The sequence below is a fragment of the Zychaea mexicana genome (assembly GCF_025766255.1).
Source record: "Zychaea mexicana strain RSA 1403 chromosome Unknown BDB00scaffold_40, whole genome shotgun sequence".
NCBI lineage: Eukaryota > Fungi > Mucoromycota > Mucoromycetes > Mucorales > Lichtheimiaceae > Zychaea > Zychaea mexicana.
Window position 1 is genome coordinate 80,160 of NW_026516703.1, and position 137,745 is coordinate 217,904.

Below are 137,745 nucleotides of genomic sequence, written 5' to 3' on the forward strand. Positions count from 1 at the left end.
CCCATTGTGATGAATTGATACTTCCCTTCGGTATGATGTTGTTGAACTTGATGAATTCATCTTGGCTATGGATCGGCGTTACAGCGTATTCAACACCTTGCTTGTCAGCAAGAAACACATATCGTTTGTTTTTTGGATTTGCTGTCGAGCCGGATGGTAGCAATATGTTTATGCTTATGTCAAGAGCGTGTGGGCGTACCATGGGTAAATGTTGGTCGTGTTGTTGCTGCGTTACCACCGTCGCTAAGTGTATACCAAGCTCCTCTGCAACATCAACTGCCATTCTCGATACACCAAAAGTTTCATCAGATGCCTTCAAATGTAAGCCTGGCGTGAGAATGCCTGCGCGGTGTTCCACAATAGTTCCACCAGTTGCCACAATGCCAAGTTTCATTCTTAGATACATAGTGCCTCGGTGAGCCAGGGGTCATAATGACCTTTATGCAGACGCTGATAGCGATTCATGGTGCCAACCTCTTTTTAGATTAAAAACTCTTTATAAGTAATGCAATATAATAAAAAGGCATGCTACATATGCTTCTTACTCTGATATTGTGTCGAAGGCGATTTTAAGCCAAAAAACAATGGGCCTTGTGGGGTCCAGCTCCACTAGAACCAATAGCGCGTATACTGTTTTCATGAACCCCTCCCTCGAGAGAGTTGGTACCGCGACAACAGCGATATAGTGGTAAGCCTGCTTTCTTGTCGTATCCAATTCTAAACTACATCGGCACATCAGGATGGTCTTAAATTTGGCCTTCATAATTCGTCTTGAGCATATTTTGAGCTTGATGGCGAGCATCATTGTCGAATAATCTTCGTCCTGTCCTTGTGCAGATGAGGTTGCCATACTCCGTGAACAGGTTTTGAACAGCCGGCCCGAGTTCGTTTGGTGGTGGCACAAACCGCTTTACCCTTCGCACAATCCAAGAAGGGTTGCTGTTGAGCATGTATGTTCAAGGCTATATACACAAAACGTGCCCAGTTTCTTACCGTTGGTAAAGCCATAGCTGACCCGTATGATACCACAAGGAGCTTTTGTTGCAATATCCTCGGCTAGCCTGTGGTCACGTCCGATTGCTTATGTGGAGATAACTCAAAACGGGCATCAAGTTAGTTTAATATGTAAGCTTTTTTAAGAAAAGCTCGCTATAAATGTATATAACTATTTATATGCTGCTAGCGTATGCGTGATAAATAATGTCGCCATCTCAGGTGCAATAATCAGTATATATGAGAAGACTTTAGCCGATCTCGGTCTACCACTGTTTACGATCACATTACCTACGTCCATGCTACGATTCAAAAGAAAAATCGCTGTGCCAGCAACAGCACTGTAATACATGTAGCTCAACAGATGCAGAAACGCCATGTATCACAATGAACTCGAACTCGCCTAAAGATGCTTTGTGCGAAGACGACGGAAACTTGGAAGAGCTGTCGTCATCTGATGAAGAAGCGGACGACGTTTGCAACAATCAAATTACATCGGCAACTCCAATAATTGCTGACTCTATACAGACCGACATAGCCAGCTTTGAAGCACAGCAGTATATCATAGTTCGCACCAAACCAACCAAAATCCATCAAGAGTTTAAAAAGATATATGATTTCATGGCATTCATTAAATACCCAAGCGCCACACGCTTGCAAAGGAGTTCAGCCGCCGACTACGGGATGCAATCTTCGTTGTGGATCCTCACGGTAGACGAAAAGTGGAGGAATACCTAGCAAACAAGGACTTACTTGGACATACATGCTCAACAGCAACCCTTCTTGGATTGTGCGAAGGGTAAAGCGGTTTGTGCCACCACCAAACGAACTCGGGCCGGCTGTTCAAAACCTGTTCACGGAGTATGGCAACCTCATCTGCACAAGGACAGGACGAAGATTATTCGACAATGATGCTCGCCATCAAGCTCAAAATATGCTCAAGACGAATTATGAAGGCCAAATTTAAGACCATCCTGATGTGCCGATGTAGTTTAGAATTGGATACGACAAGAAAGCAGGCTTACCACTATATCGCTGTTGTCGCGGTACCAACTCTCTCGAGGGAGGGGTTCATGAAAACAGTATACGCGCTATTGGTTCTAGTGGAGCTGGACCCCACAAGGCCCATTGTTTTTTGGCTTAAAATCGCCTTCGACACAATATCAGAGTAAGAAGCATATGTAGCATGCCTTTTTATTATATTGCATTACTTATAAAGAGTTTTTAATCTAAAAAGAGGTTGGCACCATGAATCGCTATCAGCGTCTGCATAAAGGTCATTATGACCCCTGGCTCACCGAGGCACTATGTATCTAAGAATGAAACTTGGCATTGTGGCAACTGGTGGAACTATTGTGGAACACCGCGCAGGCATTCTCACGCCAGGCTTACATTTGAAGGCATCTGATGAAACTTTTGGTGTATCGAGAATGGCAGTTGATGTTGCAGAGGAGCTTGGTATACACTTAGCGACGGTGGTAACGCAGCAACAACACGACCAACATTTACCCATGGTACGCCCACACGCTCTTGACATAAGCATAAACATATTGCTACCATCCGGCTCGACAGCAAATCCAAAAAACAAACGATATGTGTTTCTTGCTGACAAGCAAGGTGTTGAATACGCTGTAACGCCGATCCATAGCCAAGATGAATTCATCAAGTTCAACAACATCATACCGAAGGGAAGTATCAATTCATCACAATGGGTAGACCTGGCTAAAAAGTGGAATACATGCACCTTGAAGGAAATCGATGGATCAACGATATTCTATAAAACACCAGACCATCTACAGTTACATTTTGAGCGCTGGAACGAAAGGAGAATGACAAGTGCAAGTACTGCACTCAGTAATGGTGTTTGCGATACAATGAGAGAAGATCTTCAATCACCGAGTAGAGGGCAATCTATGCTACCTGCCAATACCCCTTACCCCTTCACGTCCACCATTTGCGATTACACCTCCCTTAACAGCACCGCAACACCAGCCGTCATTCCCAGCATCGGCAACTGCTCAAACAACAGCAACGGTATCAACATCTGCAACGACGATACAAACCCATTAACCCTCCGCAGAAAGAAGAATAGCGCCTGCGCTAGCGTCGTCAAGTATACCATCAGAACCCTTGTTCCGTGTCAATGTTAATATCCCAAAAATAAAAAAAAAAGAGCACGACGCAAAACCATTGCAAGGCATACTCCACAAAACCGTGTACATGATCCCTAGCTACATAAACAGTAACTATTACCGTGACTACTGTATACCTAGTAATACTACAGATAGCATTGTAACTTCACAATAAACCTTTGCTATCTTAATCATCACAAGAACGCGGCTTTATAAAAGCGCCATGCCTCGACCTCAGAAAACAAAATAAAAAATTAGTATTCTTCCACGGAATATTACTAGGGCCTGAAATTACAGCCACCACCATAATTTTTTTTAGCTTCAGCCAGCCTTTGCCCCTTAAAGCAAATAGTTCGATGTAGTATAAGCTTATCATACCACTTTTACTTTTTTATCTTTTTGACGTAAAAGCTAGACAGGCATGTATGAGGCATCAGCGATAACCGATATTATAACACACATTTCAGTGAATTAGCTCGTTAAACGACATCTGATGATGTATTATCTAGATCAATGCGATCAATGGAACTCCTTCGTTAAATTATCGCACAAGGAACGTCCACAATAATCAAATTTTAATGACATACTACTCTGGAGGTGTTAGTACAGCACTGTCACTCTTATAGAATACATAGAGGTTATTCACACGCACAAGTTAATATGTATGTAAATCAATAAATACATTTAATGGTGCCAACTCGATTCAATACCTTCTAAAACCCCATTTTCAGTCATTATCATGGTACAGGATACGTTCACAGAGGCTCTCGTACTGTGGATAATTCCGTCAGACGAATTAATCTATACAACAACGAGATGCTGTTTTCGAGCTTGTTCAGTATCAGTGCATAAAGCCCGCATCTGTTGTCCGACCTACTTACACCCGCAGCTCACTAAAAGATATAATCCTCTCTATATCTTCATTGAATTGTTTCTTGCCTCACTACAAACTCAAAAATAAAAAACAGGCAGTATGAGAGCAATATTGCTGATTCATTCATCCAAATCTCATACTTTTTGTCTTGGCTCGACACAGGTCCCACCTACTATTATTTAGAGCTCGTAACACTTGTAGTTACAAAAAAATGATATGAGAGGCGAAAACAAACTGATCATTTACCATTACCGTAATCACGAGTCTCACTCTTATTTCCATATGATAGTAATAATAATGATGCCAATCTCAGGACAGCAGCAGATATTTGATATAATAAAACTCGGTTGAGTGACGTCATAGCCACTAAAGGAGCTGTCATTCATATGCTGTTACAGACAATATCTAGTAGTTATTTCCATATGCTGAGAGTCGAAAATAAAGATACATATATAAAAGGGAGAAAATGACTTATCAAACTGATCAACGTATTACGCGGTGTAGGTATATTACTTTGTCATACTTGGCCAGTACTCTCAACTCTGTCTCTTTGGGTGGTGATTATTGTACGGCAGCGCTGTCTGTGAACGAGCGTTTGTCAATACTGTTGTGAGAACGTATTATACATCATAAACAGCACGACAAATATGTCGGCCAAGCTTTGACTGCGAGAACATCCCAGTGGGCGCGCGCATTATATTTTCTAATGGGTATTTGCATAGTATTGGTAGGTGAAAATAGTGTGAGATTAGCATATTAAACTTATAATACATAGTGAACTGATTTGGATGTCACTTACAGAAATATATCCATATGCATCTACTGCGCATAAGCATCACGTTGATCAAGAGTATATAAAGAGTAGACTATACTCTATCCTTAAAAGCTATTAAATGGATATATACATTTATATGAGCTTGTAAGACTTTGTTGTAAAGAGATAAAGAGAGAGGGAGGGAGATTAAGGAAAGGCTGTTGATCGATGTGATCAGTGAACCGATGATACGAATCAAAAGATAAAGAAAACCGGTAGCTAATATACATACATATATTGAGAGCCTAGAGAGGTATATAATCTACTTGCGGTTTCTTGTTCTTCCTTTGGGTAATCCACACAAAATAGTGCCTGCTCGCTAAGCCGATCACCTCAGTCATGTCCCAAACGTGATCGGCTTAGCGAATGATCACCCTACCGAATTCGATGCCCGATATAATGAGTGGGGTTTTCGTCTGTTACACTATATACACAGTAAATAGATGCTTGCTGTCTTAAAGCTTGATTACTTTACTACCTTCTCACTTCTCACTATGAAGCAAACTCATACTCTTTCCCTCCGTCAAAAGCTTGCTATTATCCAGCACAAGGAAAAGGATACAAAAATCAGTCAACGCCGCCTTGCACAGTGGAAACGGAGGAATTCAAGTTGGATTATACATCAGGCCAATCAACCATAGGCCAATCAACCATTTCTAACAATTTGAGGAACAAAGGAGCGAGTTTTGGGGATGGCCGAGGCTAGCGTAAAACTCGCCTGCTCCACCACAATTGAAAGAAGAACTAGAAGTTTGTGGCCAGTATGGCTTCTGTCATTCAGCCATTCAACCGTACTTCCATCGTTTTGCAAAGCCAAAATTCAGGCAAGACGCTTGGGGTATCGATGATTTCCAGTTCTCGGATGGATGGATGACTAGGTTCATGAAACGTCACAACCTAAAGACATATAGCATCCATGGCGAATCTGGTGCTATTGGCGTCGATGAGCGCGCCGTCCAACAAGCTGTCGATGTTGTAAAAGCTAAGGTTGCCAATTTTCCACCGGAACGCATCTACAACATTGATGAGACTGGATTGTTTTATAAGCAAGTACACGTCGCACAATTTCTGATGCTCCAGTTGGTGGTCTGAAGGTAGACAAAAGTCCAGTGACCGTTGTCCTTGCATGTAATGGTGATGGTACCCATAACCTCGGACCATACTTCATTGGCCGTCATCCTGGAGGAAGAGACTCTGGTGCAAAAAAAGTATGCTTAACGTTGAAACAAAAACCAATGTTTACATATCGAGTGCTTATATTCTGCATCTTTATTATCTTATGTAGTTGCTGACATTTACAAGTATTATTATATACAAAGGCATAGATGACAAAGGACATCTGGTGCTACGTAAATTAGATTCAGCTGTCTTCGCTGCTCATAAAAGCAAAAAGGCACTGCTTTTGCTCGATTATGCACCGTCGCATGTCAACCTTGATATTGAGTTGAGTAACATCGAGCTTTGTTTGTTACCACCAAACACAACTGCCCATTACCAGCCTTTGGATGCAGGCATTATCGCATCATTCAAAAAGAACTATAAGTAAGAACACAAATTTTCAGATACTGATATCAGTATTTGCAATTTTAAATAAATGGGAAAAGTACTGATCAAATCAATATCATTAGGAGTTGCTTGTATCGCCAAGCTATGATCCGATACAGTACTGGCGAATTGAACGATCTTTATAAAGTATCGTTTAAGCAAGCTTTGGACTGGTCAATTATTGCCTGGGAGCAGGTTTAAGAAGTAACCATTGCAAACTGCTTCCGACGCACTGGACTTCTGACTTTGGAGACCTGTGGGAGGAAACTACCCAGCCTGGTGTTGATTGGGAAGTTGATACTGAATTGAATCAGCTTCTCGGTACACTCACGAGCCAAAATGATGATACCTCCACAATCGCGATTATTCCCGATGATGAGGACGAGGATATCCACGAGGTTCAAAGTTTAGAGCAACGTGTTGATGGCCTTTTAAAGCATCACAGCGAAAGACCAGGTAAAACTTTATTACATGATATGTGTAAGAAAAAATGTATTTTGTATATCAATACAAGAATATGTTTAGTAGATGAGAATGATGAGCTTGAAGAAGCACCCTCTGCCGTGCCGGTCCTTTCTACAAAGAGCGAAAACGCCATTTTCAGCAATTTGCTGACAATCTTTGTATTACAGAAAAGCTAGATATGGATATTTTGTACCTCGTTAAAAAGAGAATTAGACAGTTGGAGTCTGAGGAAAAGCAAACACAGTTATTGACGCGGTCCCGTCTAACTGATTTCATAATTAGATTACTAACAGTCATTTCATTGGATAGTTGACATAGCTGGTGGTGGGTCACTAGCGTTTCGACTCGGTGATTGTAGAATTTCAGTCATCGTGTTGACTACTGTGCTGTTTTGCATTTTAGTATCGCTGGCTGACTGGGCTGCTTTTCATACGTTGTAGTGGGTTTTGAGGCTTTCCGGTGTTTGTAAAATATATTTTCACCATTTGTATTGTTGCTTTGATTCCATAACTGGCTATAACGCATCCAATCGGACGGTTTTGGCTCAGCACCATTCAACGATTGCATAAATCTCTGAAACAATGTGAACTCCTCGGGTGTGCATAGGAGTTACAGCATACTTGTGCCGAGCTGTGAAGCAATAAAAGTATACAAGTCGTCCTTTTCTTTACTTGTAGACCCATCAGGGTACATCAGCTGCGTGCTATGTTTTTGAGGCAACAATGGATCTTTTCGGGCAGCTATATTACTAATTGCAACTGCTTCGTGGTCAACTTTTTCAATGTTTAATTTACTGGCAACGTCGCTTGGTAACTCGGCAATACCGAAAATTCTGTCCGACATGCGCATGTACAAAGCATCTTTAACAACAATCGCATCTGCTGCCCCGGCCTTATCAGCAATGTTGAGCTCTGATTGTATAAGTATTATTATGTTAGCAGGAGAAAATATGTAATAATGATAATCTTGTTTTCGAAAAAGAAAAGGCTGAAATGTTTGCATGTTTGCTGTACATAGGTTTGATGGAAGAATAATGAGTTAGATGAAATGTGTGTTTGGAAGGTTTATCAGTAAATGAAAAAAGCTGCTGTTGTCTGTGTAGTAATTTGTGTAGTAATAAAGAAGGAGAATTTCCGATAATTTTTCACTGATCGACTTGATCATTGTTTCGTTTACGAGATTTTGGGGTTGCTACCATGACTGGAGGGATATTGGAGGTGTTGGTGCCGGCATCTGTGAAGTTAACGATACCACGAAGAGCATCTTTGTTTGGCTTTTGATCAACACTTGCGACCATGTTGAGCAGATGATTCTATGTGTCACAGATAAAAATTGACTATCACTGGTACTGGTGTTCACCTGATATAGTTCCCGAATATCATGCAATAATTTATTACCTTCCATATGAACATAAACTTTAATGTTTCCTTGAATGATTGCAGTTGGGTTATACGCTTTGGTATCATCAATTCTGTGTGCTTCTTTGTAAGAAAGACACCATTGGTAAATGATAAGGTATACGCGTAGCCGCTGGTCCCTCTTGAATTTAAGATAATATTTTAAGTATCTATTATAAAGTGTATTAAATATAGATGAAACGTTTTTACTAACCTTTCCAATCCATGGCAATAATCGATTCGGAGTAGCCCATCCGCAGGAGTCTTGACAAGATTGTAGCATTGGTTCGAATGTTTTTTGCCTGTTGTTTGAGAACAATCGAATTGCAAGCTTTATCTTTTTTCCACTCGTTGCTACTAAGGTCATGTAATTTCCCATCAAAACATCCTGTGGCTATAAGATCGACTTTACTACCATATGGTGCTTCATTCGACGAGGAGACAAATCCAGCGATGGTTTGTAACACAATGATTTCATCTTTTGTTATTTGAGCCACGCATTCACCACTATGAAATTCATTAGGGTAATATGGAAGATAGGTCCCATATTTTTAATTTATCCATCTCATGCAATTTTTTTTATTAATCCATACTTTTTAAATATGTTTTCTATTTCTAATAATATTGTCTTTACATATATACTTTTATTACAGTTATTAATATTATTTATTTTAATAAAAAGTTTTATATATTTATATGAATTATTACATAATTCATCATTTTTATAATTATTTGAGACATCATTTTTATAATTATTTTGGACATTATTTTTATTAAATTTTGGATCAACCTTTATATTTTCATCTGTATTAACAATATTATTAACATTAGTATTAATATTAGTAACAATGTTTTGTTCTTTTTCATTTTTATTTAAATTTATTTGTTCAAATATATTACAAGGAGAATTCATATTATCTTTAATATTAGATTCAGATGAATTATTATATATTTTCTCTTTTTTATTTTGATTATTATTAATTTCATTATAAATTACTTTTCTTTTTTTATATTATTTTTTTCTTTTTGTTTTTTTCTTCTTTTTATTTTATAGTTAATATAATAATCTTCTTTTCCTTTTATTATCTAAATTTTAAAAGATTTTGTTATTTCATCAAATTCTATATTAAACTTTTTTATATTATGAGTCTCTATTTGTTTCATTATAAACATTCGTTTTATATTCTTTAAAAATGAATCTTCATGAATTATATCTTCTAAATTATCTTTATTATTATTATCCATTATGATTATTTTTCATTTTAACAAAATTCAATTTTTATCCATTTCATATATCTTATAATTTCAAAATATGAGACTTATAATGGATGTACTCCATTCATCATAAGAAAAGGTCAACAACCTGTTTCCAAATCATATTTTGTTTCTCATATTATCTTTCCTATACTTACTCCCTCATTTTTATCTTGGTGTATCTGAACAAAATGTCAAGCAAAACAGCAAATCTTCTGAATACCGTGTTTTCTGATTCGTCAGTCTGTTCACTCCAGTCATCGAATTGTGAGATACTATATATAGATGTATGAATTTGAAAACGCTTTGTTTGTTATTTCATATCCTTTTACCACTCATGTTTAATACTTACACTTGCTGAAGGATACAAAGCATTCTATATAAATCCGAATTCTTGTGCCAGCAATACTTTGCTTGAAGCTTGTAGATGTTCTCAATGATGCTGTCTGGTTCGAAGATTGTTCTATATCCCAACAAATTATCCAGCGTTAGTAATTGCAGTGTGTTATGGTTTTTATCACTTTTTGTTTTTTACCTTTCTGATATTAATTGATCAAATACTCTTATGCATTCATCAGAGAAGCCGAATGTTTCAGACACAGAGAGTTCGATCAAGGATGTCATTTGCGAGGATGTCAAGATCGTTTTGGTAAATGCGATTGATTCTGGAGAGATAAGGCTTACAATACTTGACAAACACAACCTATTTTGAGTATAATGATAAGTTAGTTAGATTCATCCATATTTATTTACAGCAATGATTGAACAGTACTTTATGTTGATTTCCATTTGGTTCGTCCATCCATCTTCATTCAGCAAACTTTCTGCTGCTGACGCCAGCAACCGATCCTGAATTGAAACTCTTTGTTCCATCATTTTTCGAAGAAAAGTCCCTTGTGCATCGTTCATAAGCTCTCCATTTACCTGTCTAAAAAGAATACCACATATCGTGAGAACTTGTATACAAGTATAAATGTTATTCAAATAAGTGTTATTACTGTAAATATTAATTTTCTTACATAACAGATAAAAAATTTCATCAATTTCTGAACGTCGTCCAAATCATCATACACCGTATCTTCATCGACGTTGACTACTTGCTCTATGCCTACATCAATGTTGTCATTTTGTTCGTATTGGGTTCCGACGTCTGATCGTGTGCCATCAGCACTTCGTAGTCGTTCCGCAGCCGTTACAGCAGCTTGACCAAGAGTTCTCAAAGCATAAATGCGATACGTTTGGCAGTTTTCCCGCTGTACAAGAGCAAGAAAAAGAATGTTAGTAACTAGCAAGGAGACTATTATGTAACTGATAAACAAATAATACCAGTTCTTTCAATTCAATAAAGTTCTTATCCCAGGCTGCTGGATCGTATTTCGTTTTTCTAGTTTCATTAAAAAAAAGACATCAGTGTTTTTGAATGAAGTAATGTGTGTCGTTTAATTTAAATAATAAATACTTGAGTGCCAATTCGGGTTGCAGTTCTTGTAAAGCTTCATTAAATCGATTCATCCAGCAGGTAAAGTAACCTTGAGCACTTGAAATGCCTGTCTTCAGAGAGAAATCGGCAAGTTGAGCGCTGTATTTTGTTATAAACCCTTCCATTGTAGGTTTAGGTGAATTTAAAACGAATCGCGTAATTCTGTAGAAAAAATCAAAGATAAATAATCTTTTAAACCACATAATTAAACCCTCATCTTACCTTTGCACCCTAGAAACGTTGTCATGGTGAAAATAAAAGTTCGCAAAAGCAGAAACGAAGAAAGAGTAACCTAGCTACAGGTTTTGATTTTGTCTGCTTTATTGAAATAAAAATTTCATTCAATGGGCCGCTGTTTATCAGTTTTGCTACAACTTGCAAAATAAAAACTTTACTAGCCTTTTATTTCACTTAATAAATATAACTATATATTCAAGATTTGGGTTTAGCTATATGAGGGACTATCCAATTTCCATGAGTTACTTTTTTGACTGTCGTCGTGCTTTAGGGAGCAGGGGTGGGGGGGGTCAATAAGCACTTTCATGCAGGATTATAAGTTTCGTAGAAACAAAACAATACGTCATTTATGCTCGTCATAGCCTGGACCGTCGGGTCCCATCCACATAAACTGATTAATCTTCAAGCTGATAATTAGTTGTTTTGATCATGTTCCTCCCTCTGGAAATTATCGCTTTTGGCCTGTGTGGCAAAAGCAACCCCAAGCTGATTACTTTGACTCAAATTCCTTTGAACGCGTCAGTTATGTACTCGCATTTTTTAAACCACTAAGTTGGAGCAAAAATCGACGAGGTTACTGATATTGTACAGTCTTCTGATGACCTTGATGGTCAGCTATATCGATGTTCTTTTTTTAACAAAAAGGCACTAAGTGCAGCATTAAGACGTGATCGCAGATCATTCAATTCTGTACCGTTCAAGGGATTGGCGCGATAGCCAAATGATGCTATCATAACATCATTATAAAGAAGTTTTGACTTACCAAAAAAGCTAACATTCCAAAGTCTCGGAAGCAGGTGGGATGCCGTAGATACGAACATTAGTAAAAACATTATTCTATTGGCTTTCTACAATTCAAACTCTATCTTGTCCTGGAATGAAGCGACAAAGAGTCTACTACCCAATAGAAGGCTACTCTATCATAGCACATAATCAGCGATAGCTGATCATAGCTGTCGTCGGCGTCAAACCCCTTATATAAATAGCTCAAGGCTCTTCTTTTTTGCAGAACAAAAAATAGTATAACTTTGAGTGAGAATCGTTATCTCGATGTGAAAGCATCCTAATGCTAGTTTGTCAAGGCACTGAATAGACCAGACGTAGTCAAGTACATATACCGAGGTACTTTGCCTCTTAATATTTTGCTAAATACATATTAGTTACTATACGTGCCAATTATTACATTATTACGAGTCGGTTGGACAATATCAATGTAGATGATCTGCTGGATAACCTTATGGCGGGTATGATACAGTTATACATGCCACATGGATCAATGTTCGGATGCATCATAATATGATATAACTTGTTGATAAATCCTCGATAATGAGAATACATTACTGTACATAATAAGTATTTGTGCTGTTTATACGGCTATGTTTATACCTCTTTTCTAACCTAGATATAAGGATATGGTGTATTCCATGTATAACCACCAAAATTTTCCCCAAAATTGAAAGCTATCAGCACCCCCAAAAACAAGTTTACCACAAAAGCAACCAAGGGTACTCTCAAGCAACGTGAGTCAACGTCGACACACCCTAGAAATAGTAATAGCGCGTTGTTCGGGAGTCGAATAAAAGTGATACAATGAACACAGGATTTTTTTGTGTAATTTATATCATATCCTTGATAAGGAAATGAAGAGCAAAACTGCCGTGTCGACCCCTTGGTTGACACAGCACTCCCAAAAAGGATATCGTCTCGGATCTTTTGTTACACGTCCATGCAACTGAGAAAATATTACTTTGATATTTAATTATCTATCAAGCAATACCCGGGAGGGTCAAGTATACCATTTTACATAACATTAGATATACCAACTTGTTGTTTAGACGGAACCGATTCCATAGCTCTACATATCATGAAATGATAAGAACATTACCGATAAGAAAATATCTTCTATATATGCAGCGACTTTGAGTAATACTTCTTGTTTTGTTCCACTCAACTTTTATTCGCACTTTTTATATCCTTCATCCTACCTTGTCTATTATTATGGATTCCCAGCAAGAAATTGTCCACAGAAGAAAGATCATCAGCATCCTACTTCTTTTGATTGAAGGCTACGTCTTTTTTTTTCTTGCGAATAATGACGACGACGATATCAATCAACTCTCCATGATCAACACTGTTTTGCCAATGTACCGAACCATTTTTTCTCTTGATCATATCCTTTCAGCTGTATCATCGCCGCTACATTTCCGTGTTATGCAACGCGTCAATCGAGTTAAAAATACGACATACTGGGAAGTTACGCATCCAGCTCTTCCGGACACAGATGGACCAGGTGGATTCAAATCGCATTATCGTATGAAACCAGCCACTTTCAATGCCCTCGTAAATATGTTGTCGCAACATCGATTGTATCAATTTACGGCACAAAACGCCACACCTGTGTTCATCCAAGTCGGCCTGATAATCTGGAGATTTGCCAATGCTCATGTCAGTTACCGTATGGCCGAAACTTTGCTTGGTACATCGCATGGATCCTACAGAAATTTTACCAAGCGATTTTTGGAGGCAATGGCCGACTGTCAAGGTGGTATAATCCGATGGCCGACCGGAAATGAAGCTATCAAGGCAACTGTTGAAGGGTTCCAATATGGAGAGCTTGGACCAACATTTGAAGTCGGACCTACTCACCTCCCAAATGTACTCGGTGCTTTGGATGGGAAGCTCGTTCGAATCTTCAAACCAGGTGACAGTGGCGATCGCTTTGTCGACAGAAAAAACAACTACTCGTTGAACATGGTTGCCATTTGTGATTCAGAAAAGCGATTCACCTACATCCATGCAGGGCAGAGCGGTAAGGCATGACATGTTAATGTAATTATTTTAGTTGCTTTTTTGGCTAATATATACGACTTTTATACTATAGGCCGAAATCACGATTCAAGAGCCTTTCAAGCTACTGCTTTTTATGACGAACTTCTTGCTAACCCAGAATCCGTGTGCCCAAATGGAACATTTATACTTGGAGGTAAAGAACAAATTGTTTAGCATAGACCATCGTTGAAATCACGGTACATATTTCTGACATTCCATTTTTTGTTCATAGATTCGGCATACCCTTTGCTCCCGTGGTTGATAACACCATTTCCTGATGCTCAAGCACCCCGCCACAGTGACAACGCGCATTTCAATTATATTCATTCGAGAATGCGTAACGTTATTGAACGGGCATTTGGCCAATTGGTGTGCAGATGGCGTTTTCTACGTAACGAGCTGTATTTGCTGGATGTAGAATCAATGACGATGACGATTGTTGCTTGCTGTATTCTGCATAATTTATGCATTGATCACGACGATCTTCATGCCGAAAGCACATTTGTACCTAATCCGATAACCGATGATTTGCTTCTAGAGCCACTCGAAGTTTCTGACTCTATCAATGACAGAGGTCGTGGTGCGCGCCGTACCGCTACGCAACTGCGAAATGAAGGTGTGCGGAAACGTAATGAACTAGTACAGTACTTGTACGAGAATCGGCGTAGCGAACGTGAGAGCTTCCGTCAATATAATCGCCATTATAGACGCAGATAGAAAATAAATATGTCTTCATAACCAGTTATCTTTTGAGGCACTTGATTATATAAAAAAACCCGAAGGAAAAAAAACTTTATTGAATTTAAAATAAAAAATCAAACAAAAAAGATTCTACATCTTGTCAATAAGTTGCTTCATTAAATCTAAAAAGCTCTGTTGTGTGTGTTGCTGTTGCTGGTGGCGCCTTTCTTGAGCTTCAAGGATTTCTTTATGTTGCTGATCGAGTAGCTCGATCAGCTGTGACCTCGCTTCCTCGCTCTGCTGGTTGGCGGCATCGATCCGCTCAAGCACATCTTCATGCCGCAATTCTGCAGGAGTCAATCGTCTACGTCTTGCGGATGGCTGCAGCGTGCTGTCGGTTGCTGTTTGTGTATCGGCGCGACGACGAATGCCTCGGAAAGAATCGAACTGGATTTCAGGATTGAACCTCGGGTCATCCTTCAGCAACGCATGCATGTCATCGTATAAATACCAGTCGTCTATGTCACCGGACCCTCCAGTCTGCCGATGGCGTTCGGTAAAGCACGAATGGTAACGACTGCACATTCTTTCCCACTTGGTTTTGATGGCGCGCTTAGTTCGTACATTACCGAAAGTTTCGACAGTACTGTTATCATTCGTGAAGTCTGAAGCCGATGGATCTGTTGCTGCTGTTGCTGCTGTTGCTGCTGCTGCTGATGACGTTGCTTGATCGTCGCTCGAAATACTGCTCGGCTCGACGACAAGAGACGAAGGTGGTGGCTGGTGCTCGTCCAAAGACTGTTCGCTTTCTTGAGTGCCATCAGTAACAATTGGTGATGCTAGAGGTGTACACTCTTTCTTGAAATCTTCAATGATTGCATCCCATGTACGGCCGCGATGATTGTTGTCTCTTGGATGCGTAAGCTCATCATAATGCTTAGAGACTGCGGTTAGCAACGCCCTTTCTTCAGCCTCAATCCAATGTTCAGGGGAGCTTTGTGTCGGGACAGAAGATTGGGATGCGGTGGTGTCGTTGTTGCTTTCGTTGCTTTGCATGTTGCTGTTGGACTGGTTATTGGCTTGAACAACAGGAGTGCTGCTTCGATTGTCGCTACTATTACCATGACCACCACGACCGCCACGACTGCCACGACCGCTACGACTGCCACGACCACGACCGCCACGACTTCCAGAGCCACTGCCACGACCTGCACCACCAGGATTAACGATAACAATTGAGAGTTCACGAGGTGTTTGTTCTTGGGATGACATTTTGAAAAAAAAAAAGTTAATTACTCATCTTCCTGCTGAACGTACCTTACTTTTATATATACCCGAATCGCTTGCGGGCGAATTACACATACAGTTTTCACAAGCTGTTAGGATTGCAAACGCAAATTATAGTATCTTCACCTTCAAGATAGGATCTTCACCTATCTCCATCATGCAATAATAGACTATCTGCCGCTTTTTTTGCAACTGGTGTTTTAGTTTTCTATCAATATTCACAGTTACATCTATCATGCTGCCGGATACAACCGTAGCTGTCAGTTATACATCGGCAAAGAAATCAGAACCCTTTTTGAAGTATAATTGATGGTCATATCTAGGGGAAACTCGCATCGGTTATCACTTATCGTTGATATCCGCTATCATTACCCGTTTTAGCAACTGTGATCTCTCAAGCAAATGGGTCGACACACGCACATTTGGAATTAGCCATGGTTTCACAGCGGCATACAAATTTTTTTTTATTTCTTCCGAATTTCCATTCTAAGAATTGTGTGTCGACGTTGACTCACGTTGCTTGAGAGTACCCCAAATCAATTGTTTCTTAAGCATCTTTAGTCTATTTCTATTTGGCTAACTTCTTAAAAAAATGTTTTGGGAAGGAGAGGATAGTCGTCAAAGTCTGCTGGTTTAGGAAAATTTTGCAGGCGAAGGGGAAAATTGAAACGCACTCATGCATATTCGAGTAAATAATACTCACGTGAAATTTCCTAATTTGGTTAGTATCTAATGCCTTACACTGTTATTCGTAAGAGCTGAGATGTGGCCACACCCTATTCCTTCTACCAGATGCCACCACTTAGGAAGCGCCAGAAGAGCGCTAGAGAGAACGCAAAGAGAAAACAACACGATGAATATGGAAGATTCATAGCTTCGGAAAGTCCAGCGACTATTACATATGTCGATGCAGGATCTGAACTAAGTGACAATAACGACGACGATAATATCAACGATTGGGAACTCCTTGACCTGACGCACAATATATTACAACAGGCTGCAAAACTATCGCTGGCCTGGAAAGACGATGCAGATAAATCCATGCGTGTAGTATATAACAAAGACTCCCGTACGACCAACTGGCGAAGACGAACAGAAGCAAGAGCTGCTGCAGAAGGTTGCAAAAAGGTCGATGATTATTTCACGAAGGTGACGCAAACGCCGTGTATACATTCAGAGAACTCTTCTAAAGCTCTCCACAAAAACCACAGCGTCGCCAATATTGATGGTGAGGAGCAACTCTCACAGCTTTTAGCATCTTTAAAAGCACTTATAAAGCCGGTAGCAAACAAAGGAAGCACGCTCAATACTATGGGTGCTTTTCAAATGGCAAAAATACAAGCTGTATACCGGTACTATCACTATCGGTCACAGGGATTGAAAAGTATTGATAGTTCTCAAAGAGCTGCTGTCGATATCTGGACCACCCCATCAAAAGAGTACAGGGCAAAGGCCATCCGCTACTGGGCGCGCGAATTCCGTGATTCTGGGTCCATCTCAACACATCAACAAGGGAAGCATGTAAAAAGAGAATCACTCCTCAGTGACGAGTCCGTGGAAGAACGAATCCGTCTATTGATAGGCGGTCAAAAACTCGAACTGCGTAACCTCCCTGCTTTTGTTAAAGTTATCAATGAAAGTATCATCCCTGAGATACTTGGTGTTCCAGGCTCAGTATCACAGACGACATTATGGCGATATATGTCTGAGTGGGGTTATCGATACCGCAAAAACAGCAAGGATATATATTACGACGGGCACGAACGAGATGACGTGGTAGCATACCGATTAAAATGGGCTAAACGAATGGTGGAGTACAAGAAGCGGATGGACTCGTACGAAGGACAACGTGCAGAAATCATCATTGAGCCATCTTTAGCGCCTGATCAAAAGAAAATTGTTATGGTTACCCATGATGAGTCAACCTTCTATGCAAACGACGGTAAACAAAAGCTATGGCTGGCAGACGGCGAGAGTATCCTACGCAACAAAAGCCCTGGACAATCCATTATGATATCCGAGTTCCAATGCGCGTGTCATGGCACAATGCGATCTGGAATATGGACCTCGCGTACATACTTCTATGCAGGGGCTAACCGAGAACAGTATTGGACCAGCAAAGACATGGTTAAGCAGTTAGAAGAAGATGCGATCCCACTATTTGACCTTTTGCACCCTGGTTGTCAAGCATTATTTATATTCGATCAAAGTAGTAATCATAACGCTTACCCAAGTGATGCATTACTGGCGAGAACTATGTGCAAGGATCCAAAGCGGTGTGGAGTGGATAACGCAGAGCATGACTGCAGCATGCACGTGTATCGGGACAGCTACTTTATCGATGAAGCAACCAAAGAAAAGAAAACACAAAGGATGTACATGAATATCGAAGAAAACATTAAGAAACGCAAGCGAGGTGTCACGATAGTCACGGCCGACAAACAGCAAGTATGCCAATTCAAGGGGATAAAAATCATTTTGAATGAGCGTGGACTTTGGTTTGAGGAAGACCCGTATAGACCTGGAAAAGTTTGGCGAATGGATTGCAAAAAAGAAGAAGCGGACGATAGCAAGTGTTGTGCTAGACATTTTCTTGGTGCTCAGCCCGACTTTCGAGATCAAAAGACAGCCCTTTGTGAAGCTGTGGAGAACGCGGGTCACATTTTTGAGCTATATCCAAAATTCCATTGCGAGTGCATTTGGATCGAACGATATTGGGGCCAAGCAAAGTACCATGCACGAATCAATTGTGATTACAGTTTTAAAGCTTTGAAAGAAAACTTACCAAAGTTCCTGGATACTGTTTCGCCCCCAGACGAAGTACCTACACTAATTAGACGATTTTATGGAAGGGTGTGGCGTTTTATAGATGCTTATTCCCAAGAACTACCAACTCCCGAAGCTATCACTCTTGTGGAAAGATATACTTCCCGAACTTACAGCTCACACCGTCGTGACGATTTCCCTACTATTATTTGAATATTACCAAATAAAGAAGCGGCATTTGAAATCTCAAAATTGAAACATTGGCGGTTATAGATGAAATACACCATACGGCAAAAGGAAACTCATCATATGTATGTATATGTGCGTGTGTGCGTAGGAAGTAGTGTTATTATCCTCGCTATCACGTCGTGGCTTAATATATATGTGTGTATTAAGATCTACAATATTTGCTAGATAAATGGAGTTTTGTTTTACTCTTTGGTAGATAACCGTTCCAACTCCTTTGCAATAGATGCATTGTAGCGTCCCTTTAAAATCTCTTCGTCTCCCCATCCGCTAAACCCCTTGTCCGTACTGTTTTCATCGTCACTGTCGGTCTCGTCGCTAAAGTTATCCAGCGAGCAAGAGGACATGCTGGATGAATCGACCTCTGCAGCATTATTATTATTACTACTGCTAGTGCCACCAGCATTTCCTCTAGCATCACTGTCGTAGTCATCGTCGCAAAACATGCCAAATACTTCATCATGTAAAGCATCTGAGGAAGGAGAATGTTTGTATTTTCGTGAGCTTCCTGAGCTTGCGGTCGGCGACGTTGGACTTCCACCACCCGTCGTGTTATTGGTGCTTGTGCTGCTGGGAGAAGCGATACTCGTCATCATCATGGATCGTGACATGCCTGTACCTGAAGGTCGACGTGACACTGAAGAGTTTGAACGTCCCGGTGTTGAAGATGCACTTCGCCTGCCATTGCGATTGTTGGATTCCACTACAGCAAATGATTTTTGTCGTTGACGCCGATTCCAGTGAAGACAGTTGGATAACGAGTTAAACCAATCAGTTGCTTGATCTTCCTTACAAACCTTTTATATATTAAAGCCATTTAATTAGATATGTTTTGCCTGCTTCATCAAGCAACCCCACCCCATTATTGCTATAGCACACCAGCAAAAAGATATGTATTATTTGAACTTACAGTAGGGAATGGGTATTTGGATGCTGTCACCTTGATATGATCACCCTCTATAAAGAACACAACACATGATGAGCTGGAATCACAGTACAATAGAGAGCAGAGAAAAAGTACATGTTGTATTTGTACGCTTACGTTTGAGCTCGACACGACCACGACCATCAAAACTTGCCCATGCGGTATTACGAGAATTATAGGGAACACAGATCCGGAGTTCCATAGAATCAGGAACCAGCGTTGGTCGGAAGGAGAGTGTGTGTGGACAGATTGGTGTGATAAGTAATGCGTGAATAGCAGGATGCGTAAGTGAGCCTCCAGCTGAAAGCTAATAATGATCATTGTTATTTTACATTAGGAACGGGCATTATTTGAGGTCACAGAAAGCGCGATGCTTGATCGACTATAAGTACTTACTGAATAAGCTGTGCTGCCGGTAGGTGTTGAGATGGCCAATCCATCTGCTTGAACGGTTGTAAGGTGTTTGTCATCACCAAAAAGCTCAAGCAAGCTGACATATGGACTTGGGCCGCGATCCACTACTAGATCGTTGATCACTTGATACTTCTCCACTGGTACCGTTGTAAAACAAGGGATTTGCCGTTGCTCCATCATATCATCGTCATCCCCCCAATCCATTTCGTTGCCACCGCCTCCGCCGCCACCATTAACTGCCCCTGATTCGTCCTCGTCATCCAGATCTTCGCCGTCTACTTCGCCAAACTTTTTGCGTCGACTCTTTTTGGTTTCTCTGCACCAACCACCGACTGTGATCTTGCCTGTGACGGGATTGCGCTTGACGTTACGAAGTTGTATTGTTCTAGCTTGCTCAGGTGTTTTACAATCCGGATGCGGCACGCGACGATATACAGTGCAAGTCAATCGGCCGCGCAAGTTGATTCGTACGCCATGTTGCATTGCATGAGTCAAGTATTTGTCGTAGTTTTCGAATTCGAATGGAGTTAAGAAACCAAGTGATCCCAGGTGAAAAGGGATGACAGGCGGTACATAAGCTTGGAACAGCCAGGATGTAAACAGAACCTACATAAATATGGGTGTGTAAGTAAAAGCCGTCTTCGGGGATCATCTCCTGGTTCCTTTTTCATGCAATCCATATATCAGCATTTACCGTGCCATCCCCTCCGAGCTAAAACCACAAGGAAGAAAGAATGATCGATTAGCTTTATCTTTCTCTCTCTCGGAAGCAAACGGGATCAAAGCAAGATTTCTTACCGTGACAATGAAATCAAAGAGTTTGGGTTGCAGTGCGCATAGTTCAGGATTCCAAAACCGTAATTTATCTTGATACTCGGGATAACGCTGCATTATCTTATTGTATCGGAACCCTCGAGCATTCTTGATCTTCTCATCCACATATCTATCATCGATTGATCATCATCGTATATGTATGAGCACCAAATATCTGATCCTTCGGCATTTGCATCTTATATATACGGGGAAGGGTTAGAAAGAAGTTTATCTCCTTACACGGTCAGCCCACTCGGTTGTCCATAACGAGGCGTTTTAATTAACCATAGAGCTAGTTCGCGCGTCATACCAATAAGCGACAGATCGCCTGGCTTTGTGAGAATCATTACTGACTTTGGATTATCCCACTTGATCCGCGTACGTCCTGTTTAAGCAATTTCAGCAAAGTTGAAAAGGGACAGGGGCATAACAGCGTGTCAGTTGTCATTACGTTTGAGGCCATTGCTGCTGTCAATTGTGCTTCCCACTTTTTATTCGGTGTTTGTGCATTACCAATCTTTTTGGAGACTTCTCGTACGGCGCCGGCAGTATCTGATAAACGTTCGGACGTCTGTGCTCCTGAAGGTGCAGTGGTAGTAGCAGCAGACGTTTTGCATGGGTCTTGTTGCTGTGAATGCTGTGACGAAGTATGATGCTGCTGTTGCTGCGACAACGGGTTCGGTGACACATTCGGTACTGAACCTGGCCCGCGTTGGTGTACCACTGGTGGCAATTCTGCAGGGATTTGCGTTTCGTTGTTCGACATATTTATTTCTTTCGTATAGTTGATTAGAAATAGAAATAGAGAGTGTGTGAAGGTTATGGAAGAAGAAAGGACGCTTTAAATAAAGGCTTGAATTGAGGATATAGAAGACGTAATCGATGAACAAGTTAGGAAGGTAAACGTGTACAGAATGGGGAAAAAAATAAAAAAAAGAAGATACAGTGTCTAATATGTGTGGGTCATTAACACATCTGATGTCGCTCGCAGTAGTGGCGACGACGCCGAGTACGTTTTTTTTTTTGAGCGTAACAAAAAAAGGGCTGTGTAACCTTATTTCCATTTGACGAAGCAAGAGCGGTTCGGTAAGCCGATCGTTCAAGCTTAAAAAATATATCATTCCCTCCTTTTCTCCGAGCTGCTCGTACTGATACGAAATGCTTTTTCTGCGCTCACTCACACTCATTTTCTTTACAGAAAACATGTAGATGGCAATCGTACACCAGTCCATCATAGAGGAAAAGAATATGCACTGCTACACGTGGTCGAAATGATGTGAACACACGATATAGTAGGTATTAGCCATGTAATGGGTCAAGATACCGATTTCTCCCATAAGAAAGTTACATTGTTCCATAAAAAGCATAAAACCTTTATGCACATACGCCCCCATGAGGTAAAGCTCTTTTTATATCTTGGGATGTCGCTATGAGTGCACCAGAAGATGTGGCTGCGGTAAAGGCGTTGTCAGCAATAATGCAGATATCATTGAAGTTAATGCAATCTCAGTACCCAAAGTATAGCTTGCTTGCAGATTACTGCCTGTACCAATAATCGCTGTAAGTACAGTACGTTACTGATGCAATAACCGTCATCCATGCTCGTGCGGCTGCTAAGATATTATATAAGTACATATCAGGTGGACACCGTCGACAGATATGGCAGAGTTCATATTGGGCATTATGAACCTTGGCTTGATCAATGCATAAACGAACTTCGAGCATCATTTTGTCTTCCTTTTACGCACGCACCAGAAATTCATCAACATGCGACACATCTGTGTAGTTCAGAGGATTGGTCATCCTAACGATTACCGGGTTCCACTTTGCAAAGATTATCTTTTACAAGAAAGAAGAAAATGCGACATACCTGATGTCCAACAGCGAGCCTCCCTAAAAATCCGTCGCTTTAATGATATTCTCACAGTCCTTCTTGGCTTCAACTGCATCTCTATCTTCCGTCAATTCGTAGTCTGCAAACCAACAGCAACCCCCAGTGACCAAGAGTTATTGCTCCAGCACTGCTACCTCTTTCTTATCCACATCCTTAATATAACAAAACTGGGCATTGTCAAACAGCATGTCAACCTCCCCCCCTACCCATCTTCATCATCACAACAAAAGGTCTACATAGCTTATCGTCCACCAGTACAAATCACTCGCAGCCGCTTATTTACCACCGGATCCTCACAGCAATCAAACACCTCGTCAATTTAAAAATGGTCTGCCACCTAAACGAAAAATACATGCATGCAAAAAAATGCAAGGAAACGACCTGTAGAGGAGGATAGAGACGGAGCCATGAATTTGTACGCTTATATGGATAGCCTAGTGCATCAACAACACATTTTTGTAAACTCGCTTCAGAACTCTCTAAAACATCAAGTCGTTGTATGTCATGTTGCACCTGAGCCCTTTACAATAGTTACACTTCAATACAAAGTTCAGAGTTCAAAAAAAATGTCTCCCGCGTCATGCGACCGCGTCATATCAGCAGTATAAATAAGTGCTGCACAAAGCAGCAGATGTCCCATTCATATGGGAGCTTGATATTAACCGGCAGCGAGCAGACTCATCCCTTTTACCAAAACATCTGCGCTGAGGCTAAAGCCATTGGTTAGGTCATGATAATAAGCAGCTTGGAATACTCTGATGGCTGGATTACCAAGTTTGAGAAGCGCCAGTTACAAGTCAAGACATATGCACAGTGAAGCAGGATCAGCAACATAGACACTGGAGACGTGCAGCAACGGATCGCCGATATCGAGGAAAAGATCAAGCAGAATGGAACCTCGAACGTATTTAACTTCACCGAGACGGGTATTCTTTATGCCCAGGTTCCACGCAGAACGATATCAAAAGCTCCGCTCTTTGGTATGAAGGAAGACAAAATGCGGACCATCAATTGCCTTAACGTGTAACGCTGATGGCTCTTTCAAGCACAAGCTTTCTTTCCTTGGTTATGCAGCCAAACCTCATTGTTGCGAAACAGGTATGTATGTAGTTATACATCAGTAAAACAAAGCATTTATCAATAATAGCATAGCATAATTCTAGGGACCGATTGCTTAGATACACGCTTTCCGTGACGCTGGGGACTTATAAAAAGCTAGATTATCCAGATAAGCGTATCCGCGCTCAAAAGAGCTATAAGGACCTTTTGTCCTGATCGACACCATCGCTCACTTTGCACTTTTACAATGTTTTAAAGAAACAGAATACTCTGATAGTATGTCTGTTTGTTAATGTGTGTCTTTTATTCGACCACTTTAATATACATATCATAAACAAGATGAATGTATCGTGTAACAGCTAGGACAATCGGGACCTAGTCCCAGTAAAACATCAAGCACGAGTATGAAAATCCAAGATGGTAGTTTATTGTTTATAAAAGCCTTCAGAAGACTTTGAAGGCTTTTCCACAGCTTTTGAAGATTTTAAAGGGCATCTATATTTATTTTTTGACGACGTGGAAGCATTAAGTATCAAGCGCCTACATTATCAAGGAATAATCAATCACTTCTGATTTCACAATGAGGAACATGTTAGCCCACACTACCCCACACCCCATCCACTACTCGGCACACACACTTACTTGCGACACGGATTTAGTTAGCCCCGCGTTCGCCAGCATGGCGGCCCAGTACACATCAACTTTTCGCTGTCCAGCCAAACGTAACACTTGTCGAAAGGTGCGGTTCCTGCTACTACAAGAAAAAGAGAAAACCACGCAAGCGCAATTTTTGTCTAACTAGCATATCATCCCACTCCATCCACCCTCCTCGTTTTCCTTGATACCTGCTCTATTCGTTGATAAGTCCACCAGACAACAGCCCTCGCAGATGACGACGCGCCGCTACTCGGGACCGCGTCATCGTTCAACAAGAAGAGGGTGTAAAAAAAGTGAATGTAATTAATAAAGATCGCAGAGAGAGTTCCTAACTGAGAGGCAAGCCCTTCCCCAGCGTCCACAAACCCACTTGGGAGTACACAACTACGCGAGTGACTCAAACAGCAGAAGGTTCCCTTGATGGTGTAAGAATGCCCCAGGAGCAGCCAGCCACGGTCAGAGATGCAGGACTAGCCACGCTTGGAGCTCTTGGAAAATAGATAAAAAGAAAGGTTTCGCGGCCACTGGTCGCCGGACAAGTAGGGATTCGTCCTCTCTTACTCTGAATACTCGTAGAGGGCATATACTTGGAGCCGGGTACGGTTTAGGACCACTAGGCATGCTCATATCAGCCCGCCATGCACAGCGGATCCAAAGGCGGCCAACCCTCAAACCCGCACACTCGCTGCACACTTTGGGCAGTCTGCTGACATGAGATGCCTAAAAGAAAAAGTAAAAGGGAGAGAAGAAGTGATCCCAAGCAACATCGCGTGCCTGCATTTATGAAGAGAGAACGAAAAATAATAATTATTAAGAACACATTATCAGAATTTACCAGTCATTAAGATTGAAGAGAAAACAACCATTCAAAAGTGTTCAGCATCTCTTACCTAACGTTTTTTAACGTTGATCAGGGGCAGTTTGAGTCGTACCCCAGACTTTCGGAAGGCTCTTGTGTGAAGCAAAGCTCAGTGGCAATGTTTCGAGCAAACCGGGCTTCTTTTGCAAAGAAAGCCAATTGTAAATGCTTGAAAATGAAAGTAAATGCCACAATAATTAACTTTTGTTTCTATTTCAAAAGTGCAAACAAGTAATAAAGTTACAAAATCTCTTTATATATACTTGTTGTCGTTTCACGGGCTACAATGTTGATTGCTGTCCTGTACACTTTGTGAGATGTAAATTTGGTGCAGAGCAAACACAGGAAAATACGCGCTAAAAAAAAGTCGCCACAGATATGCAGCCCCGCTGTGACGTCATCTAATCTCTTATGATATTGCTACTGTGCACCTTTAATCAAAAGAGCTATAGAAAAAGAAGTTTTCGAACTTAAAGAAGTTGCCTGTCATTGTCTTGGGTGCTGTTTTCAAGCAGTGTATGAATGTTTCACAACTGCAAGGCAGCTCCGCTTACTTTTGTGGCAGATATAGTACCTGAACTGCCGCCACAGAAATCAGCGACTACAATAGAAGCAAGGAAAAAAGGATCTACAGGTGTTTTGTGCCTGAAAGTTGATATACTAACCCAAATCGACGCTACGCTTTTGAATACGCTTTTGAATACGCTTTTTAGAAATGGATACGCTTTGGGATACGCTTTTTTTGACGCGGATACGCTTTTGAATACGCCTTGAAATGGATATAAAATACAGGAGTTGCATAAGCGCTAGTTCTAACATCAAGTAGAAGCAAACACCTGACGCAAAAGGAACAGTATAAAGAACCTTTTCCCCTGTCTCAATTCATTTTAACATGTTCCTTCAATCTGTTTTGAGCATATATATCCGCCAAGACCGTTGTCTTTGTCAGTAAAGTCTTACAAGAACACAACTTATGAAAGTATAGTATATCTCATCCATTTCTTGCTTGGTAGAATAATTTTATTGTTGAGCCACACTGAGTCATTGCTATCCAGTATAGATGAATGCTCAGGGCTATATATATTGATACAGTATGTGAGCTCATAAATTGTACCGTTATTTCGACGAGAAAATGAGCTGCGAATCACATATTGTTCGGCTGTACATCTCAGCGCAAGCTCCTTTATCGCCTTCTTCCACTACTTTTCCAGTGCTCAATTTCCGCATTATACTCTTATTTTGGCTATCGTATAGGTTGCGAATAGCTGCTAGATCCACAGGCAGCGATGTTTTCGTTGTTGGGCTGCTTGTTCTATGGCATCCAATCCGGCAGCAATGGTATTTGTGTTCGCAACTGAGCTAATGGGTGGCTTTAAAAGCTGTTTTTTTATGAGGAACAATCATTTCAAACTACATACTGACAACAAGGGGTCCATCAAAAACCTGATCGTCCATATGAAAACATATGGTATTGATATTGATTTACGTGTGATTGATTTTATAGACCAAAAGGCTTTTATTGCTCTTGTTAATTAATTGTTGGGAGATATGTGATAATACAATATAGCAATGATATTTTACTTAATCTGGAGGTTGTGATAATTGTGTTAGAAAGAGTTAAAAGGATATTCACACATAAATATAAGAACTATGATTTCGTGATACTATGGATTTAATTTGGCTACCTCGGAATAACAGAATGATTCACTGGTACATCATTGTCATTGCTGATTTTACTAAATCGTCGATCTATCTATATATCCAGTTGCACAAAAATTCAATCAAGCTTCACTTTCAGTGGTGCATCTGCGTCATCGACCAGAACCAAAAGACTACGGCCGGTCAAAACTAACTAAAGGGGTCACAATAACAATTGCGACAAGACTACGAAACGTTGTTCCTAAAAGATGTTGTATATAGAGGACTGACTCTGTTACGCAGCAGACAAGAAAACGATACATGATTAAGTGTCTTATCAAATACAGAATACACCATGTCATTTGGTTGGCAAAAATGGAATATATTAGTTTCGTAATGTACTGTATGGCACTGCTGCAACGAAAGATTATATCGTAGAAAGAGATTTGCGGTTTGCACTTCTTCGTATGTACCCCGCCTATATTAGCGCCCTTCAAATGTCCCAAGTCAACTGAAAAAGAGATGCGTGTAAGTGTATTCGTGTCGAGTACAGCATATTTGTGAAAATCACGAGAAGAAAATAATCGATTCATTTCATACGCTGATTGAGTGTAAATAGTTCATCTTTCTTTGATTTTCGCATGAAATATCAACAGCCCTCACATCCACCTCCAATTCCAAAGCGTCCGAACCTGGCAGCAACCGACGACGCCGGCATTGAAATAACTAATGTCAAAGATGGGGAAATAGTACATCAGGTAACTGCTGCTAGTGTAACGGCTATCCATGCCGTTTGGTATTTGTTATTAAGCTGTTATACTCTTCCTGAAGAGGTCGCTTTTATAAAGAAAGATAACGAAAACTCACGCGTATTTCTAACCCTCTAAAATATGTAGCGATTTCTTCTTGTCAATGGTCGTGCAGGTTTACGCAATGCCCAATTCCAAGCACCCATCACAGTTGCGTGCAATGACTTTCCGACCACTTCATGGCCTTGTGTGAATTCACATTTCAAGGCTTTAGTCCATTTGTTACCTGGACCCAATACGATTACGCTCATATTTCAACAGACAGCTGTAATTCACTTACGCATCCAATATATGCCACTATTGCAAAACCCGCCTTTGTTTCTCTGTATTTTCATGGCTCAAGACTCACCAGGCACATTTGATGTACCTCCCGAAAAGCGCCATGAGAATACTTTGGCGGTGGCAGTGGAAAAACTGAGAATGGCAGGCTACATGTGGCAAGCCTTTTGTGCTGAGCAAATGTATCGCAACGGTATGGGTCGACGCACATTTCGTCTAGACGAATCGTGGTTACCTGATACTGTTTCCACCCATGAACAAGCTACGCGACAAACAGCTCAGGTTCACATTATTCGATCCAAACATACATTGAAGGAGATTCGCGACATACGCCGAGCGCAACAGAGTCCGAATCGAGACGATAGCGTACCGAGCTTGTTTTCGTATTTCCTCGATGACCTTTCCAACCATCCTCGGTTCGGAAAACAGCCATGCGTTGTTGCCGGCTTGATCCTCGATGCACATTGGGATACAAGCAAACAAACTGTATTGGCACACGCTGCTTTGGGTGGTGGCGGAGGCAATCGGTCGTTGGGTATTTTTGGATCTCATCTGACGCACGCATGGCCCCGGAACATTGAAGAGATTGTACCGTGCATGATGGATACGACGCCGACGGATACTCGCTATGTGGCAAACGATGCCAACGAATCCGGCCAGTGGTGGCGTGCATTGAATATCGGTATGGGTGCTATGGTAAGTTTCAAAATCAAGCACGACTTTTCTGAATGTTCGAGAAAGGATCTACAGTGTGTAGCTATAGAGCTAAAGGTTTTACATAGTTGCATGAAGTGGGCCACGCATACACATTATCACATACTGCCTCAGGCATAATGAGTCGTGGGTATAATAATTGGAATCGGACATTTGCTGCTAAAGAGCCGGGACGAGCACCCATCCCACCCGAAGACGAGGCAGGGTCACATTGGTAAGTTATCAATCTTTTGAAGAAGGAACAAAGAAAGGAAAAAAGAGAAGCGCTAACGCAACAGGGACCATCATTACACACAATCGAATTAAATGGCAGGCACCGGGTCGATATTGTACGACTACGATTCCTCCCCGCCTTCCGCCTGCCTTCCGATGGTCCCGTCGGCAAACCTCACCCCATGGGTCCATCCTTCATTCCGCTCGACCAAGAGCAAATCGAACTGTCAGCGCCTGCTGGACTCTCTATGGTTGAGCTCATTGTGAACGGGCGCTATCGCACACATTTCGAGTACGTTGATGCTGATGGCCCGGTGCAGCAGCTACTGCTATCACTGCAGCAACTCAAGCAACAATGCAATTGCAAACCTAACGAGTGCCTCCGTCTGGAAGCAACCACAAAGAATCAGCAAACGGAAGTGATTGACGACGTAGACCGCTTTCTGCGTGAGCACACTGTGCAGCTGCCAGGGATCCAAGGAGTGGTTGTCAAAAGCGACGGGTTGGGCCACCGGGGGCTTGGCGGGACAGAATCAATGGCGGTGTTTCATCACGGCTATTCACATCCGCAGAAACAGCTCATTTGTGTGCGAGTGCATCATGGAACGTTTCTGGATGGGCTTGTGTTTCGTTGGTCGGACGGCTCTGAAACCCTAATAGGCAAGCGCGGTGGGGGCAGCACCGAGTTTTACATGCAGTCTGGAGAATTTGTGTCAGGCTTTGTCGTGCGCAGTGGGGCCTGGGTTGATGGGTTGCAAATCAAGACCACCACTGGACGGTCAAGTCCATGGTTTGGAGGGCAAGGAGGAGGCATGCATGTGCTGGAGGCGCCGCAAGGGTATGTCATTGTGGGCATGTATGCTTCTGCCGCAGCGTGGATGGACCAGTTGGGTATCTTCTATCAGAAATGCTCAGCATGATGCAAAATGGAATCCATGGAAAATCGGAAGTGTGTGGTCCGATGGTCGCCGTAATCTTCTATTTAAACGCTCTTGTACTAGTTTTTTTCAGTTCTTTTACCTTTCTTCTGGCTACTTAATTTTTTATTTTTACAATGACATTCACTTATGGTTATGAAATGGGTAATTACCTTTTACTTATGAAAGTAAAATTTCAGTGTTTCTCTTTGGTAACTAGAGGCTAAACCTATTCTTTGTACATTGTAAAAAAAGAAACGATGCCCGGCCGAGTGGTAGCGCCACCTCTGCTGCACGATAAGCTTTCCCTCACCAGCTCGGGCAACACTTCGCGCTTTGTCTTTTACGGCACCCGTAAGGAAATTCTTGATTGGATGCGTCAACGTCCAAACCTCGTCATTGAATACCATCTGTTTGCCGATGGCCGTCCTGTGGCATTACAACACCAAACGGAAATTGTTATCGATTTGCAGTATCTTCACGACTCGGAGCAAACCTATGTAAATTATGTCAAGTCATTCTTTGTAAGTGACTATGCCTCTGAGCGTGTCAAGGTGGAGATTCGGCCCAAGTTGGATAGCAAGGATCAAGATGTCATGACCATGTACAGACTTGTCTCAAGAAGCGGGGTAAAACTTGGCGAAGTGGTGGATGATTTGGACCACTACTGGCATTTGCCTGCGCGCACGTATTATCAGCAAGCAGTGGACATGTACAATGACATCCCGGGACCACACCATGTATTGAGTGCACAAGGCCCTTCATCCATCCGTGTGGGAACGGAATCCTCTGTACAGACAGAGCCACCAAAGCCAACGTACACAGGCGATAGTAGTCAGGACGACGGTGAAAAGGTGACCATAGCTTCGGCTCCATCTGCTGCAGCTGCCCATTAAGCACACACAAGTTATGCAGCCCAAATCAACAACATATTCCCATCTGTATTCTCTTCTGTACATAATTCTCTGGTCTTATTAAAACTTCTTTATTATGCTTGTAATTGATTAAAAAGGATATTTTTTTACTACTATTGAGAGAGGGAGAAAATACTTGGGGAAAAGATGTGAGAGAGAGAGGATAAAGAGAGATACTACTATTATAGCCAAGCATAAATTGAAGTGGCCAGAATGAGATAAGCGGATGATTCTCCAAGAGTTGAAGCGGCGCCACTGGCCGAGCTTCCTTCACCATCTTTACCGTTTTGACCAGAGTCACTGACTGGCACTGCAGTATCTTTGTACTGGCAATCCGACGACGTACACAGACACGAGTTTCCAATAGGATCCCACCATTGGGTACTATAAAAACGACCAATTATCAGATTTCCTTTCGCCTTATCTCGTCTTTATTAGCAGCAGCAAACTTACTCGCAGTTATCCGGCAATGGATAACGATACCCGGCCGTTCCGTTCTGAACTGATGGATCTGGCGTCGGATTATCTAGCGTGGGTGCAGTGCTTGGACAATTAAAACATGTCTTGAACGTGGTTGTTCCAAAGTTACAAACAGTGGTCAACTCTTCATCGATTTGACCATTGCCATTATCGTCAAGCCCGTTACATATTTCCTTGGCGATAACAGGCTGTTGGCATTTTAAAAAGGACTGATTCTTCAACTCTGAAGCTTTGACCGGATTCTTCATCCATTGCAGTAGTTGTTGATTAGTGACAAACCACACATCTGGCCTGTCGGCTATTGACTTGATAAATGCAATCAGACCATCCAGTTTCGGTTTTGGATCCGGCAGACCGGGATATCCGGTCAAATGGGCTTTACAGAAAAGTTAAAAGTGTGTTAGAGTACACAACAGCAATAATATGTACATTTGTCCATGTGCAAGGACATACTTGGGTGGATGTAGATGCCAAATGGCTGACGGCCACCGTTATAATGCTTGTCAAATGCATCTGTGCTCCATTTTGTGACGTCCTGAGGTGACCCGGCCATATAGACATCCATGAGTTGGGGGATGCCTGTGGCGTCAGGCACTGCATACATCGGAATTTCCCATAATCCAGGGATTTGCGTATCGCATACGCCCGTCCAACAGTTGTTGGCCATACCATGATCCAGTGTATACGGCCAGTACGCATCATCAGGTATCGCACTTGCACTCGAATCGTATGTAAACCCTTGTTTTTTCAATACAGTCAGTGTTGTGCCTGTAAAGTTCAGGAACGGTGCTCGGAATCCTTGGATTTTGCCATTGGGCACTCCGCCATATGTATTTAGCATTGTGCGACAACTCGTTATTTCATCTATTAACATAACCAGACACACCATTTTTTATGGTTTAGCTCGGTGCTGTTCTTTCTTGTGGCGGTACATATAGTAGCAGCATAGATGATGATCTAGTGCACTAGGTGGAAGTGGTGGTAAACTATATGTCGACAAAGTGACAAAGCACCGGCAGGGAGGAACAAAAAGGGGGCGATTGTGTGGGGAGTAGTGAAGTGGGGCTGATAAAGGAAAAAGAATCTTACTTTCTGATGGATCCCCAACATGGTTGAACGTATGGCTGTTGTACGTAATATGTAAAAGAAGTTGAAGGGAGAAAGAAATAATTGTATACTGTCAGTTAGGGAGACGTTTTTTTTCTTTTCTTAGAGAAAGAAGTATGTTGGCAAGCACACCCGAAAAAAAAGCTACGATGATCTCCTTACTCTGCTATCTCATGACCGGCAGAATACCATTGCTGGACAAGTGAAAAGTCGGTATATTGCATCGACGTAAACCTAGATCGTGAAAAAGTTGTTATGCATGAGATATATAGGAAATTTTCTCAAGCTGCTTGCATTGTTTGGCCTACTAAAAAACATACCATGTTCCTCTGGCAGGACATCCGTTAGGATTCCTAGATTGCAGCAATTGAAAACGCCACTCGTTATTACACGTAGCTGCTTATAATGAGCAGTTTTATATACATCATAAACAGCTACATACGTTACGTTTAGCAAATCATACGCTGTTTGAATGAGCGTAGGCTGGATCGAGTCATCAAACGTAACAGTGACAAATTGACTATGATGAATACGAACACTTATTAGCATGTAGAACAAATCCTTTGACTTGATCTAGTGCGGTTAGTTGCAAAGTAGTAACATTACGGAGTATCTTGTGGTGAGAAATTGTTCGGTGGGTTTTTGGATGCACAAAGACAGTTGTGGGCAATCTGACAAGTTGCCGGGTCGCAATTATACGGCTTGCTATTGGTATTTCCAGTGGGAGTGACAGAGGCACCTTCTTGCGCAACTACTACGGATGAGTCCTTGAGCAAGAAGAGGATTAACGCGAGCGTGATCTCGCTCGTAAATAAATGATGTGGCGAAAAACGCATTCTTCTTTTTTTTTGTTGCTAGCTTCTTAGTAAGTATGTAGTGCTGAGAGGAAAAGATGAGAAAGAAAGTAACATGTTGCCACGATTAAAGTAAAGCTTTTATTTTATTCAGGGGAAGGAAGCACGGGGTTGCTGTTGGGAGAAAGCTCTTTCTTTTCGCGCGGCAATAACTGTTTCCTCAGAGCCAGATGATGTTGGTTCCTTTCCCTTTTCTCTCCTCCCCTCTTGTCGGGATATCCTTCTTTCTTAAGCCTCCTATCACAGAAAGTGTGTTTATCGTTCCTGCATGATACTGAGCCTTTTATTGAGTGGCCTCTAGACTCCCATATTAGCGTTGCCACCAACACTCTTTTTTTCTCGTTCTTTAATGAAATGATATAACGAGTTACCAAGGGCCGATAGTCACTCCATACAAGCTATTTAATGATATCAAGAAACATGTAGACAACGCGTACAACGGTAGTAAAACCTAGATGGGGCAATACCAGTCAGCAACAGCCAAGTTGCTTGTATATCTTCTTGCTTCTTTCCACCAAGCTATGGGTCATCCGGTATTTAGAAAATGATAACTTTGTTGGTAGGCTCTGAATAGCCATACAAGCTACAAAAAAAATTCAAAAGCCTCTTATAAGATGCATGTCTGATATTTCGGCGAGATGCGTAAGTAGTAGTAGTAGTAGTAGTGCGTGAGTACCTTACAAAGCCAGTAGGCAGGTTACTGCTGTTATTATGTTGACCATTGCACTACGTGTATATCTCAATAAGCTGCCATCAATATCATTTCTATATAATGAGTATGCTTTGTTGTTCAGTAACAACCTATCGTAGAATGCGAGACTGAAAGCCATCAGTAGGAAATGGTCCAACCAAGTGGTAGACGATATCAAAGGCTTAGTCCATAGTGTGCATGTAAAGAGAAATCAGTGCTTTTTTATTCGTATAACGCTCATTTTGATCTTATGTATACGGAGTACATACATGTGAAGGTTTATACATGATTGCAAAGAAAAGTTAAAAGGCTGGAAGGCGGAAGAATGGGGGTGGAGATATATTAAGAGAAAGCATGAATGAACGGGAATGATGATGATACAGGATATGATGTGCTGATGAAAAGGGGGGCAAGAAGCTTTTATACAAATGTGTATACGGTAAGAAAAGAAAGAAAAGTATTCTGAATAGTGGCTTAAATCTACTCTATTTAAATGCTGAGATCCTGAAGCGGCTCGGTGAGTTCGACAAAGCTGATCGGCAGGGACGTGGTGTTGGATCCTCCAATGCCTGATTCTGTACCAATACGTGTAACAGCTGCAGTAGCATGGCCATTGCGCGTGAACTTCTTGGCTGCTGCCTCGGATGACTTGCGCCGTCGAAGATGCGTCTCACTGAGCATGTTTTGTCTCTTGAGTGCCCGTTCAAAAAACAAATCCGGACTGGTACATGTGCCTAGAGCGCGCCGCATTTGGGTGTTGATAATCGCCAGACCGATTTGATAAGATGCGTTCATCCAACCAAATCCTTCGCGTGGCACAAACTGGAAATCTGTACCCACATTTCCATACTCGACTTCAACCTTGTGCGTCAATCCAACCACATCTAATAATATTAACAACAATGAAGAATAAAGCAGCATATATTTTTATGCATAAGCAAAACATTTACAAAATAATGACGCACGTGACCCCACAGTGTCTAACGTTTCATATGTAAACATTCGTTGGATGATCCCCGCAGGTTGATACTTACCAAATTTTTCAGGTACCACTCCGTTAAAATCATTAAATGATTTAGTAATTCTATTAAAAGGAACACAGTATTATTGTGTAAGTGGTTTTTCAGCTTGAATTAACATAGCTCTGCACTCGTCCAAAAGACTTACGTGTACAGCCATCGATAGGCAAGACGAGAAGCAACCTCCTGCATCCCGTAGTTGTTGAACGCACGCCAAGCCATGATTTGATGCGGTGCCCAACCATAAGGGAAATCCCATTGTCGGTTGGGTCGATCGAGAGTGATGGCGCCTCGCGAATCTTCTGTACCCGATACCAAGCCTCCCAACACCTCAAATTTCTGCAACGAGTTCGTAGTCATCTTCTCGGCCTGCTCCTTACTGGCACAGCCCGCCCACATGGTCCAAAATGCTGTGACTGATTCATACTTTGTCTGCTTCTCCTTGACCGTATCATAGTCATAATACAAGCTCTTCTCCTCGTTCCACATGTACTTGTCGATCCGCTGCTGCCGTAACCGCGCGCGCTCTTCCCACTCCTCAGCACATTGCTTGTTTCCATCAAAATCCTTTAGGTCACCATCCAAAATATTGCGAATGGCATGGGCGATGTCAACTTCGTACTTGTACAAGAGCGTGTTAAGGTCCACTGTCGCCAAGTTGGCGCACACTTTCTCAAAACGATAGGTAGTGTCATGGCCCGACTCTCGCACAGCACGGTCGTGCAAAAAGTATTCATCAAGCTCCGGCTCCTTGATATCACCAGTGTTGTATTTCTGCATATAATCAACGATGGACATGTTCAATTTTTGTGCGTACGGCTCAATGACGTGGTCGAAATGGGACGCTTCTGTCTCTGGCGGGATACCCACGCCGTCTGGTCTGAATCGCGACAGTTGGGTCTTGGGGTCAAGTCGAGGTGCAGCCATCCACACGGTATGATATTCCTTGATGGCCGCTTTCAAGACGTGCCGCAACCATGCCTTGTTGTCGAGGTTCGACTCGCGCTCATACACACGAAGCGCCATGTCGGTCAAAAAGGGTGGCTGCGAGCGCGACAAGTAATAGGAGCGGTTGGCGTTGAGGATCTTGCCGTAATGCTGGATTTGGTAGACAAAGTTGTCAACCATGTCGTGGGCCAAATCAACACGGTCGTCAATAAGCAAACCGAGCGTTTCGAAATACGAGTCCCAGCCGTACATTTCGTTGAAGCGACCACCGGGAACCACAAAGGGCACGCCGACGAGGGTGTTGTTCTTTTGTCGCATGGCCAGGGCGAGAATGCCAGGTCGGTCATTGATGCTCTTGACGTATTCAGGCGTGATGTCCTGCGGCAGCCGCTGCACGTCGAGTTTCAAATGCTTGCGCGTCTCAGCCACATGCTTGTAGTATTCATAAACCGCATCCTCGCCGTGCGGAATGTAGATGCGCGGGTTGTGGTTGGCAGAACGGTTCTTGGTATCCGCACAAATCAGCTCCAGGCCGTCGGCATCAATGCGCCGCGTAAGGCCTTGCCAGAAGTTGTGTCGGATCATTCTTGAGAGACGGTCCACCGGGTTTTCGTTCAGTCGTGCTTCATCCAACACAATGTGCTTCCGACCGTAGTCTTTGGCCAATGCAAGTTCCTGCAGGAGGTTGGAGAGCATGTATGTGCCGCGAATATCAATCTTGCGATACCCGCCAGAATCAGCGGTGCCAACAGAGAACGATTTCGGCCCGAGATCATTAACTGTAATCTGGTAATCGCCATCGGTATCTTCCTGCTCCATCAAGATGCGCAATGTTTCTTGTACATCAATGAGGAACTTTTGTGCTTTGCTTTTATCGTCTACGGATGAAAAGATGGTTTATATGATAGTTTGAAAATTCAGATGCTGTTGCTGATATAGCAAAAAAAAGTATGTACCATGGGAAGCTCGTCGCTTGCGTGGTGGAACAGGAGAATCGCTGTATCGCTGGCCCTATTACGACACATATAAGTTTAGCAAAACATAAAGCATGGCACGACAAAGAGTAGTAAAGACGTACGGTATAAGTCTTGAGTCGTCCGATCACCCCGCCGGCATTTAGTCCGGTTGTGTAATAAGTGCTGGACGGAGCATGGGCATCAACAGTCTCGTAGTCGGATGCTACGTGTATGGTGGACTGCATGGTGGAAGAAAGATAAGATTTTGCAGGATGAGGAGTTATTGGAAGAAGGCTATGATGAAGGCTACAAAGAAGGAGAAGAGACTAGGCAAGAGAGGGCGATTAGACAAAGCAGCGTCCTTTTTTTATAACGAAAGAAAAAGTGAGCAATTTAGTAAACTTTTTAGACCAGATTCCATTGGTTCCACCTCTCCTCTATGCTCTCTTCCCTCCACCCCCAACATCGTTTGCGAGCAAGCCCTGTGCTACCCCCATGGCATTGATTTTCCACTCATCCATCGGCCGCAATGCATCGGACACATTAGCTTCTTGATACTATGTCTTCCTCTGAGACAACACATCGTCGCGTTACCAGCAAGTAACCATAGAACTCACCATGTTGTCTGGAGCATGTAAGATACAGATCGGTCACATCCTAAAAATGGACTAGTCAAGATTATGCCCCCTACACCTCGCTACAAATGTTCTTTACAGCGTCATTCTGCGCATTCTGTAGGTCCAGAATACGGTCTTCCCCTCCCCCAAAGAGAGATCATGGTGTAATATGCGCAAACAAGAGAGGAGTTTCTTTGTTGTCTTTGCTTATAACAAAATAGCTTTGGGCGGTTGGGGAGGCTGGTGCAGATGTGTGATATGTAGCAATGTCGGTCTGCTACTGTTTGCGGAACGACGACGAGAACGAAACAGGATATTTTATTTTTGTTGTTTTGCAGTTCCGAGGAACCAAAAGAATGAACCCTGTAGCGTTTGCCAATGCCATCCACCCCCTAAGCTAATCTTTCCGCGGGACGGGCCATGTGCGTACGTACAACGTTGCTATTGTTATTGTTGCTTGGTTGCTGTTGTTGCTATTCTATCTTTTGTATTTATATCTAGTATCATTGCTTGATGTATCTGTTATCATTGCTGATGCTGATTGGAATGGACAATCTCAAAGGGGCGTCGAGATGATCTCGGCCAATGCCATACTTGGCAACTTTCTAAAACTTGTATCAATCAACAACAATCAAACCTTATCCCTCCTTTCCCCACCCCAACCCACCCCCAAGAAGAATCGCTACTCTTCTACTATCCATCTGCCACTAATACTCCAACATATGCGTACATCATGTATCATACAGTAGCAACCAACCCCGCGGAAAAAAACAAATGCGCACAATTATCTGCAGATCATGGGTAACCTGTTTGGTTTATCGATAGACACACATATCCTTTTTACTATGATCATGTTGTTGATGATGATGCTGCTGCTGCTCTTCTGTTAGTTAATGAGATTTCTGGGGGAGATCATCATCAATCATGCTGATTAAAATATTTCTGCAAGACACCTCAACGTCATCAATAACACATTTATTCATATTCAGCTGTCAGCAGGCGTGCATTTGGTGATCATGCTGTGACCTTGTAGCATACTCACACACACACTGTGTCGGAGAGAACGAGAAAGAATCACTGATATGTGCAAAGACTGGCTTGTTGACAAACACTGCATTCACGCTATATATCACATACTCAGATGCAGTTATGTTTTGATGATTAGGTGGACAAGTTTGACATTGTCTAAAAAGCTTGATTTCATCGTGTCTATTAAAATGGTTGGGTCACCTTGTTCAACTGCAAACGTTAATAGCTGAATGTGGTGCTTTTTTAAACTCAATGGTCCTGCCATTGCTGCAACAAAAAAAAAGGCCATTACGTAGAAACGATTATGCCAGGGCACCATCTATGACCAGGAACCTGTCGTAATTACTACGGGTATGCCATAATGAGTAAGCCCATGTGTGGCTTTTGTTCTTATGAATTGTCAACCACTTTATACGCAACAAATGGTAAATATAGCAGTACTGCACAGCGGCAAGCACTGACGTAATGATCTCATCAAGGTTTACCGTACTTAAAGAGTACAAACTTAGTTCTTCGCAGCACTCGGTGTATATTTTACATGATAGAACAGTTCTATGTGACTTGCTCCTTATACTTTTACCTACATAGAAAGCTTGACAAGTCCTCTTCAACTGGTGCAACATAGGCAAAAAGTGGAAGTGGGACAAGACCTGCAAGCCGGCTGGACAGTGGGCGCATCCACGTACTACATTTTGACAATATATCAGTCTGAATACTTCTTTTATAACAATATCACAATACAGTATTATACCAAGTAATACCCACTATCTTCTTCACGCCACCAGCAAATAGCACCCAGCAGTCTCTAAGAAAAGCCAAAAAAGCCAGAGAACAGAAGTTTGCGTTATATATCACCGCTCGAGACAAAGAAAGTACTGATCGTATCATGCAATAGGTAGCACATTGGCCAAGCTAATACTTATTTACGACGACCCCAGTCCATGTACAATAAGTGAATGTCAAAAAAATGGATTATATTTCTGTACTCTATCTTGTTTGGGCTCATGTGACATATCTGTGGGGAAGAGTCCATAACTCCTATCGCTCTAAGATCCAGCATGTGCCGGAAACCTTGCCCATAAGTGTGAGTTAAAAAAGGCTGTCAGATGACCTTCTACCGCTTGACGGGCGATGGCTGTAGATAGTACATTCCAGCTATTTCGAGACGAGAATTTGCGTGGATTTGGGACAGTAACAGAATCCGATCGCACATCCTCCAAAAAGTCAGAAAATGTACAAGGATAGTATGTGTACATACAACGTGTATATATGATACCAGGTGACTGGATAACTTTTTTTGGTCTTTTTCCATAGTACACCCTTTCTCCTTCGATTCGCCAGATCTATTCTTGAATAATCATTGTTTGAAGCAATTCTTGCTGCCTTGGCAAAAGAGATGGGACCGTGAATCTCGGGTATTAGTAAGAGACTAAAACTAACCAAGGAATACAAGAACAACAGCGTGTATTAGAAGAAGCAATTGAAATCGACGAATGGCATTAAAGAAAAGGGCAGTATGGCATTGAAAAAAAAAAGCAACGGCAAGAAGTCCTGGTGTACCAAGTCTTGAACAGAGAAGAGAGTGGTCATACATGCAAGAGAAAATGGCTCTGATTGAGTTTAATAATGGAAATGAATACATAAGCCATTTGTCACTAGAATATCAGCATGTGAGCCTCCGCGATCCACAGCAACGTACCACTATCCAATCCTTGGTTCCATTCCACCAAAAAAAAAAACAGGCGTAAACTTTTCAATAGCTACGGCATCAGAATAGAAGGCATTGATATAGAAGTCTTGTATACTCTAAAACCAAAGCAATACAGCACTGACGCACTCTCTGGGGTCAACATTACTGAAGCCACATCATTCCGCCCTCAGCAGCTCCAGTAAAAGCAAACACTCACTGTCAATTCTTTGCACCAGCTGTGAAGTAATAAGAAACCATTGGTAGGTGGGTGCATGGCTTAAGACTTGGCAGAGTGCCGGTAGGAAAGAACAAGAAATGAGCCACGTTGATGACAACCTTTCTCTCGCCCTGTGTAATCAACACTGTCCATCCAAGAAACCACCTTCCTCCTTTTCTTTCCAACCCGTGTCTTTCTTGGCTGAGAACTGACAATAGAACTTGCAAAAGGGTGGACTAAAAGTAAGGCCGGTAGTAAGTGCTACATGGCCATAAATAATCAGGCTGTCCATTGTCCATCGGAATATGATGAAAGAAAAGGAATATAAAAGCAGTCGGGGAGTTTGTTAAAAGTAGAACAAAGTGCGGGGAGAGAAGCAACGATGAAAAGAGCAAGTATGAAGGAAGCGAGTGTTCACGAATTGATACATACCTTCAATATCACGTGTGACGCCACATTACGCCACAGTAGTAGGCTCAGACAACTTTAATAACTGTAAAAGCAACACGAGGAGTATGCGTGTGATGCCCTTGTCGGTGATAAACAACAGCTTGGACAAAGATGACCACGACAGCAGACCTATTCCTTAGCATCGGAGGATGGTTGCCTTGCATGTAAACAAGGAAGGTGTAGTTTCTTTGCATGTGCAGCATCATCATAATCAAAGATAATGCTTGTGGTAGCTGTAAAGTAGAAGGGAGAAGGCAGGAAACGCGATTATGCAGTCTGCTTCTATAGCGTAGATAGCCGACAATGAGCATTAGCAGATACACTGTACTATATAATTATGGTCATGTCACTGTGATGAATGCGGTTACTATGTATAAAGTGGCTCGAGGTCAACGTCGTGACTACAATCAAACAAATAGCAGTAGTTACTTTTATTTCTATTCAGTGATTTTTGCGATTGATATCTGCACCATACACAAACATTATGCCTTATCATGCGATAGTATTTAACCAGCATTACCAAGTGAAAGATTGGTTTTTTTTTTTTGAATTGTTGCAAACAGATCGCAAACCCGCTTTGACAAAATGTGCATCGGTTCGCTCAGTCCCTTTGTGTCTCCCGGGCTCTTGTTTTTGCGTGTTTGCATACCTAATTTATCATCAAGTTTGTGTGCGGCGTCTCATTGTGGTAACGTTAAAAAGTCTGTGCAAAGTGGGTAACCGTAGATTCGTTAACACGGAACTAAGAAGATTGCTGCCTAGAATTAACAAAGTAATCGTTTGTTATGAACACAGTAAGCAACGAAAGTTTGGCACCTTTAAATTGCCATTCTTGGTGTGCTGTGACTGTTTCAGCGAATTGCTGCATTTCGCTTCTGCCAGGAAAAAAAAAGTGTGCAAGTTTGTTCCATTAACCGGCTACGATCCTTCTATTTTTTTTTCTTCTTCGACATCAGAGAGGGCACTAATGTTCGACGACGGCGAAAATACGGATTCTATCTTTGACGTTTTCAGCGGCAAAGCCCACGCCAACGCTCTCGATGATTTTGACGACATTGAGATGGAAGAAGAAGAGGTCAATGAAGAAGAGAATGTCGAAAACACAAAGAATCACGCACAGGTCATTGCTCCCGACAGTGGAGTGCCACCCTCTGCTACCAGTGCACCAAGCAAACGTTTACGACCTGATAACAGTCCAAACAACAACATAACTGACGACGACGACGAAGCTGCTGCTGCTGCCAAGAGACATCGCGTTGAAGATCTAGCTGCCCCACAACCGGTCGTGGCAGACACTTTTGAACAAAAAACTTCGCGCGAAGTGGCCAACATTGCTGGTCTGCAAAACGTCTCTGCAACAGAAGGCCCTCAAATTACGTTGCAGCACCAGGTAAAGAGAAAGTGCAAGAAAAGACTGCTTTGGGGCATATTGAACATTTGGACTGGAAGCAAACTGATTTAAACCTTTTGTTGTGTATATACTTCATACTATTTTGACATTTTAGGTTCGCCACCAAGTTGCAGTACCACCAAACTACAATTACGTTCCGATCTCGCAGCACGTGCCACCCAGCGATCCTGCACGAGTGTACCCATTCACCCTTGATCCTTTCCAGCGTGTGTCCGTCTCTTCAATCGAACGCAACGAATCAGTATTGGTGTCTGCCCACACGTCGGCTGGTAAAACGGTAGTCGCCGAATATGCCATTGCGCAGTGCTTGAAGAACAAACAGCGTATTATTTACACTTCGCCTATCAAGGTAGAATTCAAAACTCGTTGAAAAAAATTATTGCAAAAAAAAGAACCAAGGAAGGGGAGGGGACTAATCATATGAAACGATACATGGATGATAGGCCCTGTCGAATCAGAAGTTCCGAGAATTCACAGAAGAATTCGGCGACGTTGGCTTGATGACCGGTGATGTTACTATTAACCCCCAAGCATCATGTCTTGTAATGACAACCGAAATTTTGCGATCCATGTTGTATCGTGGCTCTGAAATCATTCGTGAAGTCGCCTGGGTTGTTTATGACGAAATTCATTACATGAGAGATTCAGGTAAAGCGAGGACAAGGGAAGTGAGAGAGGGAGAGTAAATTTTTAAAAGAAGAGTGATGCTCATTTTGTGTCTTTTTCTTCGCAAAACTATGTAGAACGTGGTGTTGTTTGGGAAGAATCCATCATCTTATTGCCTCATGCCGTGCGCTATGTCTTTTTGTCGGCCACTATTCCAAATGCTATGCAATTTGCCGAGTGGATCTGCAAGATTCACGAACAGCCATGTCACGTGGTGTACACAGATTTCCGTCCCACTCCTTTACAGCACTATCTGTTCCCCGCTGGTGGCGACGGTATCCATTTAGTCGTGGACGAAAAGAGTCAATTCAAGGAGGACAACTTCCAACGAGCCATTGCTGCCTTGTCGGACCGTCAGGGTGATGATGTTGCTGGTACCAAGGCACGTGGTAGAGGTGGTAACAAGGGACCAAAGACTTTCAAGGGTGGCAACAAGAACGACGCGCCTTCGGATATCTTCCGTATCATCAAAATGGTCATGTTGAAGAACTACCATCCTGTGATCGTTTTCAGTTTTGCAAAGCGTGAATGTGAAGCAAATGCCTTACAACTGAGTAAATTGGACTTTAATGATGGTAAGCAGTTTGCATGGATAGCGCATATTTCCAATTTTCCTATCCAACAAGACACATACTCATATGTGTGGACTGACAATCGTCCTCTCCTTTTGCCGCATAGAAAACGAACGTGATATGGTTTCTCAAGTTTTCAATAACGCCATCTCATCGCTCAACGAGGACGATCGTCAACTGGCACAAATTCAACAACTTTTGCCATTGCTACGACGCGGTATTGGTGTCCATCATGGTGGTCTCTTGCCAATCATGAAAGAAACAATTGAAGTTTTGTTCCAAGAGGGCTTGCTGAAGGTGCTCTTTGCTACTGAAACTTTCTCGATCGGTTTGAACATGCCTGCCAAGACAGTAGTGTTTACAAGCGTACGAAAATTCGATGGCAAAGAGATGCGATGGGTATCATCCGGTGAATATATCCAAATGTCCGGTCGTGCTGGTCGTAGAGGTCTTGATGAGCGTGGTGTTGTCATTATGATGATTGATGAAAAAATGGAGCCTGTTATTGCCAAGGGCATGGTCAAGGTATATCACGATTTGTTTTTCTGTGCTAAAAATGATTGCTGCGTAGTTGGTCGCTAATACAACCGTTTTATCTGTTGCAGGGTGAATCTGATCGCATGAATTCCGCATTCCATCTAAGTTATAACATGGTTCTCAACCTTTTACGAGTCGAAGGCGTAAGTCCTGAATTTATGCTGGAGCGCTGTTTCTACACTTTCCAAAATGATGCAAATATTCCAGATTACGAGCGAGGTATGTATGGGAGTGGATTAAAAGAGAGAGTGAAGAAGTTTGGCTATTTAAATATAAATTTATTTTGCGCTTCAGATCTAACACACATCCTTACTCACTATTTGCAGATCTGGCTCAGCTGGAGGCTGAACGAAGGTCCGTGGTTGTACCTGACGAAGAAGAGATCGCCTCCTATTATGAAGTGCGCAAACAAATCGATACCTACACCCGCGACGTTCGTGATGTCGTCAGCCATCCTACTTACTGTTTGCCTTTCTTGCAGCCTGGTCGTCTTGTTCGTATCAAGCACTTGGATATGGATTTCGGCTGGGGTGCGGTGGTCAACTACTCACGAGCCAAGACGCACAAGAACAAGAATAATACCGACCCAGAGCCTGCCAATTTCATTTTGGACGTCTTACTCTTCTGTGAACAGAGCAGCTCGATGTCCAAAGATGCTGAGGGAAGAACAGTAGGAGTCCTACCCGCAGAATCTGATGAAACGGGTGCTTTAATGGTAAGCTTTGCTGCACTTTATAACTATATCGATATCTCTTTTGATGATTGTGTTACTTACTAAATGACTTCATTTGTGTTAATTACAATAGGCTGTTCCAGTAGCACTCTCTGCATTGGAAGGTATCAGTCACATTCGATTGGTTCTACCCAAAGAAGTACGAAGCAACGATTCTCGCAAGTCTGTGTTAAAATCTATTCGGGAAGTAAAAAAGCGATTCCCTGATAATATGCCGCTTTTGGATCCGGTCGAAAACATGAACATCAAGGATCCTGAGTTCAAGAAACTTGTAGCGGTGAGCCTTTTTCTATGTCTGATTATGAATTTTTCTGATGATCATGGTGTACACAGCAGCTGCTAATATATACTTAAACCTTCTAGAAAATTGTCATGTTGGAGAAGACACTGCTGGCACATCCCCTGAGTCAATCTCCTGATCTACCAGTATTATATGATGCTTATGCTACCAAGGTTGAATTGACAGAAAAAGTCAGAGCTATGAAGAAAAAGATCACCGAAGCACAATCTATTATTCAACTGGATGAACTCAAGAGTCGAAAGCGTGTGATGCGACGGTAAGGACTTCTTTATATTTACTTTGGCTTTTTCGACGTATATAAAGGCTCATGAACTGATAATCATCGTTTCACGTTTCTATTCGTAGACTTGGATTCACTACACAAGCCGATGTCGTTGAGATGAAGGGCCGTGTGGCATGCGAAATCAGCACGGGTGACGAGTTACTGCTAACTGAAATGATTTTCCAAAACGTGTTTAACGAGCTCACTGCGGAGCAATCGGTAGCACTTTTAAGTTGCTTTGTGTTTGACGAAGAGGTGGATCAAAAGGCACGCATGCAGGAAGAACTAGCTGCACCTGTGCGGATGATGCGGGATACAGCTCGTAAGATTGCAAAGATCGCAAAGGAATGCAAGATGGATATCGACGAGGACGAATATGTTGCCAAATTCAAGCCCGAATTAATGGATGTTGTATACGCGTGGTGTCAGGGCGCTAAATTCCACCAAATTTGTAAAATGACTGAAGTATACGAGGGTTCGCTTATCCGTATTTTCCGACGCTTAGAAGAATTATTACGGCAGATGAGTGCTGCTGCAAAGAGTATCGGTAACACTGAACTGGAAAACAAATTCTCAGATGGTAAGTTTTTACACGATCTTTCTTTTTCCTTCTTAGTATCGTATATTAATATGTCATTGTTTTCTTTTTTTCCTGTAAAAACTAGGCATTAGCAAAATCCATAGGGATATCATTTTCGCTGCATCTCTTTACTTGTAATTTCATTAATTCATTCTTTATTTCTTTCCCTGTTTACCTTCTTTTCATATGCATTGCCGACAATAGTAACAGCACAAACACATATTTTACTATTTGTTTCAATTTACATACGGTTTTCCTGTACATGCATGTTTGTCACTACCTTGAGCGTCAAAGCGATCCATTTTTTTGGAAGAACATGGCGATAGTTGAACCGTATCGAGGCTATAGATCTTTTTCAGACGACAAAGCTTCATCTTTGACTTAATGATACATATAATGGCTATGATATATACTTAACAAGATGTATGCTTTTCGATTTATACCTGTAACACACTACAGACGCGTTGATATGTCTGGATATGGTGTACGAGTTAAAGCTATAATTTTTGAGGAGAGTAACGCTTGGGTTTACCTTTGAGGGCTTGTTATGAAGGGAACGTCGACTCAAAGTCCATCAAATTGAAAGCTGTTCTATCCCTGACAATCAAACAACTGGATTCCATATTACTATTTCTTTATCAAATATTCCATATATTCAAGTCGTGGAAGATTAAAAAAAGAGATGCTTATTTTTTAGTATCTTTGAATCATGTGCTCACTTTCCTCGAACGAAAATTGACGTATTTTTTTTAGTAATGCATAGGCGAATCTCAGTTGAGATAGAAAAAAAGCATCCGCTGGCATAAATTGGGAGAGCTTCCCTTCTCTTCCTTTATTTTTTTTTGTTTTCCGGGAAGTTTAATGGACGCGCTGCCAATACACCAAAGGCATACTTCATCTGCTACAGGAAGTCGCGCAGGCAGTACAAGCGGTAGCACGGGCAGTGGCGCTGGTGGTGGCAGTGGTGGTGGCGGGTTGAACATTTTAAAATCGCCTTCAGGATTAAGCCCATCGTCAGCTGCTGCTGCTGCTGCAACTAGTACAGCAGGCAGCACACAACGCGATCAACAAGTCGAAAAGCTTCTTAAAGAAGTCAGACATTTGAAGCAAAAAGTGGATATCCTCGACAAGGAAAACATTGCTTTGAAAAAGAGCATTTACGATCTGTCGGCACGTTACGCTGCTTCAATCTCACAAGGTGGTCTTTCTTATCGTCCGGGTCCATTTGTGATTGAGAATGACACGGCAGCTAGTTCAAAGGCAATGATCGGATCAAAAGCCCAAGAAGTTATTTCAATGGCGGTAAAAGAGGCTGGTGGAAATGTCGATGGCTACCAACCAGGTAAGTGGACGTTAAAGATAACAGTCCGGGAAACTATGGACAAAAAAAAAAGAGCTAACATGGATGAATAATATGTGTCGGCTAGGTTATACACATGATGGAAAAGCATTCGAAATGCGATACGAACTCAAAGTAAGTCGGGTCACTTTTTGGCTTTGGGGATTTGTGGATCAATGCTAAATACGCTATTGCTGCTCTTGTTATCAGGGTCACACTGCTGCAGTATATACAGTCGAATTCTCACCTAATGGAAGCTTACTTGCATCTGGTTCTTTTGATAAAACCGTGCGGATATGGGATACTGCATCAGCTCAAAAGGAGGTTAGTTACATCTCGAAGATTAGGGGCGGTTTTTATCTGGAATACGTCGATTGATGAGTCTCTCTATGCATGTGATGTTTTGTTAGATGATGTGCCTCAAGGGCCATACGCTCAATATATCGGATGTAGCTTGGACTTCCGAATCTAATATGCTTGTATCTGGAGGTTATGACGAAACTTGCAAAACTTGGGATGTGGAAACGGGAAAGCTTACTGGAAGCTTTGATATGGAAGGCTTTGTTCAATGCGTGAATTGGGATTTCATGAGTAAGTTCTGTACCCGTTACGATCACAAATCCGCCAAGTGTTTGATTTTTCTTTCTAAAGTTATTCTCTTGCTTCAGATTCCAATATATTCTATGCTGGTACTTCTCGCAAGGTGCTTGCAACTGTCGACACACGTGTACCTTCTCCTAACAACACAACAGTGATACGAAACGATGCCATGGTCAATACCCTCTACGCCTCAAGGGATGGTGTTCACGTGATTACAGGCGATGCACAGGGCATGCTAAAAGTTTGGGATATACGATCACGTACGTAGAACTATAAAGCACAAGGGAGAGGATCGGCCATCTTTAACATTAACGGATTATCTAATCGTAAAAAAACAGAAACATGCATATCTAGCACTGCCAACGGTACCGGAAAGATGCCTATTACACATATAACTATTGGACGGCGCAGAACGGATGCATCACGGAGAGCCGGTGGGTGTTTCTTTTAAAAGGTGGACGGTACAGGTTTAATTTTGCAACGTTGGTGTGCTAACTGAGCTCTCTATTTAGTGGATGACTATGACGAACCACGATATATGGCTGTCAATAGCTTTGATAACAGTACGTGAGCATTGAGAAAGAATGATAATAGTGTTGTCGAATCACCCACTCACCTATAATGATGTTTCGTATAGTCCTACGAATCTATGACCGCGGCATGGATCCACCAAAATCAGATACCCGGTTGGTTCATACACTGAAAGGATTCAAAAACAAAAACTGGCCTGTTAAATCTTCATTTTACTGTGGAAGCGGATGTAAGTATCTGGAGCAAAAAATTGCGGAATCGTTGATATGCAAAGTACATGCTATTCCTCCAACAGCGTCTTAATCTTCCTGTAGACAACGCTTCGATTCTTACACGACCTTCGGCAGCGACAGTTGGTGATAAAGAATCTGACTCACTCCTCGGCTCTGGTGGTGACTATCTAGAGCTTCCAGAGATGAAAGAGGAAAAGAGCGTACTACTTGCTACAGGAAGCGCAGATCCATATGCATATCTCTACAATGTGGGCGAGGTAAGCATAGAAAATAATTTTTTCGTGTATGCAAATTATTCAGAAGAGACTACTAATTTTTCAATTATACTGCTACTACGGTTATAGGATAGCGCAGAATTAATGCAACGACTTGAAGGCCACACTGATCGAGTGTATGCTGTCAATTTCCATCCAACTGAGCCGATTCTTGCGAGCGGTTCTGCCGACTTTACAGTCAAAGTCTGGGGACCCACTCTGTCACGAGGGAAAAAGAAAACGATTGTTTAAACAAGCCTGTATACGGCTTTTTTGTATATCATCATTTACTGTTTAATTGCCTAAAAAGCTTGTACTGTACATACAAAGAAGAAAATCAGCAACCATTTATAACAGCAACAACACAAATTTATTTATTTTTTTCTGGACTTCCGGATTATCAATTTAACGGTCGCTTTCCCCACCCCCCTTCTTTCCTTTCTTTCTAAATTTTATCTTTTCATCATGTCCTCTTCACGCCGAAGCACGGTGTTAAGCTCGTCACCGTGGTTTGGATCAAGCCAGTCTACTCGCTCCAATCGCCGCGTCACCTTGAATGATAGTAACGACGACCAAACAGCTCACAATGTACAAGAAGAACGGCCGAGTTACGGCACCAACGTCATATCATCTGCGTCAGCTGCACCAAGCGTTCTGTCCACGTATTCTTTGCTACCACCATCACCAACAATCACGTCAGACTGGCTGAAAACAGAGTCCGGTAGAACTCCTTTATTGGACGCACCTTTATACCATCCTTCGCCACCAACAGTGTCAACAATTAATGATGATTGGCAAGCGGCCTCATCCAGCAGATCAACTGACACTCCCTTAGTCAAGCGACGACACAGCAAAAAAAAGTATAATATCATACCATTCTCCTCAGCCTCAACTCCACCAGATCCACAGGATCCGGTGTCGTTGTCACAGCTTGTCGCGCCGCCTACAGCTGGCAGTAGTGATTACAAGAGGTGCCAGCAAAATCATACGCGTAGTCATCTCGTCGAGTCGATGGGAAGAACAGCTCACGACCCCGTGTCATCGTCTCAAGTGCTTACGCAGCAACGAGAGCAGTTTGCATCTCAACTGTCTCAATCACGCCCTCGCAGTAACGCTCCCACAACGACAAGGCCGCGGTCGGAATTAGCAGCACGTCCAACAACAGCTGGTGGACATCGAGATCATCGAATTATGGCGTTAGCTGAAGGACGAGGTGTTGCAGCAGAAGTTGGTGTATGCATTATTCATGCTACAACAGGCGAATGTATTCTATCTCAGGTACCTTTACAGCTCATTGATATCTGTTTATCTCAAGATGACACGAACATGTTAAAGTAAAGACATTCATATTTGAATTGGTCTCGGTAAATACAGGTCCCTGACTCTCAGTCGTATGCACGCACTCTACACAAGATCCACTTGAATGATCCACATAAGGTAAGAGTAAAACAAATGTTCTGGTGGAAAGGAGGCTATGGTTTTCTTCTCAACGTATAATAATATGCCTTAAATAAAACAAAACCAGATTCTGATGGCGAATACTGCACTGGAAGCTGGAGCAAGCCAGCTCTACCAACTAATAGAACATCACATTCCGGATACATCAATCATAGCTGTTCCTCGAAAATATTTCAACAATGATTCTGGTAGCGATAAGACAAAACTAACAACACCATAGATCAGGATTTTGATGACTAATTGCTTTTTCTTGTTGCTAATTATCCATTATTAGGTATGAAGGCTATCCAGGACTTTGGCTTACTGGAAGATGCTGCAGCTTTGCTTCTCGGATTGTCATCCAAGTATGTATGAGTTCTCAGCTCCATGCTGTCATACGCGTTTACATTATGAGGATAGTGCTAATAATTACTTAACATAGATATTATTGCCTTGCTGCAGTGGCAGCTGCATTTCGGTAGACGCTTCTCCTATCATGATGATTTACGGGCGTGAGATTACTAAATCACAAAGCACTCATTTACTGCTATAATTACTATAACAGATATGTCTCTGAACATGAAGGGATAAGCTTTGTGGATCACACTGTAAAGTTTTCTTTTCAAGGTGTAGAAGGTAGTGACATACGTTCAAGTCATTAAACACAGAGGAGGAGAGTCCACATTTCTTTTATTAATTATCATATACTAATGTATGATAATAAATCTAGGAACAATGCTCATCGGTAAGTATGTTGACGAAAAACCATGAAAAACAAGAAACGGTTGAATTCAGCATGGAAACTCACGATTATGTGCATTTATCAAATCGTTTTATCGATGTACCATTGTTAGACATTGTCACTGCCAAGAACCTTGAGATCGTATCCAACACTGTCAACCGTTCTAGCAAAGATACTCTTTTCGGCGTAGTCGATCACACAGTGACACCTATGGGCGCGCGACTTTTGCGAACGAACCTTTTACAGCCAAGTACAAACGAGGATGTTATCCAAGGTCGGCTAGATGCGGTTCAGGAGCTCGTCAGCCGTGAGAGCTTCTTGTTCAATGTTCAGTCTGCTCTGAAACCTGTGACTGATTTGGATCATATCATTGCCGATATTGCCAAGATCCCAGTCAAGCAACAAGACGTCCATTACGCCGAGTGCAAGATCAACCATGTCATCCGTCTAAAGACCATGATGACCGCCCTTAAAAGTGTTGCTACAAGTCTACAGTCATGTTCGAATACTTTATTAGTCACTATTTGCGAGGTAGATATTCTCTTAAAAGCAAAGTCAAGACTTTAAAAGCATATAATTATTACTTACAGCACATCCTTTTTTCTGCTTCTTGACACATTTTATACAGATTCTCTCTGATTCAAGACTGGGTAAGTATATTGCGATAGCAAAAGGAAATTGAACAGTGTCCTTATTGATATCTCTTTTATATATCTTCCTACTTTATAGATGACTTACAAATGGCGATCTCTGAGACGTTACATGACGACGTTGGAATACAGAAAACAAGTTTGGGGTTGAGACATCAGCGATGCTATGCTGTAAAGGTATGTTATAACACGATTTTTATAAAATCACATACCTTTTCGATACACAGTTGTCACCATGCTTACTCATAGCTTTTATATAAGTCTGGTGTCAACGGTCTCTTAGATGTTGGTATGTTTCATTCAATTATGATGATTTGATGAGTCCATGCGTAACAAAATGCTTGGGTCATTTTTAGCACGTCAAACGTATAAAGAAACTATCGAGGATATCTATGAATTGGCCACAGAATATACTGGTAAAACTCTCTTCCATCTTCATTGTGTTTAGCGGTGACCAATTCGGCAAAAAATGTTAGAACGTAAGATTCACCTTTTATTTAAAACAATAGAATCAAGCGGTCTAAACATCAAGCTGCAATTCAATGCACCCAAAGGGTTCTATCTCTCGTTGCCAGCAGATCAGCTCGAAGAGAGCACGATACTGCCCCAAGTGTTTATCAACGTGGTAAAGAAGAAAAAGCAGTACACTTTTACGACTTTGGAACTGGTAGGTGGTGGACACTTTATTTGCTCTTCTACAATCATCATAGTGATGCGGGCTGTATTCTCGAATTATCATACATAAGCATTTGTCGAATTATATAGCTAATTTTTAACAGCTGCAAAAGAACAGTCGTATGAACGAGTCTTTGACCGAGGTCTACCTTATGTCCGACAAGTATGTATGCGTGATGGTTTTTCTGTGTGGGGATTTTGTTGATGTCGTTGCTTCTGACGCGTGCTCTTTTTTTTTGCCACGTGTATACATAGAACTGTGACAGACCTCCTTCAAGTATTTCGTGCCGACATTGGCGTTCTGTATAAAGTTTCAGAAGCTATTGCTATGTTGGATATGCTATTGTCATTCGGACATTGCTGCTCACTCTCGGAGTACGGTATGCCTTACAGCCTTCATTACAGTATCTTTATTTTGAGATACACTGTTTTCCAAACATCTCCATTGTCATTATACGTACCACCCACTTGATATACTATATAGCAATTGCTAATGGTATTGATCATTTACATTTTTATTATAGTTCGACCAGAGTTTACCAACACACTAGCCATCGAAGCTGGTCGCCATCCCATCATGGAAAGAATCCAGCAAGAGCCTGTCATTCCTAATGACACATATACATCCTTATCTTCCAGCTTTCAGCTCATTACTGGTCCAAATATGAGTGGAAAGTCAACATATATCAAGCAGATAGGCCTACTGACAATCATGGCACAAGCTGGTTCATTCGTTCCTGCCACATATGCATCGTTTCGTCTATGTGATCAGGTAACTTTTATATACGTACCGACAAAATTCCTACAAGTGTTCTATATTTGTGATGACTGACAATTTTTCATACCAAGATACTCTCCCGGCTTGGAAACGACGTTTATGTTGAAGTCAATACATCATCGTTTATGGCCGAAATGCGCGAAGCAGCGTATATCATTCAGAACGTGACTAATTCGAGTCTGGTGATTATCGACGAGCTTGGAAAAGGTACATAACTGAAAATTTGTAGAGTGATGGAGCTCTGCTTCTGATTGTCGGTGTCGTCAGCCACAAAAATCAGAAACTCAACTCAAATCAATCGTTTTCTTTAAGGAACTGCACCCTACGATGCTTTAGGGATTGCTGCATCTATCAGCGAATACCTCATTAAATCAAAGGTATGTTCTATGATGATAAGCAATCTCAGTATGTAACAATCACAACAACCTTGTACTCTTCTTCATTATCTCTTTGCTAGGCCTATTGCTTCTTTACCACTCATCTGCATCAGCTCACGCGGGTCCTCAGTGTGTATCCTAATGTGGTTAATCTTCAGCTTAAGGTTGATATTGTAAGTTTGTTTAAAGCTTTACTCTCCAAAGCGTATGGACGAATCTTAAGTGATTGAAAAAAAAAACAGCTCCTCATCAATAGTAAATGTCATATTCTAGCACGAGAATACAGAGAACAGAGTTTGTACCCTTTCGTACTCATACACTGTCAAGGATGGCTCTGTCGCTACTGATCAGCATTACGGTATATTAAATATAATTGCATCTTGAAATACATTGAAAGCTTTGTTACTACTAGAATTCTTAACTTGCAATAATCCCACATTAGGTCTTAAGACAGCCCAGCTCATGGGATTCCCGAAAGATATAATTGCTTGCGCCCTTGAACTGACTGCAAAGGTAAGAAAATGAGGTGAGACTGGTGTGGTCAAAGTCCTCCTCGGTCCAGTCATAAAAACATTTTTCAAACGTGTTTTGTCTAAAAAATCGTATATAGCTTGCAGCAGATACATCCGAGCAACAACAGGAATCGGACGACGCGCGTATGAAATCTGGATACTCTTCAGAAGATAGTGGCTTACACGCTAGTAGTTATCAAAACAACAACAAAGCAGGTCAAGTAGAAGTAGCAGCGGTTGCAAAAAGAGGGCAAGACAAGGATAGTGTTTCGCAAACCCCGAGTAATAGTCTAACGACGACTACCAATGCCGCCGCACATCGCAAAATTCTTTTGTGGGCAAGTATTACAAGGCAATGAAAAAGAAGGCTAAATATTGGGAAGGAGATAATGATTATAAGATCACCATTTGTAATATTCCCCCCACCCCTGCTATATAATATTAGTTTGCGGACAAGATGATCCAAAATCAAGGCGCACCGGATGATATATGGAACAGCCAACTGCATGATATTAAAGATGTGCTTCGTCACCATCTTTTCGGTATTCGGCAATCAACAACAGCCACTGTTGCTGAAGCCACCATGGACAATGCTAATAATGGAGACATGTAGCCTATGACTTATATTACAGCTCTAAGAAATAATAATAATATTGATGTTGTTTCACTCTTAAAACTCAATTTTACTGCCGTTTTTGCCCTGAATGACATACTAAGACACTATTACATAGTACAGCAACTGTGACAGAAGGAAAAAATGCAGACAATAGGGAGGATTGTATGATAGTTGTAGTCGAATGTAACTTGTCCGATTATTGTGTATGTATATGAAGCTCGTCAGCTCATATGTGCTGTATCACATGAATGCAGTGCTGATTGCTGAGTGTACAAGTAATCTGACAGCACTCAGGGACGCGTCGTCGCGTGCGGACATTTTTACTACACTTCCTTCTTTGACGCGTTATACTGACAACAAACAAGGAGAGTCAGGAAATGGAAAAAGTCGCGAAACGCTTAGGAGTATACTCCAAACTGGAGAAAGGTAAAAACATAATGTCGGTCCATTTGTTTGCTAATTTACTTGACGTTTATAAAACTCTTAATACATATCGACGTGGTAGTGGGACTTGAATCGCCAAACGATGTGTTAATGAAAACAGTCGGTGATCTACAAAGAATTTTAAATACTGGTGAAGCCGAGATCCTCGAACTGTTTCAAGCTGCTGCAGCCGAAGTATATCCTTGGAGGGAGCGACGCGAACTAGTAGTGCTCTCAACTGCCAACACCAATAATAGTCATATAACCGAGACCATTACCACGGGCGATCAAGTTATTGATCGCATACTTGGAAGCGGGCTTCCCTTGGGTTCTGTAACTGAAGTTGTTGGAGAGAGGTGCGTATTTTTGCCTTCGCTATCCCACCTGTCAATGTACAGGACGATGCAATTGCTACTCGCCCTTTTGCTGATTCCAGGTTACATATAAAATTTACATGCAGCTCGTCAGGAAAAACACAACTATGCCTTCAGCTCTGTTTATCCGCACAAAAGCCTGACGCTTCTATACACGGAGGTGAGCTATCTTTTTGTCCTAGCACTCTTTGTCTCTCTGTGGCATTGGCTAAGGAAATATTTTCTTCTATAAGGATGTAGCAGTTGTTAATGCACCATTCTATTTAAAAACATACAGCTTCAGTCTATCTCCACAGCGAAGGCCATTTTCCGGCCGTTCGACTGAGTCAAATAGCACAAGCATATGGTCAACAGTACAACCTCAATCCCGACATAATGAAACGCTCCATTCACACCATGCATCTTCCTGACCGAGAAACACAATATCGTGTGTTAAGCTACCAGCTACCTGTATTACTATCACGACACAAGAATATCAAGCTTGTGGTAATCGATTCAATCAGCGCACCTTATCGTGGCGACAATAGCAGCGGCGGAGAAAGATTCGAACGCATGAATGAAATTTGCGAGGTTGGATCGAGGTTAAAACGGATAGCACACGAGTATAAGATTGCGGTGGTCGTAATCAACCAAGTCTCTGATACGTTTGTGGCTGCGACCAATCACAACAACAACAACAACAATAGTAACAATAGTAACAGCAGCAGCAGCAATGCCAATAGCAATGATCCACACGAGGAGCTTTTGGCACTTTGGATGGACTTCAAATTGGAAGGGTTCAAGAGATCGCCAATCAATATGTTTTGGCCATCGCTGACCAAAAAACCAGTACTGGGCAAGTCGTGGGCAACGTCAGTGACTACACGAATTCGGCTGGCACGATCCATTATGACAGATATTGCACCGACACGTAGAGCATTGTTTGTTGAATTTTCACCTTTAGCCTCTCGATCTGGTTGTGAAATTGTTATTGACGACGGCGGTGTACGATCAAGACTGTCGTAGCACATATGTACATTATATTTCACATGACTAGGATACATCCGAGGCATGAGCGAGCTACTATCACATTCTGTATATGGATCTGAAGCTCTTAAGCTCGTCATAACAGCGTGCATAATTTGTACAGTTGGCCCTTTTTAATATACCAAAAAAATCGACCAATTCCTGAAATAAATGTCCAGTTGTTCAGGGAATTCATGATAAAGGGCACTCTGCATCTAAGTCAGGTTGCCTCACCGTCTGTAGAATTACATAATCAGTCCCATTCATATGTACTGGCGATACAATTACTTATTAGACCGTACACACATACACCTTCGGAGAGGAAGCAATTGATGATACCTGGTATTTTGAAATTGTCATTTCTTGACCTCACTTTCTCTTTGTATGTACAAACGTGGAGCTCAGGGTTCGCATCCTGTAACATACGTATGTTTAACATAAGCTCAAACAATATCAACAAGTAATTATCATTATGTATGTTTTTCAAGTGATTCGCTAGAATACATTTGTAGTATCTTGTGACTTTTATCAAAATCAAAAATATCTCTATAACATTCTTTCATGCGTAAAAAAGCTGGTAAATACACAGCGGAAAGTATATAGCACTTGTCAATCCTGTCTATCGTCATCTGGTACAGTGAAAGTTTCTACTTTGTATCACTTAAAAGAAGTTCCAACATATACTTTGTCAGCTGATGCAAATCCTTCATATAGCCCACAGCATACTTGTCCTAATTACACGCTTCTAGAATCTTTGACAAAGATTGAACTCTGTATTTATAGCACCAACAAGTGAGCTGGATAAAAAAGGAATTTGTCCGTCAGAATTCGTCATCCACAGCCAGCCGCAAAATCCACTTTTATGGAAGTGGGCAACAACAATGAGCGGATGTTCTTTGGCACTACTACTCGTAGATAGGCCTAAGATAGTGGAATGCTATAAACAAACAAACATACATACATACATACATTCGTTCACAGAAAAAAGCTACGGATTTGCCGCGTAGTGAACTCGATCTGTCAAAGAAGGGAAAGGAGGCTGGGTCTGTTTACAGCAACTCGGGGAACCTCCATCTATTTGTGGCAACGAACAAAAAACCATGAGAAACCGAGCCAACGGGCTGTGTTTTCTTGTTTCGGAAATGGAGAAGGGCTTTGGTTACCTGAAGCTCAATGCAGTTTTCCCTTTCTTCTGCTTACCTTGTCTGCTCCAGCAACAAGTGTGGGGCTTTAGTCGAGATAAAGCTCGCTCTACCTAGTACTACAAAGAGGTAGTAGTAGCAAGATTATACATGAAACCCAAAAATCACGGCAATGTTATTCCGATCCGACGAGTCGATGAGAGAGAGAGGGGTTGGTGGAGAGACAAAATATATTTTTAGCTCTGTTTTTGTTAGCAGCATCAGGCAAGGCGGCTTCATAAAATAAATCACCCCACTCAATAGCTTCCTATTTTCTCTGGCCATTATATCGTAACACATATTATATATAGAGGGCTGTGCCTCCTTTGTCGTATTCGCTTTTCATAACACCTCTACATTCTCTCGTTACATACCCAAACAATCGCACACCTTCAACAACCATGAAATCGCTCGCCTGGCTTTCGACGGTTGCGCTGGTGTCAGCACTAGGCACATGTAGTGTCCAGGCACAAAAAGAAGACCGTCGGGATTACTCTCCATTCTACTGGTCTCAATCGCAACAATTCCTGTCACCTTATGCAACCTCGGGCAAAATGGAACAGATTGGCCGTACAGGTGTTGCTGCCATGCACGCGGTCTTACTAAAGTAAGAAGGATTCTTTATATGTCTTGGAATCCAGAAGTTGAACAACAAGCAGCACTGACACCTCGTTCTTCCATAACTTTTATATAAAGCGAGAAAAAGATACTTGTCATTGACAAAGGTTCGATTACCAAAAAAAGACCTTAGAAACAATAACATGCGCGCATTGTATTGACGAAGAATATACACTTTTCAATTATTATGCTACAAACAAACACTAGCCGAGTGGAATGAAGCACAGTTTGATTCGGGCCAAAGTGCATTCTCAGTGGAATACGACCTTGATACGGACGAATATCGACTGTTGCCTTTGGAAACAAACACATTCTGCTCTGGCGGCGGTTTCCTTGGTAACGGCACATTTATCAGCACCGGCGGCGGTGAGCGTGTCGGTCGTACATGGAAGGCTGCACCTGGTTGGCAATCTATCCGTCACTACAACCCATGCGACGACGGTTCTTGCGAGTGGAACGAATACACCACCGGCAAGATGGTTGAAAATCGTTGGTATCCCACTGTCGAGCAGCTACCCGAAGGTGATCTTTTCATCATTGGCGGATCGATCAAGGGCGCAGCTGTAAACCGGGATGAAATTAATGTACCGTCATACGAGTTTTGGCCACCTCGCCCTGAAGGCATTGTCAATATGCCGTTCCTGAACGAAACCATGCCTTATAACTTGTAAGGAGATATCATCTATCTGTTACTCGTGTGTTTGATACTACATATGGCTTTGCTAGCTCATTGCCGATGCATTTGATATTAAAAAAGTTGTGCTCAATAGGTACCCCTTTGTCTTTGTTTTACCCGACGGAAACTTGTTTGTTTTCGCCAACAAGCAATCCATCATCTTTGACTACAAAAATAACAAAGTTGTCAAACGGCTGCCCGATATCCCTGGCATGCCACGCTCCTATCCATTGACTGGCGGTGCGCTCATGCTCCCTCTAGATCCAGCCAACAACTACAACGTCGAAATCCTCATTTGCGGAGGATCTGAGAAGATGAAGAACAATGCTGCTGCTGACGACACCTGTGGTCGTATCAATTTGGGCGACGAAGATCCGCAGTGGGAGATGGATACATTTGTACATAAGCGTCTTATGCCTGACGGTGTCTTCCTTCCTGATGGTACGATCTTCTGGGTGAACGGCTGTCAACGCGGCTGGGCAGGCTACAACGGTCGAAACCATGACCCTACTTTTGATCCTCTTATCTACAACCCTGATAAAAAGATCGGCGATCGATGGACCACCGGATTAGCCGATACAAACATTGCCCGCATGTACCACTCGGTAGCGCTAACGCTTCCAGACGGTCGAGTATGGATTGCTGGCTCAAATAACGTGTCGCCACCAGATGTTCTTGCAGAATACCCCACCGAATTCCGCGTCGAGTATTTCTCGCCACCCTACCTTTTCAAATCGGCTACTCGACCTTTGATCTCGCACGTTCCTCGTATTGTGACCTATGACCAATCATTCGACGTTTTGGTCAACTTGGGCGAGCTTGCTCAATCTGGAAGTGACCCTGAAATCAAGGTTGCCTTGTTACGTCCCGGATTCAGCACGCATTCAATGCACATGTCCCAACGCTATGTTGTATTGAAGCACACTGTAGATGCAGACCTTCAAACTGTCACCGTCGAATCTCCTCCCAACGCTAACATCTTCCCTCCTGGATCAGGCTTCTTGTTCGTTCTTTGCAATGGCATTCCTTCAAAGGGTGCTGAGTTGTTTGTTGAACATGATGTCAATGACCTTCAGATATAAAGCTTACATATTTCCCTTGTACCTTCTACTACCACCAAAAATCCATCACAATATCTCTCTTCCCCTCATCTCTTCTTGCCCTTCGATTTCTTTGATTGAGACTTACACCCACATATATATATGTAGCATCCTGTACTCTACTTTTCATTTTCTTTTTGCTTTTTCTACAATAACCTGCTTTTTAAATATATTCAATGCTGCTTTTATATATAAAACAACGTGTCGATAAATTGATAACGACATAGTTCTTTTTATTTAAAACATCTTTTGCATACTATAGCAAGGGATGTAAAGTACATACAGCCGGTCTCAAGGTTGTGCTTGTGCCTCGGGTCTAATCACGTGATATGTCAGTTCATCAGCATTTTGTGTTTATGTACAAACACCAAGTAACCAAAGCACCAGTCTCTTCACTAAATTCATATACTTATGTACAATCTATGTTGATTTAGGTTGTTGTGAAAGAAAGACCTGCTCGTTAATGCGTCGGCCCTTCAATCATTATCTGTGGTTTCTACCAGCTGATGCTATCAAGAAGAGTATCGTATCGATGAAGGAATCAATCCGGCTAATGGTGCATCAATATCATGCTCGTTGCCCTTTTTAGACCTTTTACAGTACCACATACATAACCAGCGAGTAAAACATCACAACTGCATAGTCAATTCGAACTGTCAGATGTGATACTGTATTGTCAAGTCTGTTTATTCACAACGTCACTTTTATCAATATTGAGAGTTTTGCCACATATTTTGCAATCTTCCCTAGTCAAGCTAAAGCTAAATTGCTTCATCAGCTCACAAAAGCGGTTGGAGGTAGGCTGCTGTAGCAGTAATAAGTAGATGATGATAAGCATCGTTAGCTCATCTATTTTCACCTTGACTTTGTATGACCGCAGAAAGAAGCGTCCATGCCACTGATTTTATAATTTCTTCTTATTTTATTGCATATTTATTGCATTTTTGTAGAATGAGTTGATTTAGTAATGGAAAGAAGAATGATGTACTGTAGTATATCTGTGGTCAACGGCCGAGTCCATCCCTCGTCTTCAGTAGCGTAACACAAACGAACAAAAAATTGGATAGAATGTGAGGAAGCAGCGGAACGAAGCGAGATTTTTGGCGAAAGCCAAACGATTTTTTTTGAATGCTATTTAGCTCGTTTTTATAGCATATGCAAAATAAGCGAACCGCACTATGTAGATATAAAACTCTCCTTCTTGTCTCTTTCTCCTTACCAAAGGTTTTTTTTGCCCTATATGATTGACCTGTTCTCCTTGGGTTTAGCAAACAACAGTGACCGGAAAGATGGTATTATACATTTATGGCAAATTTCAATGGTATATGGGGGAGTGTAACATCATCACTATCTCCTTTCTCATGTAACTGCGATACAAGCACAGTACAGCAAGTGAGTATGTACTAAATACTTTGCATTATTGATACATATGGAAATGCACTATGACTATGATGGTCCATGTGCTAGGACTGCTCGTGTGTCACTGTGTATCACTGCAGTTGGCACCATCACCTTGTAGTTGAGAGTCACACACACGCACAGTGGCCGCATCATGAATTAAAGATAAATTGATGTCTTTTTTCCCTGAGTTCGTAATGTGTTACATAAAACGGCTTTTAGCCACGTTTCGGCCGAAAAAACTCGTGGTGCAATGACTTTAATCAGGAAGAACTAGAAAAAGAAAGTACAACAAATAAAAAAATAATAGTACATGAACACTGAATACTCGCTACTTTATTTTTTCGAAAGAAGATGTCGTGTGCTGTGTGTGTGTGTGTAGTTTGCTTGTATTTTCGGGTCGTTAAATATGTGATCGTGGACAGAGCGTTGTGAAAAGAACAAAAAGAGAAGGATAGGGGCGTGTGTGTTTTTTGCGAAAGAGAAAAAAACCGTTTTTTAATAGCGAAGATCAATCTCATGCATGGGTCCAGCAGGACGTTCATGGACTACAGCCAAAGATGGTGGTTGGGACGCGGCCGAGCGCGACGATGAGTTGGAAGGATGCCGGCCTAATGTGGCGCTAGGATCTTCTATGGCACCTTGTCCAGCGCCTACTGCCATGCCCTGAAAAAGACAAAGCCAGAAACAATGAGCAGCGATAATATTAGTGATTCCATTCATTCGATGAAAGAGAAAGGAAAATGGTCGGTAAATAAGCGGAGAAAGAGGAAGACAAACATACTGCTGCTGTATCTCGCTTGGAACGATTACTTCGCAAGGATGCTGAGCGCGGCAGCTTGGCTACGACCGAAGCGACTACACCCATGAAACTCTGTGGGCGCCAGTGTGTGTCGACGTTGGGATCATCCATCGCAGAAGATGAGGATGATGATGACTGACTATCGCGTCTGCGCTTGTTGGCAACAAGCAATCCAGCAAGACCAATGGCGGCAACACAACCAATGCCGACACCAAGGCCAATGCCCAAGGCCTTATTGCTGACATTGCCCTCGACAGCTTGGGTCTCGCTACGTACATTTGGATCAGAGGCGGCACCCGAGTCTTCAGAGGGCGCACCATCCTGGTGATCGTTAGGACCGCCAAGGATGCTGTCGTCAGAGTCGCTAGCATCATCGCTGCCATCTGTCGTTGTTGTATCATCGTCAGCAGCAGCAGTAGAAGAGCCATCTTCAGAGTTGCTGCTGTTTTCGGTATCGTTGGTAGCAGATGAGGAGCTGTCGTCGGTATCAGTATTAGTATTGTCGGAAGAAGGGGAATCGCCACTGCTATTTGAGTCGCTTGCCAAGGAGGAGCCATTGTTATCGCCGCCAGTGGCAGGTGCATTAGGGTCTTCAACGCTGCCAGTAGGGGACGACGAGGTCGAACCGGATTCTGTGAAAGCAGAAACATCAGAATTTTCGTCATCAGAAGATTCGTTTTTAGTGTCGCTACCATCGTTGCTGCTACTGCCATCTGAAGATGATGAACCGTCGTTGTTTTCGTCGTTCGAGGATGAGGAAGCAGTGGTTGGGGTTGCCTTGCTGGTCTGGGTAACAGTGACACGTTTGTTTTGACGAGTTGCTGTTGCTTTGGCGGATGGAACAGCCGTGGGCATGCACTTTACTTGTTCATTGGTAACAGCGTTGCCTTTGTCACCATTGGCAGGAACCTCGACAATTACTTTCGTGGTGCATTGGAAAATAGTGATTTGTTCGTCGTCGTCGTCGTTTGATTTTTTTTCGTCTCGTGCGTAAAAGCGGAAAGTGGCAGCTGGGGTGGGCGTAGGTGCGGCCACTGTAGATATTTGCGTCGTTGGTGATTGTTGTTGTTTGAGCGAGTTATTACAGAACAAAGAAATGCGGTGATGGTATATGTGCGTAAATACGGTGTGCGATTTCGCTATAAATGCTCTATTAAAGATGAAGTAACTAGAAAGCAAAATACATACATGGTTGATCTTTTCTTTCTAGATCAGCAGCTGCTGTATGTGTGATTGGAATAGTGACAATGGTGATATGAGTTAACTGTTTGCAAACAGGGCATGTAGACGTTGATGTGGATACTGCAAAATGCGTAAGAAGCAACTAACCGAGCGAGACTCGAGCGACAAGCACAAATAGCAACAGAAATAAGGACTGACTCGATAGGCGCATCAAAAAAACGCATCAAAAAAGGAACGGGCAGGGAAGGGAAGGGGGGGTTTTTGGTGCGAGAAGAAAAGAAGGGAAAGAGAGAAGAGGCGAGGAGGAGAAGAAGAAGAGGTGTGTGTGTGTTCGTCTGTGTGAGATTAAGCTCCTCGAGAAAATAGGACGGAACACAATATAAAATGTGATGGTTTGCAACAAAAGGGAGGGCTGGGTTGGGGGGTGGGGAGGGGTGGTAGCAGTAGCAGTAGCAGTAATAGTGATAAGTTAGTGGGGAGGAGGTCGAAAAAGGCTCTAATAAATATATTGCGCAACATGCTAAATACCGTCTTTTACTCTGTGCAACATTCATTGCTTTGGGTTCCCCTCGTTCTACGATAACAATGTACCTGTTCTCTTTGTTGTCGTCGCTAATTTGCATACTACTGCCGTTGGCACCTTGCTATATTTAGCTGAATTGGACTGGCGTCATCTTGTGCTGTTTGACCAACTAATTTCTGCTTCTTCCGCTTCCTCTCTCTATCCATATACCGTTTGAGCTTTCAAACAAGCATATAGCCGCAACTGAGTACGGTGCAGTGTAACTATTTCTGCTTGTTTTTTTTTGGTTCCTCGCACCTCGTGTGACCCTCTAGTTTAATTGAGATTTTGGTGTTGTGGCACCCTGCGGTCTGAAATGTGCGTTTTCACACACCGCTTTATGAAGACAGCTCTTTTTTGGATCCAGGTATTGTTCTTATTTATTTTCGATTTAATCGAGATAAAAGGGAGACAGACTGAAAGACTACCAAAGTGAGATCCAGCTCGTTGAACGTCTAGTATTTTGTTTACGATGGCGTCGGCGGCGTCTTTCCGGATGACGGTGATAGGGCCTGTCTGTGATCGATGGGGAGGGCTCGCTGGTGGTAGTAGTAGTAGTAGTAGTAGTAGTCGCGGTAGTAGCGGAAGCAGCAACAGTGATGGTAGTTGTGGTAACCGCTTGGGCCGTGGCGGTCGTTTTGGTGATAGGAGTTTCGGTCTCAGTTGCTGCCGTCGTCACCTTTGTACTTGTTGTGGTACTGCCGGTCGTGGAAGTAGCCGCCTTGGAAGTTGTAGTTGTTGATGACGAGCCAGCGTCGATCCCTTGGTTAGGGTTCGTTTCTCCAGGAGTATAGATCCCAGCACAGTATGAATCATCAACGGTAGACCAGGATGCAGGCGAAGCATCATATCTTTGGTCAAAGAGATACTCAAATGCCGGGATGCTCAACTATAATAGTGGTAATGATAGCAATAATTGAGCCACTTTTTCTTGCGTTGTAGATATAAGATAAGGTCTTGGAGTCCCATTACTACTGTATTATACTTACATCCAAGCCTGATCCACCGAGATCCACGGCAAGGACATAGATACTGCGCGATTGATCTTGATTGGTGACATTCAGACACAAATTACAAGTAAAAGCTGTATCCATGGCTTCCACCGCGGTAATCAGAGCCAAATTGAGCTGAGCATAGGGCATTCCACATGCTGGAGGGTTGTTTTCAAGCGCATTGACCGCTAAGTAGTGATAATAATTATAGACATGGTACGTCAGTATACACACATTGTTTGTAACGCTCCTTTCCGTTGACCAGCATTATCACCAAGCATATGTAGCCATGATACGTAAAGAGAGCACTTACGCAATCCGTAATAGTCTTGTGGGGTGATGGTTGCGCTGCCTGACAAAGAGGCAGCAGTGGCGCACAGCGCCATCATCATTGTCGTTTGCAGTAAACAAAGGACGACGTTGACCATTGTTCTTTCAAGACAAAAAGTATAAGGAGCGGAAGGGGTGATGAAGGAAAGCGCGTTTTGCTTGCTCAGTTGTTGACAATGGTATGAGCTCCAACGGGTTCTACCCTTGGCCTTTTTATATTAAACGAACCTCGTTAAGACATCCCGAAAATTTTCGATAATTTGGCCAATTATTGAACGAAGATCTATGTGGTGTTTATGAAGAGATAGTAAGGGAGAGAATGAAAGAGGAGGATCAATTAAACGAACTGATTTGATGGCGAACAAAGATTGTCATGTCACATTTATATTACAACGATAATTATAATCGGCGTCAAGATGAATGGTGGTACGACATAGCCAGATGTGAGTACAAAATGTCAATGGTAGAATATATATCCATAGGGCTACTATGTAGCAGCAGGTGTATGATATGTACGATTAAGAACGACGCTGCTGGAACATATACCATTATATGACAAGTTAATGACATGGGATGGTCAATGCTTTACTGGCCGCGGAAGTCAAAAGTAAGACAGGCCCAGATCCTTTCTTCACGTTTCCGCGTCTTAAATTTGATTTACATTTGAAGTCCCTTTCAGGTCCAACAGTCTTTCTATTGTTTCATTACTACTCAGTTAGCAGCAAGCACAGACAGTTAGTAGAGAAGGGTATATCTAGTATTCCCAGAGATTTTTAGGTAGGTAAAAAGAAAAGAAGGTATGTATAGAAGAATATGTATACTGTGTAGAGGATCGTAGTTAAAATAAAAGGCTAGTAGCTATGCGTGAGTTTGGTTCATCTTTGACAAGACTGTTGCCTTTGAGTTGATATGCATTTCCCGGGTGCCTTATTTAGTACTTGTAGGAAAAACCCAGAAGAGAAGAGGTTGTTTGACAGGGTAGTACTCGGGGGGTGGGTAAAAGAAGAAAAAGAAAAAGGAGGCTATCTTTTCGGGGGTTTCTGTAAATGGGATGGAATGGGATAGGATGGGGGAATTGAATGAACGTATATAATATGAGAACATGTTGCTGCTATGGTGGTATTTTTTTTAGTTGGAAATGATCTTCTTGTTGCTATTGCTTAAAACAGTCCACAGCAGGATGACGACTGCACAGGTGGATCCTCGACATGGATAGGTGGCTGTTTCTTTTTGTTGGGTGGCATGCTGTATTGCTTACGATCCACCAAAACCCTAGTCAAATCTAAAAAGATCTCTTCGATCGTGCCTAAGACATATCTTCAGCAACGCCGAAGTCATACCTCCAGAGTACACTCTCCTTGCATGAGTAGATCTCCAAACTTACCATCATCCTCTTTTGCCGAGACTTCAAATAGCGGGGTCTCAGGGCCAAGTACGCGCGTGACATATTCCCGTGCCTGATCCTCTGGAACTTCTCGCCGCGATGCAAGATCAGATTTGTTCGCCACCACCACAATCACAAGTTCCTCTGTCATGTTCCTCTTTAACTCTACAGATAAGGTATAACATTGTTTTGTTTGTCATCGGCGACGTCGTAGAGTGTCCTCCCTTTCCTTCAACCGGCGGAAATGTTCGCATGAATATAGGCTTACCTTCAATCCATGAGTGTAATTCTGCAAAGCTCTCTTGCGAAGTCATGTCATACACCAAAAGGGCTGCTTGAGCGCCACGATAATACATAGGAGCCATCGCACGGAATCGCTCTAGGTTTGATAGCACAACCTCTTGTTATTAACAACCTCCCACCCACATTACAGATAAGTAACCTCACGCATACTCTCGTTCTCCACAGCAAACTTACCCTGACCTGCTGTATCCCAGATTTGTAACCGTACCTTACAATTGTCTACTGTGCTGTGCAAAACATGTAACCCCTCTTGATTAATTCAACTTTCTCTCTATGTTTTCCCATTCGCACCCATTCTCCTTAACCCACAACCACCACATTCACACACAAACACACTACATAAAGAAAGGTCATTTATATCACTCTTAAACCTACAGCTTTTTTGTCATGAAAGAAGCACCAATGGTCGAAGTTGAGTTGGGCGAAAAGGTTTTGGAAATGTAGCGAACAACCAAGGAAGTCTTTCCAACACCTAGTAGTAGTAGTGGTAATTTTTTATGTATGTTTCCAGGATGGCAATGATAGCAATTTCATTATATTCGTTCAAAGTATAATAGCTATATTAATAAACAAAAGAATTTCTGTGCTAAATTAAATGAACAAAGAAACAAACCTTGGCTTCCAAGAATTACAACCTTCGCCTCAAGTGTTGATGCCCATGATCCATACATTCTAGGATTTATGGTAAGCAATATGAGAAATAAATTTGTGTATGGAAGAAAAAGGACCCAAGATAGATAGATAGATAGGGTGAGGGAGAAAGGAAAAGGTAAAAGGAAGAAGAAAAAAGCGTGAGCAAGGGCGAAAAGAGGGAAAAAATGGAAGAGAGGCACGCCGTTTAGGTCAGCAATGCATTATAGTATAAAGCAGAACGTCCGCGCCTTGATCTTTTCTGCTGTGTATGTGTAAAAACAAGCGCCGTCTTGCTATGTGCTGGACGAAAGGGTGGCAATACACTTTGAATATATCATATGCACTCGACTTCTCTTCCTCTGTGGTGGTCAACAACCCCTCTTCCCAACGGTAACCCCTTCCATTCTAACACTGCGCTCCGTGTTACATATACGACAGCCCTTTTTGTTTGATGACAGGCCTGTTCTACCACCAGATGATAACAGAGCGCGGACACCATGGCCAAGCAGTGCCTGTGAACCATTTGTATATAAAATACATACGCTTTTAAAAGAAAGACATGTTAAGCCCTACTTAATCCATAGATGCGATACATTCCTGTCAGACGCCACCCATTATGCTTATCACCCGCGAAATAAGACTAGATAGATATGTCATTGTGTGGCGTTCGATCGGGTTAATTCGGCTGATACATAAGAAAATTTGTCTGGGCATATGCTGGAGCTTGTCTTTACCAAAACAATACGGTTTCTTTGTAATATGAGACTTGGCCATAATACCATCGTTAACATGACTTGACATGGGTCGCAGAAATGGGTTGGCGATACAGTAGATCCAAACATGAAATAAATTACATGCAACACTATCACTATCTTGCTGATATGTCCCCTATAATGCTACGTTCATCCATTTCTTGCAATTTTGTTACAGAAACCTACAGTTTTGAGTGAAGAAGCTGTGAGCCTTTTATTCCAACTTTGGTAGAAAAACCCTTTCTCAATATTATCTGCGGAACAAGCAGATATGTTCCCTGAATCGAGAGCTATTATCCAATGTTTCACGATGCCAACCTGGCTGCAGTGATTGATCGACTACACAGTAACATATCTTATCTATTACTGTGCATCATGTTTACCCTCAATGAATTTAGAGACTGAAAAGATAACCATCTAGTCTAGCGCCACCATTTGATGTATAATCACTTCGGTAGTACTTTGTGCGCTTTTTATGTAATGCTCAAAAAGAGATTCAGAACGCAGCGACGAGGAACTCGAGTGTTGCGGCGTCTTGACAACATGAATTTGTGGCGCGACTTTGAATGAAAGCGTTCTTGGGCTAACATCCAGTAGCAACATTTAATTAACGTATGAATGGACAACCCCTTACCTGACGCATCACCATACCTCTCTTTCTTCCCTTTCATTATTCAAGCAACACTGACATCTTCTTTCTCAAATGTATAATGGCGATGTCGTTTACTTTAGACACATGGAAATGGGTATATATAGCGATAGACGTTATTATCACGCCTGAAGAGGCGTTGCATCATAGAGAAATTTGGACTAGTGAACTTTTTTGTAACCTTTATTTCACCCGTCATATTGAGTAGCGTAGCGTTTTTGACAGAAGAAAGTAGGTTGCGGAGGTTACAGAAGCAAGCTTGGATAAGTTAGGCTGCTATATTGCATATTAGTAACTACTTTGCTTACTGTTTGTCACCAATGTGGCTGCACGGTTGGTTGTGTGAAGGGTGATAGTAGAAGTTTAGTGCATCGAAACGAGATGAAAAGCAATGTGCAAGTAGCAATCGATCGCTTCGATAAGAATAATTTAAGGGATTTGCACGCTCATGTACCAAGCCGAGCTTGAAGTTTCCGAGTATCACGTAGTCATAGCAATATCACAAGCACTCGTCATAACAGATACCATCAATAATATGTAGGCGAACTACGAACTGTGTGTTTCAAATTACCTATTAATGCAATGTAGGACTACTGGGGGATAACTAGATTCAATTACACCAACTTGGCAGTCACTACTTAGACTGATTATTCTTCCTGGGAGGCGAAAAGCGAGTCCGGCTATATCGATAACTGAAAACTCATATTTAAGATACTTCTGCAAACTACAATTGTCTAGTTTTAATGGTAGGCAAAAAGAATTAAAGAAAGATTTTGTAAATGTTACTCACCCATGCGGTTAGAAACTTTTCAATAGTGAGGAGACAACTTGCGTGATTTCTAAGTATGATTGACAAAGCAACGAACACGAGCATGGATTATTAGTAAGTCACGTCGGTCTGCACAAGCTTCATCTTTTATAACTGGCTTAGCGGCCACCTGGTCACTCTGCTTTTCTTTTATAACCAGCATAAAGTGGCAACCTGGCCACTCTGTTCGTCTTTTATAACTGATTTAAAGTGGCCAGGTTATCTGCGCCATTACCTGGGAGTTGCTTGTGTTTGGATTCAAGCTTTTGGATAACTCCCCTTGCAAATTCGATAATTTTATTCATACAAATATACTTGTCTAACTTCTTCCTTTTTATTATTATCACAGCCGATAACGAAAGTCAAGAGCCTCGTCACCAATTCTCCTAATAATTGGCTGCTGTTCTTCTTCCTGCTGCTGAGGTTCAGCATTACCAAGACCTTCTCCTTCTTCTCCAGCTTCCATTTCTTTGCAGATCCTTTCACGAATACGATTTTTGCGTTGTAAAAGAAGTCGCTGGACCAGAGCCAACATAATAAACACGCAAAGGAATGACAGACTGATAGAGTGACCACGTACTACGATGTGTTATACAAGAAAGCATTTTAACCTTAATCGCCACCCAGATATAGTTATTCCGCAAAAGAAAACACTACTAACAGTATCGAGGTGCATCTGATCTTCGGTAAATATTTGAGCCTAGGAGTCCTTTATTGACAATAAACGAGTCAGCAGCAGGCCTTTTTCTATTTCTGCACATCTTGACAATATATAATCAATATATTTTAGAACTGACCTGCAGAATTATTGGCCGAAACAGCCATTGCTGCAGCGACACTTCGCTTCATCTCAGGAGCAATATTGTTTGTTAACCATGCATTGACAATTGGGTTGATAACAAATATGCCAGTGACAGCAACAAACATGGACGCATAAAGGCCCCTTTGATCCGTCAGCATGAGGAGTAAAGCGTACCCTACAACACATACAGACGCGCCTAAAATAGCATGGAAAGTGCGCTCTTGAAATCGGTCTGATGAATGGGCGACACCTATCATCTATTTAGAAATAAAAGAATTGTAGCCAATCGATATTTACAACAAAAAGCTTCAGAAGGTATTCGTTTTATCACAAAAGAGAGGACATACCACAACGACAGCGGCTAGATAAGGTGGCGCTATAGATACGAATAGGGGGAATAAGTAGGCTTACTAGAATAATACGTGCTTTGTTTTACCGGACATCAAATTTGCAGATAACTTGTCGTCATAGCCCATGCCTTTGATGATCAAGGGGAGGAAACTGTTTGTAATAAAAGAGGTAGACAGCGACCGCTAAATGATTATTGTACTAGTACGTATATATGTCCGCAATATGAATGCGTAGTGAGAAAAAAACGTTCGCTTACTTTGATATGCTAGTGTTGGCTACACTTCCACTGAAGAACATGACCATCCAAATCCAAACTTTCCAGTCCGTGAATGCTTTAACTGCTTGCTTGCGATTCGATGCATCAAGATCACCGAGTGTAAAGTGCTGCTTCCGATGCTCCAAACGATTAATAGCTAGCACACGTTCTTCGGCAGATAAACGGCTCCAAGTCTCTGGAGAAGCTGGCAAATAAAACCTATACAACAGTGGATCATTTTAATTCGCCGTGTAGCCTTTTTTGATTCCTTTTACGGCGTTTTGTACAAAAGACGTTACGAGATTTGTTACCATGCAACCAGTGCCACAGCGACTGTTGGGATGCCTTCAATAATAAACAGCCACTAGGAACAGCCTTATCATTCACGTGTTGCCGCTTTGGTGTATACAAACTCACCGACACCACCCTATTGCATAAGCTTACCTGCCATCCAGTCATGCCATGTGCACCCCGAAGTCGTAATATTCCATAGGCCAAGACTCCCGCTATTGTAGATCGAAAGAGTCCTAACTGTTAATTCAGGGCAATTATAATCCGAATGTATGATTGATGGTGCGAGGGTCAGGTTACCATAAGAGTGCGCTACTACACTGGATCCCCAAAACAGTGCGATGCGGGTGGCCATTTCGTCCTTTTTATAAAACAGCGTAAGAAAGAAGAGGACGCCCTATGAAACCGTTACGTTTTAGCTCTCAAGATAATCTTTACCGAGAAACGGCAGCAGCAGCAACATCAGGCTTCCATTCTTTATACATAGCAGCCCCAGAAATCTGCTTACATACAGGAAAAAATCCACTTTCAAATACTCCGAGAAGAAAACGCAATACCAACAATTGGGCATAGCTACTTGCAGTAGCATGTAAGCAGGCTATTATTCCCCAAATCGTCATGAGCAAAGGGAGCCTAAATAGTGTTCCACCGGCAAAGCATGTAAGCGTTAGTCAAGTCCATCTCCTCTCCTTCAAATATTGTGTCGTAATATCATTGCTGGCTACTGTACCATCGACGCGCAGTTAAACGTTTCAAAAGAATATTACTAGGAACTTGAAAAATAAGGAATCCAGCCTAATGTTGTAGATATTACATTTGAGCGGGCTATCTAATCAAGACGTTCTGGCCTATCCAGTCAGTACTCTCGTTCCTACGTAAAAAACGGTAATACATGTGTTGAATTGATCTGGAGTGATCCCGACGTCTTCTTCAAAGTTATCAAGAACGGCGTTTCCTGTAAATTGGTGTTAACCGCACGGGCTTCTTTTCTTCACGCAGTTCTTCTTTATATCACCTCTTTAAAAGAAATATAGCAAAGGTAGCAAGCAAGCTTACCCAGTGTTGACCGGTCAAGCGACGAAAAAAGGTACATGAAGCTCAGAAACGGCAAGAGCAATAGATCGTATTTCAACACAAGTCGCCTTTCCATTTTTTTCCTGTTTTGTTGTTCGTCAATGTCATTGTCGTCATTGTTTGCTGTACCCATTGCATCAGATCCTAAAAAGTGGAACGGTCAATTGTAGTGGTCAATTGCAGGGCAGTGCAAATGCTCGTTGAGGGCGACAGAGTAGTATGTATGTACAGCAGGCCCAACAAAGAGGAAAGGAGGGTTAAATAAGAGCTCTGCTTTACCAGTAAGGGGCTGATAAGCTACGCTATTATGAGGAACACTGTCAGAAACAACCATCACGCATATACTGTCACGAAATATTAGAAAGGGCCAGAAAGAAACCAGCCAGGGTTTCCTGTGCTTTCAGTCATGCAGCTGGGTTTGTTCATAGCATCCGCATAAGTTTATGTCACGAGCACTTTAGTTTGTTTTATGCAACTGGTCGGATTCTTGGTGGAAAAACAGAGATGACTGTAAATGCAGTACTCGATGCCATCAATGAACGCCCTTGTGTAATTGCTTTGCTTGAAATTGAAAACAATGTACATTCAGCTTTTTTTATATCTAAAATAATATTTTTGTGGTGTTTCATATTGAAAGGAGTAGACACCGTCGTTTAAAACGGCTATGCATGCACTGAGTTCATCATGGGTGATCGAGGCGCTTCCTTTGAAATTTTTGCATATAAAAACACAAAGATATGTAGCCACAAATTTCTTTGTCGCGAGTTGTATGTGCACGCATTTCTCATTATTTACCATCGCTGGCACTTTTTCAGTTCCTAGGTATATAAGCAATGTCATAACGCCTCAACTATCTGAGCGATTGTATGTGTAAATAATAATCTAGAGCATCGTTTATATTGATGTGATGATGAATTCTTGAGATGAACATGACGCAGCCAGCATCGCACAGCATAGTGGTAGAAAAACAGAATGTGTGACTATCGCTACAGTTAGCATTGGCATAATACATATATCAGGAGTAATGATTGGAGTATAGTGCACTTACCGCCTCACGGAGGTATAGATCATGTCCTTGTCATAAAAGCTATTGTGGTCTTATTCTTATTACTGCGTCACTTAAACTGTGCTTGAAAAGAATGTTTATCTCAAATTTACTGTTGTACGCGATGGTTTCTTATGGGTACGTCATGGTGATTGACTTTGTGAATAATAATTTAAAATCACCTCAGGCACATATCTGGAGAGGTTCTAATGCTAAAATGAAAAAAACGTCGCGCCAAGTAAAAAACATCTTTCCGCCAATGGGATAATCACCCTAGCGCAAAACTGAAAAAAATCAAGCGCCAAATCGAAGGAAAAATCCTATAGATAAAATGCAAGAGTTTGGATAAGATGGTCACATGGCGTAAACAAAATCTTAAGGAATAACTGTACTACAAACAGCACATTAGACACAGAGCAGCGATAGCAGTATCGTACAGTTGAACCTTCAGAGCCCAAATCAAGCTGGTACGCCAAGAAAAGAACATTCCATGACTGGATATGTATTTTAATTTATTTCAGCTAATATTGCTGTCCGCGGCGAGCATTACAGTCAGCGAACCGCAAAAACCGCATATTTGGGACTGACATGTGACTGAGAAAAGTGAAGTCATATTTGCTTTCCCAGCAACCAATGAAAATTGAGGTGTATAGAGGCAAGCAATTCAGGTCTTGGCAACCAAAAAGCAAAGTACTTTTCTTTTTTTACTATCAGTGGCATCAAGGTTTTGAATGGATTGTGTATCAGTTGGCCTCGCCGGTCGCTTTGCGTCCCGTGGGATAACCCTGCTCTTGGGTACATAGTTCATTCTCTACCATTTTGCTGCGATGGACTGTGTATTAGATGGCCTCGCCGGTCGCTTTGCGTCCCGCGGGATAACCCTGCTCTTGGGTACACAGTTCAGCATCTTTACTTCGAACATTGATGTGCATCAGATGGCCTCGCCGGTCACTTTGTGTCCCGCGGGATAACCCTGCTCTTAGGTGCCTCAATTGCTCGTTGATTATTATTATTATTATCATTATTATTATTATCATTATTATTGTTAATTATCTTACTTCAACAAGGTGGTTTTTAAACGATACGGGTCTTCAGGTCAAAGTTAATCGATTTATCTTTTTTTTATATTTCAGTTCATTTTTTATAGATTGTTATTTGCTGGGGGTCAAGTTCTTTATTAACGAACAGCTAGATTTAAGAGCTTCGTGATGTAATAATAGAAATAGTGTATTGAATAGCGTTATTTCCAGGTAAAAAAAGTGAAGAGTGATTATGGGTTGTATATTAAGGTGATGTAGAATGACTTGTATCGTTGATTTGCTACTTGTTACTGATATAGATGATCAAGAAACTATGTCAGTCCAAGCGATATCCAACAAGTTTGGTAACCCTATGAGTCTAGCCAAAGCAAGAATGAACAATGTCAATGATTGATTGCTGGTCGTTCCTACAGCAATTGTTGGTGCTTCCGGTTCAGTCTCCATAGTAGTGGTTATTGGCTCTTTCAGCCGCGCTTTTATTTTTTTTCTGTCTATTTAATTCATTGCTGTTACAATTTTCAAGTTTTTTCTAAGCCGCGCACCGTGGTTCATGGATTCAAATCAAACAGTAAATGACGATCTCACCCAGCGAATTTAAGAGTTGGAAGCCTTGGTAGTCCAGCTTAAGAACAAACTCGAAATCAGAGACCGAGCTGATCGACAACAGCATGAAAGACCAGAACTACCCCAAGAGATTAAGCAAGATTTGGAAGCCTATTCGATCGCAGAACTGGAAAATAGTTTCAAGGTCTTCAGACACGAGATCTCACAAAATATGACGGAGACGCGTGGACAAGGTCCGGAGGCATCCATAAAATCTACGTTGGAGAATTCAAGAAGGCAACCTTGGAAGCCTATGGCGCTATATCCACAAAATACAAAAAAGCTGACAGAATGTAAAACGCTGCAAGCGGAGCAACCGAGATTTATGAAGACCTACAGTACATCATTGAAAGAGAAGACACGAGTATCGACCCTCAAGAACTCAAGACGACTATAGAAAAAGCTAGACGACTCGCCGTTTATGGAAACGCAACAGGCAAACAACAGGAGCGAGAAGCACAAACCAGTATTGCAAAGGCATTCAGGTTACCAGCAAGTATCCGAGCCTATGAAGACGAAGAATATGCTAACAAGGACATGGCATTCGATGCCGAGATGGTCCAACGAATCGAGAAGGCTCGACAAGAACAACAACTTATCAGAGCAGCTATCAACAATAGAGGAGGATACGGTCATGGAGGAGGTCGAGGCCGAGCTTGTTTCGACAGGGCCAGCGGATGGAATAGCACCAGGGGGCCGTTTACTGGTATTGGCAACAGAGAATCAAACATCCGTGGGCGGTTTCAGTAGTGAAGGAAGGATACCGATTGCCTTTCGATAGGGTACCACAACCGTGGCACAAGGGGCCTGTGTGCCGTTCTTTGGTGGAACAAACACAAGTGGACCAAGCAGTACAACAGTTTTTAGCAACCAAGGTGATCGAACGCTCACCCACTCAGGATAGGAGGTTTCTTTCTACATTTTTTATGATCCAAGAAGCTGCGAAAATTCGGCCGACACCCACTCCCCTTTTGTTTGTATGTTCCCCAGTCGCTTGTATATGATACAGCTATAGCATATATGTTTCACGTATTTTGGACTTTCGACCCAATAAAGAAAAAATGGTAACACAATCTGAATCAGTGCTTACGCCTCGAATAATAATAGTAAGCCGTCGGTCTTCGACCTCGCGCACGACAATTTTTTTGGCAATTGTCGTGTGCACCGTCTCATGCACAGTTTGAAAGACCCTGCGCACGACAGAACTATGATGATATATACCGAGTAACTTGAATGTTAGCATACCATGTATCCAAATGGCAAGCAAGCAACTTTGTGCCAACATAAGTGCTATAATATAGTGAAGCACAAGCGAGAAGATTTCTTAGTCAGCTCAAAAACACGTAGCTAAGACTATAGAAAAGTGGGTAGACGGTGCACCATATGTTTTCACCATTTTAATATCAATGACGTTGGTATTGGCTGCAAAGACATATCCTGTGTTTCGTGTTCTAAAACTTGCAAGAGCTAGGGCTGTCATGTAATTCTATTCAATTAAAATTTTGACGGTCAATGTAATATTCGACGTATATATAATGAAAGATGATAATATTGTGTCAGCCAAATAGTTGAATATTTCGAGGGCGAAGACCAAAACATGAAGTAAGAAATAAGGGATCATGAAAATAGGTGTTTAAATGATTGTAAAGAACAATTAAATCCGGAGACAAGGCCCAAGAGCTTGAACATGAGACAAAAAGAGCATAAATTTTCGAGTACGATGAGGTAAACGACATTTGACACAAAAAAGTGCAGAACTGCTTAAGGGGTTATGATTCATGTTGGTTTTTATACTCATTCATTACTGCTTTCGCTTTCATCCGAATCCATGGTGGGGTTGACGGCACTGCCGAATTTAGCACTCTTTCTCATGATATCCGATGCTTCGTCGTAAGAAACATTCTTATCTTCTTGAATAAGTCGTGCGGCCGTCTCCGGAATAAGAATCTGCTGGACAAACTGAACTGGTGGCATTGGGGCTGTATTTGCTGCTGTCAGGTGGTTCGATTTCGATAGTTCTTTCGTCAAACAATCCATGATGATTTGCATTCCACGGGGTCCATAATAACCAGGCTGTTTTAAACAATAATTTAGTGACTTATTTTATGAGTGATAGCTTTTGTACTTACCAAAGATTTTTCAGCCCTTGCCATTCGTGCGAATACGGATCGTGCAAAGCTTCGGCTATGTTGGCTGTAGAATTCGGTTTCTATCGATTTGAATCTGCTTTCGGTTTTGCCGACTACGATATCTTGCATAACTGGTACATGATTCATTACACGCAAAGACAAGGTCGCAAAATCGATATGACCTGGGTAACCTTGGGCGATCCCTTCTGGTCTGGTCAACATTTCTTTCCTATGAATGCTGCAGGTTTGGGTTTAATCTGTGCTTCATCGAAGCGGTGGTGACGAGACGTTGAGAGTTCTTTCATGCGGCGTTCTTCTTGTTTCTCATGCTTCTCTTCTTTTTGTATATATTCATCGTACTGCTTCTGTACAGCAGGAGGTAACGGTAATGGCAGGCGCGTTTGACAATGGGGACATGCTATTGCACCATGATCCAGATAGTATAACAAATGTGTTCAGAATTACTAGAATACAAAGATACAAAGCGGCATGTTATAGGTACCATGATGATCGCCTCCGATATCACTATTGCAGTCAGACTCATCCAAATCAGAATGGGCGACGCTTGTCTTCTTTTTTCTAGGCTACTTGCTGTTGATTCATGATCCACTGTTTTTTTGATATGCAGGTATGTAGCATCAATAACTACCACCTCTGGAAACATTCTTGCGCGCTCGATGCTTCGTGGGTGCGTGACAAAAATAGACTTGACTTTTTTTGTTGCATTTTCGGCATGGTAACGTGCAATGGAATTATATGACTTGAAATACTCCATGATAGTGGGCAGCTCATCATGTTGAGCATCATTGCTTTCCAGTCGAGATTTTAAGTTGTAGATATCTTTTGCAGTGAAACGGTTATTCAACCGCAACTGTAAAATCTGACGAGCGGTATCCTTGAGTCTAGTTCAGTGGCAATATCGACTTGTTCATGGCCTGTCATTGCCCGGTACGACGCGTATATCTTGTTATCTCGTGTAAGTTGATGATTATGTGGCGGTATGTCGGCTACCGCTGTCTGCACCTTCCCATTATAATTTGGCTTCTTGCAACAGCTGGCATATATTGACCACGAGCACTGCGTCTTGGTGGATCGTCGCTTAGGATACCTCTTTTCCACACCATTCGCGCAAGTGTATGTTCTTGGTATACACAATTCGGTATATCAGACCTGGTTCTTGTCTCTTCGGTACTATCTTCATATTCTTTCTCCTGTAACAGAATATAGCTCTAATTATTCTCATACTATATATTATATTTGGGTGTAAGAACCATACCTGACAACTATCTGCTGTCATCTTATCCACTTGTGCTGCTCGATGCGGTTTAAAGGTCGGATATAGAAAATTATGCTAATGATGCGATTGTATAAAGGATTCTCTGGCTTATACGCAACATGAAAAAGACGTGTTATCGAACAAGTGGGTTGTCAAGGATAAAGATGCAGCAATAACAAAAAGAGTATCAGCTCTTTTTGGTATCATTTCGCAATTTGCGATCAACGTCGTTATATCTGAATTGATTGCCGCTCGCCGTTTGACGCCGGAATCGTCGCAATGTAATAGCTGTGAAGTCTTTGTCAATTATCGTTTGCCGTGCAGACACTATTTTTACGAGTGTAATGACAAGAAATCTTGCATCCCGATATATTTGACAAAAGATGGAAATTAGTGTCAAGTACAAGTATGTAACTTATAATGTCGCAGCTAAAGTCAATATTCTGTTATGGAATTAACAGTTCATATGTCACATAGCAAGGGTATCTGAACAACCTGTCATCTAAGAACTTGGTACCGACACCAACGATGTTGAAGAAAATGCGTTGAAGCTAGACTATCAAGAGCTTAAAAATCGAATTGACAACTTATTTATCGATGCGCAGACGGGTCATTAAAAGCAAGACTTGATATCATGTATACATACGGCTTTAGATCAGTACAAACCATTACTCATCGAAGATCTAGAGTTGCCTACCGCTGTCAAAACCAAAGGACGGCCGAAGGGTGCTATTGGGTCGAGCCTACCGTCTTATTTTGAGATTATCTAACAAGATGCGAAAGAAAAAGAAAAATCAAAAGAAGAAAAAAAGCTGCTACTGAAATTAACGAATCCAACCCAACGGTCAGAAAAAGAAAACTTACTTGATTGAGAACGGTTCTGAAGAGCTTTGGCCAAACAAAAAGCGTAATACACAGGCTCTAGGGGATCAAAGGTATAGGCATATATTTGCATAGTAGTGGTTTCATATATATGAACTTACATCGTTTGCTGTGTAGCTCGACAATAGACATCCAGATATTCTACCATTGTAGTACATTACAGACTCGGTCGAGATAAAGCCGGACGAATGATGTGGGTTCAGAACTTTGTCGTATCTCGAATATAAAAGCAATCAAGATAAATACGCGGACATAAAAAAAGAATGCATGAATACGTGGTGACTAAGGGAAATAGCATTTGTTTGACTTACATCTGTGGTGGCAGCCAGACGGAATATGAAAAACTGGTCAAAAGGATGTCTTATGGTGTCGCCTTTAGTGATCCTGGGGCCGATTGTCCCAATGAGTATTGGTTTGACGGAAGCGTGGATATTCAGTTGGCAGCCAATGCGTTGGAGCGGCCGATTGCTTGCTATACGTCTGGTCCATGGGCGAAATATCATCCGCCATCGCTGACATTGCCACACTCTGTACATTCGGCAAACGATATAGTCTCCTGCCGTTCGTTATGCATTTCGTGAATGGGAACCACTGGGAACCGGTCTTGCTGCGATCATCTGTTAAAATGCAATGGCCCCCGATATCACAGCGCCATAAGCAGCATTGGAACGAGATCAACCCAGGTCACGATCACAAAACGTTTTGGAGGTACCTGCATATCAAAAAAACAGTGGATCATGAATCAACAGCAAGTAGCCTAGAAAAAAGAAGACAAGCGTCGCCCATTCTGATTTGGATGAGTCTGACTGCGATAGTGATATCGGAGGCGATCATCATGGTACCTAAAACCTAAATAACATGCCGCTTTGTATCTTTGTATTCTAGTAATTCTGAACACATTTGTTATACTATCTGTATCATGGTGCAATAGCATGTCCCCATTGTCAAACGCGCCTGCCATTACCGTTACCTCCTGCTGTACAGAAGCAGTACGATGAATATATACAAAAAGAAGAGAAGCATAAGAAACAAGAAGAACGCCGCATGAAAGAACTCTCAACGTCTCGTCACCACCGCTTCGATGAAGCACAGATTAAACCCAAACCTGCAGCATTCATAGGAAAGAAATGTTGACCAGACCAGAAGGGATCGCCCAAGGTTACCCAGGTCATATCGATTTTGCGACCTTGTCTTTGCGTGTAATGAATCATGTACCAGTTATGCGAGATATCGTAGTCGGCAAAACCGAAAGCAGATTCAAATCGATGGAAACCGAATTCTACAGCCAACATAGCCGAAGCGTTGCACGATCCGTATTCGCACGAATGGCAAGGGCTGAAAAAACTTTGGTAAGTACAAAAGCTATCACTCATAAAATAAGTCACTAAATTATTGTTTAAAACAGCCTGGTTATTATGGACCCCGTGGAATGCAAATCATCATGGATTGTTTGACGAAAGAACTATCGAAATCGAACCACCTGACAGCAGCAAATACAGCCCCGATGCCACCAGTTCAGTTTGTCCAGCAGATTCTTATTCCGGAGACGGCCGCACGACTTATTCAAGAAGATAAGAATGTTTCTTACGACGAAGCATCGGATATCATGAGAAAGAGTGCTAAATTCGGCAGTGCCGTCAACCCCACCATGGATTCGGATGAAAGCGAAAGCAGTGATGAATGAGTATAAAAACCAACACGAATCATAACCCCTTAAGCAGTTCTGCACTTTTTTGTGTCAAATGTCGTTTACCTCATCGTACTCGAAAATTTATGCTCTTTTTGTCTCATGTTCAAGCTCTTGTGCCTTGTCTCCAGATTTAATTATTCTTTACAATCATTTAAACACCTATTTTCATGATCCCTTATTTCTTACTTCATGTTTTGGTCTTCGCCCTCGAAATATTCAACTATTTGGCTGACACAATATTATCATCTTTCATTATATATACGTCGAATATTACATTGACCGTCAAAATTTTAATTGAATAGAATTACATGACAGCCCTAGCTTTTGCAAGTTTTAGAACACGAAACACAGGATATGTCTTTGCAGCCAATACCAACGTCATTGATATTAAAATGGTGAAAACATATGGTGCACTGTCTACCCACTTTTCTATAGTCTTAGCTACGTCTTTTTGTGCTGACTAATAAATCTTCTCGCTTGTGCTTCACTATATTATAGCACTTATGTTGGCACAAAGTTGCTTACTTGCCATTTGGATACATGGTATGCTAACATTCAAGTTACTCGGTATATATCATCATAGTTCTGTCGTGCGCAGGGTCTTTCAAACTGTGCATGAGACGGTGCACACGACAATTGCCAAAAAAATTGTCGTGCGCGAGGTCGAAGACCGACAGCTTACTATTATTATTCGAGGCGTAAGCACTGATTCAGATTGTGTTACCATTTTTTCTTTATTGGGTCGAAAGTCCAAAATACGTGAAACATATATGCTATAGCTGTATCATATACAAGCGACTGGGGAACATACAAACAAAAGGGGAGTGGGTGTCGGCCGAATTTTCGCAGCTTCTTGGATCGTAAAAAATGTAGAAAGAAACCTCCTGTCCTGAGTGGGTGAGCGTTCGATCACCTTGGTTGCCAAAAACTGTTGTACTGCTTGGTCCACTTGTGTTTGTTCCACCAAAGAACGGCACACAGGCCCCTTGTGCCACGGTTGTGGTACCCTATTGTGATAGTTACGGGTGAAACCAACTGATGTTTATTGATAGGTACTGCTATGATGATATGTATATAGAATTAGGGGAGATATTGCTAAGGGGGGGGTACTACTGATTGGGGGATAGTTGGGGATGGGGGGAGCTACGACTACTACATTACTCCTCCTCCATTAAGCTGAGACGTCCCATGATATGGGTATAGTTGTCCTTGATTTGCGGTTGTTGGCTTTTGGTTTTTCTTCGTTGCATGTTTCAATGTTAAACTGGTTCTTTCGGCGTTGTTGTACTTTGTAATGATCCATGGGCCTGAGAACTTTGGTGTTGGGAATTTCCAGGTGTCCTTTGGTCGTAATCTTAAAACCATTTCACCAACTTTAAAAGGTGGGCGTTGCAATCGGTTCTGGTCGTAGTATCTCTTTTGCCGCAATTGCGCCTTTTGTATATTGGCTTTGATTTGTCCTTGCAACACCGGTAGATAATGGTTCAAGTAAGCAATCCAAGTTTCTGCATTGTGTGACTTCATTGCCGGTGGTTGAATGTTTGCTACTGATGGCAGGATTGGCTTTCTTCCGAACATTGCTTCGAACGGTGAGACTTGTGTTGATGCTTGCTTGCTTGTGTTGATAGCAAAAGTAATGAACGGCAAGTATTGATCCCATTGATCTGGCTTATTTTCTACATAGACGGCTAAAGCTGTTTTGATCGTTTTGTTTGCTCGTTCAACCAATCCGTCGCTTTGTGGCCATTCTACGCTCGTATTCGCTTTTGATATTCCCAGCCGTAAGTATACTATTTGCATTGCCTCGGAGACAAAGTTACTGCCATTGTCTGTGATTAGCTTAACTGGCACACCGAATTTCAGTACTAGGTCGAACAAGAGTACTTGAGCTATTGTATATGAGTCAAAACCGGGTAATGCTGCAGTAATGGTCCATTTCGTTAGATACTCCATGATGACCAATAGGTATCTGTTTCCGCTTGCTGATGTTGGTAATACTGCGATATCGGCTGCCCAAATATCGCCGGCGTTGCCAACTGGTATGCTGTGGAGCTGTCCATATTTTCTTATTGGTTGCTTATGTCGTTGACAGTCGGTGCACTCTTTTGTTGCGTGGATTACATCGTTGTGCATTGTTGGCCACCAAGCGTTCTCTTTTGCGCGTGCTAGGGTTCTGTCTCGGCCAAAATGTCCTGGTGTCGGGTGGCTATGAATGGCTTGAAAAAATGCTTGTCTAAGCGAGCGTGGCATTACTGCAACTGGTTTGGCGTGATTGTAAAAGACGATGCCGTTTGCTGTAAAGAATCGAGTATCTCGTGACTGTATATAATGCTGAATTTCGTCGTCTTTTTCCTGCTCTTCTTTAAGTGTACTAGCAGTAATGGTGCTTTGCTTCTTTGTCGGAATTGATTCGTTTGTTGATGCTGTTGTGTTGCTGATGATGTTGCATGCTCTGCTTAATGCATCGGCGTCTGCGTTGTCAATTCCTCGTCTGTATACAATCGTAAAATTGTAATGCTGTGTCGCCATAATCCAACGTGCAATTCGCCCTTTTGGTGCTTGAGATGATAAGATAGCCTTCACCGCTGCATGATCTGTGTAGACCGTAAGTTGTGCGCCATGTGTATAGCAATGAAAGTATTGTAAGGACCAAGTTACACACATTGCCTCACGCTCTGTTACACTATAATTCCTTTCTGCTGGTGTCAACGTTTTGCTGGCATAGGCAACGGGTCTTGAGTTTTGACAGAGGACACTTCCAATTGCTACATCTGATGCGTCACAATGTAGGTCATACGGCAAGTTAGGGTCGGGATATGCCAGTGTTGGAAGTTCAATGAGTCGTTTCTTGAGAGCTTGAAAAGCTTCTTCTTCTGTTGTGCCCCACTGCCATTCCTCGCTTTTCCGCAACAATTTGTATAGGGGTGCTGCTAAGTGCGCTAGATTGGCGAAAAACCGGTGATAGAAATTGCACATTCCCAGTAATCGCTGTAGACTTTTCGTATTGACTGGTCTTGGATATTGCACTATCGCTTCAACATGCTTTGGGTCTGGATGTACACCTCCATTGGTCACGATGAATCCAAGATACTTGACTTCGGATACCATGAACTTGCATTTGTGAATACTGAGCTTGAGATTGAACTTGTGTAAAATCCTGAGCACCTCCTCGACGTGCTTGAAATGTGTTGCCATATCGGACGAGAAGATCAGAATGTCATCGATATAAATCGTGACGTAGTCGAGATGACCGAGGATTTGTTGTCCAAAACGAGCAAAAGTACTGGGACCATTGGTTACCCCATATGGTAATACGACAAACTCCCAAAGATTGTGATCTGTGGCAAATGCTGTTTTTGGTATGTCTTTTTCATGCATTGGAATTTGCCAATAGCCTGATTTGAGGTCGCAGAGGGAGAAAACTTTTGCTGGAAGCAATCGATCGAGTAGATCTTCAATTCGGCACAGTGGAAACTTGTCTTGTTTTGTTACTGCATTCAGTGGTTTGTAATTGATCGCGACTTTTGTTGAACCATCAGATTTCGTAATTAACAGTGGTGCTGATCGCCATGGGCTGTTGCTTGGCCTGATTACACCGCGTTTAAGCATTTCTTGAATTTGCAAATCCAGGGCGGCCTTTTCTTTTGGTGATCTTCTTGGTAAACGGCACTGCACAGGTCTGGCATCGCCAGTATCGATTTGATGACAAACTGGCGCGTTTGTGATAGTCTGCAAAGGCGTGTCATCATACAGACTTGGCATTTCTTGCAGGAGCTTCCGCACTTCTATTGGAACATCAGCTGGAATTTGCATAGGATTAGCAATTGCATTGATTTGCGCTTTCAACTGCAATTTAGATAAAACTCGCTTATTATCCACGTCAAGCAGGAGAGATTTTCCTAGCATCCAATCCATGCCGATTATTACTGGTGTATTTTGATGCTTGACAACTCGAAGAGTTATTGGCCATGCTGTGTGTTCGATCTGAATTGTTGTGTTGTAAGCTTGATGTGAGATTTCTTCTGACGAGTTTCCATATTGAAGTCGCATTGGATCTGCTGGTAGCCTGGACAAGTTTGCGGCTTGCACTGTTGCTTCATCCAAAGATGTTATTTCTGCGCCAGAATCGATTAACACTTTGATGCGCAAGCCACTGATGGTTGCCCAAACGGCAAATCTTGTTGGAGACTCATCGTCATAGCTGCTTGCCTGTGATGATTGTTTTACCGGAAGCTGTTTCACTGATTTCTGATGGTTGATGTTTTTTGTAATAAGGTCGAACAAATTGGCTTCGTAGTTGCTGTTTAAATCCGTCGTCGTCGTCGTCGATGATGCTAGTGCTGCTGTTGCTGAGTTGCTATTGTTGCCGGTGCTATCAGCCATTACTTGTGTCGACACTTTCTTTCGTTTTGCGATATAGCAATCCTTGATAAAATGATTTGTTCGGCCGCATTCCCAACAGCCTTCATTTTTAGTGGGTTGTTTCTTTGGTTTTCCCGGTCGCTTGCTACGTCCTTTTTTCCATGGCTTTTTGTGACGTTGGAAATTTGTTGCTTGAACGTCTTCCATGGGCGTTGCATCCTGACTTGACTCAACAGGCACTGTTGGTTGTGGTGTAACTGGTACAGTGGAAGCATTTTTCAGGAGATCGTTCGTGTTACGCTTTAAGAAAGACAGCTGGTTGGACGCATTTTTGTCATAGTGCTCCAATTTGATCGCATATCCGATGGCGTCATTCAATGATGAAGGGCTGCGGCGAGAAACTTCTTTGGCGATTTGAGGACGCACGTGTTTGGCGAAAAAGAAAAGTTTCAATGCTTCAGTCATTGAAGGGTCAATTTTGGCCAATGTCACTTTTAGCCTGGCACCGAATGATAACATGCTTTCATTGCCTTGATACATGTTGGATAGCTCGGTCAGTGCAGCTGCTGCGGTATCGTCACCGCCGCCAAAATATGCTTTGAAAGCCTGCTTTGCTGCTGCATAGCTAGACTGCGTTGATTCATCAAGTGCATCCCACCAGTGGATGGCATGTTCTGAGAGAGATACCATCAATTCCTCAGCTGCTTCAGCATCGTCCCAGTGGTAGTATTTTTTGACCTTTTCAAATGCTAGCAACCAAGCATGCGGATCCTCGTTGCCTGATCCCCGGAAGGAAGGAACCACTAGTCTCCTTTTTCCTTTTTTCGTTTGGTCGTTTTGTCTCGCCATTGGCATGAGTGGGCCAAACTGGCTTTCACTTGGTGCTGCAGGTGGTAATGACATCGACTCTGGCTCGTCATCATCATCTAGTGACATACGTCTTTGTCTAGTGTTCCACCAACGGCTGATTGTTTCTCTTGTTGTCTGGGCAGCGCTCGGCGTCGCATTGCTATCGTGTGTTGGTATCATCTGAGGAGCTGGTGCAGTTGGAATAGGAGCTGGCATCGCTGTCTCCTTATTCTGCCCGATTGCAGTAACCAACCCATTTAGGGCGGCTATTAGCTGCTGTTGTTGCGGCTCGGCGAGATTAGTGTGTGATTGTTGAGCTGATGGTCGCAGAGAACGCTCAATAGCTTGAAGAAGGTCCTTCATTGTTTCATCTCGGGCTTGATCTCTGCTACTCAGGTTTTCTAGCACACTTTGGAGATCTGGTGCTGTCGATGATGCTCCGGCCGTCGGCTGTTGTTGCAATGACTCGTACATTTTGTACATGTTGGTCTGCATTTCATAAGCTCTTTGACATGCTGTTGATCTTGAGTATCGAATCGTTGTTGCCAGTCTCGCTCACGTTGCTGTGTTCTTTCTTCGAATTCTGCCTGCTGCTGCCAAAGCTGTTGCTGAAGCTGCTGCTGTAATATGTTGACCAATTCATTGCTGTCGTTGTACTGTTGGTGCTGATGTTGCTGTTGCTGGTACTCGATCTGATGTTGCTGAATCTGGTGTTGCTGGATCTGGTGGAACTGTTGCTGCTGCTGATCGTCGAGTTGGTTTTGTGTTGTTCCAAACACACTGTCATTAGACCACCCTATACCGTTTGTTTGCATCGCATGCTGCTGGTGCAAAAGTGCTTGATACTCTAGCATCGCTTGTTGCTCTCGCAATTCATCGGAGCTCATTTGCTCGGACGCCCAAGGATTGTTAAATATCGAAGCTGATTGTTGATTGTGATCTATGGTGCTTTTTCTTCTCCACCAATGTGATAGTTACGGGTGAAACCAACTGATGTTTATTGATAGGTACTGCTATGATGATATGTATATAGAATTAGGGGGAGATATTGCTAAGGGGGGGGTACTACTGATTGGGGGGATAGTTGGGGATGGGGGGAGCTACGACTACTACACCTATCGAAAGGCAATCGGTATCCTTCCTTCACTACTGAAACCGCCCACGGATGTTTGATTCTCTGTTGCCAATACCAGTAAACGGCCCCCTGGTGCTATTCCATCCACTGGCCCTGTCGAAACAAGCTCGGCCTCGACCTCCTCCATGACCGTATCCTCCTCTATTGTTGATAGCTGCTCTGATAAGTTGTTGTTCTTGTCGAGCCTTCTCGATTCGTTGGACCATCTCGGCATCGAATGCCATGTCCTTGTTAGCGTATTCTTCGTCTTCATAGGCTCGGATACTTGCTGGTAACCTGAATGCCTTTGCAATACTGGTTCGTGCTTCTCGCTCCTGTTGTTTGCCTGTTGCGTTTCCATAAACGGCGAGTCGTCTAGCTTTTTCCATAGTCGTCTTGAGTTCTTGAGGGTCGATACTCGTGTCTTCTCTTTCAATGATGTACTGTAGGTCTTCATAAATCTCGGTTGCTCCGCTTGCAGCGTTTTACATTCTATCAGCTTTTTTGTATTTTGTGGATATAGCGCCATAGGCTTCCAAGGTTGCCTTCTTGAATTCTCCAACGTAGATTTTATGGATGCCTCCGGACCTTGTCCACGCGTCTCCGTCATATTTTGTGAGATCTCGTATCTGAAGACCTTAAAACTATTTTCCAGTTCTGCGATCGAATAGGCTTCCAAATCTTGCTTAATCTCTTGGGGTAGTTCTGGTCTTTCATGCTGTTGTCGATCAGCTCGGTCTCTGATTTCGAGTTTGTTCTTAAGCTGGACTGCCAAGACTTCCAACTCTTAAATTCGCTGGGTGAGATCGTCATTTACTGTTTGATTTGAATCCATGAACCACGGTGCGCGGCTTAGAAAAAACTTGAAAATTATAACAGCAATGAATTAAATAGACGAAAAAAAAATAAAAGTGCAGCTGAAAGAGCCAATAACCACTACTATGGAGACTGAACCGGAAGCACCAACAATTGCTGTAGGAACGACCAGCAATCAATCATTGACATTGTTCATTCTTGCTTTGGCTAGACTCATAGGGTTACCAAACTTGTTGGATATCGCTTGGACTGACATAGTTTCTTGATCATCTATATCAGTAACAAGTAGCAAATTAACAACACAAGTCATTCTACATCACCTTAATATACAACCCATAATCACTCTTCACTTTTTTTTACCTGGAAATAACGCTATTCAATACACTATTTACACTATTTCTTTTATTAGATCACGAAGCTCTTAAATCTAGCTGTTTGTTAATAAAGAACTTGACCCCCGGCAAATAACAAACCATAAAAAATGAACTGAAATATTAAAAAAAGATAAATCGATTAACTTTGACCTGAAGACCCGTATCGTTTAAAAACCACCTTGTGGAAGTAAGATAATTAACAATAATAATGATAATAATAATAATAATAATAAAAATCAACGAGCAATTGAGGCACCCAAGAGCAGGGTTATCCCGCGGGACACAAAGCAACCGGCGAGGCCATCTGATGCACATCAATGTTCGAAGTAAAGATGCTGAACTGTGTACCTAAGAGCAGGGTTATCCCGTGGGATGCAAAGTGACCGGCGAGGCCATCTGATACACAGTCCATCGCAGCAAAATGGTAGAGAATGAACTATGTACCCAAGAGCAGGGTTATCCCACGGGACGCAAAACGACTGGTGAGGCCATCTGATACACAATCCATTCAAAACCTTGATGCCACTGATAGTAAAAAAAGAACAAAGTGGAAAAAGTACTTTGCTTTTTGGTTGCCAAGACCTAAATTGCTTGCCTCTATACACCTCAATTTTCATTGGTTGCTAGGAAAGCAAATATGACTTCACTTTTCTGAGTCACATGTCAGGCCTAAATATGTCCTTCATTTTGGCATTAGAAATTTTTATGATTTCGCAAGAGGGGTGATTGTAGGAGAAAATTTATATGAAAAGAATATTGGTATATACAATAGAAGACGACAAATGTAAATCAAATTATTGAGACACCTTGATTCGCTTTGATGGTGATGACGAAGATGACGATGATGGTGATGGTACAATAAAGTTTGGGGGAAGACACCAGTGAGTACCATTTTTTGACGATGTTATTCCTTGAGAAACATCATCCAACAAATCAGTGGTTCTATCTAAAATCTTTTTTCCATTGTATGCCAGGGTCATCAAGGGGAGTAATCGAGAAACCAAATTTGAGTCCCTATGTGGGAATCTCAATGGTTCTGTTTTCCTAACTCTAGTTATAAACCCAGCAGGAATGTTGACATCTAGAAGTGATGTGGTGCCACCTAAATGAATACATCAAAATATTCCCAAGTTAGTGGATGGCTCGTATATAGGCTGACATCTTTATCCATGAAATTGATACAAAAATCATACATACCTGTAATACTATAACCAATAACATGAGCTGTATGAAGAAGGCTCGAATCATAAGTAACCGAAAGCAACATGTCCCTCAAAACTAGCGGCATCTTCATTGAACAGTCACAGAATGCTTTAGTTTGGTCTCGCGTAGCACCTACTTCAGAACATCCAAGTTCTTCTGACCCATACTTGAACATCGTGTCTCCACGACGACCCATTTTTCGATTTGATATTGCTGTGACTGATGACAGTTGGCGAGATGAGTTTACCGCATTCGCATTTGCTTCACTAGAGACTTCGGTACTGTAGAATGAAAAATAAATATTAAGTTAGATCAATTTTAAATTCCATTTTGCTCCATTATCATAAACCCATTTATCTAATACTTTTACCCTTTTGCTACAATACCAGATCCATGAAATGCAGTACCAAAGAAACCAAATGGCAAATACTGTTGATCTGTTTCAGGTATACTCAGAATATCAAAAGAATGTGTTTTTAAGAAGAGGCGCGCAACATTCATCAACTCGGATGAAAACCAAACTTTCAAATGTTCAGCTGATGGATCATTGATTTCGATACTTCGTGCATATTTAAACACTTCAGCGCTTGTTTTCTATAAAGAAATCATTTAGTACTGTTGTTAGCTTTGTGTTGCTCTTGTTTATATAACTTTTATCATTCTTATTTTATTTTATTGTTATATATACATACCAGCCCTTTCAAGTCCAAATAATATCGTTGAAGTTCTTCGGGATCATTGCATTCAAGTGGCCCCCCTTTGGTTTCTATCTCGTGTAACTCTGCCTCTGTGAAAACTTTCTTCCAGTTTTGATCAGTAACATCCAAGATAAGCGATTGAGAGGGACTAGAACAAAAAGAAATTCAGCAAGATATTTATTAACTGATAATGGATGATTGTCTAACTCAAATTAAAGATGATGATTATTACTTACTGATAATAATGGCAGGTCAACGCAAAGTTCATTACTTTTTCTTCAACTGAAACTGGATCGGTTTCATCTTCCGTTGCTTGTGCTATTGTTGATTCCAAATACCAAAAATCTTCTTTATGTTCTTCTGTAAACTTCTTAAAACGTTCATATAACACCTCCTTTTGTTGTTCTGTGATTCTTGTTTTAAGGCTAGGTAAAGAAGATGGCGATGAATACGATGGTATATCTTGTAATGACACTTCATCAGTAGGTATAGAAGCTGTAGTGGTTGTAATTACTAAACGACGATCCACGGCTTTCCAAGATGCTCGGCCAAACTTTTAATACAAATAAGATTGATGAAATTAGTTCCCTTTTATAAATATCAGAGCTTTAAAACGAAGTGGTGATGCTTACCAAATCAATATTGTTTGCTGCTGCAATTTTCTTTACGCGTTTGATAAAAAAGCCTTTTGCTCCTCATATATTATCTTCTGCTTTAAGACTAGCGACAAGATAATCTTTGAAATGATCTAAGATTATAACTAATTCAATTTGTTCTAATTTATCTTTTTTTTCAAGTATGACATCCAAGATATCTATTATTTGATACAGAGGGTTGTTAATATATATGTATAGGACACTGTTCATGATTATTATAAAAATTACATAATCTATAAATTTTAAATAATCTATAAAAAATTATTATAAATATTATAATTTAATTTTTATCTTCTGGAATAACAACTGCTACAACTTTTTTTAATTTTTTATGTTTTAGTTGTACTTCTTCTATTATAGTATCCTCTTCATTATCACTAATTTCTACTTCATTATTTTCATTTATATTTGAACTTAAATTTAATTTAAAATTTCTTTTTGTGATAATAACATTTGATTAAAATTTTTATCTATAGTTATTTTATCTGTAACTACTATATCTATTTTACAATCAATTGTAGGAAACTCAAAATTATCTGTATACCACAATTTATGATGTGGTTGTGATGGAATTTTATATTTATCTACCATTTTCCAAATATTCTTTAATAAACAAGCTAATTTAAATTGGAAATTATAATATTTAATATCTGTTATTTGCATTGCTGATATATTATTATTAAATCGATTAAATTTTGATGCTAATACAGAAAATTGATCTTCAATTTCAGAACGAAAACTACCAAATCTTTTATTATATTGTAATTCTATTGCTGTTAAATTCTTATTATTTTCTTTTCTTATAGGATAAACAAAATTTTTATCTGAAAAATCTTTTCCTTTATTTAGACTTTCTTCTTTAAATTTATTAATATATAAAAATTAACCACCATCCATTGCTAAACAATCTCCTATATGCATCTTATTATATAATTTCATTTCAAAAAACATTGTTCCATCACTGCCTTTACCACATTTATCACTTTTAGATATATATATAATCATTTGGTTACTATCAACAACTATTTGGGTTCTTAATCCAGGACCATCTAATTTATATGATTTTATATCTTTTGTTTTTGTATCAGGATCATAATATTTTATTTTGCCATCATGACCCTCAATATATAATGTCACATTTTTAAATGATAATGGATTATTTAATAAAGATGATATAATTCTAATTTTTATATTTGAAAACATTTTATTTAAATCTGTATCAATTTTTTTTATTAATCTTCTATAATTAGAATGCCAAAATTTTTTATATAGTGAATAATATGTAGTATATGACATAAATTCATACATATCCCTACCTGATTTACCACTTACCATATGATATAAGATTAATAAACCTTTATCAATTTCCTTATATGGACCAGGGTATTCAGAAGTACTATAAATACAGTTTAAAAAATAAAAAACAGGAATATATCCTAATTGATTTAATAAAACATCCTTTACTATTTTAATATTATTATTTTTTATATCTTTGATTTCTGTACGATGGTTATATTTGTTATTTAAGATATTCCAATTTTCATCTAAAAATGTCCATTGTTCTGCAATTAATTTATTTATTTATTTCATTATTTAAAATATCATTTAAATTATTATCATTATCCATATTTTATTTTTTTATTATATAATAATTCAATTTTATTTTAATTAAAAATCTTATTTTTTATAGGAATAATATTATCAGTATCTTAGTAAACAGTCTGCTATAGAAACAATTAATTTTTTTCAATTGTATTATTGCTAGTGACTACCTTTGTCTGAAGGTTTCTTCTCTAGCGCTGCAGTAGTGGTTTAAGGGCCTGTAGATGTGCCTTCAGTTTCCATAGTAGCAGGTTGGGAGTCTTGAGTTTCCATGGTAATGAGACAAACAAGTACAGGATTTTTCATCTCCTAGTAGACGTTTGAACTTTTATTTAGGCAGAAGGGATTTAATTTTAGGCAGAGTAGACATGAATGTTAATCTGAGTGGACATGAATAAAAGTTAATCTGGACATGAATAATAATTGATCTGGACATAAATGAAAATCGAGCTGGATATGAATGAAAATCGAGCTGGACATGAATGAAAATCGATCTAGACATAAATGAAAATCGAGCTGGATATGAATATAAATTGACCTGGGCATGAATGAAAATCGATCTAGACATGAATGAAAATCGAGCCGGACATGAATATAAATTGACCTAGACATGAATAAAGATCGATCTGGACATGAATATAAAACGATCTAGACATGAATATAAATCGATCTGGATATAAGTGAAATCAATCTGGACAAAATAAAAATCAATCTGTATATGAATGAAAATTGTTCTGGACAAGAATAATAATCAATCTAAACATGAATAATAGACAACCTGAACATAATAACAGTCAAACTAGATATTGTTTTAGTCAACTAAGGACACTGTTCATGAGGCACTTGTAGACAAGTGTTTGGAATAACTACCGTTATTCTAGGTTTATGACTACCGTCATAAAGACCAGCTACACCTTCAAAAAAATCAAAGATTTTTTCTCGGACCACCCCTTTTCATAATGATCATTATTTTTTATTTAAAAATAAAATTTAAAAATTAAATTATATTTTAAAAATAAAAATTATTATAATCAATAAATTATTAAACAATCTTCTTTATGGCTCATTCCATTCGCCACCATATATAAAGTTACCCTCCGGGTTAAAAGCCTCCAGTGGGGGGCTAACTTTATATATTTTTCTAATATAATAATAATAATTTTAAGTTTCACTTAAATTATTTTATTATAAGAAAAAGGAACTTAAGTTCCTTAAGGTTGAAAAATGTATCAAATTTTGTTCCAAAATTCTCAACAAGGACACTGTTCATGAGGCACTTGTAGACAAGTGTTTGGAATAACTACCGTTATTCTAGGTTTATGACTACCGTCATAAAGACCAGCTATACCTTCAAAAAAATCAAAGATTTTTTCTCAGACCACCCCTTTTCATAATGATCATTATTTTTTATTTAAAAATAAAATTTAAAAATTAAATTATATTTTAAAAATAAAAATTATTATAATCAATAAATTATTAAACAATCTTCTAAGACATAATAAAAGTTGAAGTAGATAATATATTAAGTGTAGCAGAGCAGAATATTTGAGTACTTAAGATTTTCAATTCAAGTCAAGGCATAATAGAAGTCAAGCAGTACAAAGCCAATGTCAAGATATAGTAGTATGGCTGGTTCACTCGTGACAAAAAGCTTGTAGGCTAATGTACAGGAAATGGCAAGGGTGCGTCAGAGACTCACTACTGTGTGCATAAGCCTATTTTGCTGCTGTGGGGATAGGGCCTGAGCGTTTCCCCTCCATTCATTTTACCCAGGTTGAGTTTAACACAAACTGGAGGCTGGTAGCTGAGGTAGGTGGAAAGTGTGGGGTTTGTTAGCAGCAGTAGGGAGGAAAAAAACAACAACCAAAGATCCTTTTTTTTTCTCATTACCATTTGCCACAGCAAATCAACAGCTTCGACGCACACTTGTAAATGGCTCCTACTCTCTTCACGATGAATAAAAACAAAGAAAACAAAACGGCACAATCCACGGATTTATTGAAAAACGAAATGAAGGTAACTGTTTTCTTAAAAAAAGCATGTGCTCAAGATTTATAAAGGAGTAGACCGCCGTTACTGCTGCTTAAAGAAACGCTGGATAAGTGAACAAGGGAAGGAAAAGGTTACTGGTTGTGCTTGGGGTATAGCTTTAGTAGACATACGCTCATTCAGAATTACTGTTTTTTTTTCTTCTCTGTATATACTTGATGCACCATCTTGCACCATTCCAACGCCAGACTTGCGTGCGTAATACAACATCGTCCTCTACCTGCACAAACCATTCGTACTCACAACAAGAACGACGCAACAATCTTCTTCTCCATTACTCATACACAATTATATACAACATGACGCTGATCCGCCATTGACTTGTAAAATATACAGCCTGGTGCGATTACGTTTTTCCTTTTACATATAACAATGTTAACATCGCCGGTCTTTATGGATGAATGAGCTGTAGATAGCAAGAAGGATAACTGACGGGTTTCCTTCCATTTGTGTTGATGTGGATTGGATGAAAATAAAGTATGATGGCCGATATATAAGAAAGACAAAAAGAAGGTTCTATAAGAATTATACAAGTGCAAAGGATGTTGTCTCGTGGTGAAGGATAGTTATTGTAGTTATTGATATTGCGTGGCAGAGCGTCTGGTGCCATGCACAGTCTCGCGTTTGTGAACCTATTTGTAGCCACACAGTTCCGAGAGACAGTATACCAATATTTATTGGATTTTATATTATTTATTGATAGAAATCTATTTATTAGTAGATTTTTTTTTATTAATAGAAAACAATTTACATTTAAAATACATAAAAATTGAATTTTTATTATTAATAAAAAATTGACATTTGTCTAAGGTTATAAAGTTTCCCTGATTGCTTATTTAAGTTAAAAGACTGGTATATATATTTTCACAACTACAAACATGACTGATATAACAGAATCGATTAATCTTGAAGTAAACAATATTATTATTAATCATTAGTCTTTTTTAAATGAAAATTGGCCAATAATTCACTACAAATATAAACATAGAACTGAATTAAAACATATTAAATTTATTAATAAAATTAAAAAAATACTAATAGATAAATTAGGATATATTTCTGTATTTTATTTTTTAATAATATTATATACTAATAAGGAATATCCTGGTCCTTATTTTGAAATTGAAAAAGGTTTATTATTATTATTTCATTTAGTTAGTGGTATATGTAGAAAAGAAGAAATAGATAAATACTTACCACAAAGTACATTTCATATCTTTTATAAAAAATTTTGGGCAGATGATAAAAATTATGAAAGAGTTGAAAAAATTGTAGATAATGCTTTAAAAACTATGTGTTCAAATATCAAATTAAGAATATTATCAGCAAGAAAAAATAATCCAGATTTATTTAAACATATTACTTTAGTATTAGATGGTCATGATTCTCGTATAAATTATACAGATATGGAAATATATCATAATAGATTATATTCATATAAATTAAAGAAAAGTGGATTACGAACACAAATTGTATCTGATATTAATAATATTATAATTAATGTATCCAAAAGTAGATTTTGTGCAGATTGTAATGACGGTTCTATGTTTTTAGAAATGAAATTATATAGAAAAATAACTCCAAGTGATACAGTAGCAATTGATGGTGGATATACATTATTTATTAATCAATTTATAGAAGATTCTAATAAAAAAGGATTTAACTTTAATAGTAATAATTTTGTATACCCAATTAGAAAAAATATTAATGATAATTTAACTATTACTGAAGATCATTTTAATAAAACATTTGGTAGTTTTAGATCTATAATCGAAACACAATTTTCAACTATTGGTAGTAAATTTGAAAGATTTAATAATAGTAAAACAATTACAAAAATAACAAAAACAGAACATTATAATTTACAGTTTAAAGTTGCTTGTTTATTAAAAAATATACATCATTTTGTTGAATTATTTAATATACCTATATATCCACATCATAAACTATGGGCAAGTGATAATTTTGAATTTCTATTGAAAGAAAATTAATTGATATAGTAGTTAGTAATGAGGTAGGAGTATATTTACTAGTTGAAGTTTTTCATCTAAACTAAGCTCAACAAAATATTTAAAGTTCACAACAATTCCTCATGTTTACAAAATTATTATATTTTTAAAATTGAATATAAAAAAAATTGAATTATAATTAATAATAAAGTTAACAAAATTATTGTTAATATCGTACAGAATTAAAACATAATTATCATTTATATTTATCTAAAAAATAATATGATGTAATAAAAATCTATAATAAATTATTATCTAATAATAGTGTATCTAATATACTCTATTTTTACATATTTGTCATATATATTATTAATTTTATAATATAATCTATTTGAAATAATAGTTAAATTTTTAATATAATTATTATTACAATATTCTATAATATTCTTTAAAACAATTTTTTCATTATAATCTTTATATTTTATTTTGTCCATATAATTATTATATGTTAAAATTATATAATTTCTTCCAAAATATAAATAAATAAACATTTTTAACTTTAGAATTTAAGTTAAAAAATTCTGTATTATTTCTATATTACATCAAATTCTTTTTTTATAATAAATAATAGAAATTAATATTTAAATAATATTTACTTTAATAATTCAAGACTATTTTTAATTTACAAATAATAATCATATAATTATTAAAAAAAGAAAAATGAGACTTTAAAAATAAGAATATAAATTAATATTAATTTAAAATAATGAAAATAATAAAAAGAAAAGATTATTGTGTAACAATAATTAATATAATTAATTTCCTTTTTTGTTAATTATTTTCTTACCATTTAAATATGAGAGTTTATTTTATTTTATGTAAAATATACTATTGTAATAATCCTTTAAGTACATTTGCTAGGTTAAAACTTCCACTGTTGCATATATATATATTTCTAGTTTTTCTTTTTTTTATTCTTTTATTATTAGTTTTATGTATAAAATTACCATCATTAACAATTATGCATGGTAAATTAGGATTTTCTATTTTTTTTGTAGATTTTTTATTTTTTTTCTTTGGAACATGAAGTTTACTATGTATAGTACAAAGGTAATCAGGTTTATCTCCATTAAGATTAGTATTAACTTTTCTATGACACATATGGCCATTTTTCTTACCTCTTTTATGTATGTAAGTACACACATTATTGCTTGTATTAACATACCAAAAATAATTATCTTTAACTTTATTAATTTCTTCATTAATTTTTTGATTCATAATCTTCTTCTTACTTTCAATATCGTTAACTAACATTTCATTTTCAAAATAATTCTGCATAACTTGCTCCATTAAATCTTTAATAGAACAAATCATACTATTCTTATTAATAAGAAGCTCAGTATTTAATATAGCCATTTGAATTTTTTATGCTAAATAATATGGGAAGTATTTATTTTTATATTAAAAAAAAATTCAATTTTTTTTTTAAATAAAATTTAACAGTATGCAAAATTTCAAATTCCGAGAATAAAAAAAATTGTCAGTTAAGAAAAAATTTAAAGAAAATTTATTAACATCGTGTTAATGTTTATTCCTCGTAGAAAATAAAAAAAAATTAAATGAAATGATTGAATTACAAAATAATGTTCTTAATTTAAATATTGAACAAAATAATGAAATGATTATTGATGATTATTCAGCAGATGAAGAAGAAGCTAATGAACTTGATTCAAATATAATTCATAAAAAAAATGATCAAGGAAAAAAACGAAAATAGGAAAAAAAGTTACTAAAACATATAATACTTATGAAGTAGAATCAATTCAAGGACATAAAATAGATAATAACATTTTGAAATTTAATGTAAAATGGAAAGATTATCCTGAAAGTGATAATAGTTGGCTAACAATTGATAAATTCAATCAAAAATCTTTACTTTTTAAATATTTACATGAGAATAATCTTGGTTCATTATAAATAAATATATATAATAATTGTATCCTAGGAATTATTTGTTTTATTTGTTCTAAAATTTATTGTTGAATAATAAAATAAATAATATTAATTAATTAAATTTGTATAAATTATAAATAATATACAAAATTATAATATTTTTCTTACTATATTGCTATGAGTATAACCTCAGATGCGATCCTTGAAGATCTGCCATCGAGCAGTAGGAACGCACACGATTTCATTAGGAATGAGTGCAAGGGAGAGTAAATGGAATCTTTCAGATTCTCATTTTACTCTTAATAACTAACTACCGTTAGTTTAGGTTTGCTTCGCAAAGACCAGCTAGTGCTTCAAAAAATCGAAGATTTTTCTTGCACTGCACCCCCCAACATAAGAAAGGGAGCAACTGATTCGGTTGTATACAACCGAGATAATTAATATTTTAATAAAATTAAAATATTATATTATCAAACATTTAAAAAACAATATTATATTATCAAACATTTAAAAAACAATAATTCTTATTGATTTTTAATGTTTTCAGTTAGCACCCAAGAACTCCACGTACAGTCGAGTGAGAGAGAGCGTAGCAAATGTCGTCAAGGGTAGTAACTTGTCGGTTGTTCATAGTTGTTGTTATTAACAACAAATAAAGTTGCTGTTGTAATAGCAAAAAACTTCCTCCTTCATAACAACAAACGCGTTTTCTTCTTTGTCCCTGCCATATTATCATCACCGCTCAGAGCTATATTTATAGTTTTTATAGAAGCACTTATAATAACATGCAGTACCATATCACACCCGTTTATGCAGACAACTGAAACATAATGACTACATAATGTATGATCTTTTGCTTTTATTTTTTTATCCTAGCTGTAACATCTACAGTAACAATGATAAAACCCTACATTCCACCCGTCAGCATATATAACTACCTTATCCATCAAGACCGGCAATGTTCGTGTTGGCATATGCAAAAAGAAAAAGGTAATCGTCGTTGCCATCGTATGTGTGCGAGTACAGCGAATTGCAGAGGAGGGTTATAGTAGTGGTGGTGTGTATGCATCATAGGAATATAATTATCATCGCGTTGATGTGTATACAAACAGCAAAGAAAGAGATGACCGTCATTACAATGATGATGTGCTTGAGCGTACAATTATTAAAACAAAAGACTGGCGTCATAGTCGTCATCATGTAATATGGGCGTATATGGTAGTGAGAGGTAAATGCGCCAGGCTATATATTTTGCAAGTCAATGGCGGATCAGCGTCATGTTGTATATAATTGTGTATGAGTAATGGAGAAGAAGATTGTTGCGTCGTTCTTGTTGTGAGTACGAATGGTTTGTGCAGGTAGAGGACGATGTTGTATTACGCACGCAAGTCTGGCGTTGGAATGGTGCAAGATGGTGCATCAAGTATATACAGAGAAGAAAAAAAAACAGTAATTCTGAATGAGCGTATGTCTACTAAAGCTATACCCCAAGCACAACCAGTAACCTTTTCCTTCCCTTGTTCACTTATCCAGCGTTTCTTTAAGCAGCAGTAACGGCGGTCTACTCCTTTATAAATCTTGAGCACATGCTTTTTTTAAGAAAACAGTTACCTTCATTTCGTTTTTCAATAAATCCGTGGATTGTGCCGTTTTGTTTTCTTTGTTTTTATTCATCGTGAAGAGAGTAGGAGCCATTTACAAGTGTGCGTCGAAGCTGTTGATTTGCTGTGGCAAATGGTAATGAGAAAAAAAAAGGATCTTTGGTTGTTGTTTTTTTTCCTCCCTACTGCTGCTAACAAACCCCACACTTTCCACCTACCTCAGCTACCAGCCTCCAGTTTGTGTTAAACTCAACCTAGGTAAAATGAATGGAGGGGAAACGCTCAGGCCCTATCCCCACAGCAGCAAAATAGGCTTATGCGCACAGTAGTGAGTCTCTGACGCACCCTTGCCATTTCCTGTACATTAGCCTACAAGCTTTTTGTCACGAGTGAACCAGCCATACTACTATATCTTGACATTGGCTTTGTACTGCTTGACTTCTATTATGTCTTGACTTGAATTGAAAATCTTAAGTACTCAAATATTCTGCTCTGCTACACTTAATATATTATCTACTTCAACTTTTATTATGTCTTAGTTGACTAAAACAATATCCAGTTTGACTGTTATTATGTTCAGGTTGTCTATTATTCATGTTTAGATTGATTATTATTCTTGTCCAGAACGATTTTCATTCATATACAGATTGATTTTTATTTTGTCCAGATTGATTTCACTCATATCCAGATCGATTTATATTCATGTCTAGATCGTTTTATATTCATGTCCAGATCGATCTTTATTCATGTCTAGGTCAATTTATATTCATGTCCGGCTCGATTTTCATTCATGTCTAGATCGATTTTCATTCATGCCCAGGTCAATTTATATTCATATCCAGCTCGATTTTCATTTATGTCTAGATCGATTTTCATTCATGTCCAGCTCGATTTTCATTCATATCCAGCTCGATTTTCATTCATGTCCAGATCAATTATTATTCATGTCCAGATTAACTTTTATTCATGTCCACTCAGATTAACATTCATGTCCACTCTGCCTAAAATTAAATCCCTTCTGCCTAAATAAAAGTTCAAACGTCTACTAGGAGATGAAAAATCCTGTACTTGTTTGTCTCATTACCATGGAAACTCAAGACTCCCAACCTGCTACTATGGAAACTGAAGGCACATCTATAGGCCCTTAAACCACTACTGCAGCGCTAGAGAAGAAACCTTCAGACAAAGGTAGTCACTAGCAATAATACAATTGAAAAAAATTAATTGTTTCTATAGCAGACTGTTTACTAAGATACTGATAATATTATTCCTATAAAAAATAAGATTTTTAATTAAAATAAAATTGAATTATTATATAATAAAAAAATAAAATATGGATAATGATAATAATTTAAATGATATTTTAAATAATGAAATAAATAAATAAATTAATTGCAGAACAATGGACATTTTTAGATGAAAATTGGAATATCTTAAATAACAAATATAACCATCGTACAGAAATCAAAGATATAAAAAATAATAATATTAAAATAGTAAAGGATGTTTTATTAAATCAATTAGGATATATTCCTGTTTTTTATTTTTTAAACTGTATTTATAGTACTTCTGAATACCCTGGTCCATATAAGGAAATTGATAAAGGTTTATTAATCTTATATCATATGGTAAGTGGTAAATCAGGTAGGGATATACATGAATTTATGTCATATACTACATATTATTCACTATATAAAACATTTTGGCATTCTAATTATAGAAGATTAATAAAAAAAATTGATACAGATTTAAATAAAATGTTTTCAAATATAAAAATTAGAATTATATCATCTTTATTAAATAATCCATCATCATTTAAAAATGTGACATTATATATTGATAGTCATGATGGCAAAATAAAATATTATGATCCTAATACAAAAACAAAAGATATAAAATCATATAAATTAGATGGTCCTGGATTAAGAACCCAAATAGTTGTTGTTAGTAACCAAATGATTATATATATATCTAAAAGTGATAAATGTGGTAAAGGCAGTGATGGAACAATGTTTCTTGAAATGAAATTATATAATAAGATGCATATAGGAGATTGTTTAGCAATGGATGGTGGTTATAATTTATATATTAATAAATTTAAAGAAGAAAGTCTAAATAAAGGAAAAGATTTTTCAGATAAAAATTTTATTTATCCTATAAGAAAAGAAAATAATAAGAATTTAACAGCAATAGAATTATAATATAATAAAAGATTTGGTAGTTTTCGTTCTGAAATTGAAGATCAATTTTCTGTATTAGCATCAAAATTTAATCGATTTAATAATAATATATCAGCAATGCAAATAACAGATATTAAATATTATAATTTCCAATTTAAATTAGCTTGTTTATTAAAGAATATTTGGAAAATGGTAGATAAATATAAAATTCCATCACAACCACATCATAAATTGTGGTATACAGATAATTTTGAGTTTCCTACAATTGATTGTAAAATAGATATAGTAGTTACAGATAAAATAACTATAGATAAAAATTTTAATGAAATGTTATTATCACAAAAAGAAATTTTAAATTAAATTTAAGTTCAAATATAAATGAAAATAATGAAGTAGAAATTAGTGATAATGAAGAGGATACTATAATAGAAGAAGTACAACTAAAACATAAAAAATTAAAAAAAGTTGTAGCAGTTGTTATTCCAGAAGATAAAAATTAAATTATAATATTTATAATAATTTTTTATAGATTATTTAAAATTTATAGATTATGTAATTTTTATAATAATCATGAACAGTGTCCTATACATATATATTAACAACCCTCTGTATCAAATAATAGATATCTTGGATGTCATACTTGAAAAAAAAGATAAATTAGAACAAATTGAATTAGTTATAATCTTAGATCATTTCGAAGATTATCTTGTCGCTAGTCTTAAAGCAGAAGATAATATATGAGGAGCAAAAGGCTTTTTTATCAAACACGTAAAGAAAATTGCAGCAGCAAACAATATTGATTTGGTAAGCATCACCACTTCGTTTTAAAGCTCTGATATTTATAAAAGGGAACTAATTTCATCAATCTTATTTGTATTAAAAGTTTGGCCGAGCATCTTGGAAAGCCGTAGATCGTCGTTTAGCAATTACAACCACTACAGCTTCTATACCTACTGATGAAGTGTCATTACAAGATATACCATCGTATTCATCGCCATCTTCTTTACCTCGCCTTAAAACAAGAATCACAGAACAACAAAAGGAGGTGTTATATGAACGTTTTAAGAAGTTTACAGAAGAACATAAAGAAGATTTTTGGTATTTGGAATCAATAATAGCACAAGCAACGGAAGATGAAACCGATCCAGTTTCAGTTGAAGAAAAAGTAATGAACTTTGCGTTGACCTGCCATTATTATCAGTAAGTAATAATCATCATCTTTAATTTGAGTTAGACAATCATCCATTATCAGTTAATAAATATCTTGCTGAATTTCTTTTTGTTCTAGTCCCTCTCAATCGCTTATCTTGGATGTTACTGATCAAAACTGGAAGAAAGTTTTCACAGAGGCAGAGTTACACGAGATAGAAACCAAAGGGGGGCCACTTGAATGCAATGATCCCGAAGAACTTCAACGATATTATTTGGACTTGAAAGGGCTGGTATGTATATATAACAATAAAATAAAATAAGAATGATAAAAGTTATATAAACAAGAGCAACACAAAGCTAACAACAGTACTAAATGATTTCTTTATAGAAAACAAGCGCTGAAGTGTTTAAATATGCACGAAGTATCGAAATCAATGATCCATCAGCTGAACATTTGAAAGTTTGGTTTTCATCCGAGTTGATGAATGTTGCGCGCCTCTTCTTAAAAACACATTCTTTTGATATTCTGAGTATACCTGAAACAGATCAACAGTATTTGCCATTTGGTTTCTTTGGTACTGCATTTCATGGATCTGGTATTGTAGCAAAAGGGTAAAAGTATTAGATAAATGGGTTTATGATAATGGAGCAAAATGGAATTTAAAATTGATCTAACTTAATATTTATTTTTCATTCTACAGTACCGAAGTCTCTAGTGAAGCAAATGCGAATGCGGTAAACTCATCTCGCCAACTGTCATCAGTCACAGCAATATCAAATCGAAAAATGGGTCGTCGTGGAGACACGATGTTCAAGTATGGGTCAGAAGAACTTGGATGTTCTGAAGTAGGTGCTACGCGAGACCAAACTAAAGCATTCTGTGACTGTTCAATGAAGATGCCGCTAGTTTTGAGGGACATGTTGCTTTCGGTTACTTATGATTCGAGCCTTCTTCATACAGCTCATGTTATTGGTTATAGTATTACAGGTATGTATGATTTTTGTATCAATTTCATGGATAAAGATGTCAGCCTATATACGAGCCATCCACTAACTTGGGAATATTTTGATGTATTCATTTAGGTGGCACCACATCACTTCTAGATGTCAACATTCCTGCTGGGTTTATAACTAGAGTTAGGAAAACAGAACCATTGAGATTCCCACATAGGGACTCAAATTTGGTTTCTCGATTACTCCCCTTAATGACCCTGGCATACAATGGAAAAAAGATCTTAGATAGAACCACTGATTTGTTGGATGATGTTTCTCAAGGAATAACATCGTCAAAAAATGGTACTCACTGGTGTCTTCCCCCAAACTTTATTGTACCATCACCATCATCGTCATCTTCGTCATCACCATCAAAGCGAATCAAGGTGTCTCAATAATTTGATTTACATTTGTCGTCTTCTATTGTATATACCAATATTCTTTTCATATAAATTTTCTCCTACAATCACCCCTCTTGCGAAATCATAAAAATTTCTAATGCCAAAATGAAGGACATATTTAGGCCTGACATGTGACTCAGAAAAGTGAAGTCATATTTGCTTTCCTAGCAACCAATGAAAATTGAGGTGTATAGAGGCAAGCAAATTAGGTCTTGGCAACCAAAAAGCAAAGTACTTTTTCCACTTTGTTCTTTTTTTACTATCAGTGGCATCAAGGTTTTGAATGGATTGTGTATCAGATGGCCTCACCGGTCGTTTTGCGTCCCGTGGGATAACCCTGCTCTTGGGTACATAGTTCATTCTCTACCATTTTGCTGCAATGGACTGTGTATCAGATGGCCTCGCCGGTCACTTTGCATCCCACGGGATAACCCTGCTCTTAGGTACACAGTTCAGCATCTTTACTTCGAACATTGATGTGCATCAGATGGCCTCGCCGGTTGCTTTGTGTCCCGCGGGATAACCCTGCTCTTGGGTGCCTCAATTGCTCGTTGATTTTTATTATTATTATTATTATTATTATTATTATCATTATTATTGTTAATTATCTTACTTCCACAAGGTGGTTTTTAAACGATACGGGTCTTCAGGTCAAAGTTAATCGATTTATCTTTTTTTAATATTTCAGTTCATTTTTTATGGATTGTTATTTGCCGGGGGTCAAGTTCTTTATTAACAAACAGCTAAATTTAAGAGCTTCGTGATCTAATAAAAGAAATAGTGTATTGAATAGCGTTATTTCCAGGTAAAAAAAAGTGAAGAGTGATTATGGGTTGTATATTAAGGTGATGTAGAATGACTTGTGTTGTTAATTTGCTACTTGTTACTGATATAGATGATCAAGAAACTATGTCAGTCCAAGCGATATCCAACAAGTTTGGTAACCCTATGAGTCTAGCCAAAGCAAGAATGAACAATGTCAATGATTGATTGCTGGTCGTTCCTACAGCAATTGTTGGTGCTTCCGGTTCAGTCTCCATAGTAGTGGTTATTGGCTCTTTCAGCTGCACTTTTATTTTTTTTTCGTCTATTTAATTCATTGCTGTTATAATTTTCAAGTTTTTTCTAAGCCGCGCACCGTGGTTCATGGATTCAAATCAAACAGTAAATGACGATCTCACCCAGCGAATTTAAGAGTTGGAAGTCTTGGCAGTCCAGCTTAAGAACAAACTCGAAATCAGAGACCGAGCTGATCGACAACAGCATGAAAGACCAGAACTACCCCAAGAGATTAAGCAAGATTTGGAAGCCTATTCGATCGCAGAACTGGAAAATAGTTTCAAGGTCTTCAGATACGAGATCTCACAAAATATGACGGAGACGCGTGGACAAGGTCCGGAGGCATCCATAAAATCTACGTTGGAGAATTCAAGAAGGCAACCTTGGAAGCCTATGGCGCTATATCCACAAAATACAAAAAAGCTGACAGAATGTAAAACGCTGCAAGCGGAGCAACCGAGATTTATGAAGACCTACAGTACATCATTGAAAGAGAAGACACGAGTATCGACCCTCAAGAACTCAAGACGACTATGGAAAAAGCTAGACGACTCGCCGTTTATGGAAACGCAACAGGCAAACAACAGGAGCGAGAAGCACGAACCAGTATTGCAAAGGCATTCAGGTTACCAGCAAGTATCCGAGCCTATGAAGATGAAGAATATGCTAACAAGGACATGGCATTCGATGCCGAGATGGTCCAACGAATCGAGAAGGCTCGACAAGAACAACAACTTATCAGAGCAGCTATCAACAATAGAGGAGGATACGGTCATGGAGGAGGTCGAGGCCGAGCTTGTTTCGACAGGGCCAGCGGATAGAATAGCACCAGGGGGCCGTTTACTGGTATTGGCAACAGAGAATCAAACATCCGTGGGCGGTTTCAGTAGTGAAGGAAGGATACCGATTGCCTTTCGATAGGGTACCACAACCGTGGCACAAGGGGCCTGTGTGCCGTTCTTTAGTGGAACAAACACAAGTGGACCAAGCAGTACAACAGTTTTTGGCAACCAAGGTGATCGAACGCTCACCCACTCAGGACAGGAGGTTTCATTCTACATTTTTTACGATCCAAGAAGCTGCGAAAATTCGGCCGACACCCACTCCCCTTTTGTTTGTATGTTCCCCAGTCGCTTGTATATGATACAGCTATAGCATATATGCTTCACGTATTTTGGACTTTCGACCTAATAAAGAAAAAATGGTAACACAATCTGAATCACTGCTTATGCCTCGAATAATAATAGTAAGCTGTCGGTCTTCGACCTCGCGCACGACAATTTTTTTGGCAATTGTCGTGTGCACCGTCTCATGCACAGTTTGAAAGACCCTGCGCACGACAGAACTATGATGATATATACCGAGTAACTTGAATGATATTTTTAAACAATTATTTATATATAATTATTAAAACCTTTTTTTATTTATTGTTAATGATTAATACCCATTGTCGTACGCACCGTCTCATGCATAGTTTGAAAGACCCTGCGCATGACAGAACTATGATGATATATACCGAGTAACTTGAATGTTAGCATACCATGTATCCAAATAGCAAGTAAGCAACTTTGTGCCAACATAAGTGCTATAATATAGTGAAGCACAAGCGAGAAGATTTATTAGTCAGCACAAAAAGACCTAGCTAAGACTATAGAAAAGTGGGTAGACAGTGCACCATATGTTTTCACCATTTTAATATCAATGACGTTGGTATTGGCTGCAAAGACATATCCTGTGTTTCGTGTTCTAAAACTTGCAAAAGCTAGGGCTGTCATGTAATTCTATTCAATTAAAATTTTGACGGTCAATGTAATATTCGACGTATATATAATGAAAGATGATAATATTGTGTCAGCCAAATAGTTGAATATTTCAAGGGCGAAGACCAAAACATGAAGTAAGAAATAAGGGATCATGAAAATAGGTGTTTAAATGATTGTAAAGAACAATTAAATCCGGAGACAAGGCCCAAGAGCTTGAACATGAGACAAAAAGAGCATAAATTTTCGAGTACGATGAGGTAAACACAGCGGAAAATCTTATGATAGTATCCTTTGATACATAGTATAATAAACCTTGAAATTTAGGGTAGACTAATTATAGAAAAATGCATTTTCTATCCTTATTCTTGTTTTAATTTTATTGGATTATTAAAGAGTAGAAACTATAATCAAATGATAACTTTTATTCTCTGGAAGATGCTGTAATTTAAGGGTAATGGTTATTCTTTTTTGGAAGCGATGATTCACGAGTAATTTTTGCTATCTCCATGAGCCAAGAATCCTACTTAGATTTCGATAATAATTCATGCATCAATCCTTCAATTATAGTATCGGCTATTATGAGATTATTGCTGTGCGAATCCAATATTGAGAGGTATTTGTTTTATTGCAATGAGGAACTGAACAAAAGACTACACATATTCAGATATAACAAAGTGAGAGACACATACATGTATGTGTCAAGATATACAGTAAAAGAAATATACATAGATAAAGAAGAAACGTGATTAAAAAGACGTAGCAGGAAGTTATGTAAAGTTAGACATGTTGGGAAAAAAGAAAAAATGGATTGCAAGGGAAGAAGGGTCCAAAGAGTACCTATATGTAAACAGTATACGGTATATCATGTTAGTGAAAACGGCGGCGGCGGCGACATGTAGGCCGGTCTTGGTCTTGATAATTTTCGCTTCCAGGTCCCATGAAGAAAGGCTTTATCAGTACGTCATGCGCTAAGCTATCAAATTATTTGATGTCACGATTGGCCTACCTATTTGATGAGACAGTAGAATGTACTGAAGACGACGTTGTCGCATCGTCTGAATGCTGATGGCTGTCCGGATCCTGCGCGTTATTGAATGACGTTATAAAAGAAATAATGGTCAATGACATACACACGTAGACATAAAGATACTGTACATGCTGCGCATTGCCTTACTTGTCTTGACGCCGCAGCACGCTCTAAACTGACCCTTCGTTTACGATATTGGAATAAATAACCCCATTTGTACGCCATCAAAAAGGATGCAGCCCATGAGTTTTTACATCGATCAAGTCCTATACTCAAAGGCAACAAGCTATCTTCCAGGTCCTTGATGGCTTGAAGCTGCAAAGTGCGATCAATCTCACTCCAAGGAATACTGTAATCATTGACGCCGAGTGAATTGCGAAGGTTGTTAACGGATTCCATCAAAGCAGTATGCATATTGATGATGGCATTCTCAGCACCAACTTGGTCTGCGTGGAAAAACTCGCGGTGTATCATCCGTTCAATCACCCTTACGTCCAATTCAGCCGCACGCCTTCTTCCGTTTACGATCTGAAACGGGCGGTCAATATCTCTTCTCCTTGTAGAGCCTAGAAGTATCCCATCTTGAGTATCTTCTCGAAGCGGTGCTGGGCTTTCTTGGTCGCTGATGAGAGTGTCAATGGTTTGACGCATATTTTCTTGATTTTCTTGGATATTTGTTAAGCTGTTGATAAGTTCTCTTTGAGTTTCTTGAACTTGGTTAACGCTGTCAGTAAGTGATTCAAAGCGCTGGGAAAGAGATTGTATATTTTCAAGCAAAGCTTGAATAGTTGCTCGGGGAAGTGGTGCCATGTGAGAGAGAAAAGAGGAAGAAGAGCGGAAAGCGCACAGTTCAAAACGGCTGAACAATCTTTTTTTTATGTTTGCGCGTCGCCAACACGCGTTCCGCAGCTGTACCACCATCACTCCACTGTTCATTGCGATCTACGCGTTCCGCAGCTGTACCACCACCACTCCACTTTTCATTGCAATCTATATAAAAGAGCTCCGTTACAATACAACTTTTTCTCTGTTACTAAACAAATATATAATGACTTCTGGGCTGCCAAACAAGTATCGTAAACGCCAAAAGCGATCATTGAACCCTGGAGAAACCATAGCATGCGGTTGGTGTCGCCAAGCTGTTAATAAAGACTATTTCCGCACGCATGCAGCGCTTTGTCTTCGTGAATATCAGAGAAAAAAGAGAAGAACCGATGATTGCGCCGATTCTAGCTTTGTTTCGAGGTAATGCAGCTAGCACTTCGACATGGTTAATTAATTAACTGAACGTGTCTTTTTGCATCAGCCCATTACAGAGACAGCATCTCGAACAAGTACTTTCATCGCCCGATCAACCGGAAGTTTCTATTGAACGTGAGAGTGATGCGGCGATCGTTAACGGGCATAGGATAGATGCTAGTTATTTGCAACAAAGTTACAGTACTACATTGCATGCATCAACAAGTTACTGTCACCCAAATGAATTACCCAACACCATTCAAATCGAGGAACAACAAGAACAGCCAAAGCAGATACCGAGAGGAGATGGTACGTATTCGTAATATAGCAAAACACAAGATTAGAGCAGCTATCAAAGTTTCATTTTTGACTTCGCAGAAAGGGACAGAAGTGAAACCAGCAATAGCGGCAAGCTACTGAGGTTCGAATTTTCAGATGCCATCATTCCAAGACCGATGGAAATTATCAGCATGAAAGCACAGCGGATCTTTGAAAATTTTCCGGTTTCCAGAGCAGCACACATGGAATACCTTGGTCTTATGAATGAGATCATTTCAAGCATTGATCCTGGTATGTCAATCACTGTCAGCATACTGGATTGCGAGATAGATTATATTGACAACCCATATAATAGCCCATGAACATGTACATTCACAATACCGATCGAAAAGTGTGATGGAAGATATCTATCCAGTCCAGCCAACAATTTATCACATCTGCGAAAAAAGTTGCAAGATGTACACTGAAGCTGATTTCAGCAACGTATGCGATTACTGTTCCACACCGAGATACATTGCTGACTCAAACACGTTGCCACGAGCAACAATTGAGCAGCTTTCACTTGCTTCTCAACTTGCATATTTATTACACAATCCCGAAACACGCGATCTTCTACTTTACCGACATAATTACGTACACTCTGAAGGAAAGCTTTGTGATGTCCTGGATGGATCAGTGTACCAAAAGATGCGGGCCTCCTTATTCAGTGGGAAGTACGACATTGCCATAGCTCTTTATGCCGATGCATTTCAGCCATTCAAAAATAATGCTGGATGCAAAATGACTATTATCCACTGCACTGTTCTGAACTTTGACCCTTCCATCAGGTATAAACTACTGTTTGAAACCCAATCCTCAACAAATATAAAAGGCCATTGACAAGTTACATATATTATAATAGATATGAGAAAAAGAATATGTTGCAAATATGCCTTATACCAGGTCCGCGAAAACCGAATCACATTTGGAGTTTCTTGGAGCCAACGATGAGGGAGCTCACTATATTGCAAAATGAAGGAATGGAAGTGCAGATCAATGACGGTAGCATTGTCCATGCTCGTGTACACCTCCTTTTGGCTACAGGGGATATACCTGGTGTAGCAGCTTTGGCATGTCACACTGGGCATATGTCGTTCGATGGTTGTCGGATGTGCTTAGTAAAAGGGGAACACCCAGAAGGTAACAACAGAGGAGGGATATATTTTCCCAACGTATCAGCACCTTGGCGCTCAAAGGAGGGTTATAAAAACGCGAATGAGGTACACATGTATTGTTCAAACTTGCTCTACTTACTCTTATAGCTGTATTTGCTCTTAGTAACAATCTTCTCTTATTGCTTTTAGCCTGGTGTTCATTCGCCATCCGCTATGGCTGGATTGGATAGCTTTACAGGCCCTGAATTCTTTGGAATGGACGAAATGCACTTACTCGGTCATGGTATTGCGGAACAACTACTTCAACTGTTTCGTGGTACATACACTGTTGTCATCAATAGTGTACCCAAAAATAGTCCATTTGACATACCAGAGAGCATCATACAAAAGATCATGCACGATTTAGAGCAATCACGAGCAGAAGTTCCGACCGCATTTCAAGGGAGTTATCGTAGTTTGACCGGGTCATCAAGGGTTAGGGCAGTGGATTGGCTTGATTTCATGCTTTATGTTGTACCAACGATTGTTGCACCGCATATCGCCAACGATACTGCAAGAGCAAGACTCTTGGGCTTAATTCGTTCTTGTCAGCTGTCATTGCAGTACTCCTTATATGAACAAGATGTCAAAACGATTCGCATGTAAGTAAATATTGACAGTAGTTAGAAAGCTAATCCTGAATTAATCGTTATATTCAATATGTTATTAGCGGTATACTACAATGGCACGCCTATTTGACCAAGCTTATCCGAGTTGACAAGGTTCTCAAAGTGGCCATATTCACACCGAACCAGCATTACTTAGCACATATTCCGGACATGATCGCGAAGATGGGGCCACTACGATACTATAGTGCACGATGCTTGGAGCGAATGATTGGATGGTACAGCCAACATATCAGTTCCACTGCCAGCCCAGGAACAAATGCATCGAATATCATGTTATCGCTTGCTCGAGCGCGCTATATAGACGCAGCTATTCAAAGTAATGCCTTACAAAATGACGATAACCCACATGAACACCAGCAACAATTAGAAAAAGCATGGTCATACGGAGACAAGGAAGATTCATCTGCACCTGAACTTTGGGGTAATTTGAACAGGATGGAATTGGCTGCATTTCAAGAAAGCATTGCAGGCATAAGCAAGTGCGTCTTTTACGAAGCGCTTGAAAGCTACCGTACACGCATAAACGATGTCGATCCCCTTCCATATGCTACGACCGAAATCTATATCAGTGGGCGGCTTTGGCTCAACCACAGCATCTATTCTAGCAAGCTACATCACCATTCAAAGCATCGAATGGCATACATGGTGCGCCTTGAGATGGAAATCGACAGGTACTTTGGTAAAAGCATCATCAAGTGAGAAGAATTTTCAATACATAACTTTTTGTGTGAATGTAGGAGGGCCAGGCGTGGTATAAATTCAGATGTCGTCTTTGCGGAGAAGGCATATTTTGGCAAAATCTATTTTTATTTCACATATGTCAAATCTGGTACCATAATAAGCGCTGGCAATACGAAAAAGCTGGCGTTAATCGGAATTTATCAGCCCAACCTCGAGAAAACGACAGGCTCTCTGTATTTGACGGGATCGAGTACTGAGAAACTATATGTCGTTGAAGCAGAATCCATCACTGATTTTGTTGGACTTTTGTCAGAAACTAGAGCGAGAAACCAGGTCAGGCAGCACATTATCTGGCCTGGCATGGTTAATGGAAAGCACCAATAGGAGATTTTAGGAGACAGAAACCATCTTTAATTACAAAGTAATTTAAACCACCTTGAATAAACATAATTCGATATGAAAGATTCTTCTTTTAATACTTGTTGATACTTATGAGCAAACAAGGAACAACACTAGGATTCTTCTGATTTTCCATGTTTATATGCAAAAGTAGAATTCCATTATAAACTCTGGAATTCATTAAAGAAGGATACTTGAATTATTCAATGTTTCAGACAATAAATTCTTAATCTTAAATTAAAGCTTCTATCCAACTTTTCCCCTTGAATACCTGTGTAATTCTTATATTGATGCTTTATTAAGTATAGTGAAACTGTGATTCCTTGCAGTATCCTGTAATCTTAGGCTAATATTTTCCGCTGTGAAACGACATTTGACACAAAAAAGTGCAGAACTGCTTAAGGGGTTATGATTCGTGTTGGTTTTTATACTCATTCATCACTGCTTTCGCTTTCATCCGAATCCATGGTGGGGTTGACGGCACTGCCGAATTTAGCACTCTTTCTCATGATATCCGATGCTTCGTCGTAAGAAACATTCTTATCTTCTTGAATAAGTCGTGCGGCCGTCTCCGGAATAAGAATCTGCTGGACAAACTGAACTGGTGGCATCGGGGCTGTATTTGCTGCTGTCAGGTGGTTCGATTTCGATAGTTCTTTCGTCAAACAATCCATGATGATTTGCATTCCACGGGGTCCATAATAACCAGGCTGTTTTAAACAATAATTTAGTGACTTATTTTATGAGTGATAGCTTTTGTACTTACCAAAGTTTTTTCAGCCCTTGCCATTCGTGCGAATACGGATCGTGCAACGCTTCGGCTATGTTGGCTGTAGAATTCGGTTTCCATCGATTTGAATCTGCTTTCGGTTTTGCCGACTACGATATCTCGCATAACTGGTACATGATTCATTACACGCAAAGACAAGGTCGCAAAATCGATATGACCTGGGTAACCTTGGGCGATCCCTTCTGGTCTGGTCAACATTTCTTTCCTATGAATGCTGCAGGTTTGGGTTTAATCTGTGCTTCATCGAAGCGGTGGTGACGAGACGTTGAGAGTTCTTTCATGCGGCGTTCTTCTTGTTTCTTATGCTTCTCTTCTTTTTGTATATATTCATCGTACTGCTTCTGTACAGCAGGAGGTAACGGTAATGGCAGGCGCGTTTGACAATGGGGACATGCTATTGCACCATGATACAGATAGTATAACAAATGTGTTCAGAATTACTAGAATACAAAGATACAAAGCGGCATGTTATTTAGGTTTTAGGTACCATGATGATCGCCTCCGATATCACTATCGCAGTCAGACTCATCCAAATCAGAATGGGCGACGCTTGTCTTCTTTTTTCTAGGCTACTTGCTGTTGATTCATGATCCACTGTTTTTTTGATATGCAGGTACCTCCAAAACGTTTTGTGATCGTGACCTGGGTTGATCTCGTTCCAATGCTGCTTATGGCGCTGTGATATCGGGGGCCATTGCATTTTAACAGATGATCGCAGCAAGACCGGTTCCCAGTGGTTCCCATTCACGAAATGCATAACGAACGGCAGGAGACTATATCGTTTGCCGAATGTACAGAGTGTGGCAATGTCAGCGATGGCGGATGATATTTCGCCCATGGACCAGACGTATAGCAAGCAATCGGCCGCTCCAACGCATTGGCTGCCAACTGAATATCCACGCTTCCGTCAAACCAATACTCATTGGGACAATCGGCCCCAGGATCACTAAAGGCGACACCATAAGACATCCTTTTGACCAGTTTTTCATATTCCGTCTGGCTGCCACCACAGATGTAAGTCAAACAAATGCTATTTCCCTTAGTCACCACGTATTCATGCATTCTTTTTTTATGTCCGCGTATTTATCTTGATTGCTTTTATATTCGAGATACGACAAAGTTCTGAACCCACATCATTCGTCCGGCTTTATCTCGACCGAGTCTGTAATGTACTACAATGGTAGAATATCTGGATGTCTATTGTCGAGCTACACAGCAAACGATGTAAGTTCATATATATGAAACCACTACTATGCAAATATATGCCTATACCTTTGATCCCCTAGAGCCTGTGTATTACGCTTTTTGTTTGGCCAAAGCTCTTCAGAACCGTTCTCAATCAAGTAAGTTTTCTTTTTTTGACCGTTGGGTTGGATTCGTTAATTTCAGTAGCAGCTTTTTTTCTTCTTTTGATTTTTCTTTTTCTTTCGCATCTTGTTAGATAATCTCAAATAAGATGGTAGGCTCGACCCAATAGCACCCTTCGGCCGTCCTTTGGTTTTGACAGCGGTAGGCAACTCTAGATCTTCGATGAGTAATGGTTTGTACTGATCTAAAGCCGTACGTATACATGATATCAAGTCTTGCTTTTAATGACCCGTCTGCGCATCGATAAATAAGTTGTCAATTCGATTTTTAAGCTCTTGATAGTCTAGCTTCAACGCATTTTCTTCAACATCGTTGGTGTCGGTACCAAGTTCTTAGATGACAGGTTGTTCAGATACCCTTGCTATGTGACATATGAACTGTTAATTCCATAACAGAATATTGACTTTAGCTGCGACATTATAAGTTACATACTTGTACTTGACACTAATTTCCATCTTTTGTCAAATATATCGGGATGCAAGATTTCTTGATCATTACACTCGTAAAAATAGTGTCTGCACGGCAAACGATAATTGACAAAGACTTCACAGCTATTACATTGCGACGATTCCGGCGTCAAACGGCGAGCGGCAATCAATTCAGATATAACGACGTTGATCGCAAATTGCGAAATGATACCAAAAAGAGCTGATACTCTTTTTGTTATTGCTGCATCTTTATCCTTGACAACCCACTTGTTCGATAACACGTCTTTTTCATGTTGCGTATAAGCCAGAGAATCCTTTATACAATCGCATCATTAGCATAATTTTCTATATCCGAGCCTTTAAACCGCATCGAGCAGCACAAGTGGATAAGATGACAGCAGATAGTTGTCAGGTATGGTTCTTACACCCAAATATAATATATAGTATGAGAATAATTAGAGCTATATTCTGTTACAGGAGAAAGAATATGAAGATAGTACCGAAGAGACAAGAACCAGGTCTGATATACCGAATTGTGTATACCAAGAACATACACTTGCGCGAATGGTGTGGAAAAGAGGTATCCTAAGCGACGATCCACCAAGACGCAGTGCTCGTGGTCAATATATGCCAGCTGTTGCAAGAAGCCAAATTATAATGGGAAGGTGCAGACAGCGGTAGCCGACATACCGCCACATAATCATCAACTTACACGAGATAACAAGATATACGCGTCGTACCGGGCAATGACAGGCCATGAACAAGTCGATATTGCCACTGAACTAGACTCAAGGATACCGCTCGTCAGATTTTACAGTTGCGGTTGAATAACCGTTTCACTGCAAAAGATATCTACAACTTAAAATCTCGACTGGAAAGCAATGATGCTCAACATGATGAGCTGCCCACTATCATGGAGTATTTCAAGTCATATAATTCCATTGCACGTTACCATGCCGAAAATGCAACAAAAAAAGTCAAGTCTATTTTTGTCACGCACCCACGAAGCATCGAGCGCGCAAGAATGTTTCCAGAGGTGGTAGTTATTGATGCTACATACCTGCATATCAAAAAAACAGTGGATCATGAATCAACAGCAAGTAGCCTAGAAAAAAGAAGACAAGCGTCGCCCATTCTGATTTGGATGAGTCTGACTGCAATAGTGATATCGGAGGCGATCATCATGGTACCTATAACATGCCGCTTTGTATCTTTGTATTCTAGTAATTCTGAACACATTTGTTATACTATCTGGATCATGGTGCAATAGCATGTCCCCATTGTCAAACGCGCCTGCCATTACCGTTACCTCCTGCTGTACAGAAGCAGTACGATGAATATATACAAAAAGAAGAGAAGCATGAGAAACAAGAAGAACGCCGCATGAAAGAACTCTCAACGTCTCGTCACCACCGCTTCGATGAAGCACAGATTAAACCCAAACCTGCAGCATTCATAGGAAAGAAATGTTGACCAGACCAGAAGGGATCGCCCAAGGTTACCCAGGTCATATCGATTTTGCGACCTTGTCTTTGCGTGTAATGAATCATGTACCAGTTATGCAAGATATCGTAGTCGGCAAAACCGAAAGCAGATTCAAATCGATAGAAACCGAATTCTACAGCCAACATAGCCGAAGCGTTGCACGATCCGTATTCGCACGAATGGCAAGGGCTGAAAAATCTTTGGTAAGTACAAAAGCTATCACTCATAAAATAAGTCACTAAATTATTGTTTAAAACAGCCTGGTTATTATGGACCCCGTGGAATGCAAATCATCATGGATTGTTTGACGAAAGAACTATCGAAATCGAACCACCTGACAGCAGCAAATACAGCCCCAATGCCACCAGTTCAGTTTGTCCAGCAGATTCTTATTCCGGAGACGGCCGCACGACTTATTCAAGAAGATAAGAATGTTTCTTACGACGAAGCATCGGATATCATGAGAAAGAGTGCTAAATTCGGCAGTGCCGTCAACCCCACCATGGATTCGGATGAAAGCGAAAGCAGTAATGAATGAGTATAAAAACCAACACGAATCATAACCCCTTAAGCAGTTCTGCACTTTTTTGTGTCAAATGTCGTTTACCTCATCGTACTCGAAAATTTATGCTCTTTTTGTCTCATGTTCAAGCTCTTGTGCCTTGTCTCCAGATTTAATTATTCTTTACAATCATTTAAACACCTATTTTCATGATCCCTTATTTCTTACTTCATGTTTTGGTCTTCGCCCTCGAAATATTCAACTATTTGGCTGACACAATATTATCATCTTTCATTATATATACGTCGAATATTACATTGACCGTCAAAATTTTAATTGAATAGAATTACATGACAGCCCTAGCTTTTGCAAGTTTTAGAACACGAAACACAGGATATGTCTTTGCAGCCAATACCAACGTCATTGATATTAAAATGGTGAAAACATATGGTGCACTGTCTACCCACTTTTCTATAGTCTTAGCTACGTCTTTTTGTGCTGACTAATAAATCTTCTCGCTTGTGCTTCACTATATTATAGCACTTATGTTGGCACAAAGTTGCTTACTTGCCATTTGGATACATGGTATGCTAACATTCAAGTTACTCGGTATATATCATCATAGTTCTGTCGTGCGCAGGGTCTTTCAAACTGTGCATGAGACGGTGCACACGACAATTGCTAAAAAAATTGTCGTGCGCGAGGTCGAAGACCGACAGCTTACTATTATTATTCGAGGCGTAAGCACTGATTCAGATTGTGTTGCCATTTTTTCTTTATTGGGTCGAAAGTCCAAAATACGTGAAACATATATGCTATAGCTGTATCATATACAAGCGACTGGGGAACATACAAACAAAAGGGGAGTGGGTGTCGGCCGAATTTTCGCAGCTTCTTGGATCGTAAAAAATGTAGAAAGAAACCTCCTGTCCTGAGTGGGTGAGCGTTCGATCACCTTGGTTGCCAAAAACTGTTGTACTGCTTGGTCCACTTGTGTTTGTTCCACCAAAGAACGGCACACAGGCCCCTTGTGCCACGGTTGTGGTACCCTATCGAAAGGCAATCGGTACCCTTCCTTCACTACTGAAACCGCCCACGGATGTTTGATTCTCTGTTGCCAATACCAGTAAACGGCCCCCTGGTGCTATTCCATCCGCTGGCCCTGTCGAAACAAGCTCGGCCTCGACCTCCTCCATGACCGTATCCTCCTCTATTGTTGATAGCTGCTCTGATAAGTTGTTGTTCTTGTCGAGCCTTCTCGATTCGTTGGACCATCTCGGCATCGAATGCCATGTCCTTGTTAGCATATTCTTCGTCTTCATAGGCTCGGATACTTGCTAGTAACCTGAATGCCTTTGCAATACTGGTTCGTGCTTCTCGCTCCTGTTGTTTGCCTGTTGCGTTTTCATAAACGGCGAGTCGTCTTGAGTTCTTGAGGGTCGATACTCGTGTCTTCTCTTTCAATGATGTACTGTAGGTCTTCATAAATCTCGGTTGCTCCGCTTGCAGCGTTTTACATTCTGTCAGCTTTTTTGTATTTTGTGGATATAGCGCCATAGGCTTCCAAGGTTGCCTTCTTGAATTCTCCAACGTAGATTTTATGGATGCCTCCGGACCTTGTCCACGCGTCTCCGTCATATTTTGTGAGATCTCGTATCTGAAGACCTTAAAACTATTTTCCAGTTCTGCGATCGAATAGGCTTCCAAATCTTGCTTAATCTCTTGGGGTAGTTCTGGTCTTTCATGCTGTTGTCGATCAGCTCGGTCTCTGATTTCGAGTTTGTTCTTAAGCTGGACTGCCAAGACTTCCAACTCTTAAATTCGCTGGGTGAGATCGTCATTTACTGTTTGATTTGAATCCATGAACCACGGTGCGCGGCTTAGAAAAAACTTGAAAATTATAACAGCAATGAATTAAATAGACGAAAAAAAAATAAAAGTGCAGCTGAAAGAGCCAATAACCACTACTATGGAGACTGAACCGGAAGCACCAACAATTGCTGTAGGAACGACCAGCAATCAATCATTGACATTGTTCATTCTTGCTTTGGCTAGACTCATAGGGTTACCAAACTTGTTGGATATCGCTTGGACTGACATAGTTTCTTGATCATCTATATCAGTAACAAGTAGCAAATTAACAACACAAGTCATTCTACATCACCTTAATATACAACCCATAATCACTCTTCACTTTTTTTTACCTGGAAATAACGCTATTCAATACACTATTTCTTTTATTAGATCACGAAGCTCTTAAATCTAGCTGTTTGTTAATAAAGAACTTGACCCCCGGCAAATAACAATCCATAAAAAATGAACTGAAATATTAAAAAAAGATTAATCGATTAACTTTGACCTGAAGACCCATATCGTTTAAAAACCACCTTGTGGAAGTAAGATAATTAACAATAATAATGATAATAATAATAATAAAAATCAACGAGCAATTGAGGCACCCAAGAGCAGGGTTATCCCGCGGGACACAAAGCAACCGGCGAGGCCATCTGATGCACATCAATGTTCGAAGTAAAGATGCTGAACTGTGTACCCAAGAGCAGGGTTATCCTGCGGGACGCAAAGCGACCGGCGAGGCCATCTGATACACAGTCCATCGCAGCAAAATGGTAGAGAATGAACTATGTACCCAAGAGCAGGGTTATCCTACGGGACGCAAAGCGACCGGTGAGGCCATCTGATACACAATCCATTCAAAACCTTGATGCCACTGATAGTAAAAAAAGAACAAAGTGGAAAAAGTACTTTGCTTTTTGGTTGCCAAGACCTAAATTGCTTGCCTCTATACACCTCAATTTTCATTGGTTGCTGGGAAAGCAAATATGACTTCACTTTTCTGAGTCACATGTCAGGCCCAAATATGTCCTTCATTTTGGCATTAGAAATTTTGGCACGGATAGCATGTATGAGGCAAAGAGAATTAATTTTTTCGTTTTTGGTAAGTTCCCCGGAGCACAGCGGAGGGGAACTTTCCCAAAAACGAAAAAGAAAAGTTTCAAAATGATACTGTAATAATATGAAAGTAGAGTTTATTGCTGTGTAAAAATACTATAAATGTTAATAGCGATATAGGATAACTGATGGTTTATATTGGTAGGCGATTAAATGCTGTTGTCTGGATTGCATTTTGTTTTGTTATTTTTGTTGGTACAATCGACTTTACCACAGAAGCTACATTTCGCTGTGCATTTTGTCCTATTGTTTTTGCCTTTACATTTAATGTTGCCACAAACACTACATTTTTTTTGGTTCTTTTTACGAAGGCCATCAAGTATGCTGTTGCTGGTACCGTTGTTAATGCCACCACTACTGTTGCTACTTGTAGATGTTTGTGGCATCGTGGTAAAATTTGGGTTTGTTGAACTGGATGCAGGTGCTAAATATATTTACAATGTCAATATATGCAGATATTTTGATCGACAAATTATTTTTCTTACCCAAAAGTTGTAATGGCTGAAGTCTGACAGGAGGATATTCATATTGTGAATGATTTGACGGTGTTGGAGGCATGGAAGGTAATTGCTGTGGAATGTTTGCTAGTAATTGATGGAACATAAAGGTGGCTAGATTTTGCGTATCGATAAGTGCTGGAGCTGGACAAATTGTAACAGGAGAATCAAGGCGATTTGTAGATGACGAGGCACTTGAGGTATTATCGTTTTGAATTATGCTTTCAGTACGTGGTGTTTTTGATGGAGATGGGTGTTGTGCAGGTGGTGCTGTTCGTTTACGGGTCGTCGAGTTCAAATCGTTGCTCATGTTATCGATGGATTCTTTGTTGTTGTTTTTGGTGCGTATGATATTATCGATTTCTTTCCATTTTGTGTAATGAATAGAAAGCTGCTCTGGTGTTTTATAAAATATATCTGTGCCGTTAACCTTTTGCGACCAAAGTTTGGTGAATCGAAGAAAGTCTGTGGTTTTGAATCTATGGTTTGGGAACTGGTGACGAAGAATTGAATCGAATGTGCTTTTCTCCTTGTCTGTGTGAACTGGTATAATCGCGTGTACTGCTCTTTGACATTCGGCAATATACTTGTATTGAGCTCCAGTAGCTTGTGCAGTTGAACGATTGATCATGATTAACGTGGCAATATCTAATGACGATGAATTGGTGTGTGAAGTGCTTTGGACTGGTGTTGCTTTGTCAATGTCGTACAATTCCATTAATGTTGGATCCAAGGGAGATATACCAAATAATTCGCCTGAAGACTTGAGGTAAAGAGAGTGTGTATGTATACCAGGCCCTCTGTAGCTGCATGGAAGGTTAAGTTTTGTTTCCAAGTTATTGATATGTTGTGATATCCACGGATCGTAATGACCGTCGTGAATACGTCCAAACCTATTTAATGTCCCAACCTACAACCAAACATACATGTCAATCCAAACTTTAAATTTTCCGAATGTAAAATGAAATAATAAATTTAAAACTATTACTCACATCGATGTTGTGCCTAAGTCTATAATCTGCAAGTAGAGCATCAACATATTCAACACTGGCACCAAAAGCTCCAATCGTACGAATCAGGTTCTGGTGTATTCCACCTTCCAACGAATTTGTACCACGGCTACAGCGATATAGTGTAAGACCATCTTTATCTTGGCCACGGACAAAATAAAAGGGGATACCAGGTGGGTCAGATACGTGGCCCAGATGAATGGCGGTGAGCACATTTTTTGCTTGCTTCCAATTTTCAAAATCAAATAATGGTCGTCCGGTTCGAGCACAGCGCAATGGTCCATAAGTTTCAAACAGTTTTTTCACCACAGGGTAGAGATCTTTAGGAGGCGGCACAACACCTAATATAATAATGAAAAATTAGCGTTATTTTAGTGTACATATCTTGTTAATCTAGTTATTATACATTCAATTTGAAGGTTTAACTTACGCTTTACTCTTTTGAATATCCAATCAGGATCTTCAGCAAGTTTTTTCTCCCATGTTGTTTCTTTCTTCTCCTCTAGGACCGCTGTTACCAGTCTTTTATCAATTTCATCATATACAAACAATGCATCATGGAATGCCCGTGAGAAAACCTTGGATAATCCATGTTTGCGTGAGACCTTTATCATATCCATTAGATGAAAAACATCTTTTAGAATACGAGAGTGTATTGGAGCTGTTTGATTGATAGTGGCCGAGGTACTGCTGCTGCTTTGATTATCGTTTTGTTGTTGTTGTCGAAATAGTTGCTGGCCGTAGTCTCGGCTTGACACGTCAATATCTCGGTTGATTTCAAGCAAATTTCCTTCTTCATCAATGATTGGTAAACTTTCATTTTCTTGGTCCAAATCATCATCTTCGTCATCCGATTCCATGGGTGGATTACTTGTGCCTTTATACAAGAAGTATAATATGTATTAGTAATGTATTAAACATGTATTGTTACAATCCGTTCATTATCTAATATTACCATCTTCTAAATATGTCTGTTGGTTAATCAATTGTTGAGTCGGTGTAGATATAGCTGAAGTAGCTGGTGATATGGTTGTTGCAGATGGTGATTCTTGTACTGAAACAGTCTTGTAAGTACGAAGCTCAGACACCTTGACAACTATTTCGAATGGAGGACTCGCAAAATCTCGAAGGCACTTGTCATGTGCATTCACCGTAGCACCGGGCACCAAAGTTCTTTTTATAGTAATGATAACGCGGCCTTTTTTAACTTCAACTCCATATAGTCTTTTTTGTTGCTTGGAAATTACACCATATGCGACAGGCTCGTTAAACGACCCAGGATGATACGATACAGGATTACCTAAGAAATATATACAAGCTTTAGTTCCAGCGTTATAAAACTGCTGTTGAATTTCATCTATCCAGTACATTACCCTCATTGTCAGGAGTAGGATTAGATATACGTATACCGATTACACCATGCCTCTTGACTTCTTCAAAAATTTTTAAAGATGCCCATGCATCGAGAGCGGCATATTCAATTTGGTCTTGTGTCAGTTGCGTTGCATCCCAATTACCCAGTCGAATAGAGTCGTCCTTGTTCAATGTATGTTCCAATACAGCTTCACAAATTCCAGCAAGTCCTATACGTCCATCGGTAATTGCACCTTGACCTTTGCAAAACGCACCTAATTCGAACCCTCCTTTGCAAACAACCTTGAAATCACGTTCGATTTTTTTCAAATCACCATTGACATTTCGTCCAAGTTTCATAATCGATTCGCTCTCTAACAACTTGCATAACGAACTCGGTAATTCGTCTAGGTCAGACACACACATTATAAGTGCCGAGTCGTTGTCTGAAATCTGGATCGTTGCTACCTTTCCTTGTTGGCGGGTCGTAGTGTTGAATGTCCATTCGCAATCAAATCCAATAGCTTGTGAGCTGCCTTTGTTGATGATGCTATTGGCACTAGTTTCGATATCTTGAGCACCACGGATAGCCTTGATTTCAACGTTGCTTGGAATAGTAAGCAGTGGGTAGGAACGAGCATTTAACGGCCCCTCGTTTTCTTGTTCAACAACGGGTACCACGTCTTGCAAAAGTGATGGTATAGCTTCTTTAAGAAAACTTTGATCCCCAGTTACGTTGTTCGTAAAAAATACTTGTGGCTGTGTATATCCGTACAAATCATATGCATGTCGCATGGCGTCAAATGCATATTTGAGATTGGATAGTGCTTTTGTTGGAACAAGAAACTGAAGTCGGACTTCTGCATATTCGTTCAGGACCGTATATAAAGCAGCAAATACTGGTCGACCGTTAATCTTGTTTATCAGCTTGATTATCTTAAAGGTATGGTCACCTTTAAGATACACTCCGTCAAGCACTTCCATTTCCTTGTCGATGAGATGTCGTATATCTCGAATAAACGCAGTATAAAATGAACGAAAATATTGAGGGGATGGAACGTGACCGGCATACTTGGATCGATCGTCAAATGAAGAGAATGGTGTTATAGTCTCTTGGTTATCAAACATATCATGAATTGACTGTTGATCAAAGCGTCGATATACGATATACTGAATATATTGTAAATGTAGCCGTGCGTGTTTTAATCGATGTACTTCACGAATTATCTTGCGGAATCTCTTCGAGCCAACGGAATTTTGAACACATGGTCTATAGAGGTCACCAACAACTTTTGATAACCCACTTCGATGAGTCATGTATCCAGGGTATTCGCATTGCAAGATTTCTGGTAGTTGATGTGGTATGAAAAGTGTTAGGTGAGATATTAGGAGACTGTCGAAGCACTTGAGAATCTTGGTAGGGTCTTTATTCAGGGTGAATTTGCGATCAAGGGATGTTACTAATGACTTTTGATACCACTATTTGTACTGTTTGAAAGGATTACGTGATGGGTGATTACTAGACGTTTTCCCATGGGTTAACTTTGTTAAGGAGAATAAGTGGTTATTTTACGATGTCGGGCAATATGGAGAATATTATGCGTGTGAGTCTTGATCCATGAAATTGGTGTAACAATGTAATGAGAGGATCGTTATAGCAGTGCTTAGAATACGACATCACCCCCCTCCAGGTAGGAACTACCGGTTGAAGCAGTATTCATTGAGCGCGCTGTTTTTTGCTTCGACGGTGTTGTTCAGGGTTGGTGGTGGGAGTAGATCTTTTCTTACGCTGTCTTAAATAAGCGGAGGTAGTGTCAGGGACTGAACCAGTGGATCTGGTGCGATATGCAGAGTTGGTGTTGCCTGTACCGTTAGATCGATTTCCTGTTTTTGTATTCTGTGATTTTAACTGGTGATCGTTTTTTTCTTTGGGACCAAGTCTTTTCCAATATGTTTCGATTGGCTTTGGAGTAGTGAATTTATCGGGGGTTAGCCATTCATCATGGGTTTCATCATAGTTTTTCCAGCGAACAAGGTATTCTCTGTTGCCGGGTGTGCCTTTATGTTTGATTACTTCTAGTACTTCTTTTAGTTCATCTTCAGGGATGACTTCGTCTTGTGATATGAGTTTTAGATCGGATGGTGGGTAGTTTCTGTCTTCAAGAGTTCCTGTTTCATCCAAGAGGATGTAGGAGCCACCTTTTGTTTTGCGTACTACAGTGTAAGGGCCACGATATGCAGGCGATAGTTTAGCAGTGCGTGTCGGGATTCGTACCATGACGTGACTACCCTTGGGAAATTCGACTATGCGATGCGTTTTGTCAAAGTTTTCTTTTTGCTTTTCTCCTGCTTCTTTGCTTTTTTCGTTAATGGCTGGGAAAACCACTTCCGTCATATGCTTTATTCTTTTGAGCATGTCTTCTTCTGTCAATGGTTGAGGTGTTTCATTTCGGTAGTCTTTGAATGCGTTCATTTGACGAGCAAACATGAGCGAGAATGGTGTGGAGTTTAACCGTTTTGACACTTTGTTATTTATAGCGAGTTGAGTGCATGGAACATAGTAGTCCCAGTCTTTGCCTGTTCCTTCTACCATTTTGCGTATGTTGTTCATTGCGACTTGTACATAGCGTTCGGCTAAGCCATTACCACGAGGATGATACGGTGTGGTGAGACGATGATCGAAGCCAAGGTTTTTTGCGAGTTCTTCCATCGGAAGGTTTTTGAATTCACCTCCGTTGTCACTGCCTAGTACGCGAGGTACACCGAATACTTTGAAAGTATCGATCAGGGCTTTTACTATAGTGTTTGATTGTTTGTTGGGAAGGCATACCAAGTGGCAGTACCTGGAGCATACATCGACCATTACCAAAAGGTAATTCATTTGGCTGTCAGTAGTGTGCATGGGTTGACCAAGGTCAATGACCCAGTGGTCTCCAGGCAGGTAAGCGTAGAGAGGTCTTAATGGATTGAAGCCTTTTTTTATGATGTTATGTTTTTGACAAGCGGGACAAGTTTTTACGTATTCTACTGCGTCATGTAGCATGTTTGACCAGAATAGTCCATCACGCTGTATGTTCTTTACCATATTTTCACCACCTAGATGTCCAAATAAATGTGCTTTTTGCAATATTTCTTTACGATCCTGTTCTGGTGGGATGGTCAGTTCATTTGTTTCTATTTGTTCGCGGGATACACGCATGATGCGTTTTGTTTTCGTTGAGTAGGCAGGATTGTTGAATTTGGGTTTGCTTAGAGTGGTTTTATATTGTTCTGATGGTTTGCGAGCTGACTTTTGGTATACTGATGTACCCCCCCTCCAGCTCTTTGGGTTCCTCAAAAAAGCGGCTAAGAAGATCAGCGAGTACGTTGGCTTCGCCAGGCACGTGAACTATGCGCATGTTGTATTCGAGAAGGAAATCGAGCCAGGAGACTAGCATGGGGTTATGATGAATATTCTTCTGTGTGTGAATATACGTGAGAGCTTTGTGATCGACGTATAGTGTAAAGGGATTGTGCCATAAGAATTGGGAAAATTTGCGGATGCCATATATACAGCTGAGTAACTCACGACGATTAGTAGAGTATGATCTTTCGGATTTGGTGAGCGAGCGAGCCATGAAGCCAGTATAGCGTTTTTTGCCATCGATTTCTTTGAACAATGCCGCTGCAATGCCCGTGCCACTAGCATCGACGATCAAGTTCATTGGTTTATCGAGCTGAGGGTAATGTAAGAGAGCGTTGTGCAGTAAGGCTTTTTTGCATGCATTGAAGTGGCGTGTATGTCGTTCTGTCCAGCGGTCGCCAATGATGCCAACATGGCGTAGTTCATCCAGCGGTGCTAAAAGAGTACCTGCGTAGACGAGATGATCGCGGAAGAAGTTGATGAGGCCACAGAATTTTTGTACTTCATGACCTGTTTTGGGTATAGGCCAGCTGTTGATGTTTGATAGTTTTCGGGTATCAAGAGATACGCCTTTACTAGAGATGCAGAAACCTAGCAAGTAGACGCTTGTTTGGGCAAATGAGCATTTGTGGCTGCTTAGAATTAATTTTGCGTCTGTAAGTTTTTTAATTACGTCGATCACCGTTTGCTGGTGTGTGGCAAGATCAGGTCCATGTATGACGATATCGTCAATAAAAAATTGGACGTGCTTCATATTATATAAGAGTGTGGCAATGGTTTTCTGTGCTACCGCACTAAGATGTTTGACACCGAACGGTGCTTTTTGAAAAGAATATTGCATGCCTTTGTGCGTGAATGTCAGTTTGTGCTGATCGGGTTCATGTACCGGAAAGCGGTGAAACATTTGGCGAATGTCCAATGTGGTAAAGACAACGGAACCAGACAGGGAGTTGAAAATGTCTTCTTTGATTAAAGGAAGAGGAAATTTCTCATCAGGCAGCATACTGTTTAGGTGACGGGGGTCAAGGCAGACGCGTTTGCCTGTTTTATTGCCATGCTCGTCTTTTTTGTCAGCCAGCAATAGAGGGAAATTCCATGCACAATTCGTGGGCGCTCTTTTGATAATTTTTTCATCGAGCCAGCCTTGTACTGTTTCATCGACAATGTGTTGGTCAGCGTAAGGAATGCGGTATTGTCTTTGGTTGACAGCCGCGCCTTCTGGTGTTTTTAAATATACGATGGATTCAGGAACAGTACAGGCTGATGTTTTGGAAATGTTCTGGTTTTCATCGAGAAAGGGCTGTATGGCTTGAAGGAATTTGTTGCGTTCTTCAGGTGTGCCATATGGAGAGTTGTTTGGTGTTGGTACATCTTTACCGCTCTCCAGGTCAATTTTCTTTTCGGTGGAATTATCTATTTCATCCCATTTATGGGCAACGCCCTGTAGGAAGATTCCGAGTTTAGGCAAAAGGTCTGAGCCAATGTATAGTTCGATATTGTCTTCCAGTTCCATTACTTCAAACGCGTGTGATGTGTGTAACCCATTATATTTTATTTGTTTGGTTTCGGTGATTCCGATGCGGTCAATATACATGTTTTTTGCAGCTAAGTGTAGTTTGCCCTTTGCAGGCGAATACGACCATGAATGTTTATTGATGAGTTTGATACTTATAGCAGACGCTTCACAACCAGTATCTATATAGCCCATGAATTTCTTGTTTTCTATTAAGATAGGTGTATATAGAGAATATGGTTTGTCTGTGAGTAGCTCGTTTGGAGGGTCACGTTTGGAGGATCTGATAGTTTTGTTTGTGTTTTGCTTACAGTGTTCGTTTTCTTTTGCGAATTCGAGGTCGACCATGTCTTCGACAAGGTCGTCAAGCTCGGAATCGCTGGCGTTTCCGCCGTTGTTTGATTGTTCTGTGCGCGTGACTGCGCGAATTCTTGGACCTGAGGAGGCGCCGGTGTTGCTGTTGTTATTGCTGCTGCTTTCTTTCGCCTTGTGTTCGTAGAATTCTGGGCATTTGTGTCCAACTGACCATGGCTTCTTGCACCATTTACAATTGTTGGTGGCAGTCATTTTGCCCAATTTTTTGCACTCGGCGGACGAATGATGAGCGCTGGGCCCATGGTATGAACAACCAACAGGACAGTGACTTTGCGAGCCTGCGGGTGTGTTTGATGAGTTTGTGTGTGTGCGGCGACGTGAGTGTGCGCGCGAGGAGGAATCCTCTGCAGCGTACGACTGCTGGTGAGTGCGCTTGTACACGGACACGGCTTGGGCGATCTCTAGGGCGGCAGAGACGGACTTCGGCAACTTCTTTCCTTTGCGGCCGTGCCAGGCGACCAACGTGTTTTCGCGAATGTGCGGCAGTAGCGAGGCCAGGAAGCGCAGGGCTAATTGTTGGCTATCCGTTATTTCTGCCTCGCGGGCAGCGGCGAGGAACCTCGTACCATAGTCGAGCGTACTTTCGTTGCTGCGCATGGTCATCGTGAACACCTCGGTGGCCTTGGCAATGATTTGATCAGATGACTCGAAGTGATGAAGGAATGTTTTCTTGGCCTTTTTCCATGACAGTCCCTTGCCCTTGAGCTCTCTTTCAACCCAGGCGTCATGGTCGTGGTGAATGGCGAGGGGGAGCCACTTTTCCCAGTCGCGGTCCAGATCACCTTCCATGGCGGACAATGCGAGCTCGAAGGTACGAGCGAAATGGCTTGGTGAGCTAAATACTTCCTTGTTGTGGCGCCAAATATGCGCACCGGAGAGCTGGAATACGGGTAAGTCCTTGTATGTCATTCGGCACGTGGGTTTCTTCTGCGTTGGTGCCTGTTCTGTTTCCTTGCCAGGTCGGTTATCCGCAGTCAGGTCCTTCAGGAGGTCTTGGAAGCGGTGGAGGTTTGCTTGAGCTTTTTTGATCCGAGAAGTCAGGGTCTTGCGCTCTTCATCGGCATCGTTCTTGGTGAGGGCGTGTGCGAGGCTGATGCCGAGTTCGCCAATGCGTTTCTTGTAGAAGTTGATGGACTTCTCGAAGACCACTTGGGGGTCGGCGTGCTCGGACTCCAGCGAACCTTGAAGATCGAGCTCTTGGTACTCGACGCCTTCCATTTCCGAGTTAGCTTGGGCCGGCGAGGATGTTTGTTCTTGGTTGATTTGGGGTTCATCGTCGGCACGGGGAGAAGAGGGGGTGGAGGTTTGTTGGTTGCTGTTGTTCATGGTAGATAATTCAAGTGAAAAAAAAATGTGGTATGAAAAGTGTTAGGTGAGATATTAGGAGACTGTCGAAGCACTTGAGAATCTTGGTAGGGTCTTTATTCAGGGTGAATTTGCGATCAAGGGATGTTACTAATGACTTTTGATACCACTATTTGTACTGTTTGAAAGGATTACGTGATGGGTGATTACTAGACGTTTTCCCATGGGTTAACTTTGTTAAGGAGAATAAGTGGTTATTTTACGATGTCGGGCAATATGGAGAATATTATGCGTGTGAGTCTTGATCCATGAAATTGGTGTAACAATGTATATGAGAGGATCGTTATAGCAGTGCTTAGAATACGACAGTTGACGGATTATTTCTGGGTCGTTACTGATATAACTCTTTTTGCAACTCGGTGTGTGGCACTGGTAACGATACCCCATAATATAAAAGCAGCTAAACAATTTAACTTAGGACAGAACTCTTTGATAACTAAGCATATCACATATATGGTGCCAAAATAATCGCTATTCAATCGTTACCTATCAATGTCTATTACTCTGCGCGCAAAAGGAGTCTTTGTATAACCGTTGTTTCCGAGAGTTACTTTGCAACCTGGGCACTTTAGTTTATTCTTAAAAAACTTTTGGAGCAGAAGATGAGGGAACCATAGAAACACACGTGGAAGATACAAGCTGCTTGGATCGATTTTTTTTCCATCCATCAATGCAAAGAAAGGAGACTTTGGGTGAACCCAAAATGTGCCGTTGTGATATTCTTGAGGCATATTATCCTGTTTATCGTTGTTCATGTCATCTCGTATGCGATCTTGAAGGCCAAAAAATTACTTTTCAAGTATACTGTCTTGATCTTCGCCTTCACGTTCGTCTTCCTCTGGAATCGGTGTATCTGCCTCTTCAGTCTCATCATCATCATCATCTCCAGTAGTGTCGATGTTGTTGCTTGTATTCGAGTCAACTTCTAGTAGCCCACGAATACTTGCTAATTCATCGACTTCAGCTGGTTCTTCCAAAGGCGTTCTGGGTAGCTCGGCAGACGTGCGTTCGTCGTTGCTGTTGCTGGTGTCGTTCCTGAAATCACTTGTTGCTGAATCAGTGAAATCTTGTGCGAAACAAAGCACAGACTGCCCTTGAGGTAAAGATTGCGAGTTTTTGGGTTTTCTTCCAGCATTAGGATTTTTTCCTCCTTTCTTTCTTCCAGGTTTTTTAAAATTGAACATTTTGACACTGTTGACACGGCCTTTGACAGTAGTAGTATTAGAAGAGATGAAACACTCTCGCCATGCACATGCAGATTGTTTATTTAGATCCCAGCAACAGTGTCATAGTCAAAATTTATTGGCCAGCCCAAAACGTCATGGTTGATTTTTATTGGACAGTGCTGCCTCATCCACACTACCCGTGCCGAAATTTTTATGATTTCGCAAGAGGGGTGATTGTAGGAGAAAATTTATATGAAAAGAATATTGGTATATACAATAGAAGACGACAAATGTAAATCAAATTATTGAGACACCTTGATTCGCTTTGATGGTGATGGTACAATAAAGTTTGGGGGAAGACACCAGTGAGTACCATTTTTTGACGATGTTATTCCTTGAGAAACATCATCCAACAAATCAGTGGTTCTATCTAAGATCTTTTTTCCATTGTATGCCAGGGTCATCAAGGGGAGTAATCGAGAAACCAAATTTGAGTCCCTATGTGGGAATCTCAATGGTTCTGTTTTCCTAACTCTAGTTATAAACCCAGCAGGAATGTTGACATCTAGAAGTGATGTGGTGCCACCTAAATGAATACATCAAAATATTCCCAAGTTAGTGGATGGCTCGTATATAGGCTGACATCTTTATCCATGAAATTGATACAAAAATCATACATACCTGTAATACTATAACCAATAACATGAGCTGTATGAAGAAGGCTCGAATCATAAGTAACCGAAAGCAACATGTCCCTCAAAACTAGCGGCATCTTCATTGAACAGTCACAGAATGCTTTAGTTTGGTCTCGCGCAGCACCTACGTCAGAACATCCAAGTTCTTCTGACCCATACTTGAACATCGTGTCTCCACGACGACCCATTTTTCGATTTGATATTGCTGTGACTGATGACAGTTGGCGAGATGAGTTTACCGCATTCGCATTTGCTTCACTAGAGACTTCGGTACTGTAGAATGAAAAATAAATATTAAGTTAGATCAATTTTAAATTCCATTTTGCTCCATTATCATAAACCCATTTATCTAATACTTTTACCCTTTTGCTACGATACCAGATCCATGAAATGCAGTACCAAAGAAACCAAATGGCAAATACTGTTGATCTGTTTCAGGTATACTCAGAATATCAAAAGAATGTGTTTTTAAGAAGAGGCGCGCAACATTCATCAACTCGGATGAAAACCAAACTTTCAAATGTTCAGCTGATGGATCATTGATTTCGATACTTCGTGCATATTTAAACACTTCAGCGCTTGTTTTCTATAAAGAAATCATTTAGTACTGTTGTTAGCGTTGTGTTGCTCTTGTTTATATAACTTTTATCATTCTTATTTTATTTTAGTGTTATATATACATACCAGCCCTTTCAAGTCCAAATAATATCGTTGAAGTTCTTCGGGATCATTGCATTCAAGTGGCCCCCCTTTGGTTTCTATCTCGTGTAACTCTGCCTCTGTGAAAACTTTCTTCCAGTTTTGATCAGTAATATCCAAGATAAGCGATTGAGAGGGACTAGAACAAAAAGAAATTCAGCAAGAATATTTATCAACTGATAATGGATGATTGTCTAACTCGAATTAAAGATGATGATTATTACTTACTGATAATAATGGCAGGTCAATGCAAAGTTCATTACTTTTTCTTCAACTGAAACTGGATCGGTTTCATCTTCCGTTGCTTGTGCTATTGTTGATTCCAAATACCAAAAATCTTCTTTATGTTCTTCTGTAAACTTCTTAAAACGTTCATATAACACCTCCTTTTGTTGTTCTGTGATTCTTGTCTTAAGGCTAGGTAAAGAAGATGGCGATGAATACGATAGTATATCTTGTAATGACACTTCATCAGTAGGTGTAGAAGCTGTAGTGGTTGTAATTGCTAAACGACGATCCACAGCTTTCCAAGATGCTCGGCCAAACTTTTAATACAAATAAGATTGATGAAATTAGTTCTCTTTTATAAATATCAGAGCTTTAAAACGAAGTGGTGATGCTTACCAAATCAATATTGTTTGCTGCTGCAATTTTCTTTACGCGTTTGATAAAAAAGCCTTTTGCTCCTCATATATTATCTTCTGCTTTAAGACTAGCGACAAGATGATCTTCGAAATGATCTAAGATTACAACTAATTCAATTTGTTCTAATTCATCTTTTTTTTCAAGTATGACATCCAAGATATCCATTATTTGATACAGAGGGTTGTTAATATATATGTATAGGACACTGTTCATGATCATTATAAAAATTACATAATCTATAAATTTTAAATAATCTATAAAAAATTATTATAAATATTATAATTTAATTTTTATCTTCTGGAATAACAACTGCTACAACTTTTTTTAATTTTTTATGTTTTAGTTGTACTTCTTCCATTATAGTATCCTCTTCATTATCACTAATTTCTACTTCATTATTTTCATTTATATTTGAACTTAAATTTAATTTTAAAATTTCTTTTTGTAATAATAACATTTCATTAAAATTTTTATCTATAGTTATTTTATCTGTAACTACAGGATTTTTCATCTCCTAGCGGACGTTTGAACTTTTATTTAGGCAGAGTGGACATAAATGTTAATCTGAGTGGACATGAATGAAAATCGAACTAGACATGAATGAAAATTGATCTAGACATGAATGAAAATCGATCTGGACATGAATGAAAATCGAACTGGACATGAATGAAAATCGAGCTGGACATGAATGAAAATCGAGCTGGACATGAATGAAAATCGATCTAGACATGAATAAAAATCGAGCTGGACATGAATGAAAATCGAGCTGGACATGAATAAAGATTGATCTGGACATGAATAAAGATTGATCCGGACATGAATAAAGATCGATCTGGACATGAATAAAGATTGATCTAGACATGAATAAGGATCGACCTGGACATGAATTAAAATCAATCTGGACTTGAGTAAAATCAATCTGGACAAGATAATAAACAATCTGTACGTGAATGAAAATCAATCTGGACAAGAATAATAATCAATCCAAATACAAATAATAGACAACCTGGACATAATAACAGTCAGCCTGGACATAGTTTTAGTCAACTAAGACTTCAAAAAAGTTGAAGAAGTAGATAATATATTAAGTGTAGCAGAGCAGATCAGCAGAATTTGTAAGAACTTAAGATATTCAATTCAAGTCAAGACATAATAAAAGTTAAGCAGTACAAAGCCAAAGTCAAGTAAGATATAGTATGGCTGTTTCACTCGTGATAGGAAGCTTTCAGGCTAACGTACAGGAAATGGCAAGAGTGCGTTAGAGACTCACTGTGTGCACAAGCCTACTATTTTGCTGTGGGAACAGGGTCTGAACGTTAAATTGGAGGGTGGTGGCTGAGGTAGGTGGAAAGTGTGGGGTTTGTTAGCGGAAGCAGGGAGGAAAAAACAACAACAACCAAAGATCCGTTTTTTTTTTCTCATTACCATTCGCCTTGCAAATCAACAGCTGCGACACACACTTGTAAATGGCTCCTACTCTCTTCACGATGAATAGAAGAAAAAAGAAAACAAAACGGCACAATCCACGGATTTCTTGAAAAACGAAATGAAGGTAATTGTTTTCTAATAAAAAAAGCGCTTGCTCAAGATTTGTAAGGAGTAGACCGCCGTTACTGCTTAAAAAACGCCGGGTAAGTGAACAAGGGAAGGAAAAGGTTATCGGTTGTGCTTGGGGTATAGCTTTAGTGAACATATGCTCATTCAGAATTACTGTTTCTTTCTCTTTTTCTCTGTATATACTTGATGCACCATCTTGCACCATTCCAACTTCAAACTTACGTGCGTAATACAACATCGTCTTCGACTTGCATAATCGATTCGTACTCACAACAACAACGACGCAACAATCTTCTTCTCCATTACTCAAACACAATCATATACAACATGACGCTGATCCGCCATTGGCTTGCAAAACATACAACCTGACGCGATTACTTTGCTCCTTTTGCATATACCAACATTAACATCGCCGGTCTTGATGGATAAATGAGCTGTAGATAGCTGGAAGGATAACTGACGGGTTTCTTTCCTTTTGAGTTGATGTGGATTGGATGAAAATAAAGTATGATGACCGTTATATAAGAAAGATAACAAAGAAGGTTTTACAAGAGTTATACAAGTGCGAAGGATGTTGTTTCGTGGATACGGATGGTTTTTGTAATTTTTGACATTGCGTGGCAGAGAGTCTGGTGCCATTCACAGTCTCGCGTTTGTGAGCCCATTTGTATCCACACAATTCCGAGATGCGATCCTTGAAGATCTGCCATTGAGCAGCAGGAACGCACACGATTTCATCAGGAATGAGTGCAAGAACGCCAGGTACAGTCGAGTGAGAGAGAGCGTTGCGAATGTTGTCAAGGGTAGTAACTTGTCGGTTGTTCATAGTTGTTGTTATTAACAACAAATAAAGTTGCTGTTGTAATAGCAAAAAAACTTCCTCCTTCATAACAACAAACGCCTTTTCTTTTTTGTCCCTGCCATATTATCATCACCGCCCAGAGCTATATCTATAGTTTTTATAGAAGCACTTGTAATAATATGCAATCCCATCCCACACCCGTTTATGCAGACAACTAAAACATAATGACTACATAATGTATGATCTTTTACTTTTATTTTTTTATCCCAACCATAACATCTACAGTAACAATAATAAAACCCTACATTCCACCCATCAGCATATATAACTACCTTATCCATCAAGACCGGCAATTTTCGTGTTGGCATATGCAAAAAGAAAAAGGTAATCGTCGTTGCCATCGTGTGTGTGCGAGTACAGTGGATTGCAGAGGAGGATTATAGCTGTGGTAGTGTGTATGCATCATAGGAATATAATTATCATCACATTGATGTGTATACAAACAGCAAAGAAAGAGATGGCCGTCATTACGATGATGATGTGCTTGAGCGTAAAGTATCAAAACAAAAGACCGGCGTCATAGTCGTCATCGTGTAATATGGGCGTACATGATAGTGAAAGGCAAATGCGTCAGGCTGTATATTTTGCAAGTCAATGGCGGATCAGCGTCATGTTGTATATGATTGTGTTTGAGTAATGGAGAAAAAATTGTTGCGTCGTTGTTGTTGTGAGTACGAATCGATTATGCAAGTCGAAGACGATGTTGTATTACGCACGTAAGTTTGACGTTGGAATGGTACAAGATGGTGCATAAGTATATACATAGAAAAAGAGAAAGAAGCAGTAATTCTGAATGGGCATATCTCCACTAAAGCTATACCTCAAGCACACCCGATAACCTTTTCCTTCCTTTGTTCACTTACCCAGCGTTTTTTTAAGCAGCAGTAACGGCGGTCTACTCCTTACAAATCTTGAGCAAGCGCTTTTTTTTTTTAGAAAACAATTACCTTCATTTCGTTTTTCAAGAAATCCGTGGATTGTGCCGTTTTGTTTTCTTTTTTCTTCTATTCATTGTGAAGAGAGTAGGAGCCATTTACAAGTGTGCGTCGCAGCTGTTGATTTGCAAGGCGAATGGTAATGAGAAAAAAAAAACGGATCTTTGGTTGTTGTTGTTTTTTCCTCCCTGCTTCCGCTAACAACCCCACACTTTCCACCTACCTCAGCCACCACCCTCCAATTTAACGTTCAGACCCTGTTCCCACAGCAAAATAGTAGGCTTGTGCACACAGTGAGTCTCTAACGCACTCTTGCCATTTCCTGT

At 40.2% G+C, this 137,745-nt stretch overlaps 30 protein-coding genes across 30 annotated transcripts; 13 read left to right on the forward strand and 17 right to left on the reverse strand.

The window, feature by feature from the left end:
* Window positions 1-7,432: 7,432 nt before the first annotated feature.
* BDB00DRAFT_872739 (uncharacterized protein) lies at window positions 7,433-10,986 on the reverse strand (the record flags this gene model as incomplete). The annotated part of the gene is made up of 12 exons (XM_053126997.1): window positions 7,433-7,734; window positions 8,000-8,135; window positions 8,221-8,362; window positions 8,435-8,522; window positions 8,636-8,727; window positions 9,633-9,749; window positions 9,827-9,937; window positions 10,010-10,177; window positions 10,247-10,398; window positions 10,494-10,727; window positions 10,801-10,858; window positions 10,934-10,986. The coding sequence occupies 12 exons, from the start codon at window positions 10,984-10,986 to the stop codon at window positions 7,433-7,435; spliced, it is 1,653 nt and encodes a 550-aa protein (XP_052979286.1).
* An 8,056-nt stretch (window positions 10,987-19,042) lies between these two features.
* On the reverse strand, window positions 19,043-22,174 carry BDB00DRAFT_929264 (ATP-NAD kinase-like domain-containing protein). Its single transcript, XM_053128959.1, has 8 exons — window positions 21,666-22,174; window positions 21,393-21,537; window positions 21,138-21,282; window positions 21,034-21,051; window positions 20,322-20,945; window positions 20,043-20,232; window positions 19,911-19,957; window positions 19,043-19,797 (listed from the first exon to the last, which is right to left on the reverse strand). The coding sequence occupies exons 1-8, from the start codon at window positions 21,916-21,918 to the stop codon at window positions 19,186-19,188; spliced, it is 2,034 nt and encodes a 677-aa protein (XP_052979287.1). The 5' UTR covers window positions 21,919-22,174; the 3' UTR covers window positions 19,043-19,185.
* Window positions 22,175-27,781: 5,607 nt separating this feature from the next.
* On the forward strand, window positions 27,782-30,303 carry BDB00DRAFT_824979 (putative peptidase family-domain-containing protein). The gene is made up of 4 exons (XM_053123645.1): window positions 27,782-28,017; window positions 28,156-29,043; window positions 29,130-29,275; window positions 29,375-30,303. The coding sequence occupies exons 1-4, from the start codon at window positions 27,901-27,903 to the stop codon at window positions 30,192-30,194; spliced, it is 1,971 nt and encodes a 656-aa protein (XP_052979288.1). The 5' UTR covers window positions 27,782-27,900; the 3' UTR covers window positions 30,195-30,303.
* On the forward strand, window positions 30,304-31,207 carry BDB00DRAFT_824980 (uncharacterized protein). The gene has a single exon (XM_053123646.1). It carries the CDS (start codon window positions 30,452-30,454, stop codon window positions 31,085-31,087), a length of 636 nt encoding a protein of 211 aa, XP_052979289.1. The 5' UTR covers window positions 30,304-30,451; the 3' UTR covers window positions 31,088-31,207.
* Window positions 31,208-31,287: 80 nt separating this feature from the next.
* BDB00DRAFT_764357 (uncharacterized protein) lies at window positions 31,288-33,528 on the reverse strand (the record flags this gene model as incomplete). The annotated part of the gene is made up of 7 exons (XM_053119453.1): window positions 31,288-31,489; window positions 31,559-31,961; window positions 32,039-32,449; window positions 32,675-32,709; window positions 32,855-32,926; window positions 33,135-33,212; window positions 33,299-33,528. The coding sequence occupies 7 exons, from the start codon at window positions 33,526-33,528 to the stop codon at window positions 31,288-31,290; spliced, it is 1,431 nt and encodes a 476-aa protein (XP_052979290.1).
* A 903-nt stretch (window positions 33,529-34,431) lies between these two features.
* Window positions 34,432-37,519, reverse strand: BDB00DRAFT_824984 (trehalase-domain-containing protein). Its single transcript, XM_053123647.1, has 5 exons — window positions 37,283-37,519; window positions 37,161-37,215; window positions 35,405-37,082; window positions 35,272-35,321; window positions 34,432-35,121 (listed from the first exon to the last, which is right to left on the reverse strand). The coding sequence occupies exons 1-5, from the start codon at window positions 37,403-37,405 to the stop codon at window positions 34,727-34,729; spliced, it is 2,301 nt and encodes a 766-aa protein (XP_052979291.1). The 5' UTR covers window positions 37,406-37,519; the 3' UTR covers window positions 34,432-34,726.
* Window positions 37,520-38,470, forward strand: BDB00DRAFT_824986 (uncharacterized protein). The gene has a single exon (XM_053123648.1). The coding sequence runs from the start codon at window positions 37,947-37,949 to the stop codon at window positions 38,289-38,291; it is 345 nt and encodes a 114-aa protein (XP_052979292.1). The 5' UTR covers window positions 37,520-37,946; the 3' UTR covers window positions 38,292-38,470.
* A 3,141-nt stretch (window positions 38,471-41,611) lies between these two features.
* Window positions 41,612-42,175, forward strand: BDB00DRAFT_405680 (uncharacterized protein). Its single transcript, XM_053117264.1, has 2 exons — window positions 41,612-41,875; window positions 41,959-42,175. Exons 1-2 carry the CDS (start codon window positions 41,749-41,751, stop codon window positions 42,075-42,077), a joined length of 246 nt encoding a protein of 81 aa, XP_052979293.1. The 5' UTR covers window positions 41,612-41,748; the 3' UTR covers window positions 42,078-42,175.
* BDB00DRAFT_764411 (rRNA-processing arch domain-containing protein) lies at window positions 42,131-46,363 on the forward strand (the record flags this gene model as incomplete). The annotated part of the gene is made up of 12 exons (XM_053119456.1): window positions 42,131-42,323; window positions 42,393-42,553; window positions 42,669-42,923; window positions 43,018-43,222; window positions 43,318-43,815; window positions 43,919-44,337; window positions 44,418-44,568; window positions 44,676-45,064; window positions 45,156-45,359; window positions 45,446-45,639; window positions 45,729-46,225; window positions 46,311-46,363. 12 exons carry the CDS (start codon window positions 42,131-42,133, stop codon window positions 46,361-46,363), a joined length of 3,219 nt encoding a protein of 1,072 aa, XP_052979294.1.
* Window positions 46,364-47,016: 653 nt separating this feature from the next.
* Window positions 47,017-49,468, forward strand: BDB00DRAFT_405839 (WD40-repeat-containing domain protein). Its single transcript, XM_053117265.1, has 10 exons — window positions 47,017-47,567; window positions 47,653-47,699; window positions 47,775-47,888; window positions 47,975-48,155; window positions 48,233-48,424; window positions 48,503-48,598; window positions 48,677-48,727; window positions 48,802-48,924; window positions 49,010-49,185; window positions 49,283-49,468. The coding sequence occupies exons 1-10, from the start codon at window positions 47,087-47,089 to the stop codon at window positions 49,286-49,288; spliced, it is 1,467 nt and encodes a 488-aa protein (XP_052979295.1). The 5' UTR covers window positions 47,017-47,086; the 3' UTR covers window positions 49,289-49,468.
* Window positions 49,469-50,193: 725 nt separating this feature from the next.
* BDB00DRAFT_764311 (DNA mismatch repair protein Msh4) lies at window positions 50,194-54,071 on the forward strand (the record flags this gene model as incomplete). Its single annotated transcript, XM_053119449.1, has 18 exons — window positions 50,194-50,460; window positions 50,557-50,619; window positions 50,708-50,828; window positions 50,915-50,984; window positions 51,062-51,097; window positions 51,185-51,273; window positions 51,474-51,892; window positions 51,990-52,011; window positions 52,091-52,188; window positions 52,273-52,300; window positions 52,368-52,427; window positions 52,521-52,678; window positions 52,791-52,849; window positions 52,942-53,066; window positions 53,211-53,458; window positions 53,536-53,671; window positions 53,777-53,841; window positions 53,922-54,071. 18 exons carry the CDS (start codon window positions 50,194-50,196, stop codon window positions 54,069-54,071), a joined length of 2,214 nt encoding a protein of 737 aa, XP_052979296.1.
* A 1,216-nt stretch (window positions 54,072-55,287) lies between these two features.
* BDB00DRAFT_976212 (P-loop containing nucleoside triphosphate hydrolase protein) lies at window positions 55,288-57,226 on the forward strand. The gene is made up of 4 exons (XM_053129921.1): window positions 55,288-55,395; window positions 55,475-55,748; window positions 55,853-55,926; window positions 56,044-57,226. Exons 1-4 carry the CDS (start codon window positions 55,347-55,349, stop codon window positions 56,769-56,771), a joined length of 1,125 nt encoding a protein of 374 aa, XP_052979297.1. The 5' UTR covers window positions 55,288-55,346; the 3' UTR covers window positions 56,772-57,226.
* Window positions 57,227-58,191: 965 nt separating this feature from the next.
* On the forward strand, window positions 58,192-60,624 carry BDB00DRAFT_825041 (glyoxal oxidase N-terminus-domain-containing protein). The gene is made up of 4 exons (XM_053123649.1): window positions 58,192-58,559; window positions 58,649-58,677; window positions 58,778-59,237; window positions 59,341-60,624. The coding sequence occupies exons 1-4, from the start codon at window positions 58,354-58,356 to the stop codon at window positions 60,326-60,328; spliced, it is 1,683 nt and encodes a 560-aa protein (XP_052979298.1). The 5' UTR covers window positions 58,192-58,353; the 3' UTR covers window positions 60,329-60,624.
* A 1,306-nt stretch (window positions 60,625-61,930) lies between these two features.
* Window positions 61,931-64,143, reverse strand: BDB00DRAFT_825043 (uncharacterized protein). The gene is made up of 4 exons (XM_053123650.1): window positions 63,876-64,143; window positions 63,735-63,764; window positions 62,529-63,580; window positions 61,931-62,410 (listed from the first exon to the last, which is right to left on the reverse strand). The coding sequence occupies exons 1-4, from the start codon at window positions 63,937-63,939 to the stop codon at window positions 62,243-62,245; spliced, it is 1,314 nt and encodes a 437-aa protein (XP_052979299.1). The 5' UTR covers window positions 63,940-64,143; the 3' UTR covers window positions 61,931-62,242.
* A 511-nt stretch (window positions 64,144-64,654) lies between these two features.
* On the reverse strand, window positions 64,655-65,961 carry BDB00DRAFT_406077 (uncharacterized protein). The gene is made up of 4 exons (XM_053117266.1): window positions 65,841-65,961; window positions 65,596-65,714; window positions 65,280-65,470; window positions 64,655-65,179 (listed from the first exon to the last, which is right to left on the reverse strand). Exons 2-4 carry the CDS (start codon window positions 65,708-65,710, stop codon window positions 64,715-64,717), a joined length of 771 nt encoding a protein of 256 aa, XP_052979300.1. The 5' UTR covers window positions 65,711-65,714; window positions 65,841-65,961; the 3' UTR covers window positions 64,655-64,714.
* A 985-nt stretch (window positions 65,962-66,946) lies between these two features.
* BDB00DRAFT_957559 (small GTPase superfamily) lies at window positions 66,947-68,191 on the reverse strand (the record flags this gene model as incomplete). Its single annotated transcript, XM_053129669.1, has 5 exons — window positions 67,913-68,191; window positions 67,675-67,771; window positions 67,474-67,526; window positions 67,265-67,375; window positions 66,947-67,161 (listed from the first exon to the last, which is right to left on the reverse strand). Exons 1-5 carry the CDS (start codon window positions 67,968-67,970, stop codon window positions 66,947-66,949), a joined length of 534 nt encoding a protein of 177 aa, XP_052979301.1. The 5' UTR covers window positions 67,971-68,191.
* Window positions 68,192-70,322: 2,131 nt separating this feature from the next.
* BDB00DRAFT_825066 (major facilitator superfamily domain-containing protein) lies at window positions 70,323-73,296 on the reverse strand. The gene is made up of 13 exons (XM_053123651.1): window positions 72,898-73,296; window positions 72,717-72,796; window positions 72,572-72,636; window positions 72,354-72,474; window positions 72,142-72,238; window positions 71,995-72,056; window positions 71,862-71,914; window positions 71,551-71,769; window positions 71,380-71,444; window positions 71,291-71,319; window positions 70,939-71,200; window positions 70,803-70,850; window positions 70,323-70,720 (listed from the first exon to the last, which is right to left on the reverse strand). The coding sequence occupies exons 1-13, from the start codon at window positions 73,046-73,048 to the stop codon at window positions 70,485-70,487; spliced, it is 1,488 nt and encodes a 495-aa protein (XP_052979302.1). The 5' UTR covers window positions 73,049-73,296; the 3' UTR covers window positions 70,323-70,484.
* Window positions 73,297-75,313: 2,017 nt separating this feature from the next.
* BDB00DRAFT_872756 (uncharacterized protein) lies at window positions 75,314-76,353 on the forward strand (the record flags this gene model as incomplete). Its single annotated transcript, XM_053126998.1, has 3 exons — window positions 75,314-75,344; window positions 75,600-75,822; window positions 75,912-76,353. 3 exons carry the CDS (start codon window positions 75,314-75,316, stop codon window positions 76,351-76,353), a joined length of 696 nt encoding a protein of 231 aa, XP_052979303.1.
* A 976-nt stretch (window positions 76,354-77,329) lies between these two features.
* BDB00DRAFT_825111 (restriction of telomere capping protein 4) lies at window positions 77,330-77,897 on the reverse strand. Its single transcript, XM_053123652.1, has 2 exons — window positions 77,733-77,897; window positions 77,330-77,676 (listed from the first exon to the last, which is right to left on the reverse strand). Exons 1-2 carry the CDS (start codon window positions 77,859-77,861, stop codon window positions 77,398-77,400), a joined length of 408 nt encoding a protein of 135 aa, XP_052979304.1. The 5' UTR covers window positions 77,862-77,897; the 3' UTR covers window positions 77,330-77,397.
* A 3,177-nt stretch (window positions 77,898-81,074) lies between these two features.
* On the forward strand, window positions 81,075-81,642 carry BDB00DRAFT_825113 (restriction of telomere capping protein 4). The gene is made up of 2 exons (XM_053123653.1): window positions 81,075-81,239; window positions 81,296-81,642. Exons 1-2 carry the CDS (start codon window positions 81,111-81,113, stop codon window positions 81,572-81,574), a joined length of 408 nt encoding a protein of 135 aa, XP_052979305.1. The 5' UTR covers window positions 81,075-81,110; the 3' UTR covers window positions 81,575-81,642.
* A 1,339-nt stretch (window positions 81,643-82,981) lies between these two features.
* BDB00DRAFT_743132 (uncharacterized protein) lies at window positions 82,982-83,158 on the reverse strand (the record flags this gene model as incomplete). The annotated part of the gene is made up of 1 exon (XM_053118487.1): window positions 82,982-83,158. A coding segment is annotated over one exon (177 nt), but the record flags the coding sequence as incomplete, so codon positions are not given.
* Window positions 83,159-90,197: 7,039 nt separating this feature from the next.
* Window positions 90,198-90,590, reverse strand: BDB00DRAFT_764374 (uncharacterized protein; the record flags this gene model as incomplete). The annotated part of the gene is made up of 1 exon (XM_053119454.1): window positions 90,198-90,590. A coding segment is annotated over one exon (393 nt), but the record flags the coding sequence as incomplete, so codon positions are not given.
* Window positions 90,591-104,154: 13,564 nt separating this feature from the next.
* Window positions 104,155-107,795, forward strand: BDB00DRAFT_929277 (uncharacterized protein; the record flags this gene model as incomplete). The annotated part of the gene is made up of 6 exons (XM_053128960.1): window positions 104,155-104,186; window positions 104,275-104,428; window positions 104,527-104,750; window positions 104,840-105,126; window positions 106,728-106,950; window positions 107,040-107,795. 6 exons carry the CDS (start codon window positions 104,155-104,157, stop codon window positions 107,410-107,412), a joined length of 1,293 nt encoding a protein of 430 aa, XP_052979308.1. The 3' UTR covers window positions 107,413-107,795.
* Window positions 107,796-114,165: 6,370 nt separating this feature from the next.
* BDB00DRAFT_825174 (restriction of telomere capping protein 4) lies at window positions 114,166-114,732 on the reverse strand. Its single transcript, XM_053123654.1, has 2 exons — window positions 114,568-114,732; window positions 114,166-114,511 (listed from the first exon to the last, which is right to left on the reverse strand). Exons 1-2 carry the CDS (start codon window positions 114,694-114,696, stop codon window positions 114,233-114,235), a joined length of 408 nt encoding a protein of 135 aa, XP_052979309.1. The 5' UTR covers window positions 114,697-114,732; the 3' UTR covers window positions 114,166-114,232.
* A 338-nt stretch (window positions 114,733-115,070) lies between these two features.
* BDB00DRAFT_872765 (uncharacterized protein) lies at window positions 115,071-115,560 on the reverse strand (the record flags this gene model as incomplete). The annotated part of the gene is made up of 3 exons (XM_053126999.1): window positions 115,071-115,101; window positions 115,209-115,267; window positions 115,387-115,560. 3 exons carry the CDS (start codon window positions 115,558-115,560, stop codon window positions 115,071-115,073), a joined length of 264 nt encoding a protein of 87 aa, XP_052979310.1.
* Window positions 115,561-117,910: 2,350 nt separating this feature from the next.
* Window positions 117,911-118,478, forward strand: BDB00DRAFT_825176 (restriction of telomere capping protein 4). The gene is made up of 2 exons (XM_053123655.1): window positions 117,911-118,075; window positions 118,132-118,478. Exons 1-2 carry the CDS (start codon window positions 117,947-117,949, stop codon window positions 118,408-118,410), a joined length of 408 nt encoding a protein of 135 aa, XP_052979311.1. The 5' UTR covers window positions 117,911-117,946; the 3' UTR covers window positions 118,411-118,478.
* A 664-nt stretch (window positions 118,479-119,142) lies between these two features.
* BDB00DRAFT_908628 (uncharacterized protein) lies at window positions 119,143-120,745 on the reverse strand (the record flags this gene model as incomplete). Its single annotated transcript, XM_053128625.1, has 4 exons — window positions 119,143-120,186; window positions 120,444-120,488; window positions 120,579-120,590; window positions 120,734-120,745. The coding sequence occupies 4 exons, from the start codon at window positions 120,743-120,745 to the stop codon at window positions 119,455-119,457; spliced, it is 801 nt and encodes a 266-aa protein (XP_052979312.1). The 3' UTR covers window positions 119,143-119,454.
* Window positions 120,746-129,275: 8,530 nt separating this feature from the next.
* On the reverse strand, window positions 129,276-130,821 carry BDB00DRAFT_788278 (uncharacterized protein; the record flags this gene model as incomplete). The annotated part of the gene is made up of 2 exons (XM_053120783.1): window positions 129,276-129,302; window positions 129,466-130,821. 2 exons carry the CDS (start codon window positions 130,819-130,821, stop codon window positions 129,276-129,278), a joined length of 1,383 nt encoding a protein of 460 aa, XP_052979313.1.
* Window positions 130,822-131,648: 827 nt separating this feature from the next.
* Window positions 131,649-132,044, reverse strand: BDB00DRAFT_788279 (uncharacterized protein; the record flags this gene model as incomplete). The annotated part of the gene is made up of 1 exon (XM_053120784.1): window positions 131,649-132,044. The coding sequence occupies one exon, from the start codon at window positions 132,042-132,044 to the stop codon at window positions 131,649-131,651; it is 396 nt and encodes a 131-aa protein (XP_052979314.1).
* Window positions 132,045-132,845: 801 nt separating this feature from the next.
* On the reverse strand, window positions 132,846-133,680 carry BDB00DRAFT_788280 (uncharacterized protein; the record flags this gene model as incomplete). The annotated part of the gene is made up of 5 exons (XM_053120785.1): window positions 132,846-132,932; window positions 132,961-132,994; window positions 133,084-133,307; window positions 133,406-133,559; window positions 133,649-133,680. The coding sequence occupies 5 exons, from the start codon at window positions 133,678-133,680 to the stop codon at window positions 132,846-132,848; spliced, it is 531 nt and encodes a 176-aa protein (XP_052979315.1).
* Between the last annotated feature and the right edge of the window lie 4,065 nt (window positions 133,681-137,745).

Coding starts and splice junctions, on each gene's coding strand:
- BDB00DRAFT_929264 (XM_053128959.1), bottom strand. CDS start 21,918: ATGTCGAACAACGAAACGCAAATCCCTGCAGAATTGCCACCAGTGGTA. Junction 20,233..20,321: donor CCGGCAGCACAGCTTATTCA/GTAAGTACTTAT, acceptor GATCATTATTAG/CTTTCAGCTGGAGGCTCACT. Junction 19,798..19,910: donor CCAAATACCCATTCCCTACT/GTAAGTTCAAAT, acceptor AATATATAAAAG/GTTTGTAAGGAAGATCAAGC.
- BDB00DRAFT_824979 (XM_053123645.1), top strand. CDS start 27,901: ATGAAATATCAACAGCCCTCACATCCACCTCCAATTCCAAAGCGTCCG. Junction 28,018..28,155: donor ATGGGGAAATAGTACATCAG/GTAACTGCTGCT, acceptor TAAAATATGTAG/CGATTTCTTCTTGTCAATGG. Junction 29,276..29,374: donor GACGAGGCAGGGTCACATTG/GTAAGTTATCAA, acceptor ATTAAATGGCAG/GCACCGGGTCGATATTGTAC.
- BDB00DRAFT_824980 (XM_053123646.1), top strand. CDS start 30,452: ATGCCCGGCCGAGTGGTAGCGCCACCTCTGCTGCACGATAAGCTTTCC.
- BDB00DRAFT_824984 (XM_053123647.1), bottom strand. CDS start 37,405: ATGCAGTCCACCATACACGTAGCATCCGACTACGAGACTGTTGATGCC. Junction 37,216..37,282: donor GACGACTCAAGACTTATACC/GTACGTCTTTAC, acceptor GTGTCGTAATAG/GGCCAGCGATACAGCGATTC. Junction 35,322..35,404: donor GCCTATCGATGGCTGTACAC/GTAAGTCTTTTG, acceptor TCCTTTTAATAG/AATTACTAAATCATTTAATG.
- BDB00DRAFT_824986 (XM_053123648.1), top strand. CDS start 37,947: ATGCGCAAACAAGAGAGGAGTTTCTTTGTTGTCTTTGCTTATAACAAA.
- BDB00DRAFT_405680 (XM_053117264.1), top strand. CDS start 41,749: ATGTGCATCGGTTCGCTCAGTCCCTTTGTGTCTCCCGGGCTCTTGTTT. Junction 41,876..41,958: donor CGTTAAAAAGTCTGTGCAAA/GTGGGTAACCGT, acceptor TTATGAACACAG/TAAGCAACGAAAGTTTGGCA.
- BDB00DRAFT_405839 (XM_053117265.1), top strand. CDS start 47,087: ATGGACGCGCTGCCAATACACCAAAGGCATACTTCATCTGCTACAGGA. Junction 48,728..48,801: donor TGTCAATAGCTTTGATAACA/GTACGTGAGCAT, acceptor TGTTTCGTATAG/TCCTACGAATCTATGACCGC. Junction 48,925..49,009: donor ATTTTACTGTGGAAGCGGAT/GTAAGTATCTGG, acceptor ATCTTCCTGTAG/ACAACGCTTCGATTCTTACA.
- BDB00DRAFT_976212 (XM_053129921.1), top strand. CDS start 55,347: ATGGAAAAAGTCGCGAAACGCTTAGGAGTATACTCCAAACTGGAGAAA. Junction 55,749..55,852: donor ACTGAAGTTGTTGGAGAGAG/GTGCGTATTTTT, acceptor ATTTACATGCAG/CTCGTCAGGAAAAACACAAC. Junction 55,927..56,043: donor TGACGCTTCTATACACGGAG/GTGAGCTATCTT, acceptor AAAAACATACAG/CTTCAGTCTATCTCCACAGC.
- BDB00DRAFT_825041 (XM_053123649.1), top strand. CDS start 58,354: ATGAAATCGCTCGCCTGGCTTTCGACGGTTGCGCTGGTGTCAGCACTA. Junction 58,560..58,648: donor ATGCACGCGGTCTTACTAAA/GTAAGAAGGATT, acceptor TTTTATATAAAG/CGAGAAAAAGATACTTGTCA. Junction 59,238..59,340: donor GAAACCATGCCTTATAACTT/GTAAGGAGATAT, acceptor TGTGCTCAATAG/GTACCCCTTTGTCTTTGTTT.
- BDB00DRAFT_825043 (XM_053123650.1), bottom strand. CDS start 63,939: ATGCGCCTATCGAGTCAGTCCTTATTTCTGTTGCTATTTGTGCTTGTC. Junction 63,765..63,875: donor TGTCGCTCGAGTCTCGCTCG/GTTAGTTGCTTC, acceptor CACATACAGCAG/CTGCTGATCTAGAAAGAAAA. Junction 63,581..63,734: donor AGAAAGAAAAGATCAACCAT/GTATGTATTTTG, acceptor AAATATCTACAG/TGGCCGCACCTACGCCCACC.
- BDB00DRAFT_406077 (XM_053117266.1), bottom strand. CDS start 65,710: ATGGTCAACGTCGTCCTTTGTTTACTGCAAACGACAATGATGATGGCG. Junction 65,471..65,595: donor ACAAGACTATTACGGATTGC/GTAAGTGCTCTC, acceptor ATCACTACTTAG/CGGTCAATGCGCTTGAAAAC. Junction 65,180..65,279: donor TCGGTGGATCAGGCTTGGAT/GTAAGTATAATA, acceptor CCACTATTATAG/TTGAGCATCCCGGCATTTGA.
- BDB00DRAFT_825066 (XM_053123651.1), bottom strand. CDS start 73,048: ATGGGTACAGCAAACAATGACGACAATGACATTGACGAACAACAAAAC. Junction 72,637..72,716: donor CATGTATTACCGTTTTTTAC/GTAGGAACGAGA, acceptor CTACAACATTAG/GCTGGATTCCTTATTTTTCA. Junction 72,239..72,353: donor TTGAAAGTGGATTTTTTCCT/GTATGTAAGCAG, acceptor ACGGTTTCATAG/GGCGTCCTCTTCTTTCTTAC.
- BDB00DRAFT_825111 (XM_053123652.1), bottom strand. CDS start 77,861: ATGCAAGATATCGTAGTCGGCAAAACCGAAAGCAGATTCAAATCGATA. Junction 77,677..77,732: donor CAAGGGCTGAAAAATCTTTG/GTAAGTACAAAA, acceptor TGTTTAAAACAG/CCTGGTTATTATGGACCCCG.
- BDB00DRAFT_825113 (XM_053123653.1), top strand. CDS start 81,111: ATGCGAGATATCGTAGTCGGCAAAACCGAAAGCAGATTCAAATCGATG. Junction 81,240..81,295: donor CAAGGGCTGAAAAAACTTTG/GTAAGTACAAAA, acceptor TGTTTAAAACAG/CCTGGTTATTATGGACCCCG.
- BDB00DRAFT_825174 (XM_053123654.1), bottom strand. CDS start 114,696: ATGCGAGATATCGTAGTCGGCAAAACCGAAAGCAGATTCAAATCGATG. Junction 114,512..114,567: donor CAAGGGCTGAAAAAACTTTG/GTAAGTACAAAA, acceptor TGTTTAAAACAG/CCTGGTTATTATGGACCCCG.
- BDB00DRAFT_825176 (XM_053123655.1), top strand. CDS start 117,947: ATGCAAGATATCGTAGTCGGCAAAACCGAAAGCAGATTCAAATCGATA. Junction 118,076..118,131: donor CAAGGGCTGAAAAATCTTTG/GTAAGTACAAAA, acceptor TGTTTAAAACAG/CCTGGTTATTATGGACCCCG.